Raw genomic sequence first — 135,262 nt, 5'->3', positions numbered from 1 at the left:
CACATGGCTGTTTTTGGGTCAGCTTAAATAACTCTTTGGTAACCACTTCATTTGGCCCAGGCCAGTGATAATTGGAAGACATTCAGCTTATACTCTTGTAGCTTATATTAAGCCTGTGGTGGAAATAAAAAAAAAAAAAAAAAAAAAAAAAGTTAGCTGGAGTTGTTTTTGAAAAAAAAATACTAAGTTGTAGTAACTGTAAGGGTCATAAATTATGGATAAACTAGAAAGCATTTTTCACAAGTAAATGTTAATCCATACATTTCACTAGGCATTTTTTCCTACTGAGTAGTTAAAGGGCACCAACTGGATGCAGTGATTCTCAACCCAGGCTGTTAATACATCCTAGAGGATACTTGGAAATGGGTGAGATTTGGGGAGGAGGGAAGAGAAGTCCTACATCTGGCTTTTAGTGGATGGGGCCGACAATGCCACATGTTTCACAAAAATAAAGCAAACTCCATTGAGATCATGGATATTCCTCATTCCCTATAATATGGAGGATGGAGGGGTGGGTGGGGACAGCTGGAGTAAAGACTCAATTCTATGAAAAATAGCCTCAGATAAATGAATTAGCAAATAGAAATCTCTTACAGGAATTAAAGTAACATCTGCAGGGAATTGATAATCTCATTTCCCTTTATTTGTACCCATGTGTGGTTTTTAAAGAAATGTTTAGAGAGGTAATAACAATATGCTAGATGCTTCTTGTAACTTGTTGCATAAGCTTAGAAAACACAGGGTTGCTTCAAGTAATTCCAAGCCATCAGGATGGGATGATTGTGAAGTTTTAAATAGCATTGGACTTTATATATCAGATTTAGCATCGTGGTTAACACTGTGAAGAATCCCAGTATCATTGTTTACATTATTGCTGATAGAATAAACATGATACCCTAGATACTGTGTATTCACACATGGAGAAAGTGAAAACAGGAAGGCAAGATTTTTTATAGGCCGCGTCAGCTCATCACATTCAGCCTTTTCAGGGTTTTAAAATACAACTTTCTGTCTGTAAGAATGACCCAATGTGCAGTTATTTTCTGCTGAGATTTACACCCTTCACCCGTGAGTATTTTAGCTAAGTAAGATTAGTTTGGGTCAATGGGTCTTCATCTTTTAAGGTCTTGGGCCTTAAAAAATACATTTGTTTTCTTTTGTGGTGAGGTTGGGCTTTACTTGTGTATTCCTGTGTCCTCAACTTTGGAGCTATTGCTGGGAACAGTGAAATGGGTAATCTGAAAATCACTAATTTGCTTTGGGTGGTGGGTAGGTTATTACCACAGTATTGGTTGAACTGCACTTTGGTTTTAGGTTGGAAAACTAATTTTCAAATTTACCCTGTGGATTAGGTGCTGTTTTTTTCCCCAAAGTAATAGGTGAGGAAATTGCATTGGAACAGTTAAATTTTAGGCCTTGAACTGATCCATGTAGCAAGGAGCAGATTGGTCTCCAAAATTGATGCTTTTTCTCTAGAACCCTAATGTGTACCTATTTACATTTGAGTGATAATACCGAAGAATAGGACATGATCATAGTAAGTTAATACAGTACAGAAACTGGAGGCTGTAAAACATTCAGAGGCAGGTTAATATTACTCTTCTCCATTTCCTTTAAGGTAAACAAGATAAGGAAACAATGGATTTTGCAGGGCTCCTTTTGATTTGTATAGATGGTGGTAACACAGTAACAATGACTTGTTCTTAGGTTATTTTCTCATTTTGTGTTTTAATACGTGTAGTACAACCTTGAAATCTGGATGTAGAAGGTAACAATATTTTTATAATATCTTAATCCAGGTCGATTTATAGCAGTTGTGTTTTGTTCTTATAACTGCCATCCTTTGATACTTTTCTTCATCCCTTTATTTGAAAACGCTTGTAGAGTTTAATAGTTTAGTGGGAAACATGGCACTTTATAGAAAACAGAATCTATATGGAAATAATCTTTCTATGAGGTTTAAATTTATAGACCATTGTTTATGCTGAGTGGCTTGTTCCTTTTAAGTAAATAGTTGCATTTGTCAAATCTACTGATCTACAGATAACTTGAAGTTTCATTTTCATGCTACTTAAAAGAATTTCTGCAGGAACTGCATACAAATGAGATGACTTCGTAATTTTGAACCTTGTAAAAAAAATAACTTCAACATTTATTTGAACATGGGATTCCAGATAACTGCCTAATATACCACAGATGGGTGGTGGACGATTAGAGTCTTCCACAAATGTTTTAGAAATCTTAAAGAATGTGTTAGAAATTTAGCAACATTTTGTGTGGGAAGTTGCTGATCAAGTAATGGCCATGTGGCACTAGATCAGTAAAGATTCCTGATTTTAAGGTAGTAATACCTTTGGGATTTGTATTTGACTGTGATATGGAGGTTCTGGGGACCATAGGTAGGCTTATGAACTCTTACAAGAAGACTATATTAAAGGAGAAATGGTAGCAGATGTGAGAGAAAACTTACTTAGTGAATATGTAGCTCAGGTTAATGCTGAAATTAGTCTGATTTGCTCATGCTTTATGAAACTCTCCCAATGGCCTGAATGAGTAAAAAGTTGATTAGCAGTGGTCTAAAAAACTCATGGTTTTGGTTTTGTTTATATTTATATATTGGCTTAGAATTAAGCTTGTTCACTTTCTGATCATATGACTTGCCTTGAAAACCTTGGACAGTCTCTGCCTCTCCAGTTTCCACTTGAACCCGGTAGTCTTTTGTTTGTTTTATTTTGTTTTGTTTTTAAGTTCCCTACAAGAGGAAAGTAGTATGGGAAATCAGTTTCACAGTTACTTCCATAGACCATGTGACCTGGCCAGTTACAGAAATCTGTACGTGTTGAGTACTTCAGAATATGGCCAGTGTCAGATTCCTAAGGGATTTATGGCCATCTAGTGTGTCTTCATCTTTTAAAAAAGCAAATTAAGGGATGTTTACCAAAAATTCACTATTGACTTTAATAAGTATTTATTTTTCAGAAACCTGCTTATGGGACATTTGCCTATATTTTTGGTAGTAATTGGAGAGATGATTATATCTCTTAATCTGGATGTAGGCAGTTTTAACTATTGCTATAATTAACTACCTTAGTTACTGATTCCCCCCCCCCCCAAGCTTTGATGTCACCTGTTGGGCTCTGGATTTGGTATAAATTCTTAAATGTTTTTATGAAGTGTGTATACACTGATTTGGCTCTTTTAAATGAAGACAGTGTACAAAAAAACTGGCATAAAGCAGTTAGGGGAGAAGATTCTTCAAAGATTCAGTGTATGCTTAAGTAGATTATGTAGAACGCATCATGTTACAAATAAGTTTATATAGGTAGATGTTAGATTTTGAAGAATGGGTGGAGGTGGAACTTAGCCGATGGGGGAACAATCATTTGTGATTCATGTGGAAAAAAATAATAATTCTAGAAGTGAGAAACATCAGATATTTAAAGTTTTTCTTCCCATTCTGATTATTAACCATAAGAGGCAGGAGAGACTCCTAGAATTGTTTGAATCCTAGAATGTTAGTGCTGGAAAGGAATAAAGAGTTTGTACATGCCCTTCATTTTTCAAAAGATCGATGGCTCAGAGAATGGCTTATTAGCACAGAGTCCCAAATTGGCTTGTAGAAGTAACATAAAGCACCTTCAGGGTCACTACTCTGCCCTAGGTTCACTGTAGGAAGCCAGGACTGTTAGAGGTCAGGATGTGGGAGAAAAGGGAAGGAGCCACATTTTATATGCTTACTCAGTTGCTTCTGTCGCTCAGTTTTTATACCCAATTTTTCTCTGTTTTCTTAGAACTGTCTTAATGCCCAATTCCACCAGGGCCTCTTGTCTAAGGACATTATGTTGTGCTCCCTTCAGGGATGGGTTTACTACTAGCTGTCAGAAAGCTATTGGGTATCCTAATGTGTTAATAGCTGAAACTCAGCTGTAATTTTCTCCTAAATCCTTCAGCATTTTGCATTCTGTACATTGTGGTGCTTTTCCCACCTTGTATTGTTATAACTGTAAGCTCCTAAGGGGCAGCAATTTGGTCTTAGGCATATACCCTGTTCAGTGCCTGGCAGCGCCATGTCCGTGTCAGGGTCCTAATCTTCCTTTCCAGTGATTTCTCCCATTCTTCATGGAGGTGTGATGCTCCAGCCATGCTAAACTACTTAGAATTTTTCTAATAAGCCTGGCTTTGCTGATTTTTGTGGCTTCAAGTGCCTTCTTTCTTCCCTGAAGATAGACTTGCATCTATATCTCCCCTTGCCCAGATCTCTTGCCATCAAAATTACTTTTTTCAAGACCCAGTTCAAGAGCATTTTTCTTAAGAGAAAAGATTTGCAACGGGAGTGGGGAGCCCCCTTTTTGGGGTTGACTTGGCCAGAATTTGAAGTGGGGAGCAAATTCATTCTTGTCTACTTCCCTTCTACATTGTCCCTTCCTGTTTGAGATTCTGTCCCAACCTCCATTTTTTAAAGTATGTGTTCATAGAGCACCTTATACCTTCTTCTAGCTCGTCATTTACCCCTTCAACCTACAAATAGAATGACCTGTATCTGTTTTACTACCTTATTAGACCATAAGGTCCTAGAGGAAAAGGACTGGGGGATTATCCCTTTATTTCACCAGAAGGTACAGTGACTTCCATGAAAGAGTCCTTAAAACATGACTCATTGGGTTGAATAAATGTATTTCTGTTTTTGTTCTCACAAGTGAGGCATGCCTAGAGATAGGACTTAGGAAATTGTAGGTGCTATGACAATTCATAGTGGAGGGATTTGTTGGGGAGTTTGGAGGGGTGGGCAGAGGAGGGCAGAAGTCACTGGTATTCCAAGGTACTTCCATCTTTGGTCTGGGTGATAGGCCATTTCTTTCTGTGCCCATTATATCCAGACACTTCGTTCTATGCAGAAGAATTTTATGTGCCAACTTTTCTTTTTGCAAACTGAGTCCATTGTTCTCTCAGTTCATGTCATCACCATGCCACAAGTCTAAGTCCTCTGCTGCTTTTTTTTCTTACTCCAGCTAAGTCCTGTCAGTGCTACCTCAAGTCTTTCACGTCTTTTTCCTCCTCACTCAGATAATCTCCACGGCCTCTCAACTTCCTTTTCCTCTTCTGACCCCCACCCTACCTTAAACACAATATTAGATTCATCTTACTGAAACATAGCTCTGACCATGTATCCCATGTATGTGTTCTATCTCCCCTACTAGACTGTAAGCTCCTTATGGGCAGGATCTGTGTCAGAGTTATCTTTGTATCTCCCATAGTACCTATCAATAAATATTTCTTGAATGAACCAATATAAAGCCTTGTCTTAAGTGAAATGATGTTTTCCAGATTAAACGTAGGTTCCTCTCTGAGGTAATCACAGTACTTAAGAAGTTTTTTTCACATACAAAGTTGGTTAAACAATAACAACTATGAGTTAACCACAGAGAAAATTTCAGAAAACTTTAATTTTTTTCCATTGGAATCAGCATGGATATGTGTATATGGATGGTTCAATAAATATATATTTATTATATACATGTATCACAGAAATCTTACATCTTCAAACTGCGGAAATAGATTTTTTTTTAATAAGCCAAAAAATAACTGCCATAACTTTTATGATTTCATGCAAAAGAGGGGGAAGAGTAAGGGGTACAAGGGAATTGGTTGTTTCAGGTGAAGAGTCCAGTAAGAAGTAAAAATGTTACATTAAGGAAGCGATTGCTTAACACGCTGCTTAAGGTGGTAGCCAAACAAATCCTTAACTGCAGCATTAAGGCCATACCAAGTTTATACATATATACAAAGAAATTTCCATATAAAAGACATACTATCACATTTTCTTGTGGGAAAGGATGAGGAGCTTTGTGAGTAATTCTGACCCAATTTTCCAGACCAATTAATTGTTTAAAATGTCCCGAGGCTCCCTCTAAATCTCTTCACTTTGGCTAGCTGACAGCTGCTTTTATGTGGGCTTGTGACTTTTGTAGTCTCTTACGTGGAAGTATGAGTCATCTTGAACCTCTTCCATTATGGGTGATGAAGCACTTTGTAGTTTAACTCACACTGCCCAGCCCAACATATTTTTTTACATCTCCCAAAAGTATCGGAATCACAGTTGGAATTGTAACTTGGATTTGTCTTACCTGTAACAGACTCCACAGCCAATGCTGGCATTGTGACCTGAAGAACTACACAGGGCCTGTTCTTTGGGGTTAAAATAACTTTTTGAGTAGTTAAAGTTAATGAGCCAGATTGTGAGGTTTCAAGGTAAGATCCCCTGGACCTGTTGAAAATTAACACTTTACCCCCTATAGGTCATGACATACTTTTAAGTTCCTTTTTGGAAAAAAAGGAAGTGTAAAATCACTTGCAGAAAAATAACATGGGGTTTGCTCTTCTATCAAATCAGGCAGCTTTTAAGACAAAGGGTAGGTCTGTTGTGCAAATACCGAAATGCGTGAAATGGGGAAAATCTAAGGGCAAGTCCTTTGGAGATGATTTCAGTTAGGCAGAAGTCATTTCCTTTGGCAAGGTTGGGGTATGGCCCTCAAGAGTGCACACTCTGGTTCTCTCGGCAGAAATTGGCCCATCTGAGTGGATAAATCTTGAGTAAAAAGGTTACGAAGTCTAAGATAAGTTATGTAAATAAAATACCCTTTTGCCCAGTGACTGAGCCTTTATTTGATAATTTATAACTCCTTTAGAATGTTTTAAGTCAGTCTAATACTGCTTTTTCATTAGTGTTATCTTAGCTGTGAATTGGAAATCACTAGTAGTCCTTTTTGTTTCTCATTTTTCTAGTATGGCTCCAGCATGTTTACAACAGTATGGCTGCAAGGTAATTTATTCTCCTCCTGTGGGTTCCCTGGGCCCATCAAGTTTGAGAATGAGGTGTCTGGAAGTGGCCTATCTTGAGAGGACAAAAGACTGATTTGGAAGCCCTTTAGTGTGTTTGAACACTTGGAAAGTGAGCACTCACTGTTCTTCCCAATCATGCACCAGCTGCTCTTAACCCAAGATAATGCTAGCTGTTGACACTGTAATAATTCCATCAGTTCTAGATAAAGGAATTATAGCCAATGGGTCCAGTTGTGGTGCTGATCTACATACACAATGAGACATGGACATCCTTTGGCAGTCTTGTTCTTACCTAGAGGGCTTAAAAGTGTTAAGCCTTTTGTCTTGGTCATTTTGTGGTTCGCTTTGTACATTTCAAGGCTAATTATAGCAGTTGAAGACATATATTGTGTCCAGCTTTTCAAACTTACTTGGAGGCCTCTGAGGTACCTGCTGTATCTTAGTCTTGAAAGTAGAACTTGGCTATTTGCCTTTTTTTTTTTTTCCATAGGTATTCATTTTATCCGTGTCCAGTATGCTAAATAGCAAGATGCACCCTTGGGGATTTACAGTCCTCTCATTTTAGCTGTCATTAGTGCTGAAAATACTATAGTGGATTAAGTACTGGAAGATTGGACCATGAAAGTATGAAATAGGAATTTCAAGTACTCTGAAGTGCATTGTAGGAACATACCAGTTTTTTAGCTCTTAACATGCTGTTCAGGCCTGTTGAGCATGATACATCTTTAAATGAGGTAGAAATGCACCTAATATGGAAACAGTTTTTAGTAAACTGCTTACTTGATAGTTAAGTACTACTTTTAAACAAGATTTGGGGAAGTCTTTCATTTACAGCATAGGTAATACCTATTGCCCTATAATATTCTTTCTAAAGAATTTGCCTAAGAAAGGTAAATTGTTCTGAAAAAAAAAACAGACAGACTATTCTTTTTACATACTTCCAGTAGCAGTGACTTGATTAAAAACCAGTGGCATTTCATCTGTATTTTTTTCTACCTTTCACCCTTGCTCCCCATACCCTTTTTTTTGTGGACATGATCTCATGGGTTGAATAGGAAAGTTCTCTCTGGGTTGGGAGGAGTCATTTCAGATGCAGCTAAGAAATAAAAAGAACATGCTAGACTGTATTTTCCTTCTAGGTCAGCTCTGTTTAATATTTCAGATCACAAAAGGTAATAGTATTTGGACCACAAGCTCTCCTTTAGAAACATGTGCATTGTATTAAGTATTGGCTTGATAGTTGACAAAGCTGAAACTCTCGAAGTAACTTTTTAGAATCACTGTAGAACAGTGAGCTCACTGTAGAAAACCATGACTTTACCATACCTCTCTTATCCCCTTTCTAGTGCCTACCTAACACAACTAAATGCTTAGTAATTACTTGGGTTGAATCGATGCCCTTGAAGATATAAATTTCTAGAGGGTACCATATCTGCTTCGTAGATGAAGGCAAAGATAAGTTCTCCCTAAATAAGTACAGGGAAATCTGAATTAGGCTGGAAGTGTCAGCTCATGGGAAGAAGATAGAATAAGCGGGTTCTGCCCATGAAGGGATACTGTGTTGATTGGTCTTTGAGAACTGCCATGTTCCAGAGTCCTGATCCCTTATGCTATATTTAAGGTGGTTATGATATACTTCAAATCCATCTTTCCAAACACGTCTAGCATTCATTACACTTTAGCCAAACAGATAATCTCTGTACCTTTTATATGCCCCTTATTTTTTACCTCCATATTTTTACTCACATTCCTTTTGCTGAATAGTCTCCCCATGCATCAAAGCCTCCTCTTTAAGGTACCACTGCTCAAATGGCCTGTAAGCCTTGAAATGTTCCATGGCTTGTGTTCTGCCTGCTCCATGGCACCCTCCTTTCTCTGTTAATACTTTCTGCATCACACATGAGTGATTATTTTGGCACTTCTATCATCCCCTCCTATATTGAAAGAAAAGAGGCTGGGTTTCATTCAGATGCCCTGCTTTTAAGGCATACTGCCTGGCCATAATAGATTAAATAGGCAGGTGCAAGGGAGGTTCTAGTCCTGACACTAAGTTTTAGGACCTGTTCCTTGAGTTTCCACTTGAAACTCAGACCTTGAAATGCTGAACCGCTTTCTCCAGGCTCTGGGACATTTCAAAAAGTCATCAGAAGGCAAGTCTGTAGCAGCTACCTGGAGATGCACTGAATCTGACTTGAGGTCACTAAATAGGGTCCATGCCGAGTGCCCCTTTCCTCACCAGTATCCAGGGCTGCATGGAAGATGCTGCCCTCGTCCTCAGAGAAGTAGCTAAGCCATTCCTGGTGTCACTGCTATAGCTTCTGAATACAACTGAGGAAACGTAAGTGGGACCTAGGAAGTGCAGTAAGCAGAGGCCTTGTCCCATGACCTCCTGTCTGGCTAGTTAGCTCACATCCAGTTACCCAAGGGATTAAGTCAGGAACAAATGGACTTGGAGACAAGCTGCAGTTTCTACTTAGAATAATTTGTTTGCAGGGGATGGGGGCATATCCATACATTTCCTTGTAATTCCATTTTCCCACTCTATTTCCAGAGCCTGGATGGGAGTCAAGAACCATTAAAAGGCCCTCCTTTACTGGAACATTTGGTCAGCCTGCCATTTTTACTACTCTTGTCGCAATGGTATCTCATATGAAGAGATGCTCCCACTTTACCTGAATACCTGCCTGAAGAAAGTGGTTTACTTGTGTTAACCCTTGGAAAGGTGGGTGAGACCACAGTTATGTAAATTTGGATAGCAAACTGCTGTGCAAAATAACCTTTTGTTTTAGCTTAGCTCTCATGTCCTGTTCTCCATGAGACCTTGGATAGTCTCTCTGAGACATCATGTGTCTGAATTCTGTCTCTCCAGCCTCCTCTGTTACTGTATCTTCCCTTGAATGAGTTACTCATATCTGTATCACATATCACTGCACTAAATTTTAAGTTCTTTAGTTAGGAATGGTGTTTATCTTTCATTCCTGTGCCTTGGCATTGTTTGTAGTAGGTTCTTAGGTGGATGTTTTAGAGGAATTCTGAACTTCTGAAAGACTTCCAGAAAAAGTCTAGTCCTTCCTCTTGATGCTGACCAAATCCAAGCCATTCCACGCACCCAGTGCCCTCAGGCAGGACTACAAACCAGTGTTTTCTCACTATCCTCCAAGTAGCATGTTTTCTACCTGGCCTTCTTGCTTACTCATTTTATTCTTTCCACAATTTCACAGCCAGAAAATAGCCCCATATCAACTCTAAATCCCTCATATGCCAAAACTAGATTAGTAGGCTCTCAGCTTAAGGTGGGCTGGTATTGTTTATATCCAAGTTCTGAGAAGAGGAAAGCCACAGATTGTCTTGTTTGGTTCTTAAGAAGTAGTTTGATTTCTAGTCTAGTACAAGATAGTATTCCTTGGCATTTAACAGATTATAGGAGCGTAAATTTTTGTGTTAAGTAGAATGTACCAAGGCAAAAGTGTCCAGTACAAGATTCATTCAAGTTAAAGTGAATTAATAAACACCTATATACTTTTTTAAAAAAAATGATAGAATAAATTACCACATCAATCACTTGATTTTATAGTCAATAATTTGGGGAGATAAAGCTTTTATAGGGGAGGGGTGACTGAGGTCACAGAGGGCCAAATAGTTTCTTAAAGGTCAGAAACAGGTAAGTGAAAGAGGTAAACGCATACCATGCCTCTTTCCAGAACTTAGCTTCCTCCTGTCTATAGAATTGTATCTGAACTTTGACAAGACTTTGACTTCAGCTAATAAACTTGCTGAGCCTATTTCCTCTATAAATTGAGAAGATCAGGGCCATTTGGGAATTAAATTATGTAAATTAAGAAACTGACGTATATATTAGGTGCCCAACAGCTGTACTGTGATATTCAGGGTTCATTCACAATCTTTTACTAGTCTCCATGTAAGTGACAGCTGTTTTCAGAGCTATAGGTGCTTTCTATATAGGTACTAGTCAAAGGATATCTGGGTGAAAGGGGTGTAGATGCTTGGTAAGTGCAATCAGGTCTCTCCAGTGCGTGTATGAACTCTGAGGTAAGCGTGGAAGGACTTGTCCTGAAATGTCACCGAATAGGCTGCTCTGTAGCGCAGGTGGATTGGGCTTTGGGGGAGCCAGCCTCCATTCTGAAAGCAAGCTCTTGGATGACCTCTTCTGGCAAACAGAGGAAGACATGGTAAGAATTTTGAGAGACAGATAATGACAATGCTTTACGTTGTTTACCGTGAGGGGATGCGGTTAACACCTATTGTGTGATTTTATCCAGACAGTGGACCTGTGATGTGGGCGTTACTGTCCCCAAATGCATTAAGAAGCTGATTGCTTGCCTAGAGTAGATGCATCTCTGCCTTCTTGGAAGCTGGTACCCTTTCTGCTGCCCTAGAAAACCACGAATGCGTGTAGAGAGAAAAATAGAGAAGGTAGCATGAGGAGTGGGTCCCCCTTAAGTCTGGGGGAAGTGCTCTTGTTTTTTTTCAGCAGCTAAAAGACAACTGGAGAAGTAGCTTTAAAAGAAAATTTTTCTGCTGGGGGGACCCCTTCAAGCTCAGTGAATTCAGTAATTTTGTACAGATAGGAAAGTTGAAGCTTGGAGGGGAAAATATGTAAGAATTTTATGGAGATCAGAGGCACCTGGGTGGCTCAGTGGGTTAAAGCCTCTGCCTTCGGCTCAGGTCATGATCTCAGGGTCCTGGGATCGAGCCCTGCGTCGGGCTCTCCACTCAGTGGGGAGCCAGCTTCCTCCTCTCTCTCTGCCTGCCTCTCTGCCTATTTGTGATCTCTGTCTGTCAAATAAATAAATAAAATCTTAACAACAACAACAACAATTTTACGGAGACCATATAGTAACCACCTAGAAATGCAATCATTGTTTCACTGTAGCTCTGTTATCACACATGTATCCATTCTAGAGTAGGGTTCATTCTAGAAAATGACTGGTTTACAGTGTGGTTTCTATTTTATTATGGGAAATTTAAAAATTGCCTTTTTTTTTTTTTTAAAGTCTGTTATTTCTTAACCTTGGAAACAAGAAAAAAGTTTCAGTCTGCAATATTCTCATTAATTCCAGGGCCAGGTGAAGAGAGAGCGAAGACCATTTGTCATAATGTCATAATGTCAACCTATAAATGTTTTGAAGAGAATCCACTGATGTAAAGCCTAAATATGTCCTTGCTGGGACAGATAGGAGCAGTGTTTTCTGATTATAAGGAGTGTTTGTTGGAGCTACAGGAGTGTGGAAGCAATTTCAGAGACATCATTGCCAGGGTGAGGTTTTGTTCGGCAGTACAGCGTGGAGTGAGCAGGCCAGCCACAGTGGCTATAGTATTTTTTTCTTTTTATTAGAATAGCTTAGCTAATGGTATGAATTTAGATGAATCTCTTGAGTGGTCTGCAGTCTCTGCCTATAACTGCAGCTAGCATAATGGACAAGTAGGGGGAATATTCTTAAATCTTGCTGGAAGTTTCTTGTTAGGATTAAGTTGTATGTGTGGGGAAACAGGCTGGGAGGGGGCTCGGAGTCCCTGTGAGATACTTCTCTAGGGGTATCTCACAAGTTCTGCTCTGATGTGTTTCTCTTTGATTCTTCCAGGGGCTCTGGCAGAGAGAACTCGGCTGCCATGGGAAGTGGGTTACAGCCTTCCCAGGACATACATGCTAAAATACCAGAGTGGAATGTTGTCCTGGTGTTGGATGGGATTCTCAGGTGAGAAGCTAGTCTGAGAGGCAAGTCCATCAATGCTGTGAAATACCCTGTCCTCCATGGCCAAAAAAAACCCACACCAAAACAAAGCTATTAAGATTGTAATCTTCTTGAGGGCCAAGATTCTCCTTTCTTAACCTCGCCCTACCTGGCCACCAAAAGGTCTGGGATGGGGTTCCCAGCTTTGACACTGAAACAGGGAATTAATGAAACCTTCTCTAACACGTGGTATACCCTTTTCTTTAACCCATCAAAGTATTCAGGGTTTGCCTTTGAAAAATCTCCTTCAACTTCCTGTTTTTATAGGGTAGCGAGCAGGCCGAGAAAGGCCAAGTAGCTTACCTGTGTTCCCATGGTGAGCCCGAGGGAGCACCAGAACAAGGACTCACTTCCTATTGAACTCTGTCCACCCCAGAAGGCAGGCGTGGTTATACAGGATACTGAGTCTCTGAAGTTGCTTAAGAAAGCTGGAACCTGAAGCAAGGCAGGCCAAGAATAAGGCCATGCAGGGAATTGTGCAGCAGGGCAAGTGTGGAAATGGGGGACCCATTATGCTTGCATCTGTATGAGACAGCAAATGTCTTTTGTCCCATGTTAGTTAGCTGGTCCTGCTCTGTAGCTGGTTAGTGGCCTTATGTAGAACATAATTTCCATCACTGGGCTCTTGAAGGGTATATTTTTGGCTTGCCATTCTCTAGACTCTGACTTTTCGACCCAGTGTTCCAATGGAAATTTTCCAGAACAGTGAAATGTCAAAATGCAGAGGCAAGAGGAAGAATAGACATTGCGGCCTTAAAACAAATGAGACAGAGCTACTGTGTCCATGCTAGTCCTTCCCACCCCCCACCCTCTCAGAAATAAACCAGCGTCTTCGGGACCTGTTTGGTTTCACAAAATGAGATGCACAAGCCGATGAGACAGGCTATGCTGGCAGGGAGGCAGTGGGAGGAGGTCGGGGGAAAGCACAAGAGGGAGAAGTAATGGTCTAGATGCTAGCTGAAGAAGCCTTAATGATCCTCAAAATTATTGGGCAATAATTTCTACTTTAGAACTCATTTTGCTGTTCAAAAGAATGATAAAGCACCTTAATTATTGCTTTAAATAACCACACAGCTCCATCAAAACAGCGTGTAATAGCACCATGTCTGAACAAACCTGTCTCCTGCCTTTGCTGTCTCTACAGCTGGAGAAATCCTGAAGGAAGCAACAGGATCCTGATTTGGTAGTGGCATCATCTATTCTGGGCCCTCAAGATTTTAGGTTACTTGGGTTGGGAGGGCGGCAGTTCAGGATTTTTCAAAGTTCTCTTATTTTTGCTGGGATTTCGGCCTGTCCAAGGATGTCTCCTTATTTATTGGGATTTCAGGATACTGTGAAACCAAAGCCTTTCCATCACGAGCTTTTCCTTACACTGATACAAGTAGTTTAAAAAGCCGGCTCAAACAAAACAAGGCGAATTTCTTTTACTCCTTCCTTTGCTCAGGATAAGCTCCTATTTCTGTAGGAAAATAGGAAGCTTCTCAATTCAAGTTTCTGGAGTTGGTTTCTGAGAGAAGGGGCTTAGTGGAGAAAGAAAAGATCAATTGTATTTTAAGAACATGCTATTTGCCTCTGGGGCTAATAATACATTATATGTTTATAAAAAAAAAGAACATGCTATTTAGAGAATGTTTGATCTGATTGGTTTCTGAATTAGAGAAACTTTATATCAGAGGGTAGAGGCCCATTCGACCTTCCTCAGCAGACCTTACCAGCCCCTCAGAGTGCAAGCTTTCTAGTCAGTCTGAGAAACACACAGCCCATAGAGAAAACCTGGTCTTGCCCGCCCCTTCAGCGTTGGGCTGGAGGGTGGGCAGAACGTACAGAAGGTGCCTGGGTGATACGTCTGATGGCTTCCAGAATGGTACTCATCATCCCTGGGCTGGGATTCCAGTCTTTCTGGGGAAAAGTTGCCGATCTCTTCTCTGGACCCCCGTCCTCAAGCCGATACACATTATACCACCGGCAGGCCCCTTCCCCGCCAGCTTCTTCTACTCAGGGGACAGTCACTGCAGACATGACGAGAACTCAGCTCCCTTCAGGTTCAGTGTCGTGCAGTTAACTAAGGAGTCTCATTTGCACAGAAGACTGGCTTATCTGTGATGGTGGCACCGCGGCTGGGGCACTGGCCTCTGCAGTTCAGTATCGTGGAGCCTCACAAAACACAGTCTCTTTTTAAAGATGCCTGTAACAGCGTGTCCACTGGTTTTTATTTTTATTTTTTAATGTGTACTTTGAGGGGAAGGAACCAGCTCCTGTCATATTTGTTTTCTCCCTAGTATGAAAAAATAGTCCATGAAAAATACTGATAGGCCTCTTAGAGGGATGCATTTCTTATTTACTGACAGCTTAGAAGAAGAAAGAGTTTGGATCAGATGACCTTCTTTTACCCTTCTCTGTCTCTCTCACACATACGCGGCATCTTTCTAATCACCCTGTCCTTGGTCACTCCCTGTAGCCTTAGCCAAGATTGGACTCCTGAATGTTTGAAAGGACCAGAGGGTGGCAGAGTGGAGCCACTTATTGTGGCTGCTCTTGAAAGGAATCTCGGTAAGTTGTGAACTAAGGTGAGAAAGTATTGGTATTATTATCTGTCTGCTTAGTTGATATTTCTTAAATCTGACTCCTAGGATTAGCTGCGGTTTTTGGAGGTGGGTGAACTCACCATCTGCTCTCTCCCAGTAGCCTTCATGTATAAACACTGGCCTGGCCACGGAGAGAGTTTGAAAGCCAGTAAACCACTCATCACACCTCTGTCAGGACCCCTGCCGTAACATCTGGCGTACGTGGCCCCCACGTGTGACAGGCTCTGTGCACAGACTGAAAAGGAAATGAAAGCATCATCCTGTCTGTTGGAGCACCTAAAAAATTGTCTAGTTTGATTTTTTTATAATGATAAAATCCGTGTAATTTATGGCTAACCCCTCTCTACATTGTACAGTAATGATAATGCCTTCTGTTTGAGAATGCTCCGTTTCTAATTCATGATGGTATTTTTGACTTTATCATGACTGCTCATCTTTGAGAAAGTAGTCTGCCAAGATTCCAGAGAAGAGAGGCTGCTGACGAGGATTGTGTGGGTCCACGTACATGTGCATATATATGCGTGCACGGCTATCGAGAGGGTTCGGCAAGCAAAGTGACATTCAACTTCTGTGTAAACCTCCTATGCTGAAGCACAGCGGACAGTTAGAGCCGGAAGCGGTTAGAGATCTGTACCACTCTCTTCATTGTCTTTATAGAGGAACTCGAGCTAAATCATTTACCAAAGGTTCCCCAACACATTAGTGGTAGGTCTAAAACTCAGGTTCTTTTCTGCTATAATGTATTCACTCACGTTTACTTTCCAGGAGGAATGCCAAGTCTGGAATAATTGGAGTAAAGATATCAGTGACCATCTCCCCCTCCGTGTCTCAAAAAGATGATTCTATTGTCTGTCAGATACTGTTGACTAGACCTGGCCGCTCCCAGTGGGCCCACAAGTTGAATATGGTGACAGACGTTCAAGGACCCAGCAGAGGTTGGGCAACCGGCCCAGTGATTTCTCTGTTTCGGAGCGATTCCAGACACCTCATACAAGGAGCCTAGTATGAAATCTGCAGATACTGCTGTTGGAGTGGAGACAGAATGTGCTGGAACAATTGGTACTGCCTTTAGTCCCTGACAGAGGCCTAACGCCTCTGCTGCCTGATCACCTAGACGTCAGACATTCTGAATTTAGTCCAGTAATGAGTAAACTAGAGAAAAGGGCTTCTTTAATTTTTTTTTAATTAAAAAACAATTTTCCCCTTAAAGTGAATAAAGTGCCAGTGAAAGGGGCAAATCGCCTCTCCAGTAACTCAGGTGCCACTGCAGGATTAAGGACTTCGTCCCTTAAATAAAGTGAATGTCGTGCTAATGGCAGTCCAGAGACCGATACTCTAGTCTTGAACTGGCGGTACTTGTTTAGATCGGTTTCGCTTCCTCCCTTAGACACAGTTTGTGCTGGGGAAAAGGATAAAAGGATAGTCGTGGATGAGAGATGCCACTCAGGATTCTGGGTTCTATCCCGCATCATCCAAGGCTAGAATACAACTTAATTTTCTGGTCTACACAGGCCAAGAGAAGGGAAGGCAATGACTTACTAACCTTGACCCTGGATGTAAACAGTTTTTTCATTCAAGCCTCAAAGCCAAATGCTTTTTTTAGCTGCACAGTGCATTTTCTTTACCCAAATCACTAGGTCCTTATCTTGGTTTGGTGTTTTGGGCCTTTAGAGGTATTAGCTATTGTGCCACAGGGAACGGGAGAAATGTCCCTTGAGGAAGGCTTTTGGGAAGAGTTAGGCTCGTATTGTCTCCCTTCTCCCCTCCCCCATGCTGGGGGTACTCTAACACTGTGAAACCCAGGCCTCAGGACAAACCGACTGTCCGCTGTGTCCCACCATCTTATCACTACTTAGCCCCAACGCCAAGACACTGGAGTGGAAAGGAAGAGATGTAACCCAGTACACTGATCACAGGCTGCGGCAGGGAGCACGCCCCAGACGGCAGTACCATGATTCAGGCACGATGCTGTTGGCAGAGAGGACAGAGGCTACTGGAGACTACTCCTGTCTTTAGCGGTCCCCGTTGCAGACCCTCCCTCCATCAGTGAACATCCATGTCCTTCAGCAGGTCTCCCATCCCTCACCATTTATTTTCTAGTCCTTCTCCTTTTTTCTGGAGTGCCCTAGCTAACCTGGGATAGTTCTGGCACATCAGAGTTGGAAGGAAAGAAATATTTGTCTAACTTCCCTAACTGTTAAAGCTAAGCAAAGCACCAAAAAGGAAAACAAAAAAAGACTTATAAAAATATCATGGGGTCATCCTCCCATGCTTTCTACATTATTTGTGGCATATGAAATGTCAAAATATAATGAACAGACTTTCTGAACATCACTATCTCCTTCCACCTGTATGTATCTGATCTGCAGCAGCCTCATTACTACCCTTTTACCTCTTAAAACTTCCCTCTGTAGAACCACCACTATATAATAAATCTACTTCATCTCACCGACCCCACCTTCCCAAATATATACCTACTTGCAATTCCAAAGACACTCTCCAAAAAAATAGACATTTGAAAAAAGTGCATCTGTTTATACTCAGTCTATCTGCATATTACTTCTTGAGATTATTACTTTTTTTTTTAACCATAAAAAAGATTGCATATTGGCAATATAATGGGAAAACCATGGCGGCCATTTCTGGGTGGCGGTGGAAGGTAAGTGGGGTGGGGTCGAAGCACAGAAACGGGAGGGCTCAGAGAGGGGCCAGGGTGGTCCTTAGCCTTGAGACCTGAGGACTGAGGTGGAGTTGTCTTGATTATCAGTCCTTGGGCCTCTGCGATGTCCCATCTCCTTAGTCATTCCCTCTCTTCTCTCCACCTTTCCCCATTTCCACCACCCATGGACAGGCCGCATTACCCTCTTGAAGCAGAGGTGGGATGGCTTTTTGGCATGTGTCCTCCCGGGCCGGTTTGAAGACAGGCATGGCATTTGGAGGGCTGTGATATGGGACACACACCAGAGCAAGCTTATTTGTGACTGTTTCCACTCTGGGAAAAATTGTCCATCACTTCTGTGGCTTTAAAAATTTAAGCAGTTACTAGGCTGATAGGTTTAGAAACAAATCTTTTGTTCTTGTGGTTTTGCATTAATATTAAGCATGAATATATATCATATATTACATTGCTTTCCTTCTGCTCTGGGGCAGACTGCACTCCTTCCAAATAGGAAAACTGCCCAGCCCATAGATTCAAATTTTTGAAAGCTGTTATTCCCCCATTCCCAACCCCCCATCCCTAGCCCTCCCCTTCCTCTCGACCCCTCAGCTCCTATATTAGAAAAGCCCCTCCCTCCCCCCCTCCCAGCAGCCCACCCGCGGTTAGATAGATAGTGCCACATTTTAAGATTCATGCATCACTGCATTTTGCTATTGCACGGAGCCCAGAGAGAGAGGGAGTTGTGTATGTGTGCCCCCGCCCTCTCTTCTCCTCCTCTTCCCTAGGCTCTCAGATTCCTGTGCTATTCCCACTCTGCCCTCTCCCAGCCTCCCCCGCCCCTCCATCCCAGACCCGTCACTGGTTGTGGACATCCTCCCTGCGGACAATCTTGTAGATGATCCAGTAGAACATGTTGAAGATGAGGAAGGCCATGGGGAAGCCAATGCGGGATATTTTGTCGATCTTCTTGGCCCTCTGGATGAAGAGTTTTCGCATCTCCTCCGGGGACTTAGATGGTGCCGGGGGAGGGTTGGTGGTGTTGTTGTTGTTGGCGCCTTTGACGGAGATGCCATCTTTGGCCTGCAGACAGGCTGGGCCCATCCCGTAGGCAGAGAAGTTGAAGCGGCCCTCTCCAGCCTCATCCTCCTGGAACAGATTCAGCATGGGGCTCTACTTAAAATAAGATAGCAGCTGGGCACCCTCCCTGCAAGGCACTCCCCTGGGGGCCAGGCCAGGCCCGTCTGGTTCTCCCTGCCTCCCTGCCACTACCATTCCAGGTTTCTGAAGGCTCTTAGGCTGGCTGGGGAGTGATGCCTTATAGAGGGGCGCCACTTGCATGTGGACACAGATGCAAACCAGGGGATGGGGTGGGGCCGAGAGTCTGCAGACCCGTGTTCAAGTTCGGCTCTGTCACTTCCTGGCCTTGTGGCCTTGTGGCCTTAGGCAAGTCCCTTCTCTATTTCAGTCTCAGGGTTTTTTTTTACTTTATATTTTCCTATAAGTGGGGGAAAGATTCACCCACTACATGAAGACGTTCTTCTGACCATCAGAGGTTACAGATGAGCAGACGTTCTGAATGCTGTTTTGTTAGAAATCAAGGGGACAATTTAGAGGGATCCCCTGCTTTGCCTCTGTTGCCTCCTTGCCCTCTGCCCCCACCCCATTCCCCAGTGGGTGTGTTCTCGGGCATGGGTTGGGGGTGGTGGCAAATGGCCCCGGAGAGAGCAAACACTGTGGGCCTCAGTTCTGTTTCACACGCCGCAGGGACGCTAAAGCTGCTTTCTCCCTCCACGTTCCCACAGCCCTGGCACTTGTAACCTCAGACATAGCTCATTCAAAGCCCTTTATCATATGACTCCAACTTACCTTGACAGGCTTCTGCCCTTCCCCTTACCTTATGCTGAGCGTACCTGCCCGTCGGTCGTACTTTGCCAGTTAACCCTTGTGCATTTCTCTGTCCCTGCCTTATGCTCACTGCCAACAGGCCTGCTGCCTGTATTCTTCTCATTTCTCCCTTTCCCAGTTCTTGGTGATCTCCTGATCTGACTCGTGGAGACACCGTTGTCCGCTCTCATCACGTCTAGCTTTGTGATCGTCCCGTGTGAGCTCTGCGGTGTCACTGAGGGGCTCCACTGAGCTGTGGATGCCTGTGTGGCTCTGGGGAACTTGGAGCAGCTCACATTGTCCTCCCACCTCTCTCCCGCCTGTTCCTGTGTCAGGCAGGGCTGACCAAGAACAGGCGACACTGCGACACTGCGTAGGAGCCCTTTGCTAGCTCTGCTCCTGTCACCCTTGCTTGGGTCACCCCACGGCCTCATGGTGACAACTTCCAGTCCAGTCTTCCTACTGCCTCCGGGCCGGCCCCCTCGACCCAGCTGAGTTGTCACAACACACATCCTATCGGTCATCTTCTGCTTGGACTCTTTAACGGGCTGCCGCTGGCTTCAGGATAATTAACATCCTTACGTGGTGAATGAGGCCCCGGATGACCGGAACTCTGCCTGCCTCTTCAGTCTGAGGTGTGCCGTCTCTCTCTGGCATTGCATGCACCAGGCGCCCCCAAATATTTACATATATTCAGAAGTGTCATGCTCGTTCTGTTTTAACTGCAGCCTCTGCTCAAATTGTTCTCTCTTCCTGGATATACTCCGGACCTCTGCTTCCAGCGCCTTCTCTTTCACTGAACTAATGTCTGAGTCAGAAGCCATCCCCGAGGGTCAGGGTAGACAAGGTGCCCCTGCTGTGTGCTCCGTGAGCTCCCTGTGCCTCCTTCTCTGTTGTTGTTTTAAAGCTCTTATCACATTATGTTTCTTTTAAAATACATTTTAATCTTTACTTCATGCAAACCTTTTTATTTTTTAGAGAGCAGGGTGGGGGAAGGCAGAGGGAGAGAGAGAATCTTAAGCAGGCTCTACGCGCAGTTCAGAGCCCAATGTGGGGCTTGATCTCAGGACCCTGAGATCGTGACCTGAGCTGAACTCAAGAGTCAGACTCCTAACCAGCTGAGCCACCCAGGCTCCCCACATGGTGTTTCAGATTAAAGTCTGTTTCTCCCACGAGGCACTAAGCTCCATGAAGGCAGAGTCTTACTCATGTTCGTTGCACTCTCAACACTGAACATATGAACAGGGTTTCTGGACCTAAGCTCAAAGCTCAGTAAATATTTTTTGAATAAGTAAATGTTCACCAGTATATCTTCACTACTCCTAGCTTCCTTTTTTTCTTTTTTTTAAAAATGGGGTTATATTCCTGGTACCAGGAGGATTTGAGACGTGAAAAATGCTCAAGAAATCATTGGCAAATGGTTGAATCTGGTCCAACAGCCACATTGCAGAAAGGGGGAAAGAACATGTGCTTGGCAAATAGATTTCAACAAATATTTGTCTATGAGTAGGACAGCAGTAGAAGGTTGCGCCAGGACCAAGGAAAGGAGTTGGGGGCAGTTGTTCAAATTAGTGGACCCTGACATTGGGAGATGGAGAGGAAAGGAAGTTGAGGGAAATTGGAAGGGGAGGCGAACCATAAGAGACTATGGACTCTGAAAAACAACCTGAGGGTTTTGAAGGGGCGGGGGGTGGGAGGTTGGAACCAGGTGGTGGGTAATAGGGAGGGCATGTATTGCAAGGAGCGCTGGGTGTGATGCAAAAACAATGAATACTGTTATGCTGAAAAAATAAATTAATAAATTAAAAAAAATTAAAGGGCAAATTACTGGACTCTGTGCCTGGGAGGGGGTCTGGGTCCAGCTCTCTTGCTTACCAGTATAAATCTGTCCTTGCTGCAGGATGGGGTGCTTGAAAATGTTTTCTTACCAGGCTCTAGTTATGCAAGGGAAGCACCAAATTAATTTTATATACAGCTTTGGGCAAATTATTCTCTGCCTTTCTCATCAATCAAACATGGGAGTAGAAGGGGTGGCGGTGTGGCCTGGAGGCCCCATCTGGTTAGATGATCATCAGTTTCACAGGGTAGCAAGGAGAAAGGAAATTCCCGAGAAATGATGGGAGAAAGGCTTGCTATTCCTGCTCTCCCCAGCAGATGGCAGGAAATGAAAGCTTGGGGATGGAACAGGGGCAATCTGGTCCTCTCCTCTAGAACCCAGGGAGGTTGGGAATGTGCCTTCCCAGTATGGCTCGCAGATTTCCTAATAATCTGACTAATGAGGCCGGCCAGGGAATTGGAGGACCAGATGCTTTGTGCCCAACAAATGAGGTAACATGGAAGGATGGTGGGATTTGAGGAGCCCGGCCAAGATCACAGGCTCTGAGAAGCTCAGGCATGGAAGTAGCTCCTTTTCACTCACCATCTGGGGCTGAAAACCCCCTCTGCAAACGTCCTGCTGAAGGGAGGTTTCTGCAGCCCAAGCTTATACGTTGCTGCTGTACATGCCACATGCAGAGGGGTTTACTCCAAAGGAAGCACTGCTTTATGGTGAACCCCATTCTGCATCCTTGTAGTTTCTGACATTTGAGCCAATATCAGAGCCCTTAGGAACAAGGTCACACTGATTCAACCGCACATAAGGGGCCACGCGGGAGAAATGTGAGTGAAGAAATGAGCCAGGGCTGAAGAAATCTCCAGTCAGAAGGGACTCAGAGAATGCTTCCCCTACCTAAAGGCTGTTCCATTTCCCCCGGATCAGGTGGGATGTGAATCCAGTGGGACCAGAGAGCTGTGACTATTTGAAGATGAAAGTGTGACTTTTTAAATTCTTGTACCTTATTCTAGATTTCTAAGACACTGCTAGTGAAATTAAAGACAGTTGCATGTTGAATTTCATCTCTGGCTACTGGTTTTTGACCTCTGCCTGGGCGTAAGTCTCAGTTCTTATTTTTGATCTAATAAACAGCAGGGCTCTTTTTATCTGCTTCAGGACAGAAACACTGATGAACAGGTAAGCAGCTGATGGTGTATGGTCACTGGGAGCCGTGGGACCTCGAGCACCTCCCTTGCTTTGGCCACCAGCACCTCTGTGATCCTAGTGACTCGCTCCTCCTTGCTGTTGTCATTGGCAAGGGAGGAGAGGACAGGATTCCCCGTACAGGGCTCTAATATGCTGTGAGAGAGCCAGGCGGGAATGGAGCAGGGATATCTGATCAAATCCCATAGGGCTTTGTTTACATTTCACCAGGAGAAGGTTTAGTTTTCTGCTGGTGTGTAAACTGGTAGGGAGCTGGTGATGGTGGAGGCAGCCTTCGGAGGTACAGTAGGCCCACCATACTACGTGTCTGCAAGGGCTCCATTTACATTTTAGTCTCTGCAAATAGTGCCCCCTCGAGTTGTGCAGTGCACAGTCTAGTGGCCTGATGCTAGTCAAATATCATGGACATAGTCTCCATAAGTAAGGGTCTCTTCAACAAATGTATTAACCCTCTTTTTGCAGAGGAAAATGCAAAAAAGCAGCTAGCCGGTGGGAAAAGGAAAAAGAATGAATTCCCAAGATTGTTAGGTGTGGTCAGTTCCTTGCTTAGATTATTTTATTTTATTATTATTTTTTAATATTTTATTTATTTGACAGAGAGAAATCACAACTAGGCAGAGAGGCAGGCAGAGAGAGAGAGGAGGAAGCAGGCTCCCTGCGGAGCAGAGAGCCCGATGCGGGGCTCGATCCCAGGACCCTGGGATCATGACCTGAGCCGAAGGCAGAGGCTTTAACCCACTGAGCCACCCAGGAGCCCCTTGCTTAGATTATTTTAATCATCAGAGGCCAAGTATCCAATGGGCAGTGAGGACTAAAATTAGAAGTCTTTTGAGAAATCCTGTCTGGCTTGCTGTACCTGAGATGGTTTTCTCTTTCAATGCAGATTTAGAAGGATGGTTATACCTGAACTCCCATGGACATCTTCCGTTTGAAATGTCTGCCTCCTGCCTATGGTAAACTGCTAGAAGTTAATTGAATCAGATCGCTGATGTCTAAGAAACACACTGGGAAATCTGTGCATGGGTAATCATTTGGTTCCTTGGCACTTGTGTGGCAGGAACAAAAACTTAAAGCTACTTTGTAATCTGATTTAATCCTTACCACAGTCCCCCAGTGTGCCAATTTAGTCCACTTTGCAGATGGAGAAACTGGGCCCAGAAAAAGGAGAGCTTGAAGTCACATACTAACCAGTGATAAAGAAACAGGGTCCTTTGACACAGTACATGGTAGGTGGGGAGGGGGCTAGGAGAAGTAGGACGGTCTAAAGCTTGTAGGGCATTGGTGTGTGGCAGGTATGTGGTACGGCCTGACAGGTCATAGTATATGGGTTTTTGTTTGCCCTAATCTGTTGCTGGAAAAACTTCTGTGTAGGCTCTCTGACTGGAAAGGCTCCTCTTTGTTCCTAGAGCATGTTCACTATGTGTCAGGCATTCTGTTAGGCACCAGAGACATAGCACTGAGCAAAAGTAGGCATGGTCTCCACCCTTATGGAGTTCATAATTCAGTGGAAGAGATAAGTACCAAAAAACTACATCATGAATGTACAATTACAAATCAAAATGAATGTTCAGAAGGAGGGAAACTAAGCTTTAGTAGAGCATGACCTTTGCTAGCTCACACAGCATCCTTGGGCAGATTAGAAAAATGGCGTCCCTCCTTTCTAGACATAGGAATTGGAATCCCTTCCTCTGGCTCATACAGTCCATGCCGAGGCAGAACTTAGAGAAGAGTGCCTCACTGGCGAGGGGGCCTGTGTAGGATACAGTCTGCATGGCCATACTTGACAGTTTTGCATGAGAACCTCACTACAGGACCCATCCCTCTACCCAGGTATCAGGGAAGATGCCTCAGCTGAGTATCAGAAAATGAGTGGTTGGTTAACACCAAACAAATTTCACTGGGAAGGCATTCCAGGAGAGAACAAGACATCTGAAGTGCTATGTGTATGTTTGAGCAAAAGGAGAAAAAACTAGGGTTGTTGGTGCTCAGAGAACAAAGGAGAAAGTGTGTGGAAAGAAAAGCAGGTTCTCTGATCTCCAGGGGAGAAGTCTTTGGGGGAAATATTTATAGACCAAGGTGTGCAACCAGTTTGTTCCCACAGATGGCACTCTCCCCAGTGGCATTTGCTGGTTGGAGCACAGCCTCTGAGTTAACAGATGTTGGTGACTTCGTATAGATGGTTGGCCAAGTAGTTTTTTATTCACGCCCTCATAAAGTGAGAGAATTCACTCTGCGGGAGCATCTTGCGTGATGCTCTTCTCTTGGGAGTGGGAAGCAAAGGCCTGGCACTGGGCATTCTACTCAAAGATCTTATCTTTTGTGACGTACTTCCTTTCTGGAACCAAACCCTTGGAAATAATGCAGCCTTGCAGAAAACACCAATAACCACCTTTCAGTCTGCCAAGCTTCCAGGTCACAGCTAGTTACTATGTTAACCCATCAGTGTTTGCTCCATCAGTTCTGTCTTTGGGTATGAACTGATCATTTCCATAGTGTCGTGGTTGGAAGAGTTACTGCCTAAGGACCCAACAAGGCATTATTTGTGGGAGAGGAAGTTAGGAGTTCTAGGACTTCAATCCTATTTTATGTCTGCCTTACCCACTGAGAAGGACGGTCCACTGAAACAAATATCACAATACAAGGCTGCCTGGATCTCTTCTGTTTACCACCCACTGTCCCTCTCTAGGTAGCGATCCAAAGGCCTACCTTGTGATGTCTTCGCTTCCTCCTGAATCGGAGCAGCTCTTTGTGCTGCCGAGACACAAAGTTGACAGCAGCATATTCAAGTAGAGCTGAGAACACGAAGAGCAGGCACACTGCCATCCAAATGTCAATGGCTTTCACGTAGGACACCTGGAGTGGGGGAGGGGAAGAGCGCAGGGGCATGAGGGCAGGGGAGAATGAAATAGTTCAATATTTCTGCTCCTCGGTAGCTCCCCCATTACCCACTGCTACTCACTCCTCAGCTGGGATATTGGGGAAGTGCAGAGGAAACAAGAAAAATGCACCAAGAAGACTATACAAAACGCTGGAGAAAATAAGAATATGGTACTTAGAAGAGTAGTAAGGAGAGGAGGCTGGTGTATCTAGCATCATCATTGAGTGAAACAGATGCTGTGTTTAGTCTAAGGGTGACAGGGAGTGGTGTACCTAACACTAAAAGTAAACAGAGGATGTTAGCAAAAGTAGCAGAGTAAGATTTCAAAAACTCTCTTCGCTGTGAGCGCAATGAGGGCAACAGCAAAAATGGTCAGAATAAACTTTCTCAGAAGCCCTGTTAACCAAAGGCTAACAGCACTCATGAACGCATTTACTTAAAAAGTCAGCTGAATGCCAGTAAGAGCTTCAAACTTTGTGGCATTAAAAACAAAAACGAAAACAAAACCTAGCTTCACTGAGATGAAATTCATATGCCATACAATTCACAAAGCTAAAGTGTACATTTCAGTAGTCATTCATACATTCAAGATATATGCAACCATCATCACAGTCAATTTTGGAATGTTTTCATCACCCCGAAAAGAATTCCAGTGACTTTGAGCCATTATTCTTTTCTCTGTTCTCCCAATTCCTGTCCCCCACCACCATCCCAAGCAACCATTAATTTACATTCTGACTCTATAGATCCCCTATTCTGGGCATTTCCTGTGAATGGAATCATACACTATGTGGCCTCTTATGACTAGCTTCTTTCACTTAGCATAATGTTTTCAAGATTCGTTCATGTTGCAGTACATATCTGTATTTCATTCCTTTTTTTTTTTTTTTGAAGACTTATTTATTGAGAGAAAGAGCATGTAAGCAGGAGAGGAGCAGAGGGAGAGGGAGAAAATCACAAGCAGTCTCCTTGCTGAGCATGGAGCCCACTGCAGGGCAGGATCCCATTGCCCTGAGATCATGATCTGAGTCGAAACCAAGAGTTGGATGCTTAAGTCACTGAGCCACCCAGGCGCCCCTATATTTCATTCTTTCTTATGGCCAAATAATATTTCATTGTATGGATATACCACCTTTCGTTGACCCGGTCATCAGTTGATGGACGTTTGGGTTGTTTCTAGCTTTTGGCTATTATGAATAATGTTACTGTGAACATCTTTGTACAAATTTTTGTGTGGACATATGTTTCATTTCTCTTGGGGACTTGTGGTGTTTTAACTTGCCGAATTCTGTTCTCCTGTCCCCACTTCTGTGCTAGCCTAGAAAATCAACAGTCTGCAAGCAAAGTGAAGACCAGTATCCAGGCAGTTGGTGGATGGGGCAGAACAGAGGTGGAGCTTCTTTAAACCCCCTTTGCCAGAGAACTGTCATTATTTGGCCCGTCTTGTGGTTCGCTGAAAGACCTCACTCACAAGGAAGGCCGTCTTTATTTCACCTGCCTTGGAGCTGGCCTAGTGGAGCAGCCTTTTCCCTAGGGGCATCTGTTGAAAATAGTCAGTGGCAACTCTAGAATATCAGGTTAGCCTGAGGCCTTAGGTAAAGTTGACACAGACAGTAGGTTGATTAAAAAGCTTAAATGGAAAATCTAGGGGAATGAGATATCCATAGGGAGCTTTAGGAAGCTCTGACATATTTCTGAGAATTGCTGTGTGTGCTTAGGTCTGGGTGCTACTCAGGAAAGGCCTGAGAAGGCCCCTTAGCTCTCAGCTCCAGCTAACCTTGACACATTGAGCAAGCTGCAAGCGAGGGGTGAGGCAACACTGTAAACTGCCTGGCTGAGTGTTGGAGGTGTGTCCTAATACATCTGTAGAGCTCTAGGAAAAGGTAGGAAAAGCTCTTAGGAAAAGATTTCTAGGTTCCATGCATTTAAGCGAATTTCTGTCCAATTTTAGCTAGCCACCAAGCTAACTGCGCAGACTTCAGTGACCCCACACAACAAAGGATACAGAGCTCACAGAATTAGTTCACAAGAGTTACTAAACAAACAAACAACAACAACAACAAATCTTGAGGAGGGAGAATCTGACTTCCAAAAGATGCCACATTACATTATGTAAAATGTGTAATGTTCAACCAAAAATTATAAGACATGCAAAGACATCAAGGATGGGCCTGCAACGGACTAAGTGTTTGTGTCCCTTCCTAGGTCAAAATCCTAATTCCAATGTGAGGGAAGATGGGGCTGTTGGGATGTAATTAGATTTTAAGAGTGGAACCCTCTTGAAGGAATTAGCACCTGTATAAGAAGAGGCCAGCGAGGTGGCAACTCTCTTTCCACCCTGTGAGGATATAGGAAGAAGTTGGTAGTTTGCAGCCAGAAGAGGGTCCTCACCAGAACCCTACTATGCTGTCACCTCATCTCAGACTTCCAGTCTCCAGAACTACGAAAAATAGATTTCTTTTATTTATAAGCCACCCGATCTCTGGTACTTGGTTATAGCAGCCCAAATTGACTAAGACAGGCCCATATATAGGAGGAGGGAAAAAAAAAAAAAGGATTCCAAAGAAGCTGCCCCTGAGAAAGCTCAGATGTTGGACTTAATAAAGGCTTTATTCTTTTTTCCGATTTTTATTTTTTTAATTATTTTATTATCATTATTTTTTTAAAGATTTTATTTATTTGTCAGAGAGAGAGAGAGATAGAGCAGAAGCAGGGGGAACAGCAGGCAGAGGGAGAAGCAGGCTCCCCGCTGAGCAAGGAGCCCAATGAGGGACTCTATCCCAGGACCCTGGGATCATGACCTGACCTGAAGACAGATGCTAAGGCATCCCTTAATAAGGGCTTTAAATCAATTATTTCCAATGTTTTTAAAGAATTAAAGGAGACCTGCCTGTATAAACAACCAAAGGAAATTATGAGAACAAAGTCTTACCAAACTGAACCTAAGATAGGAATGATAAAAAGAATCAAATAGAAATTCTGGAGTTGAAAAATAACTGAAGAGTTCACTAGAGAGGATAAATACCATATTTGAGCAGACAGAAGAAAGAATCCATGAAGTTGAAGAAGAATCAGTGAACTTGAGATTATCTTGTCAGAGGAACAGAATGAAGAAAAAGGAACAGAGCCTCAGAGACCTGTGGGGAACTATCAAGTACACAAACATATGTTTAATGAGTGTGCCTGAAGGAGAGGAGAGAAAGAAGCAGAAAGGGTAGTTGAAGAAATAATGGCCAAAATTTTTCCAGATTTGAAGAAAAACGCTAATGTACACACCTAAGAAGTTCATGAACTCCAAGCAATGCAAAAGAGCTCCACACCTACACACTTCATAATCAAACTGTCAGAAGACAAAGAGAGAATCTTAAAAGCTGCAAGAGAGAAGCAACTCGTCATGTACCAGGGATCCTCAATAAGAATGACAACCGATTTGTCATTGGATTGATTATATACTTTAAAGCTGAGGGGTGGGTAGAGATTATTAAATCCTAGAGAGAGGGCCCGTGGGCATACAGAACGGCAGTGTGATTGTGAGGAGTGAGGTTTCTCATGAGAATCCAAGCAGTCTAATACAAATGGCCAACAGACACATGAAAAAGTGCTCCACATCACTCGGCATCATGGAAAAACAAAACAAAACCACAGTGAGATACCACCTTACTCATGTCAGAATGGCTAAAATTAACAAGTCAGGAAATGACAGATGTTGGCAAGGATGTGGAGAAAGGGGAATCCTCCTACACTGTTGGTAGGAATGCAAGCTGGTGCAGCCACTCTGGAAAACAGTGTGGAGGTTCCTCAGAAAGTTGAAAATAGAGCTACCTTATGACCCAGCAATCATACTACTGGGTATTTATCCTAAAGATACAAAAATAATGATTCGAAGGGGCACCTGCACCCTAATGTTTATACCAGCACTATCAACAATAGCCAAACTATGGAAAGAGCCCAAATGTCTACCGACTGATGAATGGATAAAGAAGATGTGGTACACACACACACACACACAAACACACACACACACGCACACACACACACAAATACACACTGGAATATTACTCAGTCATCAAAAAAATTGAAATCTTGCCATTGGTAATGATGTGAATGGAACTAGAGGGTATTATGCTAAGCAAAGTAAGTCAGAGAAAGACAAAATACCATATGATTTCACTCATATGTGGAATTTAAGAAAACAGAGGAACATAGAGGAAGGGAGGGAAAAATAAAATAAGAAAAAGACAGGGAGGCAAACCATAAGAGACGCTTAACTATAAAGAATAGACTGACGGTTGCTGGCAGGAGGTGGGTGAGGGGAATGGATTATATGGATGGTGGGCATTAAGGAGGGCATTTGAAAAGAGCAATGGCTGTTGTATTTAAGTGATGAATCACTAACTTCTACTCCTGAAAATAATACTACACTATATGTTAACTAACTTGAATTTAAATAAAATCTTGGAAGAAAAAAAAATAAACCAAGCAGTCTAGAAGGCAGTGGGATGGCTTATGTAAATGAGAAGACATCATGGGTTTATGGATTGGAAGACTTGATATCATTAATATGATGACACTCTCCAAACTCATCGACAGACTCAGTGCATTTTTCATCTAACTTCCTTTTTTATTGTTGTTGCAGAAATTGACGAACGAAACTTTCAATTCATATTGAGGTTCGAAAAGAAATGCCAAGGACCCAGAATAGCCTTATCAATCTTTAAAAAGAACAAAGTTGGAGGACTCATACTTCCCAATTTTAAAACTTACTACAAAGCAACAGTAATCAAGAGTATGGTACTGACATAAGGATAAATATGTAGATCAGTGGAACAGAACTGAGAGTCTAGAAATAATCCCATACGCTTATGGCCAGTTGATTTTTGACAAGGTTGTAAATTCAATGCAGGGGAAGGGTGGCCCTCTCAACCAGTGGTGCTGCCTTAACAGCATCCACATGCAAAAGAATACTATCCTTCCCTCCTACCGTATGCAAAATGCAAAATGGGTCAAAGCCCAAATTTAGGGCTAAACTACAAAACTCTTAGGAAAAAATATAGGTATACTTTTTTGTGACTTTGGATTAAGCATTAGTTTCTTAAATATGATACCAAAGGCTAACCAACAAAAGAAAAAATAGATAAATTTCACTTCATCAAAATTAAAAACTTTTGTGTATTAAAGGACACTATCAATCAAGTGAAAAGATAGCCCACAAAATGGGAGGAAATATTTGCAAATCGTATCTTTGATAAAGGATTAAAATCCACAATGCACAAAGAACTATTATTACAACTCACCAATAAAAAGAGAAATACCTTTATTATAAATTTGGCAAAAGATTTGAAGGGACATTTCTCCTAAGAAGACACAGAAATGGCTAATAAGCACATGAAAAGAATGCTCAACACTACTAATCATTAGGAAAATGCAAACCCAAACCACAGTGAGATAGATACTACTTCACATCCACTAAGATGTTTATAATCAAAGAGACATCAGATGAGAAGCAGCGTTGGTGAGGAAGTAGAGAAATTGGAACCCCAGTGAGATTATAAAGTGGTGGAAAACAGTTTGTCAGTTCCTCACAAAGTTAAGCATATCGTTACCATATGACCCAACAATTTCACTCTTTGGTAAATACCTATGAGAGTTGAAAGCATGTGTGCACACAAAAACTTGTACACAGATGTTCTTAGCAGTTATTTAAAATAGCCAAAAAGTGGAAATAACCCCAATGTCCCTCTACTGGTGAATAGATAAGCAAAATGTGATAGATCCATGCAATGGAAATGCTAATCAGCCACAAAAAGGAATGAAGTACTGATACAATGTACACCACAGATGAATCTTGAAAACATTATGCTAAACAAAAGTGCACCTATTATATGATTCCATTTATATGAGCTGTCCAGAAGAAGCAAGTTCACGGAGGTAAAAAGTAGAGTAGGGGTTGCCAGAGGCTGGACAGAGTAGGGAATGAGGAATGACTGTTGATGAGTTATGGGGCTTTCTTTTCTGGCTGATGAAAATGTCCTGGAATTAGACAGTGGTGAGTGTGTGCAACTTAGCAAATATTATTACCTGCTACTGAATTTTATGCTTTAAAAAAAAGTGAATGGAGAAGAATGTGAGGTTGAGTATTAATAGCATATGGAGCCAAATACTGAGTTTGGCATTACCCATGAGTGGAGCAGAGTGTTGAGTCTGGCATCAATCATAAGCGAAAGAGAATGTGGCACCAACTCTTAATAGACAGGGGAGCAAGTTGTTGACTCTAACATCAGGAAAAGGAAGCAGGTACATCTGCTGTTACAACTGCATAGAGCAGGGTGTCTTGTCAGGTGGTAACAGTAAATGGAATTTGGTCTCAAGCATTTATAGTGAATCCAGCAGAATGCAAAGTCTAGTGTTCATAGGGCAAAGGGCAGATTATTGAGTTTTGTGTAAGAGTGAATAGAGGAGAGAGTGGTGTCGAGTGTTGATGGCAGATGAAACCGAATGTCATCTCTCACATTAAAAGCTAATGGAACATGAAATATCATGAAAATAAAAAGCAGTGGAGAGACTTTTCTAGGTTAAAAGAGTAGCCATATACAGGGGTGCCTGGATGGCTCAGTTGGTTAAGTGGCTGACTTTTGCTTAGGTCATGATCCCAGGGTCTTGGGATGGAGCCCCGCATGGGACTCCCTGCTCGGTGGGGAGCCTCCCTCTCTCTGTTCCCTCTGCAGCTCCCCCTGCTTGTGTGCACTCTCTCTCTTTCAAATAAATAAATAAAATCTTTTAAAACGTTTGGAAAAACAAAAGAGTAGTCACATACAGTACGAAACTTGATTGGATCCTTGATTGGATCCCTTGCCATATTTATTGATGATGTTTTTTGACATTGGGAAAACCTGAAGTTTCTGTATTAGATGATATTATGGAATTACTTCTACTTCAATGATTATTGATATAAAATTGATGTATAATATATAAATAGAATTGATACAAATATAATTATTATTGAATTAATGTTAATTTTTTTGACAAATATCATTGGGGTCCTTATTCCTTCTTTAGAGATGCCTCATCATGATGTCTGTAACCATCAAATGATTCAACAAAAATTGTGTCTATCTACCTACCTACCTACTTAGCTACCCACCTACCTACCCACCTGCTTATCTTTATAGAGAACTAAAGTAAATGTGGCAAGATGATTAACAGTTGGAATCCAGGTGAAGGATATTACAGTGATCGTTGTATATTCTTCCAACTTTTCTATATCAAAGCAGAATGTTGAATGAGGCCTTAATTGGAAATGGTACAGAATGTTGGATTGAGCATAAGGCTAAAGGGAGCAGAATATGGAGTCTGGCGTTAACAGTAGGCTGAATGTTGTGTCTGCTGGTGAGTGATGAAAGCAGAATGGGGTTCAGACGGTAGTAGTGAGCGTAGTAGAATGCAGGGCCTAGAATTAAAAGAGAGTAGAGCGGAATGAGGCATCAAGCCTTCACAGCGAAGGCAGCAGAATGTTGTACCTCACGTATGGGTGAATGGAGGAGTAGGGGTGTCTGGCATTAATAGTAAAGGAAGCAGAACATCATGTCTAGCGTTAAAAGTGAATTAAGCAGAATGTGAGGTCTGGTTAACAGTGAAAGGAACAGAATGTCGCATTTACTGCAAGGGCGACTGGTGGAGAATTAGTGTCTGGTGTCGGTAACGAATGAAGTGGAATGCTGTGTCTGGTGTTTGAAGAATGGGGCAGAAATGTTGTGTCTAGCACAGAGTGAATGGAGCAGAATGTGTATCTGGCTTTAAGAGTGAATGGAGTGGAATGCTGTGTCTGGCGTTAATAGTGAATGGAGCAGAGTACGGTTCAAGACAGAATGGTGAAAGGAGCAGAACGTGGTGTTGAACGTTAGAAATGTGAAAGAAGATCGAGGTACGGGAAGAAAAGGGTTCATATATGATGTTTGGGATGAGGCTGCTATCTTACTGAGGGCTGGCCCCTGATTGAGAGCTGGGAACCTGGATTTTGGGAATGTTCCCGCTTTCCCTAAGTGATAATGATGCCTCACTGTGCCTAGACTGCCCAATACAAGGGACTGTGCCAAATGTTTGCTTTCCTCCGGGGAGTCCGGAGTTTTGGTGTGTGCCAGGTGGAAGGGGCTAGTGTGACCCGCACCCAGTAAAAATCATCCGTACTGAATCTTAAATGAACCTCAAAACAATGTCTCTATCTCCCTGGGCAGAAACATCCCCCATGTGTGACTGCCTTTTTATTGTTAGGGTAGGAATGCGCTCTGTGTGGTCCTGCCCTGGGGGCCTGGAGATAGAAAACAAGGAAACCTGCAGATGGCTTCCTTCAGACCCTGCCTGTGTCTTTTTCCTTTATCACCTAGCTGTGTATTCTTTTAAATTTATTTTTTATTTTTTATTTTTTTTAGAGATTTTTATTTTATTTTTTTTGTCAAGGATTTCTTTATTCATCTTAGAGAGAAAGAAAGAGAGAGTGGAGCAAGGAGCAAAGGGAGAGGGGAAGCAGACTCCACTCTGAGCAGGGAGCCCAATGTGGGGCTCCATCCCATGACCTTGAGATCTTGACCTGAGTGAAATCAAGAGTCCCACGCTCATCCGTCTGCGGCCCCCAGATGCCCCTGAGCTGTGTGTCCTTAACGCAACGCTGTAAGAAATCTTAGCTGTGAGTACAATGCTATGCTGAGTCCTGTGAGTCGTATCACATCTCTGAACGTGGAGGTGGTCCTGGAGACACCCCCCCCCCCCCACAAAGCAGCTACTGTTACTGGTGCAAGGAGCAGGACGTTGTGTTTCGCACTAGAAGTGAATGGAGGAGGAGGTGGGGTTGAGTGTGAATGACACGTAAGCAGGATATGCCTGTGGACTGCTGGTAGACATCAGAGCAAAGCACGGGGTTTGGCAACTGTGCACGACACAGTGTCCAGTCTGGAGGAGAGCTCTGATGCCCCAGAATGCTGCATCCTGCCAAGGGCGGCCAATGAAGAAACAGTGACCAATTCCTCGTGCTTCCTTCATCTCAGGCAGGGTAGAGAGATGGTGTCCTTCTCTGTCCAGGTGTTTTGTGCTCTGGGCAGTAGGACTTACCTTGGGCAGGGATGCTCGGGAGCCAGAGCTCTGGGTGGTCATGGTGAGCACGGTGGTGATGCCCAGGCCCACACGGGCTGGTGCGGCGTCCATGTTGATCCAGAAGGAGATCCATGAGAGGATGACAATGAGCAGGCTGGGAATGTACATCTGGATCAGGTAGTAGCCCATCTGTCGCTCCAGGTGGAACCGGGCCTCGATGCAGGTGAATTTACCTGCGAGAAATTATGGTGAGAAGGCGGAGTATTCTGGGGAGGCCGGAACAGCCTCAGCTGGAGGCCTGGGTCAGCCTCACACTAGCTGTTCCTGAGGCAAGCGTAGGAATCTGTGTGCCTCCATTCCCTCATCTGTGGTAAATTAGGGGTGATGAGCGCGATGGTGTTACTGTGGGGGTGAGATGAGGACTTAGCGCACTCCTCACATCTTTTATGCTCAGAAACGTCAGGTGCCGTCACCCTTACCAGCCCTGTTTTGTTGCTAAGAGTGGGCCTCAGCGGACCTGTCCTTAGCCTTCCGCCAGGTACCTTCCCAAAACATGACTCGAGTCTCTAACTTCCTCTTGTAAAAATGTTCCTTCCTTCCTTCCTTCCCTCCTCGTACAGAAAAGTCCCCATTATCTACAGGGAAAAGCTCAAACTTCTCAGCCTGCTCTTCGTAGCCATGCTCTGGCCTTTGTTTCCATCCCACTTCCCTTCTTTCCTCACCCTCATCGTGACCCCTTCCACTCTACCTGGGCCTTGAGAACTTTGACCCTTCTGAGCTTTGGCCACCACCCATCCCACTGCTGGGACGCCAGGCCTCTTCCCCACAACCAGCAGAAGAACCCTCCTGCTCCCCACCACCCTCTTCTGGTCATGCAGTCATCCGGCCGTAGGCAGAAGGCAGTGAGAGCGTAGGCACCTCTGTCTGTCTGTCCTCTGCACTGGACTGCGGGTAACTGGTTTCCCCCCAACTCTGTGCTTGCCTGGAACCGGTCGGGGCCCCTCAGCCTCTCCCCCCGTCGGATCCACAGGGCCTAGCGCAGAACTCAGCTCTCACCCAAGTGGGAACCGGGAAGAGCGAATGAGATAATGAATGAGAAAACGCCGTGTGAACAGTTTCAGGCTGTGGTATGCGAGGCAGTGGGACTCCGTGAGTCACTGCTGTCACGGCTGCTAATGGGAGTACCGTCACGTCTCGGTGTGCCCAGGGACCAGGGCAGTATCTCTGGAGGTGACCCGGGAAGGGGCAGCTGTGCCCAACACAGCAGAGCCCAGGCTGCCTGCCCTTGCTCTGGGCCTTCTACCTGCAGCAGAGCATGCGGCGATTTCTCTCAAGCCCCTGCTTCCACCCAGAAGGCCCCTCCGCGGCCTACTTCCCCTCTCAGCTGGGCTCTAGCTGGCCTGCTGACTGGAAGCCTTTCCTCCACTGCGCCTCCGTGAGCTCCTTCCCAGCCTGCTGTAGGGCAGACAAGACCGGTCTTGGTCCGACCCCAGCTCATTCCTGTGTCCGATCTTCCCACCAAGGCTGCCCTATGCCTGGGAGACAGAGAGCTGGGCACAACGGCCATGGGTCCTTCCCCTCTCCCGCAGCTCGCAGTCTGGGGGACCCTTTCCAACTGCACTGCTCACAGACCTCAGCATCACCTCTCAACTCCCTCCTGCTGAGGTCTGAGGAGAGCAGCCTGGGTGCTGCGTCCTGTCAGAAATGCCAGGTCCCCTGTGACAGACACTGCAAGATGTCCTCGTATCCGCTCCCCCCTTCTGCCTTAGGGACAGGGTTCATTTGGAGCTGGGCTGCTGCTACCTGGAGCGAAGACTCTTATCTCCCGGCTCCCCTGGCAATGAGGTGTGTGGCCGGAGCATCACGTGCCCCAGGACATCCGGGGAAAAGACATCAGAGCCACTTTCTTGGTTTCAAAGACTCTTCTCTTAAACATGAGGTAATCAACACACAACTGTGTCTGTCACAGGCACCTCGTAAGATCTGTTGAACCAGAAGTTGAACGAATGTTTGGACCTACCTGTGTTGTAATGCTTCGTGCAGTATCTCAGGTCCTTCTCCTCTTTCAGGATAAACTGGGGTAGAGTTAGTCCATCTGCCACCTGCACAGCTCCCTGCTCCTGCCACTCGAAGATCAGGTCATTCATGGTATAGCCAACTGGGGTGGGGGCCCAGAAAAAGCAGCGGTCACCACCCAGAAGGACTCATTTGCAGCGGGTCGGAGCTGGTTTGGGCTAGAGACTGAGAGGCATCAGGCATGAGAGGGCATGCATGGGACCACCTTGCCTCTCCACCACCCCCTCCCCACTCTTCTTCTACCCTCCCCCCACCTCCCCTGCAACGGAGGAGGTTAAAACTGGTCAAATTGTTTACATTGACTCCCCCCCCCCCACCGCCTTCTATCTCGCTTGTCCTTTCGTCTCCACCTCTTGCCCCTGTGGTCCTCATCAGCTCACATCTGCTATTGGGTCTGCGTGCCATCCTTGCACGCTCCCTCCTCTGCTCACAGCAGCTTTTCCTGGGGGAATGACTCTAGAAAGCTGTTGGGGGACTCTCAGCCGGGGGCGGAGGTGTTAGGTAATGACACAACTAGCCCCGTCAGATGCTCTGTCCCAGGACTTGAATCTTGAATCAAGCAACAGAAGGTCAGAGTTGGCTGGTGCCAGTTTCCCTCAGAGCCTAAGTCCACTGCCTAAATCCTCTGCCCTGGTTTCTGTATGTCTTCCAAGTCCATGAGGAAGCCCTATGTCCTTCCATTGAATTCCACCTTTTTTTTTTTTTTTAAGGATGTTTATTTATTTGACAGAGAGAGACACAGCGAGAGAGGGAACACAAGCAGGGGATGTGGGAGAGGGAGAAGCAGGCTTCCCGCTGAGCAAGGAGCTGGATGCGGGGCTTGATCCCAGGACCCTGGGATCATGACCTCAGCCACCCAGTCACCCTAAGTTCCACCTTTTAAATTAGATTGGTTTCCGTTTGCAGTCAAAGAGGTCAGCTCCCTCCTCTGGTAGGTTCCCTTGTGACCTGCGACATAAAGCCCTCTCCAGTGCCCCCTCTCTTCCCCAGGCCGAAGGAAGCATTCTTACTGCCCGGAGGCGGCAGTGTTCAGCCTTCCAACAACACACTTACCACTCACTGCCCTGTGTTAGAGTTTTTTGTGCCGCCGGCTGTCTATGTGTCCCCAGCTGCAGGGAGCAGCCCTGTGAGTTCAGGGACCCTGACTTATTTGAGCTCTTTCTCCTCCATTCCTGGAGAGTGTATCCACAAGGGACGCGGAAGAGTGCCTCTTGGGAGAATACTGCTGGCTCCAAAGCTAGGCCTCAGCCTGCCAGTAGGCGGGGCGTGCTTAGATTTCTAATGCATTTTTTAAAGCAAAGCCCCCCCCCCCACCCCGGTATTTTGGGCTAGGACAGTTATCTCTTGGGGTCCAGCAGTTTGCTGCTGCTGCCGTGTGGGAATTTCTGCAACTCCCCTGGGTAAAGGGGAGTCTGGTCCTTTCTAAAGCCCTCATGCAGTGACTCACAGCTTTCCAGTTGCATGATGCACGTCTGGACGTCCATGGGGAAATTCTTCAAGTCCATGGGGCAGGCCAGTGTTAGTGTGATTCTGAGAAGAGAAGGGAGTTGAATGATGCTAGAGCCACACACCAGGGAAGCTGTGCCTCCATTCGAGTTATTACCAGGAAATCAGTTATCTTGGAGAGGTCAAGGAGGTCAGGGAACTAGTGTGTATTGAAATAATATATGTGTATTTCTACATTCCAGATATGGAAATGGAGGCTCAGAGAGATACAGTATGTTGCCTAAAGTCACACAGTCAGTGGAGCTTGTGGGTTTCTGTGGAGTCTGTCTGGCTTCTAAACATCTTGCCCTCAGCCATGGCCTGAAGGCCTGGAGGCCAGGTGTTGCCCCTGATCCCTGTTCTTCAGTGGAGGCTCCATTCCAAGTCGAGCAGCCCCAAGCCTCAGGCATCCAGGACCACCTGCAGCAGGGGCTTCAAGTGGTTCTTTGCTGCCTCCCTTCATACACTGGACTCATCAAACGCTATTTTAAAGAGGCCCTTGCCTTCTGGGTGTCCAAACAGAGCTGACTCATACCTGTGGGCTCATGCTGGGGTCAGCTGGCAAGTGGTGGGTGCCCCCAGCTTCTGCGAGAGCTGTCTATTTTGGGTTATTTCACCCTGGCAGAGGCTGAGCCTCAGAACCAGAGGGAGTGCCCCTAACAGAAGCAAGGTGCTCAGTTCAGGCTAGGATGCAAGGCTTCAGCTTCAAAGGCTTTGCCCACGTCGGAGCACCTGCTCCAGAGAATAGAGAAGAAAAGCTCTCAGAGCCCAGACAGGCTTAGATCATCAGGCCAACTCCCTCACTGGACAGCTGAGGAAACTGAGGTACAGAGAAGGATTGGTCGGGACTCCTGCAAGGTCACCCAGTGCGTGATGACTCAAAGGCAGGATTCAAAATTATGTCTCCTGGCCATTGGATTCTGAGCTCCTGTGTTTACTTTCTGACACTGTTCTCCTGAAAAGGACCTCATCGGTGGTGGTCTGGTGACACTTGGCCACCGGCACCTTACTGCACATGATGAGGGCATGGCCCCGTGTCAGCTTCTCCCCTCCAGCTCATGCCTGCTGCTCTGGATTTGGGCCCCATTGAAGCACAAGATAGAAGCAAGAGGGGGGAAAAGGGAAGGGAGAGGGAGAGGGAAAGTGAAAAGAAAGTGAACAGAGTTGAATTTTTGGAGATAAAAGCTCCAAAGTGGGGCAGCTGTCACACTAGGTTAATTTTCTGAAGCTGAATGACCTTGGGAACATCACTTTCTGCTGATCTGTCCTTCTGTCATGCTGCATGGGGCTTAGCTTTGTAGAGATTCCAAACCCGCCTGGCAGCAGCAAAATCCAGCAGTGCACCTCTTCTGCCCCAGCAGCCAGGGCACCGGCGGCCGTCCTGAGCCCATCAGCCTTCCATCTGGATGTGCGCTGACAGGACGGCAGCGGGAGGAAGGCCACGTCTGCCTCTGGCTCCTCCCAGCAGTCCCCTCCTCAGGGCCTCCTTTCCCCACTGAGGTTCTTGAATCCCCTCTCCTACCTGGCCTGCTCTCAGGAGTCACCCTGAGTCCAGTCATATCTGAAGGTTAGAACGGCTATAGCTTCTCCTATGGGCCTGGATATTTAAAGCTCATCTCCTAATGGAAACAGAAAGATTGATTCCCCCAAAGAACTGGAGGGGGAGGAGGAGTCATTTAGGGCCAGTGTCTCTTAGAAGCTCTTTGAAATAAACACATATGCATTCATTCATCAAATGAGTGCCTATTGCATGCCGGGCACTTTCGGCTAGGCTCACAGTGGGCATCAGATGGACACTAACAGATTGGAATCGGGGCTGTGCTACTAGGTGGCTGGTGGGAACTTTGGCAAGCCGCTTAAGTTTTCAGATCTTCACTTGTCTAATCCGCAAAATGGGCATAACAGAAATATTTCATGGAATTGTTAGGAGGGTTACAAAAAAGATATGTAAAATACCCAGCCTACTTGGTAAATTCTCCACGAATGCTACATATATAAGAATCTAGCACGGACATTGGTCATTTTCTCCATGACTTGGGGGAGGAAATAGGAAATTATGTGGGGAGAGTTGGCAGGAGACTATTAAAGTTTGCCCCAATCAGTATCTGTAGGATACCTCCCAGCTAGGAAGGGGGTCCCGGCTTCTTAGACTCTGTGCAAAGTTTGGGGGTGGAAGGGATTTATGGAAGGGAGGGAGCAGCCCTGGTTTGTACCTGTGAGTCGCCTGGCAGGCTCATTTTTGTTGAGGTTGCTGGGACTTTTCAGGCTTTGTGCCTTTGCTACTGCTACTTTTTAAAAATTGTGGTAAGAACATTTAACATGCGATCTAGCCTTTTAACAAATATTTGTGTACAAAATCGTATTGTCAACTCTAGACACAACGTTGAACAGCAGTTCTCTAGAACTCACTCATCTTGAGAAACTGAACACCCCTGCTGCTGAGCACTGTCTTTAAATACTCTTTTCCCTTCTTGTTTTATTGAAATGCTGGCTAAGCTTAGGGACCCAACCTTAACCCCTCTAAGATGCTTCCTCGGTTCCCCTGGTTATAACGAACCACTCACCTCTAAGACTTCGCCTGGTATGTTCTCCTTCCTCCCTGAGTGTAACTTACAGAGCTGGTTCCGCACACCGTGCAAAGGTGTGGGGTTGCCCGGGCCTGTGCAGCCCTGGCTGGCCCACCTCTTAGCGTCTGCTCCCAGAAGGCTGTGGGACCAGGTGCACTCTGAGGAGGACAGCAGGGTGAGCCTCTGTGGAACTCACCTGATGCTGTAGAGGACATTTCCGTTCCGGGAGATCCTCAGCAGTTTGTTGTCGGTGGTGATCTCGTGGAAGTGAGCCCCCTTCTCGTTGGCAAAGAACAGGTCGGGTTTCCAGATGGAATCCAGCATGGACGGGTCCAGGTCCAGAGAGTCATCCGGGTATTCATTGTAGGCCAGCCGGGGGTCGTTCCACTGCTGCCGCAGGAAGATGTTGACCCTGTAGTCCTATAGGCAGGAGATACGGAGTAGTCAGGGTTAGGCCCCGGGAGGTCTGCTCTTGGAGGGCCCAGGGGCTTTCATGCTTCCCAAAGTCCCTTTTGGAGAATTCAGAGTACGGTTGCATCTTATGTGGGTGAGACATAAAGTCTGTGCCTCAGGAAGAAAGTCAGGGGAGTCACCCCTGAAGATCCTGTCAGCGCCCTATCAAGTATATTCAGTTCTGAACTGAGATTATTTAGTGGTATTCTTCTGAAAGTTTTCAAAAATAAAGTTCCACCTGACATAGTAAACACCTGTTTTCATCCCGTTGCCATTTTGTCATGTTTGCTTCATTTTTTGGATAAGAGAGAGCACATCACAGATAAAGCTGAAGTCCCTCTTTTACTTTTTTTATTTTATTTTTAAATAAAATTTGTCTCTACTTGACAGAGAGAGAGAGAGCACAAGTAGGCAGAGAGGCAGGCAGAGAGAGAGGGAGAAGCAGGCTCTCCACTGAGCAGAGAGCCCTATGTGGGACTCGATCCCAGGACTTCAGGATCATGACCTGAGCCGAAGGCAGCTGCTTACCCAACTAAGCCACCCAGGTGCCCCTGAAGTCCCCTTTTATTATGGAGGCCATCAGGGCAGTAATTCCCATGCACAGTAAAGTTTGAGTGTCACTCTTCTGTAGATTGACAGAGTAAAAGGAGAGGCTAAAAGCTGATACCTGAGCGGTCAAGCTACTCTGCCTGAAGGGAGCAATGAATTCCCAAGCAGTGAAAGAAGGACAGGTGAATTCTGAGGAGCTCCTGCTGGTCCTAGGGTTCATACCGTTCTGTTTCAGTCCTAGCCTCTGAACCTTCTATCACACATGTTAATTTATTTGTTTGGGGAGGATTTTCTCTTTAATTTTTTTTTTTTCCTAATGTAAGCTCTACACCCAACGTGGGGCTTGAACTCATGCCTTCAAGATCAAGAGTCTTGTGCTCTATTGACCGAGCCAGCCAGGTGCCTTTGGGGAGGATTAATAGAGTTTGTGGAGTCACATCTTACTGGATTCTGAACTCAGTGCTAAGTTTAATGCTTCTCAGATGGGACTCTAGTGTAGTTATTCTGCTGGGAAAAAAAAAAAAAGGCACGATCAAGCCAATTAGGGAATGTTGGACTAAACCAAATGCAACTGATTTTTTACTGTGGGACTTTTCGGAGACCTTAATATGCTAGTTATTTGCATGTATCTCCAAGAGGGGAGGTTTATTTTGGGCACTGAACTCTTGCATTTTGTGCGTGATGCTTGCCTTCTACCGAATATATGTTAGGAATTGCCATCCTTGTCAAAACTTCCTCCCCTCCCCCCACCTTCGTTTCTTTTCCGGATGGAGCAACTGAGGTCCAGAGAGTTAAGACTGACCCAGTATCACTCTGAAAGGCAGGTCAGAGCCCAAGAGTCCTGACTCCTAGCTGAGGATTTGTTCAGTTGGTCCTAGGATTGCTGAGAGAGCCCATTCACCAACCGATCGCAGCCCGAGAAGCAGTTATGGGAAGGGTAGGTCTCCATGCCAGGAAAGTGGGTCATGAAGTTAAGAAATATTTTCACGAAGAAATGTTTTCAGTTTTGTTAGGGAGGCACTCTTAACCTGGGATCTAGGACTCTTATGATCCTGCAAGTAGAATTTGGGATTTATTTGTGTTTTCCCTGGAAGAAGAACTTGGTTGTCTGTGCTGGACTCTCGAAAGGGTCTACAGTTCCCCAAAAGATTAATAACCTCAGTTCAGGTCTGACTCTGAATTCCATCCTTCCAGGAATAACCTCCACACAGGAGCACCTGCTGGGGCTTTCCCCGAAGGTGCTGGAGAAACGAGACCCTGCAACATTTTCTTTCCCATCACTCTTGATCTGTCATCAGCAGGGACGGACTAAAACAAACAACCCTCCTCGCCACCCTTACCCTCACCCCTGCTGGGTTCCCCCACAGTACGGGTCTCATTCTGTTTGCCTCCGGAAATATCAATAGCTTCGTAAAGTGTTCCAAGGTATTTTATAGGTTTTTCTGTAATTTAATTGAATCCTCTCCCTCCAGCCCCATAGACAATGACATTTGATCTCATAATCTCATGTCTTATAAATCCCGTGGTGGAGGGAGAGCTGTAGGCCAGACCTAGATGTTGATACTTTGTTTTTGCTGCTGACAGTAATGGGCAGCTCCCAATCTGGCCGCCTCTGATCAGGAAATTAGAAATAGCCTCACTTTCTCTCTTGAATGTTATGTGGAGTGTGTGTGTGTGTGTGTGTGTGTGTGTGCACGTGTGTATGCGTGTGTGAGAGCGCCCAGGGCAAATCACGTCAGAGGAAATGGACTGTGAGTGGTGGTGCAGGAAAAGCCTCCAGTCCCCAAACCCTAGCTTCACTTTGAGGTTCTTGCCAGTGACACATGAGTCCTGTTTATGCGGCTGGAAAAGAGGGAAGTGGCATTTCTTAAAATGGTCTGTTAGGCACCAGGCGCTGTTCTAGTTGCTGTCACACACACTCAGTCTTCACAAAACCCCTGCAAGCTGGACACTCAACTTCTCGTGGTGAGGAAAAGAGGACCAAGGTTTGGAAACGTTGTGAAACTTGTCCAGGGCCCAGGGCTAGTAAGTGGCGGAGCTGGGCTCTGAAGGGATGTCAGCCCTACCCGCTGTCCCATCCCACAGGGGCGGATAGCCAGCTGCGCGCTGGGGACACTCCTCTCCCCTCCACACTGCCTCTGTGGATTCTGCCTGCTCAGGGAAAGCACTGTCTCCTGCAGGAGCCTCGACGCCCCCAGACTTCCATGGCCTCTTCCTTTCCTGATCTCCTAGCAAAACAGAATCACTGGAAACGTGTCATTTAGTACCGTGTGTGTCTTGTCTTCTTTACTTGATCGGAAACCGTTTGAGAGGCTGAAACTGACCTTACTTTTCTCCTGCACCATCTCACCTACCTGCCTAATCAGTGCACCTGAGAGCTACCCAAAGGCAGAGGGAGGAGGAGGCAAAGCCAGAAAAAGTTTGAGCAGGAAGAGCTTTCCTCATTTTAGAGTGGAGAGTCTGAGACCCAGAGAGAAAATGTGACTTCTGAGGTCACATAGCGATTCAGTAAAGGACCTATGACTGGAACCTGAATTTGCTTCTCTGGTGTTTAAAGTAATTAGGATAGATGGTCTCTAAGAGCCCTTCCAAATCAAATAGCTAATTGCTACTAGTTTAATTTTTTCCGGCAACATTTAACTGAGCATCTATTGAGTGCTAGGCACTGTTATAGGCACTGGAGAATCTGCCGAGAGCAAGAAAGACATATTCTTGCAGCCACAGAGCCCAAGTGTGATGTTGACATGACATAGGGATAAGGGCTCCCATAGGATTAAGTACAGGGTGCCAGAGAGGTGTAGAAGACAGGCCCTCCCTCTAGACTGGGGGCTGGTGGTCAGAGAAGGCTCCAGAAGAAGTGATATTTAAGATGAGACCAAATATGGTTGAGCCAAGAGAACAAGCCCTCTGGGGCAGTAGGAGTCACATACTGGGAAGCCTAGAGGCACAAGAAGGCATGGCCCACTGGAAAGGAGGGCAGGGAGATAAGGCAAGCATGCTTGCATGGCCTAGGGCCTTGCCAACTGTCCTGAGGAATTTGGGCTTGTCCTGAGACTCCCGTGGAGCCTTTGAAGAATTTTAACTAGGGGAGGGCATTATTACATTTGCATTTGATGACTGATGTTTAAAAAATATTTTTTCTGATTATAAAAGTAAATGCATGTTGATGGTAAAAATGAGGAAGACACATCCCTTGAAAGAAGAAAAACAAAATTAAAGCCGTAGGGTCTTGTGATGAAATGGCTAATGAAAAGCCAGAGCAGGAGACCAGGAGCATGTATCTGGTGTCCTCAGGTAGCCTGGCTCCTCCTCCCAGCAGCCCCCTGCTCCGCCCTGCAGCAGCTGCTGCCCAGACAAGCTGTTGCATCGATTTTCTCCTCTCGGGTTGGGAAATAGCAGTGGGAAATGCAGTTTGGAGGCAGCCGATGTAATTGGTGTAATAGGCTGAAAGCTAAAAGCTGTTTTGCTTACTTGGCCCTGTAATGACACTGGTCAGTGTTCGATACGCTGGGGGGCCCTGTTCAAGTGCAGGGGCTAGAGGAGCAACAGCCGAGTTATGCACCCAAGAACCTCAAGTTCCAGCTCCGGTGGTTGGCTTCCAGGTCTCAAGCTGTCAAGTGTGGCCCATCTAAGTCTGACGTGGGAGGGACTTCCAGAGCTCTCGCTCAGTCGTCTTTAGCACCAACTCACCCATCCTCCCTGTGAGAGTCCCTGATGGTCTGCTTTCTGGTATCTGGGCAACCGCCTTGCTTCTAAGACCGAGTTAGAGCATTAATCCCTTCATTCACTCATTCTGTCATTCAATAAACATTTATTGGCCACTTCCTGTGTGCCACCAGCCGTGGGATCTATCCCCGCCCCAACCCCGCCCCACTGCCACCCCCACTGTGTCTAATTTCCGGTTCTAACCTTTTCCAGTAAACTCCTCTAAACTTGGTACTGTGGGAAAAGAGGAAGCATGAAGGGTTTCAGTAGGAAAGAGGCTGCGTGGGTGTGGTGGTGAGAAGGGGATGTGTCGTTACCATTGCAGTCAGAGCCAAGGGACAGCGCCCAAGCCTGGACGAAGATCCGGCTTCGTAGACCTTCCTAGGTCTCAGCATTCCAGCTCTCAAGGGGTGTCTCTTCTCTAAAGCCACTTCTGCTCTAGAAACATGTATCAGGCCTAGAATGGTGAGGATGGCAGCATATGGTCTTGGTTTCGACCCTTAAGACGGTTCAGATTATCTGGCAGGTGAGGCGAGATACGGACACAAATATCTCCCATACAAAACTGACAGTGACGGAGGTCAAAGGTCAAAACATCGCTATTAGATGTTGCTCTCGAGCCCTTGAGATGGTTTCTAGCCAGGCTGGATGAATCTGGAAAAGCTTCCAGAGAGAAGGACACTGGAAATAGCCCCTTTCAGTTTGCTCCCTCCTACTGAAGTTAACATCTCTAGGTCTGTGTTGCTCTGAGATGCAAACTCTATCTAATTTTGGCTGGCAAGGAGGCCAGGGGTGTGTGAAGAGGAAGTCCAGAGCTGAGGAGTCAGGCTTAGAGCAGGACGGGACTTGAGGCCTGGGATGGGGCGTCCTCAGAGTATTTGGACCAGGCTGGACACAGCTGCAGGTGAAAGGAATCTCGTGCAGAAGGAACAGCACAAGCAACGGTGTGGAGGTCGTGCCATTCAGACCGTTCAGCTTATCTCAACTGCTGGCCGTATAAGCAATAAAGGTCTCCGTACTGAGGACCTTCTGTGTTCTAGGCATTGTGCTAAGCCTGCCACACATTGCGTCTCATTTTATCTTTAAAACAACATAGGTATTTTCCACCTAAGTTATAGATGAAGATTCAGAGAGGTTAAGCAATTTGTCCAAAATACACAGTAATCAGTCGGGTCAGAATTCGGATGTGGTTTGTCAGATAATACAAGTTCATGCTCTCAACGACTCTGCTCTGACAAGCAGAGTCTGAAATGGATGGATTTGAGCCTGCGGTATCCTTAACTGCCAAAGCAAGGGGCTGGATTGTGCTGTAGAGTCTGTCCAGCACCACTGGGGTCTTAAGCAGTAAGCACTCTCTCCGTTTGACTTTAGAAAGGTCAGTTTGGCAGGAATGACCAGAGAAGTCTTGGAAGTAAGAGAATCAGGCATAGGGAGGCTGTTTTGAGGCATTTGAAGCATTTGAGGCAGTCCTCTAAGGGCTGGCGGAGCGGACAGCAGGAACGGAGAGTGGGGTGGGTCAGAGAATCGTCACCACCGTCATTAAATACTAATTAAATACAGTTAGAAAGAACCCTTGGAGAATTCTGTCTCAACTTTCGCATTTTACACACGGTCCAGAGAGGGAGATGGACTCTCCCTGGGCCACACAGCAATTCAGCGACTAAGGTGGGACTCGCACACAGACATCTTGATCCCGTCCCACTTCTTCTCCTATCTGCACACCTTAGAGGGCAGGAGAAGGAGAACCAAGTTGAAGGTGCCATCGAGCCAGTTCTGCCCTCCTTGAGAAGCTCGGATGTGAACTTGGCTCTGACAGGATTTGGGATTAGCCTGAGCGCCGGACCAGTCTGCTGAAAGCCAGCGACCAGGGCCTCAGAGGACAGGATGCCCAGGCTTGGTTTATGAGCTGCTGCTTCCTCTCCCACCTGCTGCCCTTCTTCCCAAGCGCTTCCTCAGACGTCTGAGACACACTGTGGAACCGAAGTCATAGCCTTTGTGAGACAAGCCAGGTCTAGCTCTCCCCAGGTCTGTGAGAGTGAGGACCTGGCTCATTGGTGCCTGCAAAGCTTCCTAAATCCTCACCAAGTGCCAGGTCCTGTGCTAAGAGCTGTAGTGAACTCTCCAAATTCTCACAGCGATGCTATTTTACAGATAAACCAGGGCCTGGGGATATCAAGGACTTTGTGTAAAATTAGTAACAGAGCCAAAGCTTGAACGCATGACTGGCTGACTCCAAAATCTGCTTTTTTTTTTCCTTTAAATTTGACAGAGATTGAGAGAGAGAGAGGGAGAGAGACCACAAGCAAGGGAAGCGACAGGCAGAGGAAGAGGGAGAAACAGACGCCCCACCAAGCAGGGAGCCCGATGCTGGGCTTGATTCCAGGACCCTGGGATCATGACCTGAACCGAAAGCAGCGGATTAACTGACCGAACCACCCAGGTACCCCTCCAAAGTCTGCTTTTAAGTAGTACACGGCATTGGCTTCTTTTATTAACAATGCATCGTATTTTGTTGCTGCTTATTACTTTTCAAAGCATCCTCACGGTAATTTTGTTCTATGACGTTTGGTATGAAGGAAAGATTCTTCTTCCCACGGGACAGATGAGGAAATTAAATCCCTGAGATCTCAAGTTCCCACCATTAGTTACTGGTAGATGCAGAATTGATAACAGTGCAAATAATACTAATATTTAAGATTGAGATTTTACCATATGTAAGGAGTGATGCCAAGAGCATGATGCGTGTTATCTTCATAATAGTCCCGTTGATGTAGGTTCGATTATTATTCTCATTTTACAGTTAGATAAATCAAGGCACACAGAGGCGAAAGTACTGTTTCCGATATCACACAGTGAGTAAGTACCGAAGCTGTCATTCGGATCCGAGATGTTCACTCTAGAGCCCACGCACTGAAGTCCTAGACTACGCTGCCCAGGATCTCCTAGAATTGCCCCAAGTGAGAGTTTCATGACCCCTTAATGCCATTGGATACTGCCTCTGGCTGCAGTGACGCAGCCGTGGGTTTGTGGATACCCACAATTATCAGGAAGTATTACGAGGGGCAGCAGACACAAAGCTTCTGCCCCAGGTCCAGCAGTCCACTAGTGCTCCTACCTCAGTCCTGATCTAACCCTTGAATTTGACCCATCCTCTGCTCCGCACTCAAATCCAGTGCTGGCAGACTCCCCAGATCCCAACCCACTGACTCCTTGGCTCCAGATGCTGACTCTGTGGCTTGAACCTCTCCCAAGTCGCCACCCTGCCTGGTGCATTCTCATTCAGATCTCATGCACCCAGGGATAATGTTTGTTGTAGAGAACTGTAGATGGTTTGGACCAGTGGAGCTGAGCATCTTTGTTTGTCTTTAGGGGATCCCTAAAACACAGCGTGAGTTTAATAATTACATAAAAATGCTAATAGCAGCTACTTTTATTGGGAGTCTAGCATTTGCTAGAACTTTATGTGCATTGTATCTCTAAACCTTTCATCAACCTAGCACATCGGGTATTATTATCCTCATTTTACAGGGGAGGAAACTGAAATCTGGAGCGGTCACATAGAGGTTAAACGTCAGACCCAACCTCCCATCATTAGTAGGAGCTAAAGCAGGGATGTGAATCCAGGACTGTGAGGCTGCCAGTTTCATGTTCTTTTCACAACTGCATGCTGCCTCTCTCCTTCTAACACCGAATTCCTACGTGAAGGTGAACGAGATGTAGGAGACATAGTATACTGAGACCCCATGGAGCCCATGTGACAGGTCGGTCGATGCATCTCCTTAGATCCAGTAGCAGGTGGAGAACACTGGACTGGTATGTTAAACAGTGAGGTGGCTCCGTAACTGGTTGCCAAAGGATGCAGATTGGGAGTGGATGCTAGCTGGCAAGAGGGAAGAGGACAGTGTTTGCAGTACCGGGTGCAGTGGTGAGACACACCGCTCGCACATTTGGAAATATGGAAACCAGGCTGCGCCGTGTGGGTTAAACTCACAGTAGAGAAGAATTTCCAGTAGAGGAGTTTGGCGAGGCCTAGCATCAGTCACAATGCCCTACGTGTAATCCTGATGATTTAGAACAGGACTGTGCTTGTGATTTAATAACTGGAACCCTAATTTACTATACTGTATCTCATTTAGAGAAATCTTTTTTTCCCCAAGATTTTATTTATTTATTTGACAGACAGAGATCACAAGTAGGTAGAGAGGCAGGCAGAGAGAGGGAGGTGGAAGCAGGCTCCCCGCAGAGCAGAGAGCCCAATGCAGAAATAGACAAACAGCATCAGGACAACACACTGAGACTGGAAACAGACCTAGGAGTATATGGGGATTTAGTTTATGAGACGGATAGCATCTCACAGTGGAGAAATACTGACCACTTAAGAATAATGATGGGACAATTACTATCTAATTGGAGAAGAATAGAGTTGAGCCACCACCAAATATATTACAGAAAAATGAAACCCATTGTATTAAGGAGGTCCATGTAAAAAGGGAAACCTGTAATATTATTGATAATACCCAGCAAGCAAAGAATAAGCAGAGATGCTCAAATGCACTGGGGGTCCAGAGTGAAAATTAAAAATGACAATGAGGACCCATTTTTAAAAAATCCCCCTGGTAAAATGAAAAGGCTTGATAATATCTTAGGTCAGCAAGAATAAAGAGAGATGAACACTGCTGTGGGGACAGTGAATTAGAAGCTCCTTTGGAAGTAAGCTGGGCAATGCGTCTGTCAAAATCACAAAAAGTTGCATGTCCTTTGATCAAGTCATTCCGCTTCTGGAACATATCCCAAGGAAACGTGCAGAGTTATGTCTGAGAATATTCTTTGCGGCATTGTTTGTAATAGTAAAAAGCTGCATAATCATTAAAGGTCCATCAGGAAAAGAATATTTTAAAAAAAATCTTATTTGTTTATTTGAGAGAGAGAGAGAGAACAAGCAGGGGGAGCAGCAGAGGCAGAGGGAGAAGCAGACTCCCCGCTGAGCAGAGAGCCCAATGTGGGGCTGGATCCCAGGACCCCAGGGACCATGACCTGAGCTGAAGGCAGACGTTTAAGGACTGAGCCCCCCAGGCATCCCGAGAAGAGTGGTTTAATACTAAAGAATGATGGCCTGTCCTGAGCATGGGATTTTTTTTTTTTTTAAGATTTATTTGTTTGTTAGAGAGAGAGAGAATGCAGGGGGAGGGGCAGAGGAAGAGAGAGAACGTGAAGCAGACTGCCCCTGCGCAGGGAGCCTGATGTGACTCAGGGCTCCACCTCATGACTCTGAGATCATGACCGGAGACAAAATCAAGAGTCAGGCACTTAACTGACTGAGTCACCCAGGCACCCCATGGAGCACAGGATTTTGCAGGCAGGCCGTAAAGCTTGGAAACAGACTTAAAGTACTTGTCATATCTGGCATGTGGAAATAATAAACCACCTCTTATATTCCAAGCTGGTGTTGTGCAGAGAGCGAAGAATGAGTTAGACCCAGATGTGGTGACAGGGAGAGAGTCCAAGGCATGGTGGAAAGGGAAAGAACACAGACCTGACCTATTTATACAGTGATTGTGCATATGTACGTAAGTGTTTGTGCGATCGAGCAAGGTAGGAGGACGGACATGTCTTGTCTGTCTGTGGTGCTGAACGTGGGATGGAGCAGTGGGAGTAAGAGCAGAGTGGGAAGCGGGGGCATTCCTGTTTTCTTTCTCTCTCTTTTCTTTTTTATTGGACTTCTACAGAAGCTTGTTTTCATCTGTTACTTGTGTACTTAAAAGAATGTTCCAGAGTCTGTCTGTAGCACAGCGTGAGTCAACACTGGGACATGGCTACCTAATGGGGAATGTCTTTGGAGTGGCCTGCATAGAAATGCTTTTGGGGTTCTGAGGAGTTTCCCTGGGGAGACCTTGGGGAAGCAGGGCTTGAGGGAAAGACCAAGGGAATGAGATTCCTGGCCTCCCCTCCGATTCATCCAGAACAGCCTCCTTTTGTTTTCTTTAATCAGTTTGTCAAAGTGCTACATAAGATTTAGCAGAAAGCTGAACAGAGCTGCTGTTAAAAGCAATGCTCTGAAGCCCACTAACCCAGAACTGGAATGGGAGTGGCCTCACCTAGCTCCACGCTGAGCACTCCTGGGGGCTGGGGTTCATTTTTTGGCTTTTCATCTCAAGATGGAAGTCAATGGTCCTGGATGTGCTCGGTGAGCACCATGATGGTAACGGGTCTGGGCAGCAGGGGGGATGGTTGAAGAGGCCAGGTGTGGACAGAGGGCAAGAGGACTGACCTCAGTTATTGGAAGGGCTGTCAGGTGAATAGGTTGGTTCTCTACGGCTCTAGGAGCAGAATGGAAGCCATGGGTAAATGGAGATTTCGGGGTCCAAAGGTGGAATGGGCTGCCTTGAGAGGTAGAGAGCTCTTTGTTTCTGGAGGTATACAAGCAGAAACTACTTGTCTACAGTGTTTGTGGCAGAGATTCTGACAACAGATGGCCGTTCAACTAGAGGACCTCCAAGGTTAATTCTTTCCCAATATTGATTGAGCTCCTATGGTTCAGGCAATGTGTTGGGCACTGGATCTATGGGGATGATTGAGAGAGACAAGAACCCTCTTCCAATAAAAAAGCAACCAAGACAACCAATAAGTGAATGTTTACATTTGAGATGTTGCTTCAAGGCATATAGTGATGTGGTAGTGCCTGGAAGGGGCATCATTTTTAGCTGGAGAGTCAAGGACTAGTGTTCTGAGGAGATAGCTTAGCCCTGCAGGATGGGAAGGAGCCATTCACAGAGATCTCCCTGGGTGGAGGGAACACACAGAACAGAGGAAGAGAAGCTGCCATGGGCTTGAAGCAGGAGAATGCTGTGATCGGATTTAGGGCTTCAAAAGATCTCTCTGGCCACTATGGGAATCAGTAGGGGACAGGACAAGGTGAGGCATGGAGGCCAGGTAGGAGGTTGTTTTAGTCAAGTAGGAGAAAGATGATGTCACCTAGAGCTGACAGTAGCAGAGTTGGAAAAAAGCAGATGGATTTAGTTTTATCTTCCATGGTTCGATGTATCTGCTTCATTCAATCCACTGACCCCAGAAGTAGGTTGGCCTTGTAAAGTACTGCTTCCCAACAATATATTAACATTTAGGGTTGGACTAAAGGGTATTTAATCTCCTTATGTAGTAGCTGTCTTTGTGTATTTGAAGTCTACTTGGGAATATCCAAAGAGAAGGATGGACAAGGTCTTATTGTGATACAAATTCTGATAGAATTGCAAAAATAGATTAATCGGACTGCAGTGCAGAAGACCAGGATGAGGTCATGTCCTCCCATGGCCCACTGTCCCCTTGGCTCTGCTGCACAGGTGGGCCAGGCCAAGAGCGGGGCTCCAGAAGTCAAGCAAGAGGAGATAGTAACTGGCAAGGACATTTATCGGCTGGAAAGGCTTAGGTGAATTAAGCCCCTCTGAGCTTCAGTTTCCTCATCTATAAAATGGGATTGTTGGATTATATGGAATAATCCCCATAATTTGCTAAGCACAGATGCCTGGTTTTCAATAGAGTGGTCCGTAAATGACAAACACTACCACCTCACCTTCTCTTCACAGCCAAGCTTTTTGGAAGAATTATCTTCCTACTATCTTTGCTACAAGATGTCTTCTGCTTTCTCTGTGCCCCTGATGTTACATTCCTTAATTTCATACACCCTCCCCATCCCTCAGCCCCCACTGCCAAACCCATTAGATGCTATTGTCTTTTTGTACTTGAATTTCCCCCTCTTTAGCACTGTTGAACACATACCAGTTTCTTAAAACCCCTCTCACCATTGGGTCCTTCCATGACATCATTCTCTGCTGGAAGGTTTTAACATGGAGGGTACCATTATCAGATTTCCATTTTAGAAAAATTACTCAAAGTCACATAACAGCACTGTCATGGCACCCAGCACATAAGAAGGAATGCATGGAGTTAAGTGTTGGCCAATATTGCTCAGGGTTGTCATGATTTGCAATGTCCCATAGCGTTCTGTGCAAACCTCTGTGACCTCTCTCATCACACTGTGTTGTTACCTTTGGTTTTGTTGTTTGCCGTCTCCAAGAGAGAAAGCAGATACCTACTATTCCCATTTACTTCTGGGACTTTTTGTTAGGCAGGACCCTGTGACTTCCTCTAAAGAGGGAGGTCTGAGCAGAAGCGGTCAATGTCACTTCCGGGAGGAAAGCAATGACTTGCCATTGCTCAAGCCTTCAGTGCTTTCTTCCCTCACATGGTGAATGTGAAATCACATGTTGATACAGAGATGCAGTGCTCAGCCAGCACATCGAGGACAGTAGTATTGGAGCATCCCCTGAATCTGTAGCAGACTTGAGATGAGTGATAAATCAATCTTTGTTGTTTTAAGACTTTGAGATTTAGTGAGTTGTCTGTAGCAGCAGGAAAGCCTAGACTAACATGAATAAAACAGAACTCTATCCCTAGAGCTTAATGCCATGTTCAGCACACATAGGACCTTAATAAATAGAGGTGGAAAGCATCAATGAATAAATAGGGAACAGAAGGAAAAAAACCCAAGAAGGCATCTCCTTAGGCTTAGGTATTGGAGTCCTTGGCTGGTTGGTTCAGTAGGTAAACAACCCTTTACCTTTCGGTAGCATTCATGAAAAGCTTTCATACCTATTACGCGTGTGTTCTACACACCATTCTTGGAGCCAGATACCTAGTGGGGACCGAGTCTCAGTAGCAGGAAGTGGTGGCAGAGTTAGAACTCAGCTCCTGGATTTTGTTCATTGCTCCTTAATACCTACAAATGAGGCCGACCTTGTGGACTATAGTTGCATAGGCTGCTGCCAATCACTGGGGTCCTGGACACAATGTGCCTGTCTCTATGCCAGGCCAGCCCAAGACTTGGCAAGAGAGGCCAGAGCACGTGTCCTAATAATGGACACACTGGGATTCATGCCCAAAGGATGTCAATACACACACACACACGCACGCACACACTCCGTCTCTCTCGCATTTGTTTACACATAAATTCCAGCTCTTGGTGTGTCCCCACACGTGCACACTCCCACGTGCACCTGCACACATGCACACATGTATTCGTACCCGCATACTGATACACACTGAAAAACTCTCACTTACTCACATGTAATCGTGTGCCCACACTTTCACATGCACGTGCATACACTCACATACAAGTGTGCTTGCCCAAATGCTGACGTATACTGAAATATGTGCTCATCTACTCACAAGCCCCTGTATATAATTACAGAACTGAAGATAAGATACTTCCTGTACATTCACTCTTAAGTACTTTTATGTATTCTTGCAAATATGTGTGCACACAGAAACATGCAGCCCACACGTATTACATGTACACTTGCAACCACATGAGCAGACATACCTATGTTCATACTGTACTTGGTCATACACATGTCTCTTTGAGGTTACCTATTTCAGTATCTTTAAGCCAGCACGCACTATACTCATGCCTAGGTCCATACACATTTGCACAAATACATGGTCCCACGGTTTACACCTGTGTGTAAGTACTACACAGACACATAGATTCTGCAGTCTAAGCACTTAAGGCACACTTCCATGTGTCCTGACAAGCTGGATGGATCCTTCTGGGTTCCAGTTCCAGATCTTTCTCTTGTAGCCTGCCAAGGGAGCTGCTCTAGTTCAGGCCCCCCTTCCTTCTTCTCTCTTTTCCATTCCCGTTCCAACCCTACACTCATTTCCCGCCTCGCTTCAATGAAAGTCCCTGGAAAGGTCAGATGAAGGTCTGGCAGCTTCAGCGTTCCCCTCGTCAGGAATGGGTAGAGATCCCCGTTGCTTTTCTGGCTGCCTCTCTCTGCTCTCAGGTCTGTTAGCTCTGGTGAATAAAGCCAGGCCCTGGGAAGCAGACAGTTTGGCCTGGCGACTCCAGCTGTTTATAGAGCTGCTCTGCACTCCTGCTGCTCTGGGAGAACAAACACAGCCTGGAAAGTTTCTGCACTGGGACTCTGTCCATATTACCATGGGCCCAGAAGGCACCACCAGCTTTTTGCATGGTCGGCGAGGCCAGGTCCTGGGCTGGGAGTCTATTCAGTGAAGTTCCCCTTCATCTCTGATTTCCTTATGATGAAAGGAAACAAGCAAGGGCTGGGGAATTCCAAACATCCAGGAATGATATATTTATATTTGGCTCAGGAGAAGATGGGCTTTGGGGGGAGATCAGATCTGAGTTCAAATTCTACCTCTGCCACTGATCAGCTGTGTGACTTTATGCAAGTGACTTAACCTTTCTGAGCCTCTGCTTACTTATCTTTAAAATGGGGATAATATGTCATGCTTCATGGAGGTTGTCATGAGCTCTGAATGAGATGACATAGGCCGGAGTGCTCTGCTCACTGCCTGGCCTGCAGCAGCATTTAAGGCGGCGTCGTGGCTCCTGTCTTGCTCTCCAAGCATATTCTGAGTGACAAGGAAAGAGGCTCGAATGGGAAAATGGTCCAAACGGTTTGGTCGGTGGGATCTAGATGAGAAAGAAGCTGAGCGGGGGAGGGGAAGCCTTGGCCACACAAACAGCATTCGACCTGGATTTCTGTCACACTTGTACCGTGGTTTGTGACCTTGCTCAAGTGATGTCCCCACTCCAGCGGTCAGATTCCTTCTCTGTAAAATGAAGGACTGCTTTCGACAATTTCTTAAGGTTTTTTTCTAGTTCTGAGATACTAGGTTATGTTCTTTTGAAATTATCTGCAAAGTAAGTGAAATGCATATAGATAACTAAGGACCCAGTGGGGAGGAAAATGATAGTATCGTGGAATGTACAAGCTGAACATGGTTAACTCCTATTCTGGATTAACATTATTAAGAAGGAGAAAACTATGTCACCAGTGGACCACTCCCAAGGAGGCAGGTCATTGCCAAGTCTTCATTCTTTGTCTGTGGATTCGGTTTCTCCCCCGCAGGGGCCCATGTCCCCCCGGGCTTCCCTTGTGGGCTAGCTCCAGTTTTAGTGTGTACGATTTTCCCCTGAGGCGTGCTGAGCCTGGCACGAGGTGAGGTTGGATTTCCACGTTTGTGATGCTTAGGTGGTTGCTTAAGCCTGCTGTGCGGCTCTGTGGTCCCTTGATTTCCTGAGTCTTTGCGCTTTGATGTGACTCAGTGTGGTGCACAGCAGAATACCTTCTATGGGTCAGGAGAACTGGGTCTTCAGCCCCGGCTGGTGTGTCCGTATCTGCTTCCTCAGCTGCACACTGGGCGACAGAGTGTCTACCATGTGTACTGCATACAGAGTGCTTGGAAGACTGAGGGGTTAGTGCAGGCATCAGATGAGAAAGTGGGTGTGGAATGTGTTGAAAATTGTAAGTGCTATTTAATAATTACGGCCGATACTCACTGTGCTTGTACTTTGTGTCAAGCACTGTGCTTGGCATTTTCTATGCTTTGTTTCCTAATCCTCACAACAGGTCATAAGCGGGAGGCTACTGGTACCCCACTCTACAGATGAGGAGGCTGACTCAGGCTCCTCTGTCCAGGGTCATGGGGCTGAACCTCAAGTTTTGTCTGGACATGGAAGATTGTGTCTTAATTGCTATGTTGTCTCTAGAGAGAGCAAAAGGCACCAGGACTGAAGTCTGGAAAGGTAGACAGGAGACATGGGGGAGGGAAAATGGAGGGTCAAGGTCCTACGCTGATCAGTGATAGCTTTGGGGGCTCCCTTGTCATCATCATCAACGTTATCATGGGAAACATTAAGAGCACTGACAAAAAGCATTTACTGTGATAAAAACTTTCTTGCGCATAATTTCTACCCATGATACCTTGATGAAGTCAGTATGTTAGTCACCCCTGGGATTTTACGAGGCTTAAAGACATGAAGCAAGTTGGCTCCTCATACATAGTGAGTGAGGTTGGGTCTGTGTGATGCCAGAGCCAGGCTTGTAACCCCCACACAAGATAAGGGCAAAACTGCTGTTCTTTTAGGAGGAATCTATGTCTAGGAAATCGATCTCTGTGCAGCCATTGTAGGGAAACAAGTTGGAGAGCAGGTGTGTATACTCATCCTCCAAGAACCAAGTTCTTTACAGAGCTGGAAGATCCCTGACTTGATCTGATGACTACTTACCATTCCAGAAGAAGAGTGGAAGTGTCAACACTCACCACACAGAGCATATGAATAATGTGCTTCTGATTTGGGAGGGATAAGAAGAAAAGCATTAGGAGCTCTTAAGACATCCATTTGAAGTGTGGGAAAACTTGGCTTTTTGACCTGGATACCAATGAAAGGCAGCCATGTTTGTTCCTAGTCAATAGGTGGGATCATCTCTGTTTGGAGATAATAGGTCTATTAAATTTTAGGGAGTTTGATCAGTTGCCTTTGGATGCAGTCAGGGTCGACTTGACCCTATCAAGACAGGCCTCTTTGCAAAAGGACAGATTTTGGACCATTTGCCCCATGACCTAGAGAGCTCAGTGATTTTTGCCAGTCTGGGATTGAAAGATTAAAGCTAATCTCCATAAATGTTTAGGACCAAATAATTGCGTGAATCAACAGACCCTACTTGATGTTTGGTTTATTTATCTTAAAAAGTCACCGAACACCTGTTATTAAATCACTGTGCCAGCTGCTGAGGTTGCCACAGGAAATGAGACAAGATTGCACCCCACCACTAAGTTACATGGTAGCGAGAGCAGGGATGAGTAAGCAGACCATTAACCGTTAGCGAGAGCAGGGATGAGTAAGCAGACCGTTAACCGTGTTCCATGTTACTTACCCAGTGGTAAGTGCTATTATGACACTGTAAAATGTGTCACTAGAATGGGTGGAAAGAACTCATTGTAGCCTTGGGTCAAGAATGCAGGTGTGCTCACACGTGTACACAGGTGTGAAAGTGTGCCAGCTGCTTCTGCAGGTAATTCCAGCATAGACTTAGAGGAGATTAGGAAGGAGCCAGCAGGGGAAGGAGGGCTGGTGTGGTGCTCTAGGCAGAGTCCTCCATGGCATCAGCACAGAGATATGCCTGTGTGGAGAACTCTCAGCCTTTCCATTATCCAGAAGAGGACGTGAGAGAGAGAAGAGGTGAGGCAGGGCAGAATCACTGAAGGTCTTCTAAGCTTTGCGAAGGAATTGGGGCTTAATGAAAGTGATGGGGAGCCACCACGGAGGTGCTGAACAGGACAGTGGTGTGGTTGGATCTGTATTTCAGGAAGACCAATGTGTGAGAAAGAAGGCTCGGAGTGGGGCCAGATGAGAGTTAAAACTCTTTTGTAGTAATGTGAGCAAGTCCCATGGAAGCCTGAACTTGACTAGGGGTAGGACGATGTCCAGAAATGGGTGGATGTCCAGAAATGGACTTCCTGGCAGTAACATCTGTCTATAGGACTCGGTGATTGGCTGCCCGCTCTCACTTGGCTCATGAAGCGATGACTTTAGGCTGTTCTAATTACTTTCTCACAAGCTCGGTCACTCCTTTCAAAACCAGTACAATTGATTTTTTGTTGTTGTTTTGTTTTCAAGGATTGGGAAAAAATTTTAAAGTAGTAAAGTATTTATAATCACAAGTGCAATATTCGCTCCTTGCAGAAACTCAAAAAATAGGGAAAGAATGAAAGAAGAAAGTTAAAAGTAAGTCAGCAGTCCAGGGATAATTGCTATTAATGTTTTTGTATTTTTCCCTTCTGGTCTTTTTTTTTCCAGTATAGTAATTTATTTTTAACTTTTTACAATGAGAATGTTGAAATACACACAAAAGCATAGAGAGGACTCGAATCAACCCAATAGACCCACTAAGGCTTCTAGAAGCAGTCTTCCGCTCTTGCACAGTTGAATTGTAAACTTACAAGTAGCTCTTTACATTTTCTTTTTTCCATTTTTAAAAAAAGATTTTATTAATTTATTTGTCAGAGAGAGAGAGAGAGCATAAGCAAAGGGAGCAGCAGGCAGAGGGAGAAGCAGACTCCTGCTGAGCTGGGAGCCCGATGTGAGACTCCATCCCAGGACCCTGAGATCATGACCTGAGCCGAAGGCAGACAATTAACCGACTGAGCCACCCAGGCGTCCCTACATTTTCTTTTCATATAAAACTTCAGCCTGCTGACATAATTTTATGTCTGTGGTCCTGGGTGTTTGGCGTGCACTAGCCCTGCTGGCTCTTTGGCCGTTTGCAGATGGACGTCTTCATCCAGAACACTGAATAAGACAGTAACAATACCCAAGTCGCACGGTACGCACTGGAGATCTGAAAAAAATACCAGATTCCCTACCTCCTCAGGGGACCCCAGTGCAGAGGGGACAAACTTCTGGGAGCGAGACGTCCCCAGCAGGAAATAGCAGCCTATATTTTGACTCACTCACCATAGTTGTCTCTGCAATGGAACCAAAGCTGTTGATGAAAATGTTGCAGCTCACGTTCACCGGGGGACCTGCCAATCAAGAGAGATTTCCTGCTTAGCTCCAGGGCCAGGAAGAAACCCACAAGACAGGACCCTTCTTGGAACACTGACTTCAGGGATGACTCCCTCTTGGTAGAGGAGACCCTTGCTTGCCCTCCACCCCACCCCTGAGCAGCAGGGGACTCCCAACCACATGACTGTGCCAGATTCCCTGGTCCCCAAGTGAGCACCAGGTACAGAACACCAGAGGCTGAGCTAGGATGTACTTTGATTAACACAGGATGATTCATCGTCCTGACATATGGCTGAAATCCCTTCCCCAAGCCCCATCGGCTGCCTTCTAATTTGTGGCTGAAATGTATTTACAGCTCCAGCATTTGGAGGCCATCTTGGGAATCGCAAGGAACAGCAAGTTCCTTGCCTTGAACTTATGAACCAAGAAAGATTGCCTGAAAGGGCATGGATGGGGATTACCAGCTGAGGAATCCAGAGGGAACCTCAAGGGAAGTCCATAAGTCTTTATTAAATACTTTCCTGACAAGCTTTTTGAATTCTACTGCCAAAGGTAGGAAAGACATAGAGGAATATTTGCTCTTTGGGATCTCATTTTTAGGGGACCTCTGTCCAGGTGAAACCCAATCTCTTCATTTTATACTATTGTAGCAGTTGCCTACTACTGAGCATTATAGGGTTTGCTGCTGTCCTGAGAGTGTTTTGAAAGTATCTCATATCCTCTCCACAACTCCAGAAGAAGATATGGTTATTATTTCCATTTTGCAGGTGAGCAAACAGAGGCTCCAAGAGATTATTTGCTCATGACCACACAGCTAGTAAGTGGTTGAGCCAGAGTTGGAGTTCAGATTTCTCTAATTCCAAAGCTGATGACTGGTTGTAGTTGGAGGAAAGAGGTTCGGAGAGAGGAAGGGGCAGGCTCAAGGTCACAGTGGTAGAATGTGGGATTTTAAGTACTAGGCTTCCCCATGAGCTAACAAGGGGTCCAATATAAAATAACCAGAGAGGGCTGGGGTGCCTGGGTAGCTCAGTGCGTTAAGCCTCTGCCTTTGGCTCAGGTCATGATCTCAGGGTCCTGGGATCAAGCCCCACATCAGGCTCTCTGGTCGGCCTGGAACCTGCTTCCCCCGCCTCTCTCCCTCTCTGACTGCCTCTCTGCCTACTTGTGATCTCTGTCTGTCAAATAATTAAATAAAATCTTAAAAAAAAAAAGTAACCAGAGAGGGGTGTGAGACTATGGGTAAGATTGCTATGAACAGTAGGAGTCTAGGTATAAGAGAGTTTCTGGAGAGCGAGGCGTAAGGAAAGATCTCCTGAAGGTGATAAACATTGAGCTGACCTTGAAGGCGGGTAAGACTTGGATAATAGCTCATAATCCTTCACATGGAGATTGCAATATGCAATCTGTGAAATTTTTCAGGCCTGCTTTCTTGTTGATCCTCATGAGGTCCTGAGGGGACCAGAGTGAAATCCCTGTCTCTGCTGCGGAGCTGAGAGTTTTAATAACTTACTTAGGCTTATTTAGCCAGCAGGTGGTGGAGCCAGGACTCACACCCAAGTTTTCTGATTGTGGAAAGAAGGTAGCAGATGTCTTTGTGTCCTCTGTGATCCGCTCCTCTCTGTCCCTCTTTAAAGAGCAGCCCAAACATTTTACCCAAACTCAGTCAAAGTTTCTTTCTTTTCAGAAATCTTGGTGTGCAGGAAGGGACCCAGTCTTGTGGTGGGAATCCAGGCTTTTCCTCCAAGGGAGTGCTGGGCTCCGTGGGTTTTTGACACAGCTCCGATACTCACAGACTACCCAATTCAGGCATGCCCCTTCCCATTTCTAGGTTACAACTTCCCCATCAGTCTGGGAGGGCAGTTCTGGATCTGGGTAGACACTCTGAGCTCCTTTGGTTTGGAATTCCCTTTAGAAGCCATCCATGTGAACTACGAGGTTACAGGATTTAGGGACTAAAGGGTTTCTTAAGGGTCACCTCATCAATTTCTTCCCAAACTGCTGTAGAATCACTGGGGAACCATTTATCTATCTATCTATCTATCTATCTATCTATCTATCTATCTACTTATTTTAAAGATTTTATTTATTTATTTGACAGACAGAGATCACAAGTAGGCAGAGAGGCAGGCAGAGAGAGAGAGAGGCAGGGAAACAGGCTCCCTGCCGAGCAGAAAGGGGCTCAATCCCAGGACCCTGAGATCATGACCTGAGCCGAAGGCAGAAGCCTAACCCACTGAGCAACCCAGGCACCCCTGGGGAACCATTTAAACTGCAGATTCCTCGGCGCGATCCCAGACCCAGTGAACCTGAATCATGGGAGCTTAGCCCAGAATGTATTATTTAACAAGCGACCGGGGTGATTCTCATGTGCCGCCAAGTTTAGGGACCACTGCTAGAGTGGCACGAGCTGCCTGCTCAAGGCTGAGTGCTTGAACACCTCCGACAGCGGGGAACTCATTTCATCGTCCACAGCTCTTTCCATAGCTGGTTACTTCCGTCTGCTAAAAAATTTCCCTTATGCTGAGTGGAAATCTGCCTCCTCGTCGCTTCCACCTAAACAAAGATCCATTAAAAAAAATCCCCCCCTACCTCATTTAGACTCAGACCCAGGCTTTTCTTTTCATTTGATCTCATACCATTAAGATGCCCCAAAGAGTTACTGCCCGTGCCTCGAAATGACGCACTCAGAGTTCCCACCCAAGCCCTGCAAGTGTCTGCTGCTGTGACTCCCATATAAATTAGATCCTGATTTATGTGTGTGAGAGGGCGCCAGCGAAAGGGACCCCATGGGGAGGTGTGGTTCATTGATATAAATCTGAAATTAAATTATCCTCAAGAAAATTACAATCTGGCTGCCTTTGGCAGCAGGATAATGTATATATTTCATTAAATATTAAAGTTTAATTTTGCTTTTGTGTATGTGTTGGTATTAGGCTGTGTCCCTGATCCTGGGAGCCATTATCCTAGACAAAGTCTTAAGAAAGATACAGACGATGAGTGCTAGAAGAGCCTAGGTCCTACTGGATTGTTTTATAGATGCAGAAACAGAGGCGCAGGTATGTCAAAAGATGGCCTTCAGGTCACACTGTCCGGTCAGCCGTGTGAGAACTGGACTCCAGTTTTTGCACACTTTCCTTCCGTTTTCTGATTTGTATTGCCACTGTGCTCTGCAGACTGAGGCTGCTGTTCCTGCCACTCCGTCTTCAGGAGAGTTAAGAGCAGGCAAGTTTTCTGGTGCTTGAAGGGAACTGCTGAGTGATTAATCACTCCGTGGAGTTTTCAAACAACGCAGGCCTCTTCCTCTGTGTTAGGGTCACAGGGCCTTATCTACACAGCCTTTTTGGGAGCTCTGTGGTTTGTATGGGGCTTTTGGAAATCCCATTTGTGCTTTGAGTGGAAGTGTGAAGGGACCAGAGGACTCGGGGGCAGGAGAACCCCATGCCAACATTTCAGCTCTTACCATGAGAGAGAACAGAGAAACCTTGCTTCCCATTTCCCAGGCAGTGCGGTCGGGTGGGGGCTGTGGAGGGTGTTCCAGAAAGATGTACCTTGCTCAGAGCCTGACTTGGAGGGCACCGAAGTGGGTAGAGATGTTGCAGGTTTGGGAAAAGTCCAAGACATTATCTAGTCCTGTAGATTTGGGGCCCAGATGTTCAAAGTAAGGCTCTCAAACTGGGGAGGAAAAGGGCCCTGATCAATAATTTTATAGTCTGGGTGCAAATTTATATCTTAAAACTGTCCACTGCTAAGCAAGTAAGTAAATAAATGAATGATTAAATAAATCAACAAATCACTAGCATTAGACAAAGAAGTGAATGTAGTTAACTGAATGAAAATCCCTAGTCTTGATGGCATCCCTTGGGAAAGTCACTTAACTGTTCTAAGCCTTAGCATATATTTTAGTTCATTCATTCATTAATTCCATGTTGAAAGGTTTATTGAGGGCCATCTATGTGCCAAGTGCAGTGCTGTGCATAAAGGATGACGAATACATGAACCCTGGATGCGTACACAAACAATCGAGTTCCACTGTCTCAGGAGAGGGGGACTGCGGCACTCAGATGGAGTTCCGAGAGAGCCCACCAGGGGGCGCGGTGGGCCGGAATTTCGGAAAATTGCCCGCTGTGCCGGAGGTAACCCGGCGGTCAGGTCTTGAATGTATTCGATTTGGCCAATGGTGTTTCTAAAAGATATCATTTAGCTGCCAACTTGGAAGATTTCACAGAAAACGCCAGACTCAAGTCTTATCTCGGAAGGCGTGCTGCCCGGGGCCTGCATTCCTACCTGGCAGCCACCTTAGGACCTGATAGGTGGCTGCCCTTGGCTGAGCCTATGCTTTCTGGTTTTCCCTTATCCCCATCCTGCATCACTCAGGTGTCCTACCTGATCCTTCTGGGTATCTGAGATTGTGACCCTGGGGAAGGGCTGGGGTCCAGACATTATGGCAGCAACCTTGGTCCTTACCTGTCCTTGAGGGAACAAGGGTCATGCTGAGGATGCTGGAAGATAGGGCCTCAGGAGAAGGGACCAGGGGAGCCTGGAGGTAAACAGGAATGGGAGGTGGGCCCCCAAGAATCAACCCCAGTGCATCTCACAGCCCACTCTCCATTTGCAGAGCACTCTGAGAAGGGTACTTAGGGAACGGTGAGCAAGGTAAGCGAACATTAGGAAGCTGTTACCAGCTGTCACATCCCTTATTTGGTCTTGGACTTGAGCCAAAAGGAACAGTGAGGAAGGGCATCTGGAATCAAGAACTGATTCGGAGGCTAGCAGTCCATGCAGTCTTCGGAGGCTAGGCTAGTCCTTGAAATCAGATTTCTGCAGGGGTCCTGGGGGGAAGGTCATAGTACACAGGATCCCAGGAGCACCCCAAGACCACACCTGCAGAACTCTGTGCTGTTTGAGATCGCTGCAACTTCTGGGGCATCCACGGACAAAGGGGACCCATCTCCTCTAGTAACAGACATAGGGATCTTGAGAGCTGGAAGAAGCTTTTCAGATCACTCCGGTGAGGATTTGTAAATTGGTTACCCACAGTGCATATCTCGCTCACAAACGTGTTTTGTTTGAATTTATATGTTTTTGGCATCAGGAAACTTTGCATAAATCTTGATTTCTGGCTCTTCTTAGAATACCGGATGATCTGGAAATGTGGGGCCCTGGTTCCTGCAGGATAACTGTGGGCTGGGGCTAAGGAGAGGCTGTCCCCTTTCAAGGGGTCCACACCTCTATTTCTTCACAGTCCCTACAACCCTCTTTGGCTTTACTTTTGGCTCACCTCACTCAGTAAAGTGACCTGCCTAATCTCTGTAGCCATTTGAAATTGCGACTCTGAGAATAGAACGTTTCAAAATTATATATTAATCCCTGGGAACTTCTAGCAGATGAATTTTCGCTGGAAATTTCTTCTCTAAAACAAATAAAAGTAGGACGGCTTGGGGTTCTAGAAGCGAGGGTGAGTTTGGTCCTTATTCCCTCCACTCCCTTTTCAGGCCATAGTGGAAGGCTGAGAGCTCTATGAAGCATAGTTTAAAGCCCACAGGTACAGCCCACTCAATCCCCGCAGAGATAAGGAACTGAAGCCCAGAGCAGGGAAGTGGCTTATCAAAGTTCAGAGCATACGTTTGTGCCTGAAGCAAAATGTGGACCTGTTTCCCCACATTCCATGTTTGTCTGTCCATTATGCCAGAGGGAACCAGTAGGGTTTAAGACTTTTTTTTTTTTAGACAGAGAGGGGGGGAGCAGGCTCCCTGCTGACCAGAGAGCCCGATGTGGGGGCTTGATCCTAGGACCCTGAGATCATGACCTGAGCTGAAGGCAGAGGCCTAACCCACTGAGCCACCCCGGCGCCCACGCCAGTAGGTTTTAATTCACCTACTGACTCCTGGCAACCAGAGGTACTGCTGAGGGCGATTCTCTGAGAATTTGTTTGGACTTGGTGGGGAGGAGACAGAACTGACTAACAATGTCTGCCTCTGGGAAAGGGAAGAGTCACGGGATTCATTACATGAGTTTACCATCTGCATACAATACCACGCTGCCTGCTTCTGTAATCTAAGAAAGCAGATCCCAGAGGATCTGGAAGGCAAGTTTTCTTTACCTTTAAAGTTGGGCCTGATCCTGGCGTCATATCCAGAGGTCCTCCCCATTAGCTTATCCAGGAAATCCGAGGGTGACATAGGCTTGGGCGCGGAGCGGGCAGCTTCAGCCTCCTTGGAAGCAGCAAGGCTAAGAAAGGAGAGAGGAAAGCCGAGGGTTAATGATGACCCTGCGCTCACAGACCAGCCTTGCCCACACCCAAGTACCACCAGAGTTCTCAGCCTGAGAAATAGGCCGTGTGTGTCCTTAATGAGGAAAGACCAGGTTCAGCTGTTTACTTGGCCAGCTGTCAGCCAACACGGGACCCTGGCAGGCGGCTGTGGGTCTGAGGCTGCCGAGAAGCCTCTACCTCCTCAGGCTGCCTCTCTGGGGTTTTGTGCAATCACACTCAGCTGCTAGGCCTCCCTAGGGAGGAGATTGAAGGGTTAACTTCCCAGGAGGCCAGCCCTGTGTTTTAGGTGCCTGCACTCTCACGGGTCTAGGGGAAAACTCATCATCCAGAGACTATCTCAGAGATCTCATAGTCCAGCCTTTTCCCGAAGCTGCTCTTCAGAATCAGCCACTAATTAAAAGAAAATGTTGCCCAAATCAAATACATTCGGGAACAGAAATTTAATCAGGCATCTTTACCTCGAGCCTTCTCAGAAGCTTTAACAAGCTTGGAGGCATATACTTAGGGGACCACCGTCTCACGAAACATACGCTTTCGAAAACGCTCAGTTGGGAACATTGAAGCACAGTTAGTGGAAGGCATGGAGGGAGGTCCCCGAGGACACCAGCCTGCCTCTGTGTGTCCAGACTGAGGGGTCTGAGAGTGGACTGAGGGGGTGCTCCACACTGTCTCTGTCACCAGCCCCCAGGGAGAAAACGGTTTCAGGTCCTCTCTCATGCCGTAACATGAATTACTGATGTCCACGAACAGTGGCTGTCCCCCTGCTGTGCTCTCAGAGGTGCACAGATTCCCAAGAAGGGTCAAGATTGGAAGCTGAAAGGTTCAAGAACAGTTGTTTGTGTTGCTTTGGGCCAGAGAGCTTCCCTAGTCCTGAAATGATAGCAGGAGATAGCTGGGAGCAAGTGCAGCCATGGCCTGCGGCGCTGTTAGGAGCTGGTACGCTGCGGGACGGCCATGCGTAGGGGGATGAGTGTGTGCACCTACGTGTGTGTGTGTGTGTGTTGCATAAGATGGGAGCTTCTGTCACCTAGCCAAGGAGCACTTTGTGGTCCCCAGGGATCTGCACTCAACCTCTCTTGTTTTTCGCCTTTGCTTGTTTCTGATCTCACGGTTGTAATGGTTTAAGTGATCACCTCTAACGGATGACTCTCAAGTCTGTCTCCTCCTGCTCCCACAGAAGCCCCCTTTTCTCATTTGCAAACACACGCAGGGCGTGTCTAGCTAGATGTCCTGCCCGTGCCTCCGACCTGGGCCGGTTCACCCCTCCTTAGGCAACCTGGTGGTCCCCCGCTCCCGGGAGGTCACCATATTGATGCCGAACTTAGTGCGGACACCCGATCAGCATAGCGCACTACAGCCCAGAACTCCTGGGCTCAAGCGATCCTCCTGCCTCAGCCTCCCGAGTAGCTGGGACTACAGGCGCGCGCCACCGCGCCCGGCCCTGCCCGTGCCTCAAATTCATCTCGTGAATGGGATGCCCCCGCTTCCTCTCTGAACTTGCTCCTGCAGATCCCACTTCCCCAGACAGCAACAGCGTTTGGCCAGTGTCTAGGTCCACAAGCTCCAGAGCCATCTTGTCTCCTCATCCCCCTTTCCTGTCACATCTCTCGCTCACCAGGCCCTGGACCATGCTACCCAGTAATATAGCTGTGCTTGTGTTTGAAGATCAGGAATCATGGTGTTTTTATTTATTGTTTACTTGTTCTTTCAATCCCCTGCTATGTCTATCACGGTGTCTCAGGCATAATTGATACTCGGTGACTGCACAGTGAATGAATGAATGAATTCGATGCTACTTTAATTAATCAAATATTCTGGTTAGTAGGGTCTTCATAAATATTCATGTATGGATTAACAATTTTTAAAGTAATTAGACTATTATTTCTAGTATTGAAGAATACCGAAAGTGATCTGGTATTCCTGGGAGGGTCTAGAAGGCACTTCAGGATTATTAAACACTCATGTTACCTAACCTGAAGATCCCTTATCCACATACTCAGGAGCTTGTTATGATTGTCAAGATGAGGGACAATGCATTTTACTGTTTTGTGTGTGTGTGTGTGTGTGTGTGTCTGGATGTTTGTGAGAGGGTGTGATGTGGACAAGTTTCTAGGTGTGATATGTACAAGTGGGTGGATGGGTACGGATGTGTGTGGGGACTGGGATGTGATGGGGTGTTTGTGGATATGCGATGGATTGTGTTACACAGGTACATAAGTGCAAACATGTGAATACCTCTATTCATGTGAAAGTGTGTTGTTGCGTGTGGCATCTGTGTGTGTACATGTGGGGTGGACGTATGTGTTGGGTGTAGGGTGTGAGTGTGTGGAAGGTTTGTGTGGATGTGTGGATGTGATATGCGCATTACCTGTGTGTGCTTCTGAAAGGTACCGTGAAATGTAATGTAACATAGCACAAAAAGAGCGAGAAGAACAGACGGCTGGAATTTATCCTGTCTCACTTACTTATAAGCCGTGTGACCTTGGGGAAGTTACTCAACCTCTCTGAACTTGAGTTGTCCCATAGGTCACATTAGTTTTCCACGAGTGGTAACTGAGCTAGCACAGCTAAAAAACAACCAAGGACACTTCTTGGAACATAGCGGGCACTCGGTATATTGTCTTGCTCTTGCCTTGCTCTGTGTGTGTGTACGTGTGTACGTGTGTACGTGTGTGCATGTGTGCGTGTGTGTTTGAAGCACTTCAGAGCCCGTCTGGGGGCATCTTCTGGTCTCACTGCTGCTTTCCACTGGCCCTCCGTGGCTGGGAGATCTTGCCGGATGCCTGCCGTGGGCCCAGGTTAGTACCGCAGTCCCAGCCTTTTCTCCATTCAGCACCAGACTCATGGCTGCTCTGTGGCTCTGGCGTGAGCCAAAGGGACCACAGGCATCCAACTGGTGATTTACGACTTTTCTGCTGCTATAATTCACTTCTAGAGCCTTTCTAGGAGTGGCGGTTATGAAGCTTTCATAAGCTCCTGTTCTCTCTCCAGTCCCTCCTCTCAGATAATAAGATTTGGGAACATGGTACTCCCTCCCAGAAGCTAGGAGAGCACAGCCATCTCTTGGCCCTTAGGCCTCTTTCATAAGCCCGAATCCTATTATGCTGTACTGGGAGAGAATGAATTTGCCCCAAATTGCCCCCTACCATTTGCTATTTGCAAAATGTGCCATTTAATACCAGAATCCTCCCCCAAGCCGAGGAGTCCTCTGGTCACCCAGCTCTCAAGCCTGCAGCATTTGCCGTCCAGTTACCTGGCCACTGACTCCCTATAAGCTCTGGCACGGGGAGCTGAATTGAGGGCATGGAGACTCTGAGAGGTTAAGTAACTGGCCTCAGGTCACACAGCACTTTAACCACAGAAGGGTTTAGAACTCAAATTTTAAGGCACTGCTTCATCCAAAAGCTACAACATATGGGAAAGCCTTGTAAACTGTGAAGAGTGTCCACAACTTCGCTGCTATTGTTACTATTTGTGGTAGAAGCTTATGGTTTTCTGTGACATCTGGGAGCATCAGAGCAGGAGTCTGACTCGATGATCCCTCAGCTGCACTCCCCACACTGAAACGTGGAGAAGAATGGGTTGTGGGTTGCCCCATGATCTGTGTCCTCAAGAGATTCACAGAAGAATGCTTTGAAATTCTGAGATTCGCTAGTCCCAACTGGTATCTGGTACCTGTGGGTTTTCTGGGGATCGCTTTCACATTTTTGACCCTGTTTCTGCACCACCTGTCCTCGTCAGTTACAATGTTTCCTAAAATCACCTCACTTCTTTTAAACTTACTCTTTTTAAACACCAGACTTGGTATTTCACGACTGAAAAATGAAAAAGCACCATTGTTTGCCAGAATAGACATAACCCCCAAGAGGGAAAGCAGTGAAAACAAAACAAAAAGAGAAGCCTAAAATTCTAGTTGCCCGCTATTGATTACCAACATTCACAATGCAAGGCCTGCCCAGAGTCCCAGGGGAAGACCAGCAAGGATTGTGAAAAGGTTGGAGACACATTAACATCTGTCTGAGGCTTTAATGAGAACTGAAAGGGAAAGCACTCAGTCATAATTCATTGATACTCCGTGTGAACTACCCCCAGTCATCCCCCATCTCTTACTGCCCGAGACCCAAATCTCCCTAATTCTTTTATACATGCAGAGTATTTATTTGAATGCCAAAATAGCCATGCCCCTCCACTTGATAATCATTGTACATTTCCGTCTATATTTAGAAAGCACAGTTCACAGGGAATTAGTTCAAGAGCCCCCTATAGTAAGTCTGTGCTCTGTGCTTTTTTTTTTTTTTAAAGATTTTATTTATTTATTTGACACAGAGAGAGATCACAAGTAGGCAGAGAGGCAGGCAGAGAGAGTGAGAGGGAAGCAGGCTCCCTTCAGAGCAGAGAGCCAGACGTGGGACTCGATCCCAGGACCCTGAGATCATGACCTGAGCCGAAGGCAGCGGCTTAAACCACTGAGCCACCCAGGCGCCCATGTGCTCTGTGCTTTTGTGCAGAGTACATATGCATCAAGGAGCCCTGGTGCACATTTAGAACCACTACCTCTGGTGAACTTGAACATTTGCTTATAGACCGTGAGCTACTGAACAGAGAAGCTGGTGATGAACCTGAGAAATGAGACCTTTGATTGTGAGGATTTGCTGACCCTATGAAAGTATTTGGAAATGATGCAAATTGTTTCAGGGATTACTGCAATGTAATGGAGTGAATCAGACGCGGTTGAGACAGATTTGATTAATAGTAATTTCAGAAAGACAGTGAGGTCTTCTGGGACCAAGTGTGCCGTCCCTCGTTGGGAAGGCTTTATGGCAAAAGCTGCAGTGACTGGACAGAGTCACCTTAGTGTCTGGAGATTTGTCACACGGGGAGACTTTGGTACTTAAAGGACCTCAGTTTTGACTCCTAATGAAAGAGACCATGGAAAGGTCCAGGAGTGGGTTTCCAAACGAGGGTGGGGGGGGTGGAAGCAGGGGGACTCTGTGAAGTGAGGGATGTGTGATCTTCAGAGAGTCACTCCCCTTGTGGCTTTCAGTTTCCCAAGCTACAAAATAAGGGGGTTAGAATAGTCTCTAAGAGTCCTTCTGGCCCTAAACTATCATTTTATATGTCTGTAATATTCCCCCTCCCCTCCCCCTTTCACACATTTGTTCTTGGCATCTAAATTTGTCTGGAATTTTTTGAGGGAACATGAGCATGTCTGTGCCTTGGTTTTTCCCAATCCAGTCTCGAGATTTCTCTCCGGTGGAACAGCTCATGTTTCAGGGATTTGTTGGAAGAAAGGCCAGATCAATGCTCAGATTCTCATTCTCCTGTTGCAACATCAATTGGAAATAGGGAATCGATATGGAGCTGTCAATCCGAATTTCAAATGAGCTGGGGTTGGCACCATATGGCTGAGAAACGGTTTTCAATTATACCCTGCATGGCCCCACACCACCAAGAACCATTCTGGGTTAGCAGAGGGAGTCCCCCTGACAGATGCCATCTCCGTGGCTCGACACGGTAGATAAGTCAGGAGGTCCAGGGTGGGAAACGGGGAGGATAAGGTGAGGGGCAGGAGAGAGACTAACACGCAGAGGGTAACCTAGGGAGAGGCAGGCAGGGCTGGAGGAGACACTGCAGGTGCAGGCTGAGAAGGGGAGGGAGGTGGAGCAGAGAGAGGAGAATGTGAACGTGAAGGTGCCTCAGGTGTGGCCAGTCCTATAATCGAAGGGTTCAGTGAACACAAGGGACGGGCACTCAACTGCACTTAGTGGGACGTGGGGGCTTTCCAATAGGCTTTGCGGGGAAAGTGATTTTTTTTTTAAAGATTTTATTATTTATTTATTTATTTATTTATTTGACAGAGAGAGAGATCACAAGTAGACAGATAGGCAGGCAAAGAGAGAGAGAGAGGGAAGCAGGCTCCCTGCTGAGCAGAGAGCCTGATGTGGGACTCCATCCCAGGACCCTGAGATCATGACCTGAGCCGAAGGCAGCGGCTTAACCCACTGAGCCACCCAGGCGCCTGGGAAAGTGATTTTTTATAGTAGAGCTTGAAGGTGGTGTGTGGGGTTGGCCTGGAAGAAATAGGGGAGGAAGAGCGCTTTGAGTAGAAGGGACAGCGCGTGGTCAGTCTAGAGGGGAGAGAGGACTTGGAGAAATGAAAGACGTTTAGCGTGTGTGAGGGAAGGAAAGGGTGGGGTGGGGAGAGAGAGAGAGAGAGAGAGAGAGAACAATGACAAGCAGTGAAGATGAAACATTGAGTCTGTGAGGTCGGGAGTAGCAGCGACTCGTCCCCCTGGTCTCTGTCCTTACAGTGGTTCTAAAAGTTAAGGTAAGATTACCCCTCACTAATCCCTTTACAGTAAAATGAATCCATCCTGATTGCTCAGCCATTTCAGATTATATTGAATCGTGGTCTGGCCAGGCTTGAGGAATGGGCCCTCCCAAAACATCTCCAAGTGAGGGGTGTCCAACTTGGCTTCCAGGCAACTTGTCCTCTGACTTGGGCCAGAATATCTCCCCACTCTGTCTTGGCAAGGAGGTGATCCAATGAGAGAGTATTTATTCTGGGCAGAAAGCACCCGGTCAACTAGTCAGAGGTTGTCTTAAAGTCTGCTAGCTGCTTACCTGAGCATTTACTTACGACACAGTTTTGAAGGTCACTATGGGACAGAAGAAAACACATTAAGGTGTTGGGAGCTGGGGAACAGGAGTGGAGTTGCAGCTCTAGCTCTAACTTCCTGGGTGGTCTCAGGCTAATTCTGTCACCGAGATGGGCCTCAGCTTCCTCATCTGTGAATTGGCCAGGTGGCATTAGGTCAGGCACAATGGCCTGTTCTGTGTTGAGTGCCCACCTCCATTCAGTGGGGGGTGGTTGCTTGGAGGAGGGTTCTGGGACTTGACCCAGTAGGGAAGGTACCAGGACGGCTCATCAGTCTATCCAGGGACTAGACTGTGGAGTTCCAGCTTGTCTCCATTTTGCAGGCCCTCTTGCTGTGAAATCCTCTGCTCTGATCCTTCTGATTTATTAAGCACCCACTAAAAGTGTAAGGCACTATGGGGGAGACGTAGATGAACATGTCATTGCCAACAGAAAATGCCCTCCGTGTTGGCAGGGTTTGTGTCTGTCTCCTTTAGGGCTTGGTATGTGGTAGCAATCAATAATCACTTGTTGATGAAGGACCTTTGCCCTCTTCTTGTTGATAGTGGAGCAGATAGAATAGATCAGAGACATAAAGGACCCAGTCACCCCACCCAGCTCAGGAGGTATCATCGGATGGCTATGGTGGTTCAGAGAAGGAAGGCAGTGTTTAGGGGAAGGTGGGGACATGAATCAGAGAATTTTTCTGAGTTTTAATTTTAGCGTCTGCACTTTCAGAGAGAAACAACATTTGCTGTTGTCTATGTTGTGCATTTTAGGGGGAAAACTTTCTTTCTTCTGCCTGTGGGCTGTCCTGGAGAAAGGAAGGGGGAGAGGTGCTGGGGAGGGTTCATGTCCTAGGCTCCTGGGAAGAGGCGTTGCTGATCCTCTCTGGTCTTCTGAACTTGACCAGTTTCCTGGGCCCTGGCCCTGGCATTCGGGAACCTGTGGGTTGCTGTGCAGTGCAGGCCCTGCTGGTCACCCTTAGCTTAGCCTGGGTTGCCTCCTGAGGTCAACATCTGGCTTTTCATGACCAGCTGTGCAATTCCAATTTTATTTGATTGCAGTAGGGGCTTAGGCTGGCCAGAGAGGGCCTGACAACTTATTACTCTCACTTCGTGATCTGCTAAGCATCCCTGGGGGCAGAATGTCCCAGTTGGCGTACTTGGAGCCCAATTCTCCCCGGGGACTTATGGAACAACACCTACCTCCCCCTTCCTGGCTCACCTCCCCCAGCTATATCTGCTCCCTGTAAGAAAACCTTATCTGTGTCAGAAAGCACATGTATTTGAATATGATTCTCTTGTGCAGGAAGATAAAATCTTGGATCCTTGGAGCTGGAAAGAACCTTGAGACTCCATCTGGTTCTTCCTCTGCCCTAGGGAAGTGGGAATCTCTAGGGATCTTTCACATGCCTTATCATTGCTTCTGGTCTGTTCCTCTGGATAACCTTCTGTCTAATAACTCTTCTGCTTTATGTTCTGTATCTCCACAAAGCAGGCTGGCAGGAGAGGGTGGGGAGGAGGCTCCTTGGGAAACTGAAGGAGGAGCTCACTCTTAGGGTTGGGTAGGCCCTTGCAAGCGCCCGAGAGTGAGCCCCTCTTTAAATGCGGTGTCCTGGGCACCTCACTTGCCTCACCCTAGTCCTGGCCCTGCTGTGGCATCACCGAGCCTTCAGCCCAGTCCATTGAGGATAAAATTTCCTGTTGGTCATCAAATTCTATAGGCAATCTCCTATAGGAGAGGGAGTCTAGACCTCCTGCAGCCTCTCATTTCATTTCCAGAAAGCTGTGTTTTGTTTTTTCTTGTTTAGTGGCAAGAAACAGCATTATGTATTTTACCTCATTGTGTCCTGCCAACAGCCTGAGCAGTAAGATGTCTGTCCCATTTTACAAGTAAGAGAATTAAGGCTTAAGGCTCGCGTGGCGACCTAGCCGTGGCACACCACATTGTATTTGCCTAACTGATGTCAAGATTTTCCTTCCTCTGGCCTCTCTCCTCCTCACACCACGTGTTGGTTCCAAGGCAGGAATCACAGCAGCCCTTGGTGTTTTATGGTTCAAGCTCAGCCTTCCACTCTCTAGCCTTCCTTTTCTTTGGGGTCTGGGGCATGGTGTTTGTGCGCTTCCTTCCAGGCTCTTAGTAAGTACGGTTCCATGAGATGCAGAGCCTGGCCCATGGTCAGGGCTCAATAGTTACTTGTTAAGTGGGTGATAAGTACCTGGCATTCCAGGGGAAGCAGAATTTAGCTGTGCAGGTAGTGGGCCTCCGTGATGTGATTTGACTGGAGTCAAAAAGTCCCAAATTCTAGAGCTTCCCTATGACCCTGCAACTGCACTGCTGGGTATTTACCCCAAAGATACAGATGTAGTGAAAAGAAGAGCCATCTGTACCCCAATGTTTATTGCAGCAATGGCCACGGTCGCCAAACTGTGGAAAGAACCAAGATGCCCTTCAACGGATGAATGGATAAGGAAGATGTGGTACATATACACAATGGAGTATTATGCCTCCATCAGAAAGGATGAATACCCAACTTTTGTAGCAACATGGACGGGACTGGAAGAGATTATGCTGAGCGAAATAAGTCAAGCAGAGAGAGTCAAGTATCATATGGTCTCACTTATTTGTGGAGCATAACAAAGAACACGGTGGACATGGGGAGATGGAGAGGAGAGGGAGTTGAGGGAAACTGGAAGGGGAGATGAACCATGAGAGACTATGGACTCTGAAAAACAACCAGAGGGTTTTGAAGGAGCGGGGGGTGGGGTGGGTGGGAGGTTGAGGAACCAGGTGGTGGGTAATAGGGAGGGCACGTACTACATGGAGCACTGGGTGTGGTGCAAAAACAATGAACACTGTTATGCTGAAAATAAAGAAGAAAAAAAAAGTCCCAAATTCTGGCCCTGATACCTTTAGTCAGTCCCTGGGGAAAATACTTGATGTCTTCTGGGAAAATCCAAGGCAGGAAAATAGCAGAAGCCATCCTTTTCTTTCGGCAGCATCCACAACCCCATGTCTATGCATAAGCCTCACATTTCTCCCCACTGAGGTCCCTAATTACAATTCCACAACAGCCCTCTCACTTTGTCAATTCTACAACAACCGTCTCACTGACTGTCCCTATATGTCTCACTTGGGGAAATTTTCCCATGCCTTTGACTGCATGTCATTCCGCAATGAGTGTCATCCATGTCTTTCCGCAATGAGTTACAGTGTGGGGAATCCAGGGGGACCCTTCAGAGACTTGAGTGCTAAAGAACAGGCCTATGGGGTTTGCTCTGCCAGAGTCAAAGCTCTTAGCAGGCCCTACGTAATCAGCATGCATCCCACGAGCTGGACAAGAGAGCAAATGGCTCTCATTACCTTCAATGCAGCTTTCTTTTTAATCAGATAAATCTCACTGGAAAAGTATGTCTTTGCAGAGAATGGAGCTTGAGACTTCTGGACAAAAAGTTTTGGGAGGAAAAATTGCGCTGATCATTAGGGATTGGTCATTTGAGGTTGCCAAGACCTAGGAGTGTCACTATTGAGGAGAAATAATAATAGGATAAAAACAGATAAAGTCATGGTATTAGCTTGTGGTAGGGATAGCCTCCAATCACTTAGCACCTACTATGGGTGGAGTTCTTTACAGGTGTCCCTGGATTTAATCTTCTCAACAATCCCATGGAGATGACATCATTACCTCCATTTTATAGACGAGGAAGCTGATGCTTGCGTTGTCAGGGATGTAGCCAAGGTTGTATGGCTTATCTGGGGCTCTGCCCTCAGCCAGCTGGCCTGTGAAGCCCACGCTATTAACTGCTACACTCTGTTGACTCTTCCAAGTGACAGTGATTGCAAAGTCCCTCTGAGGAGCCACTGTGGTTCATGATAAACTGCCGGCATGACTCTTGGACCTACTGGTGGGAATTCCTGGAACTCTGGGAATCGGGAAGTATGGGTTGAGAACAATATGTGGATCACTCTCAGACAGATAGCGCTTTCTGTGTATATGGTACTTCCAAATCGGTGGCTACATTTGCTCCTTGTCCCACACCCAGGACAGCATCTCCGTGTGCAGGTGATGACCTGGAGGCCCCACCGGAAGGCTGAGAGAGCCACTCAGGGCCCCCACTGGCAGAGCCGTAATGTGACCAGGATCTCAGATGTGGTCTGGGTCATCCTGACAATTTGGCCCTTCCCAAAAGACAGGAAGGGGATGGGTGAACCCTTCTTGGCTGTTCATTAAGTTGTTTCTCAGAATTTCCCTGGCCTTAGCTTGACTTCCATTTAATTTTTCCATCTCAGTTGACTCATCTTTAAAATACAACCTGCCTTTACCAACTGCCAGTGTTGTTCGACTGGCCGAAGACCCCGTGCTTTTACAGATGCTGTGGAAGGAAACACGCTCTTTCCCCTCACAGGGCGGTCAGCCTTTTTCATTCTCTTGGCACTTTGAGGTCCTCCTCATCTCCTTTGAGTTATGATTAATTTATCAGTTCATTTGTTTACTTATTTATCCCAAACTATCTAAGCAGTGCCTACTAGAAGTCAGAGATTGTACCAGGTGATTGAGCAAAATAGGAATAATATAGTTATAACAGCGGGCCCATGTTGAGTAGTTATAAAGTACTAGATTTCGATATTTAGTCCTTCATGTAATTCTATGGGTTGGGGAGTCATTATTTCCATCTTACTGATGAGGAAATTGAGGTTCACAGAGGTTAAATAACTTTTCCAAGTAGACCTGACCCGGCGCACTTCTCCCTTAACTGTGTCAGTAGTGAATATGCCTTAGCCCTCACTTTGCGCGAGCTCCCGAACTTCCTACTGCCAAACACGTAGGAAGGCCTGCACGAAGACACGTGAGTGTTTGAATACCTCGGCCTGTTAGAAAAAACGTATCACTTTTCTCTCCCAAGTCTATACCAGCTCAGGCCTGTAGTGGAAAGTAAGCCGCACAGCAATAGAGCCATAGGAAATGCATCAACAAAAAGAGCTGTTTGTCCCAGAGAAAACAGGTTTCAGGAGGGGAGCCTCGATGTGTGTGGCCCTCAGGCATCCAGGAGACTGATTTCAAAGGAGGATGTTGAGAAAATAAACCACCCTCCCTGCGCTTGGAGGAAGGATGACCTTAAATTGTAGAAAGAGCAACTTGGATTCAAATGTGAAGCGGCCTTTAATCAACTGAGTGCTGGGGCTTCAGAAAGAGAACACTTGACTATGAGTTGAGAGGGTTGGGTTTAGCTGAGGTGGGTATTTGTATGTAAGTACAGAGTTTTCCAGAAGCTCCAGAGCTCTAATACTTCTCTAAATAGCCCTTGTTCCTTCCCTTGAGTCCTCTAAGACAGAGAGCTGCGGCTCTGCTCACTGGGGTGGAACTTCTTTGTCTCACTCAGTGCATTCCAAAGTCTTGGGGAAGACCAAAGGGAGAGGAGTCATAGAATTATGGGCCTGGTCATCTTGTGTATTTAGAAAAAAGAGGCTTTTATTAAACACCTGCTATAAGTTAATGACCATACATTCTAATATTACAAAATCAGTAGGGTTGATCGCCCTCATCTTAGAGAGAAGGAAATGGACTCAGAGGTTAGCTGACAATGATAGTAATTGCCATCTGTGGTCGAACATGTTCTAGGTGCCACGTACTGAGCTCAGAACTTTCACATCCGTGCTTTCTAAGCCATCCAGCAACTCTATGAGATATGAAACAAAGGCTTGGAGAGCTTACATGACCTCATCAAGGTCCTCTGATGGCAGGATTGGTACGTGGCTGTAACTGAGGTGGAATTTGGGCCCAGGTTTTGGAGCAGCTGTTCACAGGTGTTAAAACAGCTTACTCAACTGGACTGTGCGTTGTGTTGACTTTCCGTTCCTCTGTGGTTTAGTGTAAGCCTCTGTGAGAAACACTGCCTGAGGAGAATTCAGGGGAAGACATGTCAGTGAAACCTGTGGGGCCCAATGAGACAAAAGGAAGATGGATGGACGATGAGGGAACGACCAGGTGCCCCTTCCTGGTTTGAGGATGAAGGAGAGCTAATGGCAGAAGGAATGCAGGGTCAAGGCTGCGTCTTTCTTTTCCTTCCGGGGTTTCTTTCCTTTCTACCCTGTGGGATCGTCCAGCAGGGTCACCTCTTTATATCTCACAGGGGAACTACCCAGGGGGCCAAATTCCTTTGCCTTCTGCTTCTTGCTGCAGGTGTCAGAGGCAAAGAGAAATAGCCCGGGGGACAAGGCAAGCTGCTGATGAGGAGTCAGAAATCCCTGTTTGACTCCCGCCTGTTCCTTTCTTGTGTGACCTTGAGCAAGCCCTTTTTCATATTTAAGCATCCGTTTCCTCATCCATAGGGTGTAGATACCTTCCGTGCTAACTTATGGGTGAATATTTGAAACCATGTTGAAGAAAGCATAAGGTGCTACCCAAGTAAGAACTCCCTTCTGGCCTGGAACCCGGGCGTGCTCTACAAACCCTGCCATCAGACTCAGGCTCTGCCATTTCCTAGCTGTGTGGCCTTGGACACACCACTTATCCTCTCTCGTTTCTGCGTCTATCTGTAGATGGGGGTGATAGAAGTTGCTTCTCATGGGCTTGTTGTAACGAGTAAGTCAGTCTTTTGTAGTGCTTGGTTTGGTTCTCGGCACATCATGAAGGCCCAATACATTTTGTATTGATTCAGAGAGAATTGGTTGATCTAGGCTCTTTGATGAGGGATAAATAGATGGGCTTCTAGAGCTTTCTTTGGGCTTTGTGCTTGGATGCTCCAGGACCACCCGCTGCCGCACCTCCAGGAGCTCTCTGGGGGGATCCTTCCCCTGTGCTTCTGGTAATTTATTGGGTAGGTAGTCAATGAACAGTATTACTCTGGCATTTCAATCAATAGGATTAAGATGATCTGATGGTAACAGAGTCGTAACTGCTGCTGCACAGATGGAAACTGTCCAGTGGCAAAAACTGTTCCTCACAAGCTGGCTGGCTGCCCTCAGACCAGACTCTTGTAGCCCTTTTAAAAAAATAACATTTTCCTCTGACGATTAAAACAATAAATGCACATTGGAAAAATACAATGAAAAAAAATAAAAGAAGAAAAACTCAAAGAAAAAATAAAACCCTCCTGGAAATCCCATCATCTAGATACCTACTGTTACCATATTAGTAAATTTCTTCTGGGTTTTATTTTTGCCTCTGTAGATTTTAAATAGGTTTTGTTTCCTGCCTTTTTTTTAAAAACTGAAGATTCTGAATGAGAATTTTCCCCTTGTTATTAAACCTTTAGAAACACGATTATAAATGACTGCCTCGGCCAATGTGTGGCTGTATTAGCATTCACTTAGCTATCCCTCTCCTGATAGGCATTTGGTATTATTTTCAATTTTTAGCTATTATAAATGATGCTGTGAAAACCTCCCTTGGTCACAAACCTCTGTTCATGTCCTAGAAGCAAAATTGCTGAGTCAAAGAGCATGACTATTTCTAAGGCCGAACAACTAAACCAGTGCAAAGGAGCTCCCGTTTCCTCCAACGCCAGGACCAGCAGGCTCCTCATTGAAAATTCTTTATAATGTGGAGTCTCCTTGGGGCAAGGATTGAAGGAAATGGTGGGACAGTGAAAGTTAAGAGAGATGACCACATTTATCTTTTTCCTTTTTCTCCATTAACTCAGATTGCCCAAGAACCCATAGACATCGGCATGTGCTACAGGGGAAAAAGAGAGACCTTTGTGATAGTGTAGCTCAGAAGTCCAGTGTTGCAGGTGCCAGACCTTTCTTTTTATATATTAAATGGCCCTCCCTGTGTCTTCTGCCTGCCTCATATCCAATTTTTTATCCCTGAAAGTACTTAGATATAGTAAATGCTTGGTTTGAGAGCGGGGATGGCGTAGCAGGCTCAAATCTGTCACACAGCTCTGTGATCTTGGGCAAGTCACTTAGCCTCTTCAGATCTATTTCTTTATCAGAAAAGGAGGCCATGGAGCAAAAACGTGCTCCTGGGATTGTTGGGGTTGAGGACAAAAAATTCATCCCAGATACTGATGTGGTACCCAACACACAGAAACCATTTGGCCTATTTGCTATTATTACAAATAAAAATTAAAGTCTTTGTGAGATTCAAACATTCTTCACTCAAGTTCTATGCCAGTCTAGCTTACACCTAATAATTCTGAAGAACTTCAGAAAAATAGAAAGACTAAGAGAGGCAGGTATGGCAGGAAATAAGGGATGTGGGCTGTGCTTCAAATCTTGGCTAATTTATTATGTTCTGGTGTAAGCCCTGCATTTTAAGAGGAACATTAACAGGTTGGAGCAGGTCCAGAAAGGAACAACTGGGCTGGTAAACAAACTTGAAATTGACCTGTAAGGAATAATTAAAGACTCTGTGGGTGTTTGGCTCAGCGAAGATTTAGGCAGGGAGATCATTTTTTACAAATCTCTGTCGGGTTGTCGTGGGGAAGAGGGAATCTGTAAAATAACGTTCTTGAATATTTACTGTTTACCAGGCACTGAGTTCAGCCCCATGCAAATATTATTTATTTTGTCCTCTCCCAGACACTAGATGAGGAATATATGTGTGTTCCTGTTGCACAGATGAAGAGACCCGAGGTGCAGATGGTAGAAGATGGCAAAAACGCCTTGGTTGAAAGTGACATGGCTGGTAGGTGGTAGGTGGGACTAGAAACAGATTTCTCTGATTCCATAGCTGAGGTGCCTTTTCCAGCCCAATGATTTGTGCCAGGCGACCAGGGAAGGCAGAGGGGACTTTAAGAGGGTTGGGGAGGGGCTGCCTGATACATGGGAGGAAAGAAGGGTTCCCCAGTAATGGAAGGAGCAGCATCAGGAGGTGGCGTGTTTCTTGTTGCCAGAAGTGTTCACGGATTAGGCGGAATCCTGAGCATCGTGCTGTAAGGATGAGTCAGCCGAGAGTGGACTAGAACTGTGACCTTACTACTTACTCAATGACCTTGAGAGTTGCTTAACATTTCTGAGCCTCAGTTTCTTCTCCTGTAAGCTAGGAATGCTTGATTCTAATTTTAGGATTGTTGGGAAGAATAAAAAATTCAGATCAACTTCTTAGCCAAGAACCTGGCATACAAAAGTTGCTCACTGTATGTTAAGTGAACAATTATCTCTGGTCTTTTCTTTTGCACCTGTAGTTCTCATTTACATAGTGCCCCTGTCTATTGTCGTCTTCCCCGGGGTCGAGTCTGGATTCAGCGATGCCATCTGCAGAATGGGTATTCTCCCTCACGTGTACAGAGACCTGTATCTGCCAGGCTCTGTCCTCTCAGGAAAATGACAGGTTGGACTTTGAAACAGGGGCAGCGGAATAAACAAAAGGAAGAATGTTTCGACGGAAATGTTAAATAACAGAGTAGATATTATTGGGAGAGAGAAGAGAGCCATTTCGCCTACTGATCAGTTATCAGAGAGCCCAGTGTGTGCCAGCACTGTGTCCTGTACATTAAGGGCATACCCCGTCAGTCCGAGGTACTCTCTTTGTTTTAAGCGCCTCAAGGCCTGGGACGGCTCAGACAACTCTGAAAACTGGAGAACAGGACTGAGTGTCACTGTGCAAACTCCCTTGCACAGGACTATTAGGGAAGGGATGCTTAAAGGCAGGAGGTTGGAGAAGATGACCTTGGAAGATCTCTTGCGAGCCTGGGCTTGTCTCTGTCGGGTGGCTCCCAGGATGACATCTTTGCAGGCACAATGGGATAATGTTGCGGCTCTAGCTCCCTTGGGCATGGCCGCTAGTTTTCCCAGGACATTCCTCAGACCTGGGAATATGCTAATCATCGTTGTCTGTCCTCAGGCCCGGAGCTAGGGCCCTTCCTAGCCAGGGAGAACCAGGCATTCCCTGCCAGCCTCCCAGGGCTGTTTCCGGCCCCTGTTCCTCAGACATCAGCCCTGGCCCCTACCACACTCAGCCATGGCCCCCACTAGGGGGAGGCATGGAGCTGACTGCCCACAGCTAAAGCTTTTATTGCTGTAATTATTTTTTTTTTTAAGATTTATTTATTTATTTATTTCACACAGAGAGATCACAAGTAGGCAGAGAAGCAGGCAGAGAGAGAGAGGGAAGCAGGCTCCCTGCTGAGCTGAGAGCCTGATGTGGGGCTGGATCCCAGGACCCTGAGATCATGACCTGAGCTAAAGCCAGAGGCTTAACCCACTGAGCCACCCAGGCGCCCCTATTGCTGTAATTCTTGATAAGAGACTCCATTCTTCTCTTTCAACAAGAAGGCAGACTCCAGCTGATTCAGGAAATAACTCTTTTCTTTCTCCTCTGGTTTCCTCCCCCTTTCCTCCTTCCTCCTTAGCATTTGCCTCTTCCCGCCTATACCTGTCTCCCCTGCTCACCATCCACTTCCTTCCTTCTCCTTCAGTTGTTTCTGAATCCTAGAATGACGGAGCTGAGAGAGACCTTAAAAGTCAGCTAGTCCAGTCCACCTACCCGTTTTACACAGGAGAACACTGTGGTCCTGAGAGGGCGGGAGACTCACACAGAACGGTCTTGGCTGAACCCAGAGGAGACGCTTCCCTCTTGATTACTCTGCTTGTCTCCCCTTTTCTCTACCCCTTCATCTTGTCTCCCCCCCTTTATGTCTTGCTGTATATTATTTCTTATTCTCTTTCGTCTCTCCGTGAATGACTGGTGACAGATGGAAAGGAAATCAGGACTTTGGGCGGCAGAACTGAAGGAAGTGTATCGTCAAGTCCTCCCCTCCTGCTTTCCTCACTAGGAAGGGCTGCGATTTGGGGTGAGTCTCTCCGTTTTCTTCCTCAGAGACTCTACTCCCTCCACTCTGCCCCAACACATCTCTGGATGTGAGGTTTGTGCACGTCTTTCTGCCTCTGAAGACTTTGAACCGGATTGGCCTAAAGGTGTCCCAGATGGTAAAATCACCGCTTTGGCACAAGCTGGCATCATCCACAAAATGCGGATGATACTAGGATGTAGTTCATTGAGTTGCTTTAAAGACCAAATGGTTAAGCATATGGAACTTTCAGAAAAGTTTCTGGCATATAGTAGATTCTAAATACATGTTATCTGATAATGTTATAAATATTATTTAGAGGAATTTCTGTTCATAGGCAAAGGATTGGGAGTCACAGATGTTTTAACATGAGAAGGGAACAGAAAACTACGAATATAATTTCAATAGATACTTGTTGGTGACCTTGTCCCCACTGTGCTCTATTTGTGAACGTGCCTAGTTTTTACCCAAATGTACCATTTTTCGTCCAACTATTTGAGTTCATAGAGCAGCCCATGTCCATGACTCACACTGAGAAGCCATTTGAGGCTTAGAGGTACAGTTAGGCTTTGCTCAAAACTGATTTTCACAAGTCCTTCTGGTATTTTCCGTTCAATCCAATGGCGGTGTCTAAGATGGGATGGTAGAGTACAGCATTCTTCAAACCCAAATTGCCTATATATCATATGACAATTTTTGCCCAGTTCATATACTATTACTTAATTTACCCTTAATTTGATTTTTTAGCTTAACAGAGATTACTAGTATTACAATGAAATTGGTAAATTCCTGTACCCAGTAAAATAAAATTCATGATAAGTAAAATAAAAGAAAATTATTCTGTACCATTGAAATTTGTCTTGCACACTACCAGAGGAACAATCTTTAGGTTTAAGGGAAAACTGTCATGGTGTTAAGAGACCTAGAGTCCTCAGTCCTTGTCTGGGCTGAGCATTAATTCACTGCTGACTTTCGACAAATCCCTTTCCCTCTGGTCTCTGTTCCCAGCTGGGAATTGAAAGGATTGGGTCAGATGATTCTTTCCATCTCTAACTTTTTTTTAAATGACCAAGATTTTATGATATTACAAAAAGGATTGGGTAGGACTTCCTTTACCCTAATGAAAATACATCCATCACTTGTTCTAAAAACCCAAGTATATATAACATAAATCTGGCCTTCCACTTTCCAATGACATCTCATATCTAGCACAGTGACTTCAGTGGGGAGAACAACTTCCATTTGCTCAGAAAATTCCTCCAAACACACCATACAGTCTTAGCCTCTATGCTCATTTGAAGAAACCAATCAGTGGGGCACTGGTTCAGACCACCCCAAATGTCTCTTTTCCCTAGCTGGTGCATGTTCTTTTATTTAGGTAGGATCCACATTTGATTGTGTTCCCATGCTCTCTGACACCCTCTTTTGGAAAAAATCTATTTTTTCAGCTTTCAAAAGTAATATATATTGTGAAACATTCAAGCATTACCGAAATATTTAATGTAGGAAATAAAAGTCCCCCATAGTCTCATTCTTAAGAGATAAAACAACTATGAACAGTTTTGGGTCCATTTCTCTAGACTTCTTTTTCCCCACAGAAAAACAATAAAACATTAAAAAAATAGAAATGAGATTTTACCGTACATCCTGTTTTGCTACTTGCTCTCCATATTCCCCCTCCATTTTAATCTTTTGTCCTGGATATTTTTTACTTTTCTGCATGGAATGAGGTCACCTGCCTGTGGCACTTCTTGGCCATGAGATTTTGGATGAATCATTCTACGCTCAGGGTTTCAGTTTCCTCATCAGTAAAAAGAAAGGGACTTTCCTCACCTGCCCATCTCCCTACAATAAGTCTTTTTTTGGTGAGATTTTATTTATTTATTTTAGAGAGAGTGAACAAGCATGGGTTGGGCGAGGGGCAGAGGGAGAGGGTGGGAGAAAATCTCCACTGAGTGCAGAGCCCAATGCAGAGCTCGATCTCATGATCCTGAGATCATGACCTGAGCTGAAATCAAGAGTCAGATGCCTAACGGATTGAGCCACCCAGACATCCCCCCACCCCCGACCATGATATAAGTCTTAAGGGAAATGACGTGTGCATGCGCAAGGATAGGCAGCCTGGGGTGGGCTCCAGTGGACCAGTCTCTGTCCCATCGTCGGATTTCCTGGGTTTGTAGTGGTGTCCATGACCTGACAATACATAGTTTCCCAAGTTGTTTATTTGTAGACCCCTCTAGAAGTTAAGCTGTATGAGAGCAGGGACTACATCTGTTCTGTTCATCACTGTATCTATCCCCAGAACTTAGAACAATTACTGCCTTATAGTAGGAATTCAATAAATATTTTTGGGGTAATAAGCAAGTTGTCCACTCTCAGGCGGGCTTCCAGTTGGTAAAAGACCCATTGGGAGGGAGCAGGGCAGAGCAGAACCAGGCTGAGCCTGGGTGACAGTGGATGGCTGGCCCCTCCAGTGTCCTTGACCTCCCCATCCTCCACCTTGCCAGTTCTGCAAGCCTTCCCCCTCTATTTGCAACATTCTCTCTTGGCACTCATTGCCACCGGGTGAATTAGTCATTCTTTGTGGCCCACTTGAAGTGTCCTGGCTCCTTCAACTTTGTGCTGTCTCCCCACCTCTGGGCAGAGTTAAATGGACTCTTCTTGATGCTCCCAAAATGCTCCACACATATCCCCTTCTAATAATAGTCCTCATGGTTTTCCTGCTTTTTACAATTTCTTTGTGCCATGTGTATGGCTAACACTCTGTACACCTTCTCCTATTGAAAACTTAGGGTGATTTTTTGAGGGTAGGGGAGTGGATCCTAATGATTGCCCTTTTACAGATGAGGAAAACTGAGGCTTAGAAATCTTAAGAACAGTCTTTGTCCTGGACCTACAGGTGTCAATTAAGTGGTATAACCTGGATTCCGAAATATATCTGACTGATTCATCAGAGTTTTTAACTGCTGGGTCTTCTATGAGCCAACTTAATTCAAGAATTATGCAATGACAGCTGGAAAGACCTATAGTCTTTACATGGTCCAGTCTTATTATAGGGATGGAAGAACCGAGACTCAGTTACAAAGTCAGAACAGGAATAGCAGGGGGAGGAAAATCCCGTTCTCATCTTCAGGATGTACAGTCTTGAGGCAGGGTGGGGGTTACACCTTTGATTGTAGCTTGTCACCCTCTTTTCCAGGAAGCATGGCTTTTTGTATTCCAAGGGATAGTCAACAAAGTCCTCCAAGCCCCTTCTCTCTAGAGATGATGCAGTCTTTGCTTGGCCCCATCAAGAGTTTCTCTTTTCTGCTAAATATTTTAGGTCACACCAAGAAAATGATCTCTAATGCTTTCTGCCCAATTAAGAACCACTGTAGGAAGATCACCTTGCCCTCCGGAAGGGGTCTCTCTGCAGACCTGGGTTGTGGTAGGAAGGAGCTTTATCTGTGATGGCGCAGGTGCGTTGAAAGGTCCAGAGTTTGAACATCCTCAGCCAGACAGAAGGGATGAAGCTGAGAAGCTCACCTCGCTGGCTACTGACCTAGGGCTGAGCTGCCCTGTCCAGCTGACTCTCACTGTGACTCATGTCTTGGAGCAGAAAAGGGTCACAGTGAGACACAGCAGTGTTTTGGGGTTGGCTGGTTGGAAGCCTTCCGGTCCTGGGCTTCTGCAGAGTCAATAAGAAGATGATGGGGGAGCAGGCCTGTGGGGACCAAGTAGTTCAACTTAATAGGACCTGAATACCCAATACACATGGTCACAGGGACGATGCTCTGTATGAGGAAGAAGTAGAACAAGTTGAAAACTCTGGGACGTGCCAGGGGGTATGTCTTAATCTTCTTGTTCCCCTTCCACATCATGTCCCATCATGTTCCTGGCCTTGGAAGGGCTTACAGTCCAGTAGGGCAGTAAGTAGGGCACCCAAATGCACGTAAGGCCTCTGTGAGTGACCTGAGTACAGAGAGTCATGCCTATACCTCCAAGGGTATTTAGGAAGGAGAGTCTACGGCCAGTTGGGAGATGGGGGCGTCCAGGGGCTGCCTCGCAAAGGAAGTGAGGCTAGAGCTGGACCCTGAGGCAGGGATAGGATCTGAGAATGGAAAAGAAACTGCGGTTCGTTAAGGGCTTATGCTATGTGCGGGAAAAGTGCATGAAAAGTCCCTTCGTTGACTTATTGGTACAGCTCTTATCTTCGGTTTTTAAGATGAGTGAACTGCCAAGATCATACAGCAAGGATGTGACCGAGGCAGGATTCAAAGTCAACGAGCTTGAATCCAGAGCTGGTTTCTGCCTTTCCAGCCAGAAATGAAGGGGAGGGTTTTTTCCTGGGTTTATGGAGAGATAGGGAACAGTGTGAGAACAGTACAGGGATGAGAATAATGCTCCTACTACAGAGACCAATGAGAAGTTCAGTTTAGTCTGGAATTTTGTTTGTGCAAAGGAAAGAGCTGGACATGGAGGCGGGGCTGTGTGGTGGCAAGTGGAGTTTTGTCCTGCTGAAACCTGGAACACTCAGCGAAGGGCACCACGAAAGCAGACGGGTGAGATAAATCTGTATGCACACTGACAACGTATTGCTGAGTGAAAAAAGGAAGTTGCACAACATGGTGTTTCATATAATCCCTTCTCTGTAAAACAGAAATAGTTCGCTTGTGTAGCCCAGCGGTTCAAGGCTCTTTGAAGCCAGACTGCTTGCATTTCAGTCCAGCCCTGCCATTTCCAAGGTGGGTAACCCGAGGAAAATGACTTACCCTCTCTGATTCCTCATCTGTAACCTCATCTCTACGATGGGACGGACGATGCTCTATAGGATTGTTCTGAAGCTTACGTAGCTTACTACACAGCTTGTAGAAAGATGTGAGGCACATAGTAAGCACTCGTGTTTTTGTCATTACGTTATTAAAATCATCTGGAAGGCTGAATATCAAACTGTTAAGTGATTTGCCCCATGGGGTAAGATTTCTGTGGATTTTAGTTCGAATCCCATTTTCCTATGTGGTTTAAATATTTTATAGCTAACCTGTAATGCTAATAATGTAAACAAACCAGCAAGTTTGTTTCCAGAGTTGATATTGGGAGACTTTGTTTGTATTGTAGTTGTTGTTCTAGTAGCAGCAGGCCTGCTATGGAAACACTTGGAGGTTTCCTAGTGTCTAGTGTCGCTCAGAGAGCTATTGAAAACAGGTGTCTGAGGGGCGCCTGGGTGGCTCAGGTCATGATCTCGGGGTCCTGTGATCGAGTCCCGCGTCGGGCTCTCTGCTCAGCAGGGAGCCTGCTTCCCTCTCTCTCTCTCTCTGCCTGCCTCTCTATCTACTTGTGATCTCTCTCTGTCAAATAAAAAAAAAAATTATAAAAAAAAAAAAGAAAACAGGTGTCTGAGACATCATTGTTCGGGCTTCCCTCGGGCCAGGTGTGGAGTGTCCCTCATGATTACACAGTAGAGCTGGCCTGGCCTTGCTCCCTGTCCCCATTCTGCTCCCGCCACCCTCGGCAGGCCTGGGCATGGTTTCTTGGATTAGAGATGTTCTGAGAAGCCCTTTGGCTGTGCTTCGGGAGTGGCAGATCTGGAACCCGTGGCAAGACCACCAATGCTGGAGCTTGCCTGCCTTTGGGAGACAAAGGGAAACTGTATTCTCAGTCTTGTGTGTTTGTGGGTTAGGATGTGACACTTTGGTGTGAGGACTAGGACTGGCAATTAACATTTTTTAGGGGCACCTGGATGGCTCAGTCAGTTAAGTATCTAACTCTTGATGTTGGCTCAGGTCATGATCTCAGGGTTTTGAGATGGAGCCCCTCACCAGGCTCCACGCTGAGCGTGGAGCCTGCTTAAGATTCTCTCTCTCCCTCTACCCCTCCCTGCCCCTGCTCACACACACTCTCTCTCTCTAAAAAAAAAATTTTTTTTTTTTTTTTAATGGGCTACATATCATGCTGCCTTTTTTTCTGGCCTCCCAGCCCAGGCAGAAATTGTCCTCCAGAACCTTCGAAGCTCTTCAAATCAAGCACTTTTGTTCATAAGGCAGGTGAAATGAAGAAGAAAGGTACTGTAGTGACTAGTCTGCTCTTCGAGCCCTGACCACATCCGTCTGTGATGGGGGCGGGAGGCAGTGCCATTCCCCTCCTCTGTGAAGGGTGAAGATCGAAAACTCGAAAACTCGCATCTATTTACCGATGTATATTAACTTTCTGACGATCTGGAACCACCTGAAAGAGATTAACCCTTGGTTATCTAGAGAGGGAAATTAATCTCCTTTCTACCTCTGTCTTCCTCGTCCACTTCAATCTCTTCTGTCCTCCTCCCTGGTTCTTTCTTGGAGTAATGATATCGGTGCAATTAAAAGAATGTTCTCCAATGTCAGCCTGGTTTTGAATTCCGACTTTGCCTCTTACTAGTTGTCTTACCTTGGGCAAATGACATAACCACTTTATGCCTCAGTTTTATCACCTGTAAATGGGAATAGAATAGTATTTATGTCCAGGGATTTTTGTGGGGTTATGAGACGAGGCACGGGACCTGACAGTCGATAAATGCTCAATAAATAGTAACAACTATTCTTAGTGCATTGTTGTGGCCCAGGTTGAGAGGAGCATCATGAGGCAGGAAGAAGGGAAGCTTCGGGAAGAAAGGAACATTAGCCTGCGGCATCTATTAGCATAAAAGATGCACATACTCCATGCCCCGAAATTCCATTTCTTGCTCTTGTAATCCACCTGGAAAAACATCACCCGTGTTCACAAAGATGTAGGTGCATTGTGACTGTTGCCACACTGATGTCAGTGGAAGATTTAGAAGGAAGTATAAATGCCCCTCAGTAGGGGGATGGCTGGAAAACGATGGGATATACGGGACATGGAATGCTCTGCGATAGTTAAAAGAATGAGGTGAAGCTCTGTGCCTCCATGGGTAAATCTTCCAAGACAGATTCCTCAAAATGATAGTATGTGTATACTCCAATAGTTAGCACACGCGTGTGTATCCATATACACACACACATACGTAGATGAATAAGAACTATCAAGTACAATACCCCTTAAAGACACAAAAGCTGGGATGGACCTGGAGTTCCTATCAAAGGGGATTTTTAGGTTGGAGTCTAGTATAAGATTTTTTAAAAAGGAATATATGCATATATTGTATAACTAAAAATGATCAAGAACAGAGAAAGGAATACCCATCTGGCTAGGAATCAGAAGAATATGGCTGTTAGACCAAAGGCCTGATGGAGAATCCCCAGATCTCTCATAGGCTTCTTTCCATCCTCCCCCTGCGGCCCACTGGAATGCAGGGAGGGGGCGCTCTTAGCCTGAGAAGTGCACCAGCTCACCGGACCTCCAGCTTTAGGAGTGTGTGTGTGTGTGTGTGTGTGTGTGTGTGTGTGTGTGTGTAGTCTTAGGCAAGTCACTTCCCCAAACCGCAGTTTTCTCAGCTCTAAAATGGGAATAGCAACCACTGTCTTCTATCTATTTTTTAAGGAGACTGGGAAGCTCATATGGGGTCGTGAGTGTGAAACACTCGATCAGGTGTCAAGCGCTCATGGAAGGGAGTGTGGCAAGTCTGCCTGGCCACCAGGGTTGCTGCGGCCAGTGCTGCATTCCCCACCAGCCGGGCAGTGCTGCAGAACTGAGCAATAAACACGCAGCTCTCCAAGGCCAAAGATCATAGTGGTTACTTTATTTGATGTCTAAGATAATAATGTGCTTTGCGGAAAGGATAACAGGTTGAAGGGGGTAAAGAAGAAGGAAGGACGTGGTCACGAGATCAGACAGATGGGAGCAGGGGGCAAGACTCTCTGACCATCTGGGAGTCCCAAACGGGACCCAGTTATGTGGAGCTGAAGAGTGCGATGTGCACAGGGGGACTGTCAGTGATAAACCACAGATTTCCTCCTTCTGAACACAGTGATCTATGATCTGTCTCCTCCATCGGTCCCGACAGACTCTCACCGCTGTGTCCTCGGGCCCCACAGGGCTGGGATTCATAGCCCATTCCTCAGGTGCCCTTTCTCCTTACCTAACTTCGCATGGTCGGAGTTCCCAGCTTCATTAGAACTCCAGGGCCCAGACCACCAGTTTGGGAATGGGGATAGCTCTCTGAGGAAGACTTCTTGAGGTGTGTGTCTGTACTTATGAGGGAGGACAGCGTGTGAGAGTGCCAAAGGCAGAAAGGGCAGTGGCAGAGTCGCAGGCACACCACCCTTAGAGACGCCATGCAGGCAAATCAGTTTAGGGGCGAACAGAACTGTGCAGGACCTGGGGAGCTCTGCCATTCACTCTATGACCGTAAGGAAGTCATTTTTCCTATCCTCATCTGCAGAATCAAAGGGTTTAATCTGTGTCAGGGGTCCCCAGGCAGAGTCACTTAGAGCCCTACTACCCAAACCTTGGGTCCGCGGAAGCATCAGCACCCCCTGGGGGCTGTTAGAAGCGCAGCCTCTCTGGCCCCGCCCTGGACATCCTGAGTCTGAATCAGCATCAGTGAGATTCTCAGGTGATTCATACACGCTGAAGTTTGAAAAGCACTGATTTAGAGACTCTGGCTAACATTACAGGCTTCTGGGTCCCCCTCCTGAGAGATTCTCATTCAGTAGTCTAGTACGGTGGCAACCCCCTTACAGCTAGATTTGAGAGCTGCTGAATTAACAGAACTGCCTAAGTCTCCGCGATTCTGTTGGTACTTAAAACACTTTGAAGGAACCTGTGATTCTCTGGGGGTGAATGGGTGGGAAATCTCCGGGAAGGGAGCAGAGGCTTATTCCCTAGGTGTCTGTGGGTTGCCCAGTGTGCAAGGCAAGAGAGAACGCTGCCCATTTCACGGCTGCGATTAATGACTGTCAGCGGCTCCCTGTTAAGATGGTAAACTCATTTAGCAACGGATACTGAGAAACAGCCGAATCCAAAGGCAGAGAGTGGTAATCTAATTGCACTGAATTAGCCTCAGGAGACTCGGACAATATCAACTTCAGAAAACCACAAAGGGATCCTTTATAAGGAGTTTCCAAAGCTTTGGGGCCTCAGCACCTCTCATCAGGGCTTGAGTTACAAAACAGAGATGCTAAGCCCCTCTCCTCAGCATCTCAGGCCATTGTTCCCTTCCAGTGTGCTTTCTGCATGAATTTGCTGGCTGGCCCCATGGTGTTTTCAGTTGTGTGTTAGACTTAGCGGGGGTTGGTTCAGGAGGGACAGCAGGGGTTCAGGGCTAAGAGGCCTCCAACCATACCGGCCACTGGTTCTGTGAACACCATCCATGTCTATGGAATTTTCTGGAGACCAGTGCACTTTCTAAGTGGTCTTTTTGGCTGGCTCTGACATTTTTTTATTTTTGAGGTCCTTCTCATTTCTTAATACCAGCCTCTTACATAACCAGGTGATTTCCTTTTCAGAATCTTTTTTTGCATCTTGTGTGTATGTGTGTGCATGCATACGCATGCTCATGTTCATTGCCCATTTTATCCATCACCGATCCATTTTAAAGAAGGAAAAGGGAGGAATGAAAGAGTGTTTATGGCATGACCCAGAGTGCTTACAAGGATGGGATGGTCATTTGGGGGTCAGGAAAGGAGGGAATAGAAGTATCGTGAAGATTTGTCTCTGACCTGCATTCATTTACTTTAATGCAGTAAATTATAAATCTCAACCCACAAAAGCAGCTTGAATTTCTTCTACAGCCTTCCTGGGAGGTGGATTTCTCTGACTTCATACCTCCAGTGACAGGGACCCTTACTACCACTGAGGCAGCCCATTGCAACACTTGGCAGGTCTGCTAGAAAGTTCCAAATTAATTGAACTAGAATGTGTGTGTGTACATTAAAATAATTATCTATCAATTTGCTCTAGTTCTTCTCTTGGAGCTATATAGAATAAATCAAATTTAATGTTTCTCAAATGGGGGTCCCTGGATATCTAGGGGGTTCATGAAATAGTAATGAGGATTCAGAATCCATCTTAAACATTTCAGAGACTCTAACAAATTGCATATTTACTTCTGACAAAGCTCTATGGACTCACTAAAAAGCATCACGTGTCTTTACTTCTGTTTTCTTTTAGGTCAACTCAGTGTGATGACATCGCTTATACCGTAACATTCAGTATTTCTGGCAGTTATGTATACCTCTGAATAACAAAGATGGGGAAAATAAGTTAATGATGAATGGGATTTGGCAAACAAAATTTTAAAAACATAGCTTTTATGGGGAAGGAAAAAACCCAGACGGAATCCCTGGTGTAAATACAGCAACTTTGGGTCTCTTTCTCATGCCACTGCTCAGCTCTATGGGGATCGTGATCAAGCACCATGTTTTCTCATCGTCCAAAGTGCTTCCTGGGGAAACAGACATATTTATGCGATTTGCCAGTAATCTAGGGTATCACTATCTAGGGTGGGATAACCCGCCAGAGTGAAGTTGCTCAAAGAGATCCTCAATTCTTTCAGATTTTTGAGCCCAAATATAATGCAATGTTGCTATTTCTTAGAATGATTGAAATACGCAGCAGTATTTATAACCAAAACTATTCTATCATGGAGGAGATTGGAAGAAGATAATCTTTAACTGGCACGGTTAAAAGTGATTTTAGAGAGAGTGATTTCTTGAGTCCCTTCATTTTACAGCTGGGGAAACTAAGGGCCAGAGAAGTCACATAACCCTCTCAAGGTCATGGGACTAGCTAAATTCTGGATCCCGGGTCTCCTGCCCTTTGGGTCAAGGCCTCTTTGCCTAAAGCAGCAGAAAACCTGCAGCACAGCATCAAGATGGCCAGGCGGGAGACAACGCCGTCCATCTTAAACATCATTCTGGCTTCTGCCAGCTGATGAAGGAAATAAAGTTAATGACACCCACATAAATGTGATGCTGTCGCAAGATGCGTACACAGGCTGTCTGGAGAGAAGCTCTGCGGGCCCCCTGAAGAAGGAAAAAGATTTTTAATGTAGATTTAAAGGGGACAGTGTCTCCCTTTTCTGCAAGGACAGGGACTCTGGCATCTTTTACCTGTGTCCCCTCCGCAGAGTGCCTGGTTTTAGGACCGGATACATCCACACATAATAAATAGATGCCTGGTGAAGAAAGGGAAGCAGTGCCGGCACTGAAGCAGATTCATTTTGAGCCCTTGTAGGTATGGGCCTCTGAAGACCTTATCCCAGGGTGGAGGGAACTTAGAGGTGTTGGAATCAGTCATCTGAATTGATGGGAGAGCACAATGAGTCCCCATGACGCAAAGAGTCTTGTCAAAGCCATGCTGCAGGATGGGGGCAGTGCTGACTTTAGAACGGGGGCTTTTCAAATCACAGCCCAACTGCTCCCTCCACTGTGCCACATGTTTGCAATCTCTTTCATAACAAGTTGGCCTCAAGAATAAATATTCTAAATATCCCCTGATAGGTCATCACCAGTTTTGCGAACATGCAGAAGTTACGTGCCCATTCATAACTCTGTTTACCAGCCTAGGGTCCTTGTCTAAGCCTAGGGTCCTTGGGAATAAAAAACGCGATGCTTTCTTTTCTCCTACTCAAGCTTTCTAAGCTCCGGAAGAGGGTAGACCAACATTTTGATTGGCCCCTGTGCAAACTTGCCCAGGAAATTTCTTTCCTTAGGAAAAGAATCCTTGGTCCATTCCAGAAGCTCCTAGACACTCTGCAGTGCCCAAAATGCAGCAGGAAAAATTTGAGGGGAAATACATTTATGCTACCAGGAGGAAAAGATTGAGGTGGTCATCCGCTCCCCTTGGGCAGCTTGGAGACTGAGAAGCCAGAGGGGTCACCTCAAAGGAAAACTCATTCACCTGGTTTTCCAGGACGATATGAGGCAGTCTATTTGCCATGTTTCTTTTGACCCGAGTGTGAATAGAAACATCTTTCCTTCAAGGTTTTAGTGACCTTTCTTAGTAACTATGTGCCATATTCAGCACAAAACCCTGTGCAAGGAAGCATCTACTGGGCTGGCGGGTGGAAGTGGCCCATAAACAGGAGCTGATCCTCTTCTGGTGAAACCAGCCATGGATTAGACTTGGTATATCTCCTCTACCTTTATTCCCTTTGCAGGCATGAGCTAGGTCCCTTTTTGCTTCATTGGAGGTGCTTTGAATATTTCTTGAGCATTTTCTTAAGGAAACTAGAATTTTTTCTTCATTATAATTAGTATATCAAAAGAGCAGATTAAATATTTGGTCATTCTATAGTGGTGGTTGTCAACTGCGATAATTTTTGCACCCCAATCCCTACTGCAGGATTTTTGGCAGGGTCTAGAGACATTTTTGTTGTCATGACTCGGGGTGGAGGGCTGCTGCTGGGCCACAGTACTGCTGAACATGCACAGGACAGCCCTTCTAACAAAGACGATCTGGTTCAAAATGTCAGTAGGGCCGAGACTGAGAAACACGTTATATGTTATGAGTCTATTTGCATTACTCATAAGATAAGACATTTGGGGGTCTTCCTGGGCCCTTCTAGCCATAACGCACTGTAAAGGCTCTGGGAATCAAAGCAAGTTCCCTTTGGCTTGAAAAGCGTGTTTGAAAGGAATGTGCTTCTACCATAAAAAAACCCATATCTATTATTTTTGACCAGTCTGGATATAAAGCCCCATCTCCAACTGAAAATAAAGAGACAAAATTAGGTTACTGAATCCTAGAATGTCACTCATGGAATTTTAGAACCATAAGCTTTTCAAATACCAGAGCAGGAACTTCAGCCAAATCACCTCATTTTCCTTATGGGGTCACAGTTGAGGAGCACTGCAATGCTGTGTGCCCCCCAGAACCCTATGTCTCTCTCCCCTCAGCTCTGTCTAAGTCCTCAATTTGTTCTCTCTGTTGGCACCATCTGAGATTTCTGGCTCACTTCGATTGTTGTTTTGTGGTACCGTCATTGTTGCCATTGTGCTGGTTAGGTACTGATGCAGCGGTACTTCTATTATTGATGGCCTTTCCTTTTCTAGCGCCCAAATTTCCTCAACAAGGTGAGCAGCTGGCATCATTTAATCTAAGGAATACCTGGGTGCCTGAAATGATTGGACCGGCTCCTTCCAGCATGAGTGCCTGCCTGCCCATTGGGGGAGAAAGGGTTATTCACATGGAACCTGCTAGGGAGCTGCCCCTCCCCATTTACCCCCACATACAATTCTATTGAGTCCCCAGATTTTAATGCTTCTGCATTTTCACGTAAAATTTAAAAAATGAGAGAGTTAGAAATGAAAGTGCCAATTACACAAAGATAATACTTTCTCTCCTTTTGACCTTTTCCCCCCCATCTCTCTGAAAAATTTCTGAGGGTATTTCCCTAGTACAATTCCTAGTTTTATTATTTTATGTTTCAGAACATTTCTGAAACAACATTTACTCCTCACATGATGTAGCCATTCCTGTATCTTGAAAGCGCAACAGTACCAACCTCTTCCCAGCTCTCCAGAGTTATGACTCTTCTTTCCTTATAAACACAGAATCCCATACACATTTGTAGTTTAGATATGCCTTGACACACGTAGGGAAAGAAGATGTAGAGTGAGGCTTCCTAACGGGCCACCACCAGTTTACTTAAAGAATTAGCATGGTGGATTCATAGTGTTACCAAAATGATTACAATGCAATCCTTTTAAACTGTGTCTCCCTTTTGTGAAAGACAATGTCAGGGAGAAGAAAATCAAACATGAGGAAAAAAGCAATCGTGTGTGTGAGTATGGGGGGTGATGTGCTTGGTCCTATTAATTTGCTCTTTAATCTTTCTGGTTCAGTTCTGTCTCAGTAAGCCAAACAGAGCACCAATTTGCATACAAATATTACCAAGTACCCCACCTCCACAGGATTTTACAGTTCTGTATGTATGTAGAGGAGAAAGGATTTGATACTGTTAAGAGGATACTTCCTGCCCTTTCCCCCATAAAGTAGCTACATTTCACTACAATTCACAAGGCCCTGGATTGTTGCACTTTTTTGATTCTGACTCCCTGACTATTTGCATTCTGAGCTGTGGGCAGGACTCTGGCCTATCAAATAATTATTTGAACTGGAGATTAGAAGCTTTAGCATTGGGTATCTCAGGGAAGGAGGGGGTCTTTTCTTTATCTCAAGAGAAAGATATGAAGAGTGGTTCACATATAAACCCTTACAATCTGGGGTCTGGGGAAGGTGTCATTCATTTAATAAACCAATGACAGGTTAGTCAAACCAACAATTCATATGCAGAATTCTCTACAATGTTAAAAGAAAAACCAAGAATTAGTTGTCGGTTTATGATGGGAGAGAAAAATATTTGGTGATTACTTATTTTTAAAAATAACCTAGAGTGGGTTTTTCAAATGGCTGTTAATACAATGCCATGGTAAAACATGAGAGGCAGGTATCTAAAATGAGGAAGATTAATGATTCCTGCGGGTCATGGAAGAACAAAAATTTTTTTCAATTCATATAAGTGGAATTTATCATAACCACCTCTGACGATGGCTGATTCACCGACTTACAAAAGGACTATCTATTTCAATGCTTCCTGAAGAGGTGATTTTTCACTTTTCACTTGTATTAACATAGAATGCTAAGCCTGTATGCAGAAAATCTTAACCTGGGAGATAACGGGTGAGGGAACTCAGCCCCAGACTGAGGGACAGACATAAATCAAGCAAAACAAACAAGAATTGTCCAATGGTTCAGGAGCTGCAGATAACAAAGTAGAGTTTGAAAAGGTGAGTGGGTGAGAGGAGGGAGTCAAAGTTTCAAAAGGGAAATGTTTCCCAGGATCTGTTCCTAAGTAAATCCACGCTGCACCCAAGTTCAGGGCTTTACAACCAGAGGTCATAACACTATTGTTTCCAAACACTAAACCTCAGCACTACCCCCCCCCCGCCCCGCAGAAAAAGAAAACAACAACAAAAAAGGAGAAAAAAATAAAATGTTCTGTGTCCAGCAAGTTCTAGTGCAACCTTCCCCGTCACCGCTAGTTGTCACTTGGCTCCCAGACGGGAGAGCTGAGGTTTTCGGCACTGCGGTTAGAGAGAATGCAGTCCTAATTAAACTGAGTAACTCCTAAAGCTTCCCCTTAAAGTCCTCAGCCCAGTGAGAGCCAATATGCAGAGGGGCTGGGGGCCAGTGATGGGGTGGGGGTATAGCAGGTGGAAGGACAAACGAATCACAAAAAACGCAAACAGCTGCCAGAGCAGCGACTGTCTCAGACCTCCACGCACAAGCCAGACACCCTGCGGGCGGGGTGGGGTGGGGGAGCGGGGAATGGAAAGACCCGATTGCAGCGGTGTACAACAGCCCCCTTCCCCACAAATGAGGGGATCACGGACAGAGTCAGCCTCAGTGCTCCTTTCCCCCGTTTCCATTACAGCGATGTGGTCAGTAGAAAATTGCATACCTGAAGAATACAATGGTCTCCCAAAGGTAGAGTCGAAGAGTATTGAAGCTGTACATTTTTCAGGTCCTTGTGCTTTGTAGTCCACGAGTTATGGGGGCAAAAATGTTTCAAATTGGCACGTACAAAACCAGCGAGTGCTATTGAAAAAATAATCTAGATGCTAAGAGGAGGTGGAAAACCGGGGCGCGGAGGAAGAGCCCCAGGGGAAATTGGAAAGAGGGGTCTGTAGGTACCACGGACAGAGGCAGCCGCGAAGCGTTTCAGCACCACGGAGAGCGTCCAGCCCTGCTTTTCAGGAGTGCGAAGAGTATTGCTGTTTGTTAAACTCCAGCTTGTCTGTTGGCTCCCTGCGGCGCTGGGGAGGCACGTTTGGGGGTGGGTATATTTTCTTTTTTACCCCTGTTTTTCTGTTTAAACGGCTAGCTCCATGCAAGGGAAAAAAAAATCTCTGAGGCGATCAGAACGCTGGCCTCGGACTGTTAGGTTCGGCGAGCATCTTGGGCAGAGAGAGCTGGGCTTTATGCCTCTGGGCTGGCCTGAGGGGGTTAGGGGCGAGGGGAAGGGATTGACGGTGCTGCCTTCAGTTAAATCCTGGAGAATGTGCCAGGCTGGCGCATCGCGACCGAGTCCCGGAATCTCGTTTCCCTGTCTGCGTGCCGGTCTGCTGTCGCCTTGCGATCCCTGTTCTCTGGTCCCCGCCGAATAAGTTATGATCGTTGCAGGAAAGGTGTCCCATTGCTCGGGGCTGCAGGCGTGAGAGAGCTCAGGGCAAGTTTCAGGGGCTGCCGGGGTCCATGGCGACTCCGCGGGGCTCAGTAGCCCAAGGCTTCAGATGCATCTCGATTTTCTGAGCTCGCCCATCTTCCTCTGGCCAGGACTCCTTCAGATCTTCAGACTTTCTTACTGCATTAATTTAACAAACTGGTGGCATGGGGGTTGGAGGCGGGGTGGGGGGGCGGGCGAAGGCCGATGGGAGGGGGTGGAGACGAAAAAAGGGGGGGGGGAAACTCCTTAGTATCTTCAAACCCTCCCACTAGAGGTGCTCATTGGCCCGCGGCTGCAAAAACCAGATCTTTTCTCAGTGTTTGGCCAATCGCGTATAAGACTCTGGGTTGAGTTTAACGCTTAAAGTGCTGGACAAGATCCCTGTCTCTCTTTTCCTTTGCAAGCGGGCAATGGGGTGGGGGAGATTATGGAGTTAATCTCTCGAGGGCTGTCAAAATATTGCCACGATATTTAAAGGATGTACCTATATGTGAGTAAAACAAACACCACAGGTCCCAGTTCGAACCTGTGTCTGGTTCTTCTTAAAAGGGAAGAGCTGAACCACATCCGTGACTTTCTTTAGCGCTCTGAAGTTATAATATTTGGTACAGAAGTGAAGGAGAGGTTTCGAGAAAAAGCCTGGTCCATAAAAGCCCCCTCCTGTTCCCCTGGGCCACTGCAGGAGAATTTCCTTGAGCACTGTCCAGGGTCAAGAGAGAGCAGCCCTGGCCTCACTGCTGGGCCCCCTGGGGGAGATAAGGAAGATATTCCCCCTTCCAACTGGACAGGAGACACTTTTATTTACCTGTCACAAGCTGGGGCAACAGAGCCTAAGAGAACTGTGTCTTGTTCCCAAATGATTGAGCCAAGCTGTACACACAGGTATTTAGTACTTAACCACTCCTACTCTCTTTTTTCCCCAGCCTCCTGCTTCTCTGTTTCCCACCTTAGCTGAGTCTCAGAAACCAGCTATACATTTCACTCTAGAGCCCAGCTGGGGAGGTGGAGTTAATCAGATTTTCCCCAAGCTACCAGACTTTAGTGGATTAATAGCTTCTGCAGGATTTTCCGGCTGATTTGAACTGGCTGGGACTCTGGGGTCTCTCCCTCCTAACCTAGAGAGTGGGGTCAACCCTTCCCTCTTTCTCAACAGTTAGGAACTCCTTCTTTTGAGGTTTTGGAGGTTGGTTCTCCCTACAGTCGTTCTTAACAGCCCAGCTGTCTCAAGCCCCGGCCTTCTCCCAAAGAAGTCTAGAAAGCTTCGTTCACCAGTCTCCTACCAGCAGGGATCTCCCCACCTCCAACCTCCATGCCACTGTTATGACACAGCCGACCTTACTCTCTTTTATTGGCTTCCACACACCAGAACAGTGATGGGCTGCTTAGAATTTCCCGGAGTTTCTGAGTAGTGACTGAAAAGGGCTTTGAAGGTGGTTATTCATGAGTCTTATACACATTTATATTATCTGTCTATCTATATCTATTGCTAACATTTATTAGCATGCCTTTTATCGATCAGGTACTAATATGCACTTCACATAATCTCATTTACTTCCCACGGTAATACCTTGAGGTAAATATTATCTTTGTGCATGTGTTTGTGTATATGTGTGTGTACATTTGTGAGTAGCTTGGGCAAGACAAACATGTATATTTCTGTATATACAAATTGATTTGTGATTTGGTATCCACCCGAAATTCTGAAGCAAATGGACAGTACACATGTGTATTTGTACATTTGTGCTTATAAATGGGTCTCTGTCCACATGGACATACATATATGCAGCTACTTGTGTCATTGTTATACCCCTGAAGATTCTAAAACAAACTGTGATGTCACAACTTTGTCTTTGTTCTTTACCTGGCTAGGAAGCAAGTGGATAAAGTGTGTGGAAATTACTTTTTCTTTTCCTTCAAGGGACACTGTGTGTGTGTGTGTGTGTGTGTGTGTGTGTGTGTGTGTTGTTGTTGTTGTTGTTGTTGCTGATGTAGGTGTGACTGGCTCCAAGGCTTTGAGCTGTGCAGGAGAGGAGGATATTTAGTACCCGGGGGCCCCTGTTTTCTAGTAGGCTTCTGTTTACACTGAGTCTGCTACTTTTACTTAATCAGCATGCATGAAGTAAGAGTGTGCCAAGCATTGGGGGTCCGCCAATACGTAAGATGAACAATACTCTGAACCTCCTTGACATGAAATCACTTTAGAGGTTCAGTGGGAAAATTCCTCATCATTGGGAATCTACAATTTTTACCCCAGATCTCATATATTTCTTATGCCTATAAGCAGTATACTTGGATGTTTCAACCTTGTGTAGGTCGCTATTGAAATACCTGTGGGCTTGGAGGTCAGAGATTTGTGTTCTTATTTTATCTCTGCCTCAAAAAGGCTGGATGATGTTGAATAAATGACCAAATCTCTTTGGGCATAAGTCACACAGGGAGAGTAGCATCCATTCTTCTCATCACAAGAAGCTGCGTAGAAGATATGGCATTCCCGTCTAATCTTACTATGACTACCAAGCTTTGAAATAGAAATCTCAATGAAATGGAATGGATTGGCTCCAGCAGATGGTCCATTTTGTAGTGGTAAGTATTCTGTGTAGCTTAATTCCAATACTTGGGTGGCCCCTTATAGGTAGTCAGATTTGAGCTCTTCTGATTATGAATACATTTTGACCTACACCGAGACTTAGTTTATTCCTAGAGGCGATTCATGCTTTAATTTCATTCATTCATTCATTCATTCAGAATTTACTCTGTGTCAATCATTATTCTAGGCATTGGAGATATAGCAGGAAACAAGACAGGTAAAGATCCCTATTCTAATGGAGTTTATCTTCCAGCAGAGGGGAGAGAAGACAAAAAGGTAAATTATGATGCATTAGGCAATCATAAGGTTTAAAGAGAAGAAAGCAATCTAAGGGGAGAAAGTGATATAGAGGTACTATTTAATATAGGGTTGTCAGAGCAGAGAGTGCTTTCTGAAAAGAAGATATTTGAACAGAGGAAAGAAGGAAGTGAGGGAATGAGCCATGTGAACCTCAGGGAGGGGAAGGAGAGCTTTCCAGGTGGCGAGGGAGCAGACATAAAGACCCTGAGAGGGGAATATGTTTTGAGTGTGCAGGAAACAGCAAGGAGGCCAGTATGCCTGGGTGGAATGAATGAAGGTGAGAGTCCTGGCCAAGGAGGTTAGCGAGTCCTTGGGGGAGAGGCCAGGCCCTGTCTCCAGAGCACAATAAGGACTTTGGGTTTTATTTTGAGTGAAACCCTTTTGGAGGGTTTTGAGTAACAAGATCTGACTTAACATTTTAACAAGATTCATCTGGCTACTATGTTTAGAGTAAGATGTGTAGGGACGGGAGGGGAAAATGAAAACAGGAGACTAGTTAGAAGCTACTGAAAAAAGTCCATGTGAGAGATTCTTAGAGACGGTTCTTGTTCCACAATGTATTTATAGAAGAAGAGAATGATATACAGAGAGGTTAAGTGACTTACCCCTTAGACTAGTAGTAGAGTTGGGATAAGAATGCAGGTACCTAATTATAGCTAATGGGTCTTTCCACCATTTTTTGCTCCAACTAAAATGAAGGGCATGGAGAAAGAAGGTAAAGGAAATCTACAAAGGAAGAGACTTCATCTGGCTTGTTACCAATACATGTCTAGCAGCATGTAGAGTGCCCAGCACATAGGAGGAGCTCTGTAAATATTTCTTGCAAGGATGAATGAGTGAATAAATGAAGGAAGAACAAGAAGATTCAGGCAGTGGGCCTGAAGAGAGAAAGAGGAAGGACTAGTGTTAATCAGGTGAGATTATGCAGGCCTGAACCTGCTAATGTAATTAACACAATGCCAAGCCTCTGCCCATAATGACATTCACAGAGGAGAATGCTGGATGTTTCAATACTGCTTTGACAGGCTTTAGTGATACTTTGTAAAGAGAGATGGATATTCCGAGGAATTGAGCAGCTTGCCTAATTGTGCTGAAGTATTTTGATGAATACAGGTCTTCAAATGGTACTATGGAAGAACCTTTCGTCCAGGGGCTGGGAGGCTTACTGCCAGCCTTTCCTAACCCAATTTAGAGAATGAACTTGCTACTTTTTTTTTTTTTAATTCCAGAGCAATAGTATGCCCTTTGTGCTTTAAAGATGGGACCTCAGAACTACTTGGGAAATCTCAGTGACACTAGGAGAATTTTAAGTCATAAGCAGTGGATGCTTAAAATATCGAGGGACCTTTCCTCTTATTTTCCACCAAGAAGTCCAGGAATTGGAATGAACTGGCTCAATAAGATATCCCTACAATAAGGTATCCCTACAAAGCTGAGTCTAGAATGCAGGACTCCTGTCTCTCAAGTCCTGGTTCCCAACACCTTCATTTGGAGACCTAAAATAAGAAGAGGAGGTAGGATCAGTGAAGAAGAAATGCCTCATATCAGGACTGATCAGCCCCTGGCTTTCTGCCCAGAGACTCCCCCAAGTTAGTTCTGTAGCCAAATCAATACGCGTGCACTGGGCTCTAGTGGCTTGATGCCCATGTGAGACTTTAGGATCCCCTGTGCTGCTTTCCCATCTTCCCATCACACCATCTTTGTCTCTTTTTTCCTACTTTCTTCTTAGCCTATCCTTAACTCTTATTTCACGTTTATTAAATCAGTTCCGCTTATTGGGTCTCTCACTGCCTCCACAAGGAGTTTTGGCATTAAGAAGTTTTGGCAGAAGATATGTGGGTTTTTTTTTTCTTTCTCTTCTGAGTTTTCACTCAGTGGTTCATTCCTTTAAAAAGTATATGTATTTTGGGGGTGCCTGGGTGACTCAGTGGGTTAAAGCCTCTGCCTTCAGCTCATGTCATGATCCCAGGGTCCTGGGATCGAGCCCTGCATCGGGCTTTCTGCTCAGCAGGGAGCCTGCTTCCCGCTCTCTCTTTGCCTGCCTCTCTGCCTACTTGTGATCTCTACCTGTCAAATAAATAAATAAAATCTTTAAAAAATTAAAATAAAAAGTACATGTATTTTGAACACTGGCTGTGTGTCTGACACTGTGCTGAGGTTTTACATCTCTGAGAAAAGCATTGTTCATTGGGTTTTTAACAAATGTTTATTAGCTACCTTCTCTGTGCTAGGAGCTATGGCAAATGGGTCACAATCAGTGTTGGTTGAAGGAAGGAGGAGGTGATACAGAGAGATTCTTGTATTGCATATTTAAAAATCATTTAAATTGGAAATACACCTATATAAAGTGCATAAGTTTTGTTAAATTACTGACAAAATGGATGCTATCTATATCATGACACAGAACATGGCCAGCACTCCAGAAGGCTGCCTCATATCCCCTCCCAGTCATTTTATGCCAAAGATAGCGACGATTCTAATTTCTATTACTTCCATTTTGCTTGTGTTTTGGCAAAATGAAATAATCTTCATTTGTGAGAGGGATTAACCTAGAACTTAAAAATGTCGTTTTCAGGTTTTGGTAGAAAGATTGTGGTGGCCTCATCACAAATGTTTTCTCTTTTCTCTTCTTTAGAAACATCTACTTAAGGTGATGTTACTTGTTTTTTAAATGTTTAGTAGTGTTCATTGGTGAAGCCATTTGGGCCTGGAGCTTTCTTAGAGGAAAGTTTTTATTTACAGATTCAATTTATTTAATAGATATAAGACTGTTAAGATTGTATATTTCTTCTTGGGTAGTTTTAGTAAGTTGTACTTTTCTAGGCTCTTGTCACTTAGTATAAATTTTCATATTTACCTGCATATGATTGCCATAATCCTCTTATTTTGTTAGCCTATAGAATCTGTAGGGATGTCTTCTTATCTATTTGTCATAGGATAATTTGTACTTTCTTTTTTCTTGATTATAACCATTTTATTGGTCACTTCAAATTACCAGCTTTAAAACTTTTTCTATATTACAAATTTGTTTTCTATTCTTTCTTTTTTACCCCTCCTCTCAATTTATGCTTTTTTTTTTTTTTTTTGCTTGTTTAATTTGTTTCTTTTTTTTTCTGGCTTCTTGAAAGGGATGCTTAGATAATTGATTTTTAACCTTTCTTATTTTCTAATATACATTTAAGACTTTGTCTTTTCTCCTGAGCTGTCTTGAGATGCATCCCACAAGTTATGTTTTCAGTATTATTCAGTTCAAAATATTTTCTAGTATCCTCTTGCTTTATATTTTGATTCTTAGAGGTATTTGGAAATATACTTTTGATTATGTCATTCCATTCTTTTCTGCCTGATATAATATCTTTGAAAAGTCAGCTAGAGGCTTTATTTTTGATCCTTTAAGGAATGCATCTTTGTTTTCTGGGGGTTTTTAGTATTTTACTTACTTTGGTTTTATCAGTTTTATATCATGTACCTGCATTTGTTTGTTTGCTTTTATCCCTAGGAGTCAAACCCTAGTTTAATTAATAATTTTGTGTGTGTATACATATACATATATTTTATTGAAGTAGAGTTGCCACAAAATGTTACATCAGTTTCAAGTTCACGGCATCATGATTCAACAAGTCTATATGTTATGCTGTGTTCACAAGTGTGGCTACCATCTGTCACCATGCAACACTGTTACAATGCCATTGACTATATTCCCTATGCTGTACCTTTCATCCCTGTTGAATACTATTTTAGAACCACACAGGAAATATTGAGTAAAGGTTTATGCTGAACTTCCCTGATAGACATTTTCTCATGGGGATCTATGTAATGGGTTATATCAGTCCCATTAGCCACATTCATGCCATTCACAAAGGATGTACAAATTGTGTCATTTTGTTGAAGAGTCAAGTTTGAAAATAGCAATCTTTCTATTCTTTCTGCTTTTAGAGCAATTTTCAAAACATATTTAGTACGCTCCCAGCCCATAATTGTTTGATTAAGTGTTTCTTCTAAAAATAACTTTGAGCAAAGGAATCATTTACTTTACACTTATTAAAAAACAGAACTCATGCATTTTCTCCACTGTTCCATGGAGGGAAAAACTGGTTCAGTCAAACAGATATAGTAGAAAGTATGTTTTCCATTTTGGCTTCTCTGTTTTAATGACCAGAGCAAATCCTTTGTCATTTTCACCTTGTTTAGACACAGCGGTATCAGTATCCTTTTCTTCCTCTGAATCTTGATCTGGCATCCAACACTGATATTTTATTTTATTTTATTTATTTAATTAACATATAATGTATCCAACATTGATATTTTAGATCCAAAGTTGGACTATTTCAAAGCTTGGAGGATCCTTTCTTCCAACACTGCTGGTGGGATTTTCCTTCCAGGAGCACACACTCCCATCAAACAGACGTGTCCAAGGCCTCTTCCAGGCCTGCCAGGTGCCACCCGCTGCCAGGTCCTAGCCCAGAGGGGGCCTTCCGCCCACTGTCCACAGCTACCTCCACTCCCAGGGGTCCACGGTGGCTGCCGGGGTTTCACGTTCTTTGTGAATATCCCTGCTGAGACTCCCATAGCTCTTTCAAATTTGTGTCTTGATGCAGTTCATCCGTAGTCAGTATTTCTTTCATTATTGTTCCCTCATTCTCTCTCCTCCACTAGAATCCCAATTACATATAGGCTAAGGCCTTTTTGTGATATTTTATGCCACTTATTTCTATTCTTCCCCACTCCACCCCTTTCTCTGAATCTGCCTGGATCTTTTCTACTCTTTTCACTAATCGTGTCTTCTGCTGTGTTTAATCTGGTTTTACACTTACATACTGAATTAATTTCAGTTGTTTTAATTTTCAGGCTAGCTAGCACTTTCACTTCTTTTTTCTTTTTAGAAAATAGATTGCAACACGGTGGAGAAATTTCTCATCTTTTCATCTATTTTCTGGAACATAATCATCATAATTATTTTAAAATTCCTGCCTGAGAATTTTAGAATCTGGGCTACCTACTGTTATCTCTCTATTGCCTGATATTTTAAAATTGGATTTTGATCATTTGTATCTGTTTACTATCATGCCTAGTTATTTTTGTAGCAAATACTTCAAATTATATATGAAAAATTACACTGGCTCGGAATCATGTTATCTTCTAGGAAGATTACATTTCCTTCAGGTTGGCAGAGTGTGGACAGATCACCTTGATTCAACCATGCATTGAGAGGATTTCAAACTTTGTTTCAGGCTTTGTAAAGAGTGTCTGTTTCCTCCCTCCTCTTTTTTTTTTTCAGTGTAACTTTTTGAGGCATAAAATTAGTATGTAACATTATATAAATTTCAGTATACAACATTATAATTTGACATCTATGTGTACTACAAAGTGATCACCCCTCAAAAGGCTAGTTACTGTCCATCACCATATGAGGGGTGTCTATTTCTGATGGGCTTTATTTCTTGGGCCCATCAGGGTCTCAGTTGAAAGTGAGCACATTCTCTTTGGTGGGTCCTGACAACCGTTCTGTTGTTTCCAGAAAACAGAAACAGTTGTTTCCGGAACTCTATGGAACTGGCAAAATCATTACTTAGCGTTTTCACCTCTTAGCAGCTGCTTTTTCAAAAATAATTTTTTAAAATTTTATTTTGTAATGAAGCCCTTCCTGATCATCCTCCCTGAAGTACTACCCCCATCACTATCATTCATTTTATTTTAGAATTTACAAAAAAGTTTCCATCTACCCTTCACCCAGTTTTCCCTAATGTAACATCTTACATAATATGATACATTTGTCAGAAGTAAGGCAGCAATATTGACACATTACTATTTGCTGAAACATCAACTTTATTTGGATTTTTTCCAGTTTTTTCCTTTTTGTCCTTTTACTGTTGCAGACCCCAATCCAGGATACCAGGATACCACATTACTCATCATGTCTCTTTAGTCTCCCTCTGCATTGTGCCAGAGTCTCTGTCTTCCCTTGTTTTTTTCATGACCTTAATGGTCTGAGGAGTGCTGGTCAGGTATTTTATAGAATGCCACTCAATCTGAGTTTGTCTGATTTTTTTCTCATGATTAGACTGAGGTTTTAAGGTCTTGAAAAGATATCATAGTGGTGAGGTGCCCTCTTTGTCATTTGATTTCAGTGGGTACATGATAATCCATTACTTATCACTGTTGATGTTGAACTTGGTCATATCGTTTAGGTGTTGTCTGGCAGGCTTCTCCACTGCAGTTACCAGTTTTCCATTCCCATACTCTGTTCTCTTCCTCCTGCTCTCACTCAAGGAGAGTGAAATTATCAGCTATGTTTGCTTGGCTACTTAGAGTCTCACCCCCTACATGTATATCTGGGAATTTGGCAAAGGCACAGAGAAGAAATTGCTTGTGGGATGTTGCTTGTCTTGCGTCTCTGTGGATCCTTTTTTCTCTAGGGTCTTGGCTCTTCAATTTCTGGCTGCCTATAACTTTTTTTGGGTGGGGCTTGTACCCCCAGTGAAACTGTTGGGCCACTGTTTTCTGTTTTGTCTTTTTGTTCTGCAGTGAGAATCAGAAAATGCTCTGAGTAGAGAAAGCACTGATTCAGCCCTCTGAGTCATGGCTGCCTGGTGGTTCCCACTTGCCTTGAAACTCTAATTTTATTTTTTTTCCAGTTTTGGTAGTTTTTCTCAGTAGGAGAGTTTGTCAGACACAGATTACTTCTTCATAGTAAGGAGGCAGTAAGGAGCCACTGAAAGGTTCCCACCACTACTCTGCACCGTGCTCATGGCTCCCTGAGTTGGCTCCCTTATGGCTCCTCTTTATCTCGGTCTTACCTTATGCTTTCTTCAGGGTTCACTGTTACTTTTTCACTTCTATTCTTTCATCAAGCATTTTTTCTTCTCTAGCTCTCACTTTTACTTCTTACACCCAACTCATAGTCCATTCTTTATACAGAAGCCAGAGTAGTCTTTAAAATATTAAACCTTTGCACTGAATTCCCTTTGTACTTAGAATGAAATACAGTTCCTCGCACAGACTTACACGATCAGCCCTGACTCCCCTCTGTGACCAAACCTCATGCCATTCTCCCCTTATCTCACCAAGCTACCAGTTGAGCCCAGATCTTCACATAATTAGTTCTTTTTGTCGCTCATGTCTCTGTTAAATGCTGTTCCTCAACAAAGCCTTCTCCAACCATTCTCCCTCAAGTACCCCTCTCCCATCACTATCATTCATTTTGCTTTATTTTTCTTCATGGCAATTATCCTTATCTAAATTTTTTTTGTTATATATTTACTTTCTCATTTTAAAAGATAAGTAGGACAGTAATAGGAACTTTCTTCTTCCCTGTATAGCTAGTGCCTATAGTTCTTGGCATGTAGTAAGCATTGAATGAGTGAACCAAGTCCTACAAGATTTATTTACTATGTGACATGCACTATGCTTCATGCTTCTGATAACTCTCTTATTAAATTATCACAATGACCCTAAGAAGTGGAGTCTATTATTGCCCCCACTTTGCAGAGAAATGATGTTTAAGGCACAGAGATCAAGTGTGTTGCTCAGTTTTACCAGCCAATGTCATTTTTCAGTCTTACAATCTATAATGTATGCTGGAGGTTATTTGTTATAATCAGTTAGGTTTTCTATTAATTTTACATGTCACAACTTTCCCTCAACTGAAGAATGGTTTCCTTGATGCAAAAAAATGGCATTATTGTGGGTTTCCTTTTTGGATTTCCACCAGAAGAGTTCTGAGAATAGACATCTGTTGTTTTTGTTCAACTGTCATTCATTTGTCCTTCTTCTAGTAACAGCACCTGGGTTTTCCTTGAGGAATACTCCTCACCTCTCTCACTTTTAGTCTAGGTGGTTTGGGTGGGATTAGCCCAAGAGCCAGGGGTGGAAGGGCCTGACAGGTCTGCTTCATCAATATACTCCAGCCCCTGAAGCCAGAATTGCTCAGGGATAAACGTATGACCCAAATCTATCCAATCACAGCTAATTAGACTTAGTGCTTTGAAGATGTGAATAGGAGAGCCCGCTCCCCTTTCCCCCGCCAAAACAAAACAAAGAGGATAAAGCCAATATCAGGAAATCAGAATTGAGAGTTGGAGAAAGCCAGTTTCCCAGTGATATTGTTTGAGTGCCTGCATCCGGCAGCCTCAAATCATGATGTCCTCTGGGTTTTTAGTTAAATGGACCAATTAATTGATTTTGTGCTTAAGCCAGATATAGTTGGATTTCTTTTTCCTTTGCACCTGCAAGAGCCCTAATTCATAGAGTGCTCAATATATGCCTCTTGATGGTTGTTTCACTCTGTGCACAAGACACTTGTACCCAACCCAAGTGTGAGTCCATGTAGCTTGATTAGAGGCCAGAGTGTGTCTCATGTGACCTTGCAGAAAATCTCCCCAGGCACCTCTCTCTGCTTCTGAATCTGCATGAGGGTGGGCTTTCCTTTCTCAGGTGGAGATAATAATGAGCCAGGCAGCGAGGTTGCCAATGCTTGGATCTCAATGAGTGAAGCTCTAACTGCAGGAAAACCTCTCAGACATGTCCCAAGTGTCTTAATCTCTCCGTGGGCCTTCTCTCAAGGCTTAGGTGGCTGATAATATGTTTGAGCTGTTGATCCTTTCTTTGATCGTGCCCCATAGGGTTGTTCTGTAATGAGACGGTGCCGAGGAGCAGAGGCTCTTAGTGGCAGCTTTGCCTTGTGCTCCAGCCGTGTTGCTTGTCTCTGGATTTCACTTTTCCTTCTTCTCCTTCTGCTTCTGCTGGGATGGAAGCCCCTCAATGGGGCTGTCACCAAAGCACATGTCTTCTGACTCCTCCAGCTCTCGGCAAAGCATTTAAGTGTCAGAGTAATCTGCAAATAAGAAAATAGGGCTTATCAAGTCCTTGCATCCACGGGGCATATTGTCTTGATTTAGAACTCTTGCACCTGATCCTTATGGGAGCTTGGGGACATAGTCACGGCAGGTGCTGCTAGTTCCATTTTACAGATCCTTGTCAGAATGCGGTGCAGGGCGAGAAATGCTGTGTAGCGGATCTGTTCCCAGCCCGATGCTCTTGCCGTTAGACCACTCCAGCACTCTCCGTCCACTCAGTTCTTTGCATCGGAGATGGTCAGTAACACTTCTCAGTCTTCAAGCCCAGGCTCAGTGAGCATCTCTGTCATCTTCGCATACGCAGCTGGAAAAGCTCAATCTCTGAACCCATACAGCTATCCTTCAGGTATTCTTAGAGTTTCATAATTTTCTGCCTTGTAATGTAATCGTTTTTGTGTATTTTTATCTTCTCTCCTAGAATTTAAGCTCCATGGTTCCCTTGGCACGTAAATAGCAGAGTGTTTGATCTGTGGTCGGTTTTCAGGCAGTGTTTATTGAGAGTGTGAACAAGTAAATAAATGCCTTATTATTTTTTTTCCCTGCAGTGGTAGCAGTGGGGGGGGGGGGGGGGCGTGCCTATCTGAAGAGACCAGAATTGTTGTTTTCAAAGTACCCAGACGGCTGTTAGGTGGAAGAAGGGTTGAATTGGCTCGGCAACATTTCGGATTTCCGAGGGCAGAAGGAAGACTGGTGGGTAGACATTTCAGTGAGACATCGTTCAGCTCAGTAGGATTTCCTGTCGCCGGAGCTCCTCAAGGGCGAAGGGGCTACTGTGTAAGTTAAAGTCTGTGTCATTGAAGGTATGAAAGCAGGTACTGGGTGACCGCTTGGCAAAGGCAGTGCAGAGGAGATCCAAGCATCTGACAATGGCCGGGGCTTCTAGGCTCCCTTCCTATTTACACCGTAGCATTCAAGAGGTCTTCGGTGTAGTTGGCTGTGGATGGCCCTTTGGAGAGAAGTTTATACTCCAGAGTAAATCCTCACTCATTTAATATACACACAGGTAGTAGTGACAGTGATTAAGTGTGTGGGCTCCAGGGTTCACATTCTGGCTCCTCTTGTTACTAATGTGTGACCTTGGCTGAGCTACTTAACCTCTCTGAAGCTCAGTTTCCTTATCTGTAAAGTGGTGTTCCCAACACGTACATCCCTGGGATGCTGTGTAGTAATGCCCAAAGAGCACCTTTGCCCGGCACAGGGAAAGTGCCCCCCAACATTGTTACTGTTACCCATCACTTCCCTCTCCCACACTGATCCCTATTCTGGGTGTGTGACCTGTGCTTCCTGGGGGCTGGCTCAGTCCTTCTTTCAATACTATCTCAGATCTCACACAAAAGACGTCTGAGCAGGTCCCCCAAGGACCCCAGAGCTTGTGCCCCTGATCACTCAGTGGACAGCTGACTCTGAGCCTAGGGATCTGAGGCTTTGAGGCCTCCAGCCACTCTCCAAACCCAACAATGCGAGATGAAAACAGGATTATTTCTCTAGTCTTTTCTGGGATCCTGTCTGCTGGCACTCATTCAAGGCAGTTTTCTCCTGAATTTCAGAAGCAAAGAGTCCTTTTTTTTTTAAAATATTTTATTTATTTGACAGAGAGAAATCACAACTAGGCAGAGAGGCAGGCAGAGAGAGAGGAGGAAGCAGGCTCCCCGTGGAGCAGAGAGCCCGATGTGGGGCTTGATCCCAGGACCCTGGGACCATGACCTGAGCCGAAGGCAGAGGATTTAACCCACTGAGCCACCCAGGTGCCCCGAGTCTTTTTTGTTTTAAAAGCTTGAAGTTAAACATTGGGTTCCCAAAAGATTGATGGCAGTTTCTTCAGTTTACCCCTAAATCCCTGACCTGAATTTCCACTGCCCGGGTTCTATTCGTGCATCAACAAAACCTGTGCCCTGGGAAGAGAAGATCTGTTCTTGTCCTTTGGTCATTGAAAGACTTGCAAAGGGAGATCTCAAGTCCTCAGCCCACCCCTTGGTTGAGAGCAAAATTGCTCCTGGAGTAATTCTCTGTCCTGCAAGTTTTGCGACTTAATAAAAGTGGAATAAAATTGACTCAAAGACTCTTATATAAATTCTTCTTTTATATAAGCTCCTTGATAAGAAATTATTACACATGCTACGTACTTGAATATGTTTTATCTATTTAATATCCTCTCCATCTTAAAGAAGAGAAATGAGGTGCTGTTTTCACTTCTGCTTTAAAGATAAACACAGGCATGCTAGCTCACCCCGTCCAGGTAAGAAGGCCTAGAGTTGAGACGCCAAAGTGGATCTATCTGACCCCAAAGTTTGGACCATTGGTGTTGCCTTCTGTTAGGAGGACTATAGGAGAGGACTTATTACTTACATAATAAATGTAACAAATTGGCAAGAACAATTGTAGAACTCGCAGACAAGATAATGTACATGTACAAGGAGCCAGTGTGTCCATCTTCACATGACACAATCAGGCCAACCCCAAGCGGCTGATGTTCATATTCTTGATTTCTAGATAGGAAAAATGAGCACCAGGAAGGTAAGAGGTTTGCTCAAGCAAGCAAAGCTAGGATGCAAACTCTTCTCTGTCTTCCATCATCATGGTTGTTGCCCTACAAGAAATATATTTTAGGGTGCCTGGGTGGCTCAGTGGGTTAAAGCCTCTGCCTTCTGCTCAGGTCATGATCTCAGGGCCCTGGGATCGAGCCCCGCATTGGGTTCTCTGCTCAGCAGGGAGTCTGCTTCCTCCTTTCTCTCTGCCTGCCTCTCTGCCTTCTTGTGATCTCTGTCTGTCAAGTAAATAAAATAAAATCTTAAAAAAAAAGAAATATATTTTAAAAACCGTGCTTAAAATATGCCTTCTTTAATTTTTTTTTTTCCCCAAAGCATGTTAAGCCATCTTCTCGGAGTCCCTCAGTGATTCAACTAGCTTGCCAGGGCAGGCTTCAGGTGCCCTGTTTCAGTAATGACAGGCCAGGGGCTAGAAGGTTTGCCTAATGTCACACCAGGAGAGGAGGGAGCAAAGATGGGTTTGAACCAGCTCTTTTCACTTACAGGAAGCTCTGCTTTTGTTCTCCTTGGTTTCCTGGTTTGTCCCTCCTGCCTTCCTGATTCCTTGAGTTGTTAAGTTTCCGTTGACCTCTCAGGGTCTCCAGTCTGGTGCTTCTTTGAGTCTCCTCTCCCCTGTCTTTCATTCAGTCCACACGTCCTATGCCAGGGAATTGCCAAGGGGAGAGGTGACCTGAAAACCAGTTAGCCTGCCTATCCCCCCACTTTCCCACTTCTCCTCTCTACTCCCCCCAGTACCATTTACTGGTACCCGTCCTACCCACCAGGGACCTCAGACTTCATGAACAAATTGTGTTATAGATGTTTATATAAACTCAAGTGTGACTTTTGTGTAACAGAGGTCAGCATGAGAGTGGGAAAAAGTCAGTGAGAAATTCTGAGACAAGAAGAAAGCTTGGTGTTGGGGGACCAATCTGAAAAATCTGTGTTCAAGTGTCTGTTTGATCCCTTGTTAGCCATGTGACTTTAGGCAAGTTAATTAACTCTTTTCAGCCTTGTTTCCCCGTCTGTTAAATGAGCCTAATTTATAAGGTTATTGCAGAGATCACAGGAGATAATTAATATGAACTGTTTAGCACAAAGCATGCGCTTCTTCATTATTATAGTAAGTGCTGAATAAATGGGTAGATAAGACTTATATAAATTAATTAAAATATAAAACAGGGACCGTATTTTAGTGACTGCAGAACCCCAGTGCCCATTTCAGGATTTGGCACAAAGTCAAGGATCTAGGTCTATAGCTGTGGGTGCCATCTATTGAATGCGTTTCTGGCTCCAGGCACGTGCTAAGAGTTTAGTGTGCCTTCTGTCATTTAGTCCTTCCAGCAACCCTGGGGGAAATGAACCCAGACTTGGGTCCGTGGGAGCTCACACACACAGGAAGCATTTGCCAGAACATGAGAAGCCCATGATGAATTTGTAGTGTTTTTGTTTATCATGAGACAATCTTCCAGGCCAGAGTTGTAGGTATGAATTTCAGGTAGGTGGGCAGGGTCCAAAAGATCATTTAAGACAATGGAAGTTTGGTGATCAAATCACGGGACCCAGCTGTTCTACTTCTCTTTCAGGAAATTGTAAGCATGGGATGAAATAAGGTGAGCTTTTTGCAAGCCCCAAAAGCCTGTGTTTACTGGGGATTTACTATCACTCGGGAGGTGCGATGATGGGCCTTGTTTCTGTGCTGACTCTGCTGGGGCCAGTCCTGTGGCTTCCGTGCAGCTCCTTGGAGAGGCCCTGCTGGGTATTTTCTCCAGCAGCCTTGCAGCCTTGCAGCCACGTGGCCTTGTGCGGCTATCCCACTGGCCGCTGGCGAGGTGATCGAGTTATCCAATACCCTGTGAGCACCACAGGTGGGAAATGGCTCCCACAAACTACATTTGCTTCTTGGTGATTACATCGCAGTCTATAAAGGAAGAACAGTTCCCATATTTATGTATGGATTTCCAGAGGAATGCGAAAGCAAGCAATTGAACATATGATGCTCTGTTTTCTTCCTTTGTTTCTTTCTATTTATTAAATGCTTTAAAAATTGAAGTATAGTTGACATACAAGCTTCTATTAGTTTCAGGGATACAAACGGGGATTTAACAATCCTATACATGAAGCCGTGCTCACCATGGTAAGTGGAGAAACCATTTACCATCTGTCAGCATACAAAGTTATTCGAATATTATAGATGACATTCCCTATGTTGTACTTTTCATTCCCATGATGTTCGTACTTCTTCTTTTTTTAAGATTTACTTATTTATTGGGGCGCCTGGGTGGCTCAGTGGGTTAAGCCTCTGCCTTCGGCTCAGGTCATGATCCCAGGGTCCTGGGATCGAGCCTCACATCGGGCTCTCTGCTCAGCGGGGAGCCTGCTTCCTCCTCTCTCTCCGCCTGCTGTTCTGCCTCCTTGTGATCTCTCTCTCTCTGTGTCAAATAAATAAAAATTAAAAAAAAAAAAGATTTACTTATTTATTTATTTTAGAGAGTGAGCAAGTGAACAGGGGAGGGGCACAGGGGGAGGGAGAGAGAGAATCCCCAGCACACCCCCTGCTGAGCAGGAAGCCTGACCTGGGGCTCCATTCTAGGGCCCTGTGATCATGACTTGAGTTGAAATGAAGAGTCAGATGCTCAACCGACTGAGCCACCCAAACACCCCTAGACATTTACACCTCTTAATATCCTTCATCTACTTTATCCATTCCCCCACTCCCCTCCCCTCTGACAACAGTGACTTTGTTCTCTGTATTCATGAAACTATTTGTGTGTGTGTATGTGTGTTTGCTTGTTTTGGTTTTTAGATTCCACATATAAGTGAAATCATAAAGTATTTTTCTTTCTCTGACTCAGTTCACTTAGTGTAATACCCTCTAGGTCCACCTGTGTTGTGTGTTGTGAATGGCAAGATTCATTGTTTTCTTTTTCTAAGATTTTATTTACTTATTTGAAAGACAGAGAGCATGAACTGTGGGGAGGGGCAACGGGAGAAGCAGACTTCCTATTGAACAGGGAGCCCGACATGGGGCTCAATCCCAGGACCCCAAGATCATGACCTGAGCCAAGCAGACACTTAACCGACTGAGCCACCCAGGAGTCCCGAGATTCATTCTTTTTAATGGCTGTGTAATATTCTATTGTGTGTGTGTGTGTATGCACGTACACGTGTGTCTATGTCTATAACATATCTTCTTTACCCTTTTGTCGATCGATGTACACTTAACATTTCTTTCAAAAAATTACCGTCAAGACTGTTTCATTTCCTCCTCTATTAGCAGTTCTGTGTGATGCAGTGCAATTGGTGGGCCTGCATTCATATTTTGTGCATGGCCTCAGAGCAGGGCAGTGGGGTTCAGTGTTGAAAGCACTGGATTTGGAGCAAGCTGGAGTTCTCACTACAGTCACCTGGTGAGACCATCCCAGTTACTCTCCTTTTGGAGCTCCTCCTTCACTTTGGCTGGAGTTAGAGCAATTCAGTGTGCCAATACCAGTCTGTCATGACAACCAGGGAGAATTGGTTAAGAAAACAGAGGACAATGATCAGAACTTAGATCATGTGGTTTCAGGAGATCAGATTGAAGCCAGATAGCACAGAGGGGAATGTGAAATGGGTCCTCCGTGGTACAGAAGTCAAGAGCCACCAGTCCTAATTAATCTCTCTATGTGTGTGAGCTTCCTCCAGGGAACCTGGTCAGCATCCTTTTGTCTCCTCCACGTAGAATAGCCAAACATATAACCTTGAGCATCTGTTGACTTGGGGAACATGTGAGGAAATGGGGCAGGTTGTATCTAAAGCGTGTAGCATACTTTTTCCAGCCCACTCACCATTTAGCAACCACAACTCATCTGAATGTCCTCTCCTGTCACTCCTTTATTGAGTGAGTGTGGATTGCTCTTCCTGAATTTGGATCTAATGAAATCCCAGGCATTACTCAAAGTCCTTCTGAAAGGCCATCTCCTCTTGATAGTTTTTCCTCTGTTCCATTTGGATGTTCATCTCCTGTTTGTACAAACCTGCAACACTTTGCTCCTGTTACAGTGATTCCCAGAATGTTATATTACAGTGATTCCCAGAATGTGGGCGTCATGAGCCTTGTGGCCAAGAGGATGTTTCACACAGACAGAAACATAGGTTGAAGCCCAAGGCACAGAAGTGACTCCCTCTTTGGTATTTCTGGTTACATAAGAAGGTCTCATGATGGTGATGTTATGTCATTAACACCTTTTTGCCCCTTTCCAATTTCTTCTTTCAAATGAAGGCAGAGAGCAAGGCAGGTCTCAGGCCCAGAGTCTTTGACAGTGGTTCTAAGTAGCTACAATTAATAGTGCTTTTTTAATAGTATTGTTTTTATTTATTTTCATTTTCTACTTTTGGTAAATAATATGGGTTTTCTATTTATAAAAAGTATTATAACATAAAAAATAAACTTATTTAGGTCAAAAAGTGAGTGGGTGATGGAAAAAAGGATTCAATAATAGTTTCCCCACAGATATGGCCGGCATTGTTGAAGTTGTACTGTAGTGATTGAAATGGAACTGAAGCTAATTCTCTAGGAATAGAATTGGTTATGCCTCTTTCTCTCAAGTCTGTGAGGACAGGAGCTATGCTCCCTTCCTCTTTGAGATATTCTGGTACAGAAGTTGGCAAACTACCATCCATAGGCACATCTGGGCCACCCCTACTTTTTGTATGGCCCCCCCAGGAATGGGTCTTACATTTTTAAAAGTTTGAAAAAAATTAAAAGAATAATACTTCATGAAACAAGACAGAGGATCATAGGGGAAGAAAAACTGAAACAAGGTGAAACCAGAGAAGGGGACAAACCATAAGAGACTCTTAATTTCAGGAAACAAACGAGGGTTGCTGGAGCGGAGGTGGTGGGGGATGGGATAATGGGGTGATGGACATTGGGGAGAGTATGTGTTGTAAAGGGCACTGGATATTACATAAGACTGATGAATCACAGTCCTGTACACCTGAAACAAATAATACACTATATGTTAATTAAATGAATTTAAATTAAAAAAATAATTCATGAACATGAAAATTACATGAAATTCAAATTTCACTGCCAATAATGGTCTCTTGTAAATACCACCATGCCTGTTTGTTTACCTATCATCTGTGGCTGCTTTCACCCCACAACAGCAAATTGAAATGCTTGTGACAGAGACACACAAAGAGCGTTTACTGTTTGGCCCTTTGCAGAAAAAGCTTGCTGACCTCTGTCCTGGAGGATCATCGGGTGTGGAGTCAGAAGGCCTGAGGTTGATGCCCCGCACACTGACTGTCATGGAGTGACCTTGGGGAAATCAAGTATCTCTTCAAGCTTCAGTTTTCCATTTATAAAATGGAGCTAATAATAGTAGCTACCCTAGGGCCGTTGTGAGGATTGGCTGTGCGTTGCACCCATTTCATAGATGTGAAAACATTAGAAAACCTAGATATTTTTATTTCCCTCAATAATTGTGGCCTTTGTCTTGTGAGAGATGGCGTATGCTCATAAATGCCAGCTGTACCCAGTCCCTAATATTTTCTGGTGGAATCTGGAAGCCTCTTGTATTTTTAAGGTAAGGAGAGATTATTTTTTCCTTATTTTCCTACTTCAGACATTCATTACCTTGCTGTTTTCTACATTTTTCTTCCTGCCCCTTCGTCCCCTCCCCCCATTGGTGACTAAGAGGCATTCCCTCCACACCTTTCCCTTTGACCATCGCCATCTTGGCCATGGTAGTCAAGTCCACTCCAACTCCAGGATTCTTCCTCCAGAACGAACTGTACTTAAGGAAATACCATCACACCAGAAGCAAGAACCTATTTCTCTCCAGTATTTTCTAGATCTGCTGTGTGCTGTAAGAACACACTGACTTCTCTTTGGCTTTTCAAATAAAATTTGCTCTGGTCAAGGAGGGATATCTGAATGAAATTTCAAGTGTGTATGTGTGTATAAGAGACAGGCCTTGAGGGAAAGATGCTGAAGGAAATTATTTGGCGTGTATTGAGCATTTACTATGTGCTGGGCACTGTGGGGAAACATTTTACCCTTATTGTCTTACTTAGTCCTCTCAGTAAGAGAAAGAGGGAGATAAAGTTATTATCCCTACTTCATAGAGTAGGAAACTGAGGTTGAGGATTGAAGTCCCTTGCCCGGGGTCTCCCAGCAGGAAAGAGATGGGAGTCTCCACATCCGACGATGCTGACGTGCTACGCTTGCCCGGCAAGCTCTCCCTCAGCCCCGACTTGTGCTCCCGGTGTCCTGTGGTCCCGGCTCAGGTCCTTGGGACACTCTGCTGCGGTTCCTGTGTAGCACTCTGCCTCCCCATCTAGCCTCTAAGCCTAAGGCAGAGACCTGTTCATTGCTGTGTCATGGCACCTGGCTGAGGACTGGTACAGGACAGGTGCCCATGACTGTTTACTAAATGGGGGATGAATGCCCGAGTATAATGAGCATTTCTATAGCTCAAAGCATTCACCTGGAACTTAAGGGGAAGGAAAATGATAGACTCCTGGGGTTCACCAGCCGCCAGTGCTGCTGCTGCTGCTAGGGAAGCCTTGGGAACAGACAGGAGAAAGGAAGGGGGAGAGCCCAAATGTTCATTTCAGTTGGAAAAATGAGGCAATGCAATGTATTATTTAATTATTATTTAATTTGACAAAGAAGGAAAAAAGTTGCATGTCACCTGCTCCTTTCCAGCTAGTCTAGTACTTTGCCAATTTTAATCTGTGTGCCATCTTTGTGATTTTTGCTATAACTATGTGCCAGCCATATTATTTATTTATTTATTTTTCTATTTATTTTCAGCGTAACAGAATTCATTGTTTATGCACCACACCCAGTGCTCCATGTAATACTTGCCCTCCTTAATACCCACCACCTGGCTCCCCCAACCTCCCACCGCCCCTCCTGCCAGCCATATTATTTACTTAATATTAAAATAAATCAGCCAAGTTTAAAAGTCATACATATATTTATTTTAAAAAGGATTTTTAACACTCCTGTAAATGGGGAGCTATTACCACTTGCTTTTAAAAGTAGATGGTGTGGGGGCACCTGGGTGGCTCAGTCAGTTAAGCATCTGCCTTTGGCTCAGGTCATGATCCCAGGGTCCTAGGATCGAGCCCCACATTGGGCTCCATGCTGGGCAGGTAGCCTGCTTCCCCCTCTCCCTCTGCCTGCCGCTCTGCCTGCTTGTGCTCTCTCTTGCTTTCTCTCTGTCAAATAAATAAATAGAATCTTTATTTAAAAAAGTAGATGATGTGAAAATAAATAAAATAAATACAACAAACATAAGAGTAATTACATTCCAGTAGGCATTGTTACCCTGCGGAAGGACCCGGGCCGGGACACTTTTTGTTGGAAAGGATGATTCAGAAGCTTATTAGACTTGAAATTCACTGGTCAATTCAGCACACTTTAACAGGGTTAAAGACAGACTGGTACCAAAGGGAGGCTTTCTTCTTCATAACGAGAAGAATTTAAGGAGAGTTGGGGAAGAGATAACTTCCTTACGGAATGAGTCATTGTGATTTTAGCTTGTGTCCGCGTCTTTCCTAAAGCTGTCTGCACCGTGTAAAGGCCGTGTCACACTGGTTGGCAAATGCCGAATCAGTGGAAGCAGGCCTCTCTTCTTGGGTGTGAGATCTTAGACAATTCTGCGCTCTTCCTGCTGCCTGAAATAAATGGAAACGGTGGTTTATTTCTTCCTGTCCCAAGGCAGGGAAGAGGGTAGAGGGCAGGCTGCTAATGGTCAGGGCCCTTCTGTCCAGGCCTTCAGAGGCTGAGCCCAGGGTACACAGGAGGGCCTGGAGGCCGGCTGCGGTCCCAGGCTGGAGCCTGCAAACCAAGGGGGTCCGGGCGCCTCTGCCAACCAAGCAGATCTACTTCCATTCACCTCTTCAGCCCAGAACATTTTATTCTAGTGAAATCTCTCTCCTGCCCCAATTCACTCACTGCAAAAACAAACATAATTTATCTTCTGGAGGGAAGGGTGCAGACTTCAGCTTGGTGGTTCTTTTTTTTTTTTTTTTGGCTCAAGCAACAGCTCAGCCTAAGTCCCTTGAAGAAAGAGGTGGGTGAAGGCTAGAACACATAACCAAAGTGCAGGTTTGAAAATAAAAACCCGGGGCGCCTGGGTGGCTCAGTGGATTAAGCCGCTGCCTTCGGCTCAGGTCATGATCTCAGAGTCCTGGGATCGAGCCCCGCATCAGGCTCTCTGCTCCTTGGGGAGCCTGCTTCCTCCTCTCTCTCTGCCTGCCTCTCTGCCTACTTGTGATCTCTGTCTGTCAAATAAATAAAAAAAAAATAAAATAAAAACCCAAGTGGATATCATCTCAAAGGTTGGAGAGAAGATCGCCTTAGTGTTCTGGAGAGGCACAAAGGAGGTTTCCAAATCCATGTTCTGTTTGACCTATTTCTGCTGGAATCACCTACTTTTAACAATTTTATGAATCGTAGGATCAGTGCATCTTGAAATTCTGTATATTCCGTTAGAAGGAGAGAGGGAGGGAACTAATGCTCACTGAGTCCCTGTGTGCCTGGTAGGGGGCACCCCATGAGATCGAGACAGAGGAAGGGTCAGCCACATTCTACAGATCAGGAATGCTTTGCCCAAGGTCATCCAGCCTCTGAATAGCAAAGCCAGGACTGAACTGCATTATCCTTATCCTAAAATCTATGCTGTTCGTACTGCTGTCCTCCGCGAATCATGGGAATAGAACCTGAGGTTTGGAAGGAACTTCAAGACTTCTATTTAATGTTCTACCCACATAGGCTCTGCTACAGGGCCCCGTACAGATTCAGCCTCCACCTGATTCCTTTTCCCCTAGGGCCTAACCATTCCATCAACAAAGGATATTAGTTGTTAATGGGCTTTTGCTGAAGTCAGAATCCCCTCTTCTCTGCTTGCCCCAAAGACCTCTTTATTCTTCATGAACAGTTCATCAGAGACCCTGGGAGTGGGGTTACCATCCTTAACTTCCATAGCAGAGAGATCCCAAGAGACTGGGCAAATATTTTAGAATCTCCTTTTGTATAAAGACAGACCCAGCTATGGTTGTTTTCTTTTCAAACCTATAAACCCTACAAGATTTATTTCCTTCTTTTCTTGCTGTCAGGATTTTTTAAAAAAGTATTTTCCTGACCAAGGAAGCCATTCATTACAGAGTAGATGAGAGGAGTCCAAGGTGATTTATTTAGGCCATGTAGGGGCTAAAGGCCTATGTTAGGTTAGGTCAAAGGGGCTCACTTGCTGGGATTGGCACACAGCGTGGCCAAGACCCCAAGAAATCACAGCCCTCTCATCCGGGCTCTTTGCAGATGGTGTCACCCAACCTTCTTGCACATGCTGTGTTTGTCTGCAGAGGCTGGGGACATGGCGACAGAGGCCAGATGGCTGGGGTTTCCTAGGCTGGCTGTCCAGTGGGTGATGGTCTCCTGCCCAGGGTTGCTGGGTGCTGCGGACAGTGTTTCTGGTGAAGAAGGGCTAACGGGAGGATCTCAGGGTTTGGTTCTTTGTGCTCATTGACTCTATTGTCAACACCTTCTCCTCTCTGGGCCTTGGTTTATTTTCTCTAGGAAGAGGATGACTGTGCTGACTCTTTGGGATCACAGAGGTCCTGCAAAAGAGAAGCATGCACACTAAGTCTGTCCTTCATGGGAGACTTAGGCTGGGAAGTGCCGAGCTAAGCACAGAGTCTCACGCCTTCCACTGCAGTGAATGGAGTCGTCAGCATTTGCTGTCCTGGGACCCGCCACTTCCTCTTCTCTGGACCCTGACATGGGGCTTTTGTTTCCTGGCCACACTCTGGTCTCCTTTCTGGTCCCTGGCCGTGGCCCCTAACTATGGTTCTCTGATACTGGTTATGCCTCTGGGAGATGTACCAGTGTTGGTTGTAAGACTGTCTGATGAACCCGGCCGGGGGCCTGTCATGCTGGAGTCCTGGAGCCATCACCTTCTGTGTGTCTTCTCTGGTGAGTCCCCCGACTGACCGCTTTGTTGCTCTAAGATTCCTCTCTTTTCACATTTGTGGGTTGTGATGAGTCTGAGTATGAGTGAGAAAGCGAGGAGCCGTTTGTAAAGCTGCAATGGAAGCAGGAGGCAGGGCAGCAGGGTGCTAGAGAGGGAGCGCACGCTGGGACTGACCGCCCGAGTCTGGGTCCTGTTCCCGCGGCATTGAGAACCGAACCTGGCACGTCAATAAAATCTATTGTTGCTGAGACTGTCTTCGTAGTTTTATTGTTAGTGCGCTCTGCAAACTCTTGAGGGAGAGGACTTCAATCTGGGGCAGAGAGGGATAAATCAGCCAGACTTCCTGGAGGAGGGAAGCTCTCTTGGAGCCTACATAGAGGAAAATTCTAGACAAAGACAAGGGTGAAGTCAAATGCCAAAAAAAAAAATGGAAATGGTGGTGGTGGTGGAGAGAGGAAAATGCCCTAGAGGGAGATCTGACTCTGAAATGCTGAGCTGTTGAGCGCATCTGTTCTTCTGGAGCCTGATGCCTGGCATGTGCATGTGTTTGTGTGTTGAAGGGGGTACCTTCTTGTTTTGCTCCATCAGGGCCAGGCTGACCCCACAGAGGGATATGTGGAGGAGGAAGAAGGCAAGGGCTTCTCATTCACACAGGCCTGGGTTGGAATCCTGGCTCTGCTCCTCGTTGGCAGAGAGACGTTGAGCAGAATTATTTCACCTCCTTGAGTCTCTGTTTTCTCCCTTGTAGGGTTATTGGGAAATGACTTAGCTGAAGAGATCTCTTTTCTCCCCTGAACCCCATCCACACTTTCGGGTAAGGGAATCTCTTGGACCGCTCCTACACCTGCCTCCCACGAGCACACCTGGTTGCCAACTGTGGCAGGGTGCCACAGGGACGGTGCCGTGGGAGAAAGTGGTAGGTACCCCTGAAACAAGCGGCAGGAGAGTTCCATAGAATTATGGAACTATGTGGAATTACGGAATTGTGGTCCTAAGTGGCTCTTTAGTGTGGATCACAAACAAGGAGACACATGAGAGTTTTGCTTTGCTGTGTTTTTTTGTTCTACCCTTCCAGAGTTTCAGTCAGGTGACAGGCTAAGCAGCTTAGTGCCATTGCCATCTGCCCACTCATTCTACGTATGGCTGTGAGCTGCCTCCCTTGCACCAAAGCACAGAAATGTGTGCACCCCGATCTTGTCCTCATTTTATATTTGGAGATGAGGAAACTGAGGTCAAGAGGGCAGAAGCCACTTGCCCATGGCCGCACACTGGTTGGGCTAGACCACTGGGTCTTAACTCTGAGTTTCTTTCCTTTGCACAGAGAATGGTGTCCAAAGCTCTTGGTATGAGGAGTCACTTCATAGGAAAAAGGGAAGTTGGCATATCGGTGAGGTCCATTTTTCCTAGATGATTTTGACTGTTCAGACTAGAATGGGTGTTCCTTTTGGATCATGTTTGTAGAAGCTTGCGGATTGGATGCCTCTCACTGTCCTTTTAGGCTTGGTGCAAAAAGAAAAAAAAATGATCACAAGCCCTGAATTTCTCTGAGAACCTGCGGCTTTGGCTCTCCTGCTTCCTTCCAGGGCCCCTCCCTCGGGCAGGTTTTTAAACATGATTAATTGCCGTGGTCAGCCACGGCAGTGCGCTGTGCCCAGGGGAGCCAGCCCTTGGCTCCTTGGCCAGCCTGCATCTCTCCAGCAAGCCAGCCTGCTGCATGCATCCCCGCGTAGACAATGTCGCTGCTGCTGTGTTTCCTCTGTCCCAGCGGAGGCGTCACAAATCACCAAGAGGGACGTGTCCACTCCCTGACCCAGCAGAGCAGAGAGAAGAGGTGGGTGTTGCAGAGTCGGGAGAAATCGCTTCGGGTCATTTGGGGCTGGAATGACTGCCCCCCTCCCCCCTCCCCAGGACTCAGGTTTTGTTGTGTTCCTTGTAGGAGTGAACTCAGCTGGAGGCTGGGTTATGAACATGCCTGGGGCCCTGGACGCCCTGTCCCATACACAGCCAACACCCCTCCGCTCATTTAGCTATTTCAGCAAGCATTCCTTGAGCCTCTAATCTCATACTGCATGAAATGGGGGATACAGAATTGAAAGACAACTTCTGACCTTCCGTTTACATTCTAGTTGAGAAGCATGTGTAAAAGTTAATGTTATAAGCCTGTGGGAGAGACATCATAGCCTACTGATACATCGTGTAAATGTTTATTGACTGCTCACTATATGCCAGGCATTGGCTTATTAGAGTTGAAATTCACTGGTCAGTGAGCTCAAGGGGTCTGGAAGAAGGAAAAATTTCAGCAGGGTAAATGTCCTCATCTAATAGCAACTAAAATTTTTTATCACCTGCATGGTGCTAAACATATTATGTGAAAACTGTCATCCCATTTTATAGATGGATCCAGGGAAAAAGAGAGTCTGAGAGCCCCCCATCGCCCAACTCCATCCTTTCCCAGAGGCCACTAGCTGTTAAGTCGTGGGCTAAGATTGAACCTCATGTGTGCTTGACTCCAAGGCTTCTATCTCTAAAGACGTGGCTCTCTACAAATCGAAGACTAGGCAGGACCAGGGAGGAAGGGATCTCATGGGTTAAGCATTTTCAGAGGTTTGTAATTTTCTGAATGTTTCCAACCTTCCTGTTCCAAAGATAAAACTGGTACTGGTATAATCGTCTCAATGGCCCCTGCACCTTCCAGGCTGCCCATTTGTTCAAAGCAATGACATGAACTTGTTCATCATTAAGCTTATCCCCATAGAGGAACAAGCAGGGCATGATTCGAATTTCCCAGGCGCATTTTCTCCCTATGTCCTGTGATGGCCCTGGGGTCGCCTGGCTCTGCACCTTGCTATCTGCATGACTTTAGCTGAGTTACTTGACTTTATTGAGCCTCAGTTTCTTTATAAATGGGGTAATAGCAGCTACCTTTAAAGGTTGTGAGGATTCAATTAGGTAGTATTAAGTGGATAGTTTGTAGAGTAAGGGCTCAAACAAGTTAGCTGGGGTTTTTGTGGTTTTATTTATTTATTTATTTATTTTGATAGAGGGAGATGGGTCGGGGCAGAGGGAGGGAGAGAGAGAAACACTTTGTTTCTTTTTAAAAAGATTTTACTTATTTATTTGAGAGAGAGAGACAGTGCACAGAAGCAGGGGGAGGGGCACAGAGAGAAGCAAACTCTGGCTGAGAGGGAGCTCAATCCCAGGCTTGATCCCAGGGTCCTGGGATCAGGACCTGAGCTGAAGGCAGACACTTAACCAACTGAGCCATATAGGCAGCATAGAGAGAGACAGAGAATCTTTTTTTTTTTTTTAATTTTTTATTTATTTGGTTGACAAAGAGAGACACAGCGAGACAGGAAACACAAGCAAGGGGAGTAGGAGAGGGAGAAGCAGGCTTCTCATGGAGCAGGGAGTCCAACTCGGGTCTCGATCCCAGGACTCTGGGATCATGACCTGAGCCAAAGGCAGACGCTTGACGACAGAGCCAGCCAGGCGCCCCTGGAGAGAGAGAATCTTAAGCAGGTTCCACACCCAGCCTGACACAGGGCTCAATCTCATGACCCTGAGATCATGACTTGAGCTGATATCAAGAGTTAGATGCCCAACCAACTGAGGCACCCAGGTGCCCCAAGAATTAGCTTCTCTTAATTCTTATTCTATGCATTCTATTTTGCTTTAAGTTTGGTTGCCTTACTAGACTCTCATCTTCACAAGGTACTCCTTGCCTCACAGAACGTAACATCTGGCCTGAAATACAGCATGAACCAAAAATGAATGAACATCTAAAGGAATGTTTTCATATTTATATCTGGTGATGCTGGGCAGCAGCTCAGTTAGCCATTAGCCTCCCCTGCTTTCATCACTTATGGTTTTAATTTGCTTGTTCACTTTTTCAATCTTACCTGCCCACTCACCAATCAGGGGCTTTCCTCCTAGGGACACACAGTAAGTGCCAGGAATTATTATTTTTTTTTTCCTGTAATGGAAATGTTTAAAAGTACAAAAAAAAATGGAGCGAGTGATCTACTAAACTCATCATCTGGTTCTGAAGTTATTGATATTTTGGTAATCTCGCTTTAACAATCCCTCCACTTTTTATTTATTTTTTTTTTTACATTGGAATATTTTATTTTATTTTTAAAGATTATTTATTTGACAGATGGAGATTACAAGCAGGCAGAGAGGCAGGCAGAGACAGAGAGGAAGGGAAGCAGGCTCCCCGCTGAGCATAGAGTCTGACAGGGGGCTCGATCCTAGGACTCTGGGACCACGACCCAAGCCGAAGGCAGAAGCTTTAACACACTGAGCCGCTGAGGCGTCCCTACACTGGAACATTTAAAAATAAATGCCAGAATGATTCACAGACCTGTGCCCGTGGGGATAAAAATACATTCTATGTTTATAAAAATATAAGAAACAAATAAAAAATTAAAAAAATGCCAGAATCCTGTCTTTTTTGTGGTAAATACTTCATACCTAGCTTTAACTGAGAAGGACTTAATGATTGTGCCTAGCAACATTTATAATAACCCCTTAATGTCATCTATAGCAAATCATATTTAAATCTCCCAGATGGCCTCAAAAATTGTCTTCTAACAGTTGACTTATTGAAATCAGGATTTAAATAGGTTTCACACCTTGTATTTGGTAATTCTCTTTTCCAATAGCATCCTCTTCTCCCCAGCTTTTAAAACCACTAACTTAGCTAGAGAACTTGGGTCTTTTGTTGATTACCCCACATTACGGATGGAGTTGGTTTCTTCTTCCTGGTGGTGTTCAAGTTGATCTTCTATCCACAGTATTTCCTATGAAGTGGTATTAATTCTGCAATATAATTATACTCAGGCTCAGTTTTTTAAGCTAGCTGACCTTGTGGGCATGGTGGCAATGTTCTTGCTTTTCTGCCACATCTTGGGCATCTTGTCGTGTCAGGCTGACCTAGTCCCCAAAGTGTCAGCCTGGTCCCGCCAGGACAATGTTCTCCACCAACTTTGCCCCTATGGGGTTTAGCATCCACCAATCATCTTGTCTAGACCCATCTTTCCATTAGTGGTTGCAAAGGGTGACTTTGTAATCCTTTCATTCCCTCTAGGCCCTCTTTTGTGTACTTTTCCTACCCTAATATTTGCAATACCATCCAGCAACCTTCTCATGTGGACATGGTTGGGGGTTCCCAAATTTAGTTAATAGACTGGAGTTGGGCTGGTGCATAAAAGTCAACAGAGATCTTTATAAACATGCAGATGCCTTTGTTCCACGACTGTAGCTTCTAACTCCAAAGGTCTGGAGAGAGATCAGGAAGTGTTCTTTGTTTTAAACCAAGTTGCTAAAATGTAGCTGGTCCAGGGAAGGGGAGCTTTCAGTTCATCCCCACTGAACATTACAAAGGATGAAATCTGCCACCATGTGTGCATGCCCTTGTTTGCTGGGGCACAAAGCTGGGTCAGAGCAGCTGAGGTGAACCAGGAAAGTTCCAGTGGTAGCATGGCTCTCCCATGCTGCCCTCCCTGGGAATTTGTGGCTGAGCTTTCCTTTGCTCATCCTAATCTCCCATATTGCGTGAACCTCAGAAACTTCAAATTGCATTAATATCTGATTCCTTTGTGCCTCTCTCCAGTCTAGATCTAATTACTTGGAGCTATTGGGACTTGAGCATGATGACAGAGGATTTTCTAGGATTATGCTCAACATGTGACATTCAATTACTACTCCCCAGGAAGGCAGGGGTTAGCCAAACGGGGAGCTCGTAGGGATGGATAGGATTTCTAGATAAGGATAGTAAGGGATTCCATTTCTGGGGGGGAGTCTAGAGTAGTGCTGCCTAAAGTTTAGAGCAAGCTTGTTAAAAAGCACATTCTGGGCTCTCACACCTGACAACAGGTTTTGGTAGGTCTGGGGTGGAGTCCAGGAGTTAGCATTTTTCATGAGCTCCCAGGTGATTTTGACGTTTGAGGCTCAGGAACCTTGAAACCTCACTGCATTGGGCCCTCAAAAACCTTTGGCATGGAGTCTGAAAGACATCCGGAAAAGCAGAGAGAAGTTTGGAGCATGTATCGACCTGGACTTTAGGAGACCAAGTCCTGACCTAGCTCTGTCAGTGACACTGAACAAGCCCACCTCTTCCTCCCCAGGCTGAACTTGCCTTTGTGTAAGATAAGGGAATTGATTGGATCTACGATTTAATTTTTTTTAAAGGACTGAACTGTTTTTGCACTCACAGTATTTTGATGGTTCAGTGGAGGCTGCTCTGGTGGAAACAGGGGCAGGGTGTTAGTTCACTCAGCATAAGCACTGACTCTCTCATTAAACTCTGAGACTCTTGCTGGTCAATGTCCAAGACAGCACTAGGTTTTGAAGGTCCAGTTTGAAAACCGCTGGACTGGGTGATGGCTGAAGTTTCTTCCCACTCTAATATTTGATCCTTCCATACACAAACATGGACCTAAATCTCAGATAGTGCTCTTTGAACTTTATGAGAGCGTGAGAATGCTCTCCATGCTTGCTTATCTGCTAGGGAAGGGCGGGCGGGAAGGGGCGGAGCTTTCTGAATTCCTCCTTTTAACAAGGCATGTGGTTCTCGGGATCACGGAAAGAGGTAGACCTAGCTCCATCTTTCAAGGAACTTTTATTTGGGAGGTTCTTTTATTTTTTTGATTGAAATATATTAGGCATATAACATAGTGAAGATTTAAGGTGTGTGACATCTTGATTTGATATACTTACATATTGTAATATGATTGACATTTAGAGATAATAAGCACCTCTATCCTGTCACATAATTATAATTTCTTTCTGTGGTTGGAATAATTATGATCTGGTCTTTTAGCAAGTTTGATGCTTATAATACAATACTGTTGTCCATATTTGCTCTACAGTGCTTTAGATCTCTGGGATTTATTTAATACGCATTGCAAATTTGTACCCTTAAACACCTCCTCAATTTCCTTTCTGTTCCCCATCCCCTACCTCATGGTAACCACCATTTTGCTTCCTGGTATAAGTCTGGCTTTTTTAGATTCCACATAGAAGTGATACAGTATTTGTCTTCCTCTGACTTACCATACGTAGCATAATACCCACACAGTCCATCCATGTTATTACAAATGGCAGGATGTCCATCTTTCTCATGGCTAAATCATATTCCATTTATATGTATTTATCTTTATCATTGTTATGCATTCATCTCTTTATGGACATTTAAGTTTTTTCCATATCTTGGCGATAGGGAATAGTGTTTCAATAAACATGGAAGAACACAGGATCTCTTCCATATTGTGTTTTCATTTCCTTTGGGTATATCTCCAGAAGTGGAATTGCTGGACCACATGGTAGTTCTATTTTTAATTTTTGGAGGAGCCTCCACATTGTTTTCCATAGTGACTGGATCAATATACATTTCTACCACTGTGTACAAGTTTTCCTTTTTCTCCACATTCTCACCAACATTTCTCCTTTGTCTTTTTGAGGATAACCATTTGAACGGTGTGAGGTGACATCTCATTGTGGTTTGGATTTGCATGTCCCTGATAATTAGTAATGTTGAGCATCTTTCCATGTACCTGTTGGCCATTTGGATGTATTTTTTTGAGAAACATGTATTTAGTTCCTCTGCCCACTTTTTATTTCAAATAACCTATGAAAAATGAACTACTAGTATGTGGGAACGTGGAGTGCAAAATTGGTCCTATAAAATGAGAGAAGAGAGCTTTGAGGAATACGCTGATAGCTTGGGTTCACTTTTGCACTGTTGGTGGGAGTGCAAGCTGGTACAGTCACTCTGGAAAACAGTACTGAGGTTCCTTAAGAAGTTAAAAATAGAGCTACCCTATGACCCAGCAATTGCACAACTAATTGTTTACCACAAAGATACAAATGTAGTGATCCAAAGGGGCACCTGCACCCCAATGTCTATGGCAGCAATGTCCACAATAGCCAAACTATGGTAGGGGAGCCTGGGTGGCTCAGTGGGTTAAAGCGTCTGTCTTCAGCTCAGGTCATGGTCCCAGGGTCTTGGGATCGAGCCCTGCATTGGGCTCTTTGCTCAGCAGGGAGCCTGCTTTCCTCTCTCTCTGCCTGCCTCTCTGCCTACTTGTGATCTCTGTCTGTCAAATAAATAAAATCTTTGAAAAAAAAATAGCCAAACTACGGAAAGAGTCCAGATGTCCATCAACAGATGAATGGGTAAAGAAGATGTGAGATATGTATATATATATATGAATATTACTCAGCCATCAGAAAGGATGAAATCTTACCATTGACGTCAATGTGGATGGAACTGGAGGGTATTATACTGAGTGAAGTAAGTCAATCCGAGAAAGACAATGATCATATGGTTTCACTCATATATGGAATATAAGAAATAGTGCAGAGGATCAGTGACAGAGGGAAAACTGAATGGGAAGAAATCAGAGAGATAAACCATGAGACACTCTTAACTATGGGAAAGAAACAGGGTTGCTGGGAGGTGGTTGGGGAGATGGGCTATTTGGGCGATGGGCTTTATGGAGGGCACTGATGTGATGAGCACTGGGTGTTATAGGCAACTGATAATTTACTGAGCTCTACATCTGAAACTAATGATGTACTATATGTTAATTGATTTAAATTAAAAAAGAATGATTGGGTTTACTTACTGTTGCTCATAAAAAGTAATATACACACATATGGTTGTTTATTAAAGAACATACATATTAGGTCTATTATGGAAATCCTAAGAAGGGATCCATTGGATGACATGGTTAAGAATTTCAGGCATCAGGCCTAATTGGATCCAGAAGCTCAAACCATGTTATTAGGGCTCTTTCTCCACTTTTTGGCTCTACTTTCTGTTCTGTCTTGCCTTCACTTTTAAGACATGGTTTCTGTCTTAAATACCATGAAAGGAGGAAAAAAAAGTCTCCCAACAATATTTGGCTTATTATAATCTTTTCACCTTGAAATTCCAGAGGAAAGGTAAAGCTCTTTCTTTTAAAATGTTCAGATATTAAGTCTTAGAGGCTCATGTTGGGCCATGAGCTCTCTCTGAACCATACACTATGCTCAGGGAGACAGAGAACTTCGCTTTGCGAGCCTGAGTCATGTGACAGTCTCGGGGGTAGGGTTGTGATGATGAGGGTGGGAACGAGAGCACTATGATTGCCTTACCACCACTGTTTGCGCAGGATGGGTTGTTCCCCAAAGGAGAAGGAGAGTGTGGGTGTGCTAAGTCAAGAGCTATCCATAAAAACTATGGAACTCAGAAAGAGCGAAGTCATTGGTAACTAACACCGAGGTGGTTCATGCACTCAGACATGTGTGCACGAGCAGAAAGATGGTTATGCTACTTTAAGGGAAAAAAGTCACGATAGAAAAGAGTTCATACAATAATATCCCATTTTTAATTTTTTAAGGTATGCATATTTATTTGCATATGCATAAATATATATACTTTGACAGTATAATAATGAAATGTGTTATTTTTTGTTTTGTTTTTTAAGGATTTATTTATTTGAAAGAGGGTTAGAGAGAATGAGTGGAAGGGGCAGAGGGAGAGAATCCTCATGCAGACTCTGCGCTGAGTGCAGAGCCTGACATGGGGCTCGAAGCCAGGACCCTGAGACCATGACCTGGGCTGAAATCAAGAGTCAGCCCCTTAAACAACTGAGCCACTCATGTGCCCCTGTTACGTTATGTTATATTTTTTTAAAATCATGAGCATCTTCCCTTGTCATTAAGTATCACCCTTATACTATCTTTTCTGCAGGCATATTTTGTAATATGGTTGTAGAACGATCCAGCTGATACCTGAGTTCCTTTCGGAGAGCTGGACTGCACGGATAGAGCTGGTGTTGGGATCTGCTGTCCCAGCGGTCCCTGCTAACTTGTGTTTCAGTCAGAGGGTGTCTACCTTGCTTCTCCTTTTTGGGTCCTTTCCAATGGGATCCAGTCACTCAGGTCCTGAGCAGGCTTGGTGAGTTGAGTGGGACCTTTAAGCAGGAGGGTATCGACTACTTCTGAAATAGGAATGTCAGGGCCTGGACATTTATATATAGCCTTTGTCTCAGAAGCCTTGTGCAGAGCTGGCACTTTTTGGGTCAAGGCAGGAAAGATCAGGGACAAGTAAAAGCTGTAGGAATTGGTTGGTGGAAAGTAGGTTGTTCCAAACCTGAGATTTGGGTTTGGGCTTGACAGTCACTTAGTGTGACCCCAGAGAAGTCATGTGCACATCTTATGTGCCTTGTAGAACCATCGAAGATGAGACAGCTAGCTGCAGGTGAAGTGGTGGTGGCGGGGGTGAGGAAGGGAAGGGAAGCAGGGAGTAGGCTATGTAACCACCATTTGCTTTGGGCTCTCAGGAGCCCTGACTGGACTTGGCAGGGCTTTGGTGGCCATAGAAGACCCATCAGGCAACATGTATCTGGCTGGTGTAAGGAACCATGTTGGTGGGACCTTCCCCTGGGGGCCCTGGGAAAGGCCCCTCACTTCACTTCTGGGAAGAGGTGGACTTTTTATCTGACTGACTCACCCAAGACATATGTGAGAAGCTTGGAGAGAGGAGAAGTCAACCACTCCTCCATCTCAGGGCAGGACCTTTCAAACTGCGGGCCCCTTTCTTCAAAGGAAGTGACACTTGGGTAGGAGAGCCTGGGGCATGTCACTACAGGCCCTGTGGATTCGACTTCTGCTCTGCTTCTTGCTGGCTGTATGGCCTTGAACAAATTACTTAATTTTCCCAACCCCCAGTTTCCTGGGAATGAAAACAACAGTTATCTTATAGGCTCATTAGGAGTATTAAATGAGATAATGTATATAAAATTGCTTCATAGGACCTGGTGTGTAGTCAGTGCTCAGTAAATATTAGCTGATCCTACTAACAGGTGGTAGAAATAAAGGTGGCCTTGCTTTGATTGTAGTAGAGGTGAGAGATGTCACTTTCTAAACATCGTATTTAATATACACATATAGTTACACAGAAGCAAAAAAACGAGCATCCCAACACGTTGTAGAAAGTGCACTCAACTGGAACTCTTGTGAGTCCTGCATCCTAGCTGGGAGTTTGGCCCAGACTCATGTTAAGACTTTGAGTTAATTCACTGCTCTGGGCCTCAGTCTCCCCATCTATAAAACGGGCTTTTAGATGGCTGGTCTTCAGACTGTCCTCTGGTGAGTTCGGGTTTCAGAGAGGTGCTGGTGATTGCTGGGGTGGGAGTGGGGAGCTCCAAGCTGCCAACTCTGTACCAACCAGAGCAGTAGTCCAAATTTTACCAGTTTGGCAAATTGGGGTTCTACATAAGATTCCTTTTGAGAATAGAGTTCCACCACTTATAATCTGCATTGCTGGTTGCTTTCTGAGAGTTTTGGGGCTCCAGC

At 45.1% G+C, this 135,262-nt stretch overlaps 1 protein-coding gene across 2 annotated transcripts; it reads right to left on the bottom strand.

Moving 5' to 3' along the window:
* Positions 1-18,604: 18,604 nt before the first annotated feature.
* On the bottom strand, positions 18,605-98,969 carry GLRA1 (glycine receptor alpha 1). Of its 2 annotated transcripts, none has more exons than XM_046000255.1 (9): positions 98,914-98,969; positions 66,027-66,154; positions 59,876-59,943; positions 41,045-41,268; positions 38,244-38,326; positions 36,741-36,878; positions 34,739-34,953; positions 25,465-25,611; positions 18,605-19,007 (listed from the first exon to the last, which is right to left on the bottom strand). In XM_046000255.1, exons 1-9 carry the CDS (start codon positions 98,967-98,969, stop codon positions 18,693-18,695), a joined length of 1,374 nt encoding a protein of 457 aa, XP_045856211.1. In that variant the 3' UTR covers positions 18,605-18,692. The 2 variants fall into 2 exon arrangements, with proteins under 2 accessions (XP_045856211.1, XP_045856212.1); XM_046000256.1 differs by having other exon boundaries at positions 18,605-18,983.
* Positions 98,970-135,262: the final 36,293 nt, after the last annotated feature.

This window comes from Meles meles, chromosome 3 (assembly GCF_922984935.1).
Source record: "Meles meles chromosome 3, mMelMel3.1 paternal haplotype, whole genome shotgun sequence".
Lineage (NCBI taxonomy): Eukaryota > Metazoa > Chordata > Mammalia > Carnivora > Mustelidae > Meles > Meles meles.
This window is presented reverse-complemented; position numbering and strand designations above follow the sequence as displayed.

Coding starts and splice junctions, on each gene's coding strand:
- GLRA1 (XM_046000255.1), bottom strand. CDS start 98,969: ATGTACAGCTTCAATACTCTTCGACTCTACCTTTGGGAGACCATTGTA. Junction 36,879..38,243: donor CATCATGCAACTGGAAAGCT/GTGAGTCACTGC, acceptor CCCCCACCCCAG/TTGGCTATACCATGAATGAC. Junction 19,008..25,464: donor GGAAGCGAAGACATCACAAG/GTAGGCCTTTGG, acceptor TATTTTAAGTAG/AGCCCCATGCTGAATCTGTT.